General features: G+C 37.9%; 10 protein-coding genes and 1 long non-coding RNA gene across 14 annotated transcripts; 7 read left to right on the plus strand and 4 right to left on the minus strand.

The window, feature by feature from the left end:
• The first annotated feature begins 5,181 nt into the window (after window positions 1-5,181).
• LOC117293038 lies at window positions 5,182-10,139 on the plus strand. Of its 2 annotated transcripts, XM_033775247.1 has the most exons (4): window positions 5,182-5,461; window positions 6,249-6,444; window positions 7,376-7,615; window positions 8,189-10,139. In XM_033775247.1, exons 2-4 carry the CDS (start codon window positions 6,252-6,254, stop codon window positions 9,367-9,369), a joined length of 1,614 nt encoding a protein of 537 aa, XP_033631138.1. In that variant the 5' UTR covers window positions 5,182-5,461; window positions 6,249-6,251; the 3' UTR covers window positions 9,370-10,139. The 2 variants fall into 2 exon arrangements, with proteins under 2 accessions (XP_033631138.1, XP_033631139.1); XM_033775248.1 differs by lacking the exons at window positions 5,182-5,461; window positions 6,249-6,444 and adding an exon at window positions 6,854-6,991.
• Window positions 10,140-10,789: 650 nt separating this feature from the next.
• LOC117292513 (cilia- and flagella-associated protein 52-like) lies at window positions 10,790-25,643 on the plus strand. The gene is made up of 12 exons (XM_033774584.1): window positions 10,790-11,151; window positions 13,501-13,700; window positions 14,407-14,672; window positions 15,082-15,181; window positions 16,347-16,564; window positions 17,840-17,903; window positions 18,387-18,499; window positions 19,278-19,426; window positions 19,673-19,970; window positions 21,152-21,254; window positions 22,716-22,850; window positions 23,539-25,643. The coding sequence occupies exons 1-12, from the start codon at window positions 11,079-11,081 to the stop codon at window positions 23,701-23,703; spliced, it is 1,884 nt and encodes a 627-aa protein (XP_033630475.1). The 5' UTR covers window positions 10,790-11,078; the 3' UTR covers window positions 23,704-25,643.
• On the minus strand, window positions 25,162-30,439 carry LOC117292514 (autophagy protein 12-like). Its single transcript, XM_033774585.1, has 4 exons — window positions 30,307-30,439; window positions 28,745-28,881; window positions 27,659-27,721; window positions 25,162-26,868 (listed from the first exon to the last, which is right to left on the minus strand). The coding sequence occupies exons 1-4, from the start codon at window positions 30,428-30,430 to the stop codon at window positions 26,809-26,811; spliced, it is 384 nt and encodes a 127-aa protein (XP_033630476.1). The 5' UTR covers window positions 30,431-30,439; the 3' UTR covers window positions 25,162-26,808.
• An 85-nt stretch (window positions 30,440-30,524) lies between these two features.
• LOC117292710 (cytoplasmic phosphatidylinositol transfer protein 1-like) lies at window positions 30,525-63,477 on the plus strand. Its single transcript, XM_033774853.1, has 10 exons — window positions 30,525-30,681; window positions 42,407-42,555; window positions 47,107-47,204; window positions 54,899-54,906; window positions 56,735-56,806; window positions 57,685-57,783; window positions 58,477-58,536; window positions 60,103-60,198; window positions 61,202-61,265; window positions 61,880-63,477. The coding sequence occupies exons 1-10, from the start codon at window positions 30,634-30,636 to the stop codon at window positions 62,044-62,046; spliced, it is 861 nt and encodes a 286-aa protein (XP_033630744.1). The 5' UTR covers window positions 30,525-30,633; the 3' UTR covers window positions 62,047-63,477.
• A 2,673-nt stretch (window positions 63,478-66,150) lies between these two features.
• On the plus strand, window positions 66,151-68,964 carry LOC117292335 (histone H3, embryonic-like). The gene is made up of 2 exons (XM_033774359.1): window positions 66,151-66,436; window positions 68,510-68,964. Exons 1-2 carry the CDS (start codon window positions 66,151-66,153, stop codon window positions 68,962-68,964), a joined length of 741 nt encoding a protein of 246 aa, XP_033630250.1.
• Window positions 68,965-73,036: 4,072 nt separating this feature from the next.
• On the minus strand, window positions 73,037-73,498 carry LOC117292555 (histone H2A-like). The gene has a single exon (XM_033774655.1). The coding sequence runs from the start codon at window positions 73,413-73,415 to the stop codon at window positions 73,038-73,040; it is 378 nt and encodes a 125-aa protein (XP_033630546.1). The 5' UTR covers window positions 73,416-73,498; the 3' UTR covers window position 73,037.
• A 282-nt stretch (window positions 73,499-73,780) lies between these two features.
• On the plus strand, window positions 73,781-74,155 carry LOC117292695 (histone H2B-like). The gene has a single exon (XM_033774834.1). The coding sequence runs from the start codon at window positions 73,781-73,783 to the stop codon at window positions 74,153-74,155; it is 375 nt and encodes a 124-aa protein (XP_033630725.1).
• A 1,326-nt stretch (window positions 74,156-75,481) lies between these two features.
• On the minus strand, window positions 75,482-78,878 carry LOC117293020 (3-mercaptopyruvate sulfurtransferase-like). Of its 3 annotated transcripts, none has more exons than XM_033775227.1 (3): window positions 78,825-78,878; window positions 77,341-77,945; window positions 75,482-76,851 (listed from the first exon to the last, which is right to left on the minus strand). In XM_033775227.1, exons 2-3 carry the CDS (start codon window positions 77,930-77,932, stop codon window positions 76,553-76,555), a joined length of 891 nt encoding a protein of 296 aa, XP_033631118.1. In that variant the 5' UTR covers window positions 77,933-77,945; window positions 78,825-78,878; the 3' UTR covers window positions 75,482-76,552. The 3 variants fall into 3 exon arrangements, with proteins under 3 accessions (XP_033631118.1, XP_033631116.1, XP_033631117.1); XM_033775225.1 differs by lacking the exon at window positions 78,825-78,878 and adding an exon at window positions 78,725-78,818; XM_033775226.1 differs by lacking the exon at window positions 78,825-78,878 and adding an exon at window positions 78,721-78,818.
• A 285-nt stretch (window positions 78,879-79,163) lies between these two features.
• LOC117293072 (actin-related protein 2/3 complex subunit 1A-like) lies at window positions 79,164-92,351 on the plus strand. The gene is made up of 12 exons (XM_033775284.1): window positions 79,164-79,265; window positions 81,230-81,341; window positions 81,912-81,997; window positions 82,890-82,955; window positions 83,422-83,530; window positions 84,154-84,223; window positions 84,987-85,094; window positions 86,938-87,041; window positions 87,930-88,114; window positions 89,563-89,666; window positions 91,031-91,117; window positions 92,098-92,351. The coding sequence occupies exons 2-12, from the start codon at window positions 81,269-81,271 to the stop codon at window positions 92,222-92,224; spliced, it is 1,119 nt and encodes a 372-aa protein (XP_033631175.1). The 5' UTR covers window positions 79,164-79,265; window positions 81,230-81,268; the 3' UTR covers window positions 92,225-92,351.
• Window positions 92,352-94,685: 2,334 nt separating this feature from the next.
• On the minus strand, window positions 94,686-98,273 carry LOC117293012 (uncharacterized protein C16orf52 homolog A-like). Its single transcript, XM_033775217.1, has 3 exons — window positions 98,051-98,273; window positions 97,014-97,226; window positions 94,686-96,699 (listed from the first exon to the last, which is right to left on the minus strand). Exons 1-3 carry the CDS (start codon window positions 98,151-98,153, stop codon window positions 96,512-96,514), a joined length of 504 nt encoding a protein of 167 aa, XP_033631108.1. The 5' UTR covers window positions 98,154-98,273; the 3' UTR covers window positions 94,686-96,511.
• Window positions 98,274-98,743: 470 nt separating this feature from the next.
• Window positions 98,744-100,685, plus strand: LOC117292304. The gene is made up of 3 exons (XR_004519289.1): window positions 98,744-98,829; window positions 99,894-99,984; window positions 100,627-100,685. It is a non-coding gene; the product is annotated as an uncharacterized LOC117292304 (long non-coding RNA).
• The last annotated feature ends 10,031 nt before the right edge of the window (window positions 100,686-110,716 follow it).

Raw genomic sequence — 110,716 nt, forward strand, 5'->3', positions numbered from 1 at the left:
TTTTCTTGCATTGTTTTTAAGTTGGAAGAATGTTTAAAGTAAAAGGCATGCCCCTAAACAGCAATTTGAAAGTTCAACTTCACACACAATTTTCAGAAAACACAAAGCTTTGGCTGTGGTGGATAATACGTCATTTTGTGGCATGAGCAATAAATGTTGTACGTTTGAAGTTGAGCAAATGACAGACTTGCCCCCCAGAAAACATTGACCAAATCAGCAGAGTTTGTCACTAACAAGAGGTTCTTAATGAGAAGTATTGTTTGTTTGTTACTTTCAGGTCACATTGCAAGGTTCATCATCATCCAGTTACTCTCGGAAGGAAGAAGACAACGGGAAAAGGATTCTTCTGTATACTGTCTTTATATTCCTGCTATTTATCTGCTCATAGAGAAAATAGAGGTAATACAACATTCTCATATAACTTCAAAATATTACCGATCTTATGAAAAGCGCTTGTAACCGTATACAAAAATGCATATGGTTGTGGCTAATGTTCTTTCTAGTGCTGTTGTAACTTTGGTTTGTTTGTATTGGTCAAATAAATAAAAAATATTATAAAAAAGCTATTTGAAAGTGGAATACAACAATGCACACTAATATGCCTCGCGTTTGCATAGTGTTAACCTGTACAAAATACTTATAAGAAACTTATAAGAAGCTCATTAAAATCTTATAAGAACGTGCATTGAGCTGTTAAGAGCAGTCTTATAAGATTCTTAATATAAGATTTTATTGCGATTCTTATAAGATTCTTATAAGTATTTTATATGTAAATTAGTAAGATCTTAAAAAAACTACACCAGGATCTTATAAGAAACTTTAAAGAGTCATACGAACTTCAGAAAGTCTTTCAAAGAATCTTATGAGGATTGTATAAGAATCTTTTAAGAAATGTATAAGATTCTTTGTATACTAAATATATCGGAATCTTATGAGAATAAGATTTTTAAATGAGTAGTGTTATTTACTGTGAGGTCCAATTATTGTGATATTGAGGCAAAGTCATACTCAGAAAGACAATTATCAGACTTAAAGGCACTGGACACGTTTGGTAACTGTCAAAGACCAGTGTTCTCACTTGGTGTATCCCAACATATGTATAAAATAACAAACCTGTGAAAATTTGGGCTCAATCGGTCATCAAAGTTGAAAACAAATGAAAGAAGAAAAAATCTTGTTGGACGAATTTGTGTGCTTTCAGATAAGAATAAAAGACTTCTAGCTAGAAGTCTTTTATTATTTTAGTGAGAAATTACCTCTTTCTCAAAAACTATGTTACTTCAGAGGGAGTCGTTTCCCACAATGTTTTATACTAACAACAGCTCTCCAATGCTCGTTTCCAAGTCAGTTTTTAAGTTAATATTTGTTTTGAGTAATTACCAAACGTGTACCTTCCCTTTAAATAGTATGCCACAAGACACTCAAATAGCTAGAGAAAAAAAAATACCTTGACTTGTCTCGGTAAAATTATCAAGAACCAGGCCTCGTTGGGATGAAACCACTAGTTGAAAACCTCTTCACCACACATTGATTCAAAAATACCTCAACGTGGGGGTATTTAAACCTTTGATAATGACCAGTGTTTATAACCGGTTGTGAGCAGGACACTTTCTTCACTCATATTGGTCGAGAGGAACGGCTGGAACAGTAGTGCCACATCACACGATAGGCGCACAGCAATCTCCTTATATGGAGTTGTTTACCCGAGGGCCTTACCATATAGCTGGAGGGGTGTTGTGTTGAAAGAAATCATTGAACAATTAAAAATTTTGCATTTATTTTACTTTTACACCAAATTTTTAAAAATATTTTTGACCGAAGAGGTATTTGTGAATGGGAATCAAAGTGTGTTGAATCAGATTCCAACTAGTGGTTTAAACCCGCCGAGGCCTGGTTCTTGATAATTTACCTCGACTTTGTGTCGGAAAAAATATCAAGAACCAGGCCTCTTTGGGTTTAAACCACTATTTGAAAACCTCTTCACCACACATTGATTCCCTTATTCAGCAGTTAGCTAGAATCTGTTTAAGGAGTGCTTTTAAACTATTTGCATATTTGAGGGACCTTTTTCTGTGCTTGCACTTAAATTTTCTCAATATGATGCAAACATCAAATGTGTTTTGTGGCTAAATTTTGTCTAACTATCTCATGATTTACCTACAGTTCTACACACGGCCGCATGTGTGTCTTCACAATCTTCCCTCAGTTTAGCATTCCTACTCTGCAGCACTACAATGCTCTTCCACTGGCAGGTCTAAAATAAAAGGCACTGGACACTATTGGTAATTACTCGAAATAGTTGCTATCATAAAAACTTAGTTGGTAGTGGTAACAAGCAATGGAGAGCTGGATAAAATAAATCAGCTCCCTGTAAAGTAACATAGTTTTTGAGAATGAGGTAATTTGTCACTCAAATAGAAAAACAACTTCAGGTTTGGTGAAGCTTTTTATTAGGCATCTTGAAACCATACAAATGTTTGCAGAAGGATATTTTGTCATTATTCTCTTGCAAATTAAATGACCAATTGAGTGAACATTTCACAGGTTTGTTATTTTATGCAAATTTTGTTATACACTCGTGAGAATACTGGTCTTTAACCAAAACATAATCGCATGTTCGTAAACATGTTTCAAATTTGTCTGTTGTTACTCACTATTTTGTAACTAAACAAAGCACTTCAGATTGACACACAGTTCTCTTGGTGTAGCAGCAATTTCTTGAACTTTTACCATGAGAGCAGATGTGAGTGGTTTGATTCCACTGGTGCTTAGTTCAGGATTTGTGAGTTACAAATTGGCATCGTGATGAAAAGAAAACAAACTGGGGCATGAAACTGAAGAGTTAGGTTTCGTGTTAAGGTGACTTATGTTCAATTTATAAGATCTGTTCTTTCTAAATAAGATTTACTTGTATTTTCTATTGGTGTTAAGGTGACTTATGTTCAATTTATTTTGTGTTCTTTCTAAATAAGATTTACTTGTATTTTCTATTGGTGTTAAGGTGACTTATGTTCAATTTATTTTGTGTTCTTTCTAAATAAGATTTACTTGTATTTTCTATTGGTATTAACATTTTGCAGTTTTGTTGACAAAATGTTTGGCTGTTTTTTATATCCACACCTTGAAGCTACTGGCAAGTTATTTCAGTAATTATTTATTTATTTAATTATTTTTTTTGTTGGGGGGGGGGTAGGGTGGTGGATGCGGCAACATCTATCGCTACATTGCAGCAGCACTGCATTACAATGTACTTCATTATTGATGTTTATAAAACGCAGGACAAAGAGTGGGGAGGAAACAAGTTATATTCTAAAATTTACAAAAAAAATTGCTTCGTGGCCTTCTGCAATATCTAATGACATTTCCTTTCAAGTGACTGAAATATGAGGCTTCTTTCAATTAATTATTTTGATATAATACATTTTTTTATTGTTAACTTCTTTAGGAAAACAACCCAATTATTGCTTGAGACTTGATTTTAAGAGAAGAAAGAATGCAGGTTGAAAATCCTCTGTGCAGAGGTATGTGTAGTTGGAGCCTATTGGAGACATTAGGATGTCATTTTCAGAAAGTTATACCGGATGATTGGCAAATCCACTAAAGAGTCATACTGTTCTTCAAATCCTATTCCAGTTCCTCCCATCCTCCTCATCAAGTCTGAGCCCCCCTTTTGTCTTAGACCAGACTTATAAGTCCTCTAGCACTGTCAATTTCATGGCACTGCTTATCATTAGCAAAACATTGTATTTATAAGCAGCAGAGAAATTTGCTAAGTGTTTCAAAGGTTAGCAAAGAATTGTTGTTTTTGCAAACTCATACCTCATCAGGCTCGATTGCCACTTCATTAATAATGAATCAATATGCTTTGAAGTAGAAAACACATATGCAACACCTCAACAGTCACATGGATTTGACTTTCAAAATGTCCTAACTAATAATGCATCACGGGTTTTTTTTCTTTCAATATTTTCCTGCAACTTTACCAATCGAGCCCAAATTTTCACAGATTTGTAATTTTTATGCAAAAGTGATGTTGGGATACACCAAGTGAGAATACTTGTCTTTAACATTTTACCAAACATGTTCAGTGCCTTTAATAGACACACTTTCCCTCAGCAGATTGCCACAAGTAAAACAGAAAAACAAGGCACCATACCAAGTGGAACATTCTGGAGAAAAAAAGTAATATTTTAAAGACATTTTTCACGAAGAGGTGGGTTTATTCTCAAATTTAAAGTGTTTGAGCAAGACTCTTTTGTAATGTACATGTATAGCACATTGAAGTAAAAAGCACAATACTCAAATCGTGTATACTAGGGCCTACATGATATCAAAGTACAACTTTAATTTAGTCTTTATAACAAAATCTGATTTTTTAAATTTAACATGGTTTGGTTATGTAAGTTTCTAAGCTTGTGTGAGATCCCCGTTTTTGTAGAGCTGTACGTAAATAGGGATAATTCACTATTTGCAGGTTTTTATTTTATTCACAGCCGGTTTTCTCATTCACAGGATTCTTTGTAAATATTTGCTTTTGTATGTAGTATTGGTTTGGTGTTTTACTTATTTTTAGTGTGTATATTATTTTTGTCTTTTAATCTGTGTACCGTTGTATTTTTTAAAACTAATAATCGCTTGGTTCTTGTATATGCCAATGGAAACTAAATTTCTGGTTATTATAATTCGCACAACAAAATATTCTAATTCTTATTCTTATTTGTATATCACCAACTTAGTGCCTGAAATAGCGCCCTCTTGCAGATAGCACATCTGCGGGGGGGGGGGAGGGGGGCAGTCTCAGACTTGAAATAAAGTCTAGGCCTAAAATAATTCACAACCATTTCACTAAAATCCCTTTTGAAAATAATCAAGTTAGTACTAATTTAACACATAAATTGAAATTAACATGATCATTTTTTTTTTTATTAAATCTTTCTTTTAAATAAATTTACAAGACTAAACTAGATTGAGCAATTTCTATTACTTTGAAAGAGGTTGTTTTGGTAAACCGTCAACACTTGTTATTATTAGGCCGTGTCCGAAACGACGACTTCGGCTACAGCTACGTCTAGATCAGCGCGTCTACCAGTGTTGAAGAATAGGCAGACGCGCGCGATCTAGCCGTAGCTGTAGCCGAAGTCGCCGTTTCGGACACGACCTTAATTTCCTAAAGTTGTGCAACTTTGTGTGTCTAGCGCTAGAGCGCGCGATCGATTAAGTGGATTGCTTAACGAATTGCACATGTGGTGCAATCCCTATGGTTCTCAGTAAGCCGAAGGTATAAAACTAAAAAAGGCCAATAATGTGTTTTACTTACTTCATGGAGCTACTGCACAGTCCAGTAAGCGGTATCCGGCGGTTCCCAAAAAGTTGAGATTGTCTGCCACCCTTCAAGTTTTGCAACCCTTCCCTTCCTCCACCAGGCCAGCACGGCAGCAGACAGAGCTTAAGTGCGTTTAACGTGAGTACTGAGTACATCAATCGGTAACTTTTCTTATCTACGTAGGGTAATACTGTAGTGTAGGCAACTCATAAACAATACATCACATGGATGGAGGCTGGTTTGGTCTTTTTTGTAGTTTGAGGAATTTAATTTGTTGTTGTTGGGTACCGAGGAATTCATATATATAGTTTATGTGAATCTTGACTTCCTCTGGGGCTCTATAGTATTCAGTATAAGTGCGAAGATGCAAATGTCAATATTGTTAAAAAATAAGTAGGCCTTGCCAAAAGAGCCCCAGTTTATACTGGGTCTAAAAAATAGCGTACATGCAGTTGAAAATGTACTGTGTAGTCTAGTTGCGATAACGTAACCCTCCTCCCGACGGCGCCGTCAGGAGGAGGTTTATCAGTGTTTATGTAATTGCAACTATGTGTAGTTTATACGTACGGAATCTCTGTACATATTTCATGTTATTGTTCTTCAATATCAGATTGAGATAGCAACCAAGTTGCCTATCTAAGTAATAAACAAATATAGCCACCATGCTTTTATATTTAATTGAGCAGCCAAATATGATAAACGTAGCGGGACATGACCGGAACTATTACGCAGTGCGACTTTTTCATCCTCAGCCAAGTCCCCATCTAGGTAGTAGTCCTGGGTCCCGTCCCTCATAATAATTAATATAAAGCAGCAGATAAATCAAATGTGTTAACACTACAGTGTAATGTCATATGCTTAGAATAAATTGGATTATCTCAGTAGTAGATAGCTATTGACTTTCTAAATCCCAATTTATTTCAAGGTCATGGCCGAAGCTTCTGCCCAACCAACTACTTGCTTCTCAGAGGACCTTTCCAATGAACTGAAAGCCCTTCGATCCATCTTTACTGCAGAAGGAGAAATCTCTGTGGATGATCTAGGGCCAGGAGGGGACTACTGCTTTGTGGTTCAGTTGAAGCCCAGGGACATTGATGTTGGGTTGCAGTTTTTAATTCCGGGTAAGTTTGTTTTCTTCCTGACTGAGTGAGTGGCGGAAAACATAAGGGGCATCAATGTAATAGACTGTATTGAATAACCCCATTGTTGCTATGCAGCGTATGCGCGTCACAATCTCAAAAAGCGCCCTCACTGAGGTCAAAGGAGGCAAATCATCAGAGGGTAGCTGTGCTTTGTGTGTAAAATACATACGTGCAAGACCTCAGCACCCCTATATCGTTTGGCTTTATGCAAGGGGTCTACATGTACATATTGTCTTTCTGTATTGTGCACAGAAACCTATACTCGCACATTGCTTGGTTAAAGTGCAATCTAACAGGTGCATACAGAACATAAGGTATTAAAAAAAGAAAGTATGTAGAGAAGTAAAGGCTATTTAGTATTTTGTTTGTGGATGGGTGATTAGCTAAGGGTGACACCGCTTAGTTTGTTCTTCGAGACATTCAGGGTTGGTGCCTTCATAACTTGCTTGGGCAGTGAATTCCACAGATGGGTGATGTCTTGGAAGAAGGAGCCTTTCAGTAAAGATGGTGTTGGTGAAACGAGGAGGTTCGTGTTATGTCCTAAGGTGGATGAATTGGAATTAGCTGGTTGAGTTTGTTGATTACCTGGTACATCATTGTTACTTTGGAAATGGTTCTTCAATGTTGTGGTGGAACAAAGACAATGACCTCTTAGTCTTTTTCATCAAGATTCAAGTATGATTCCAGTCTCAATGCAACCCCCCCCCCCCGATTTAGGCAGAGGGATGTGCTATGTGTGCATCAGAGCATGTACTTTGACAACTATCAAAGGTGTCCAGTTCCTTTAGGGGGATGCAACTTTTTATTTCAATATCAAGTAATAAAACAGAGGGGCGACTGGCTGGGTAAATATTTAAATTCTGTTGTTTCTTAATTATTATCTGTAAACACATCACATTCATTCTTACAGAGTCGTATCCCAAGACCATTCCCAAGGTGGAGATTCTGCCGGAGGAAGGAGAGACTTGTGATCTCCACGATGATGATCCAGGCCTGACCCAGCTTCTAGAGGTCATGTATCGCTCAGCCAAGGACTTTGTTGGGGAACCAATGATGTACAGTCTGCTTGATGTGGCCAAGAACTGGCTGGAGGAATCTTCTACTGGAGGGGGAGGCCAGGAAGGAGATCTTAAGGAAGCATCAGTCACAGGTATATTTGGAATTTGTTTTCTCTTCTCACAGAATGTGGTAGACACAAAACACACACGTCCACGAATTTACACTAAACTTAAGGTCCGGTCACACAGGCCCCGATAACGAGAACGCGAACGATATAAAAAATGCACGCCCTTGATTGGTTGAATGAGCGTGGGCGTATTCTGCATTTATGAAGCATTTTTATCGTTATTGTTTTCGTTCTAGTTATCGGGCCTGTGTGATCGGGCCTTTACACAGTTTAAAGATAATGATGGTACAAATCTTAGGAGAAATGTGGGAATTTACATTCTTCTAACAAAATGGGGGGGGGGGGGGGGGTTATGTGATAGTCATTTTTCTCTAGTCGATCCCATAACATAACACTACAGCCAATTGTATCCCCTCTTCTCAAACTGATACTAGTTGTTTGGTGATTTGTTATCTTCTGTGCGACAAACTGTTATGTTGTCCTGGACATCCCACTGTTGTTTTACTTAAGTCTTTTTAAATAGTTTTAATGTGTGTACGTGTACGTGTGAATGTTTTGCCAGAATAAATGTTATTGTTATTATTATCATTACTATAGATGATGTCACCGAGTCAAGGATGATCCCTGGTGACAAGAAAGCTGTAGATGATGAGGATGATGGAGAGTATCAAAAGAAAGGCAAGGACAAGAAGAAGAAAACGAAGAAATGTTATGATGAGGGGCTTGGTCCTGACAAGAAGCCTCGCATGAAGACAGCTTCTGAGGTGATCTCTCGCATTCAGTGGGACAGACAGCTTCGCCAAGAGGACTTCATTGTCGGTTACCTTGATCGTTTCGTCGGCATCGTCGAGAAACTGTTCACAGCTTTCAGCTGGGTGGACGTTGCAACTGTAGATGATTATGAAACCCTGGCAATACCTAGACACCGTATCCAGTATTTCAAGTACAAAGATCAGATTGTCTGGGACAAGACGCAACGACTGGATGATGTGTTTGGCTCAACAGGGAGCGGCAAGACAATCTTGAGCACTGTGGAGATGTTCTCCAAGGAGAATAAGAGCGTAGAGGAGAAAGAAGCTATTGAAGAAGCTGGACATGAAGCAGTTGGAGATGAAGAAACTGAGCCATCCTTGGAGGTTGTTGCAACACCTTGGCATCAGCCAAAAAAGAAAAACTTTAATCAGCCTAATTACTTTTTTGCTGTCCGCATCACCGACCATGTCATCAGAAGGTGTATATCAAGAATCCAGGATGCGGTGTGTGAGAACAATCCACTTCTTGAAGATGCACTTAGTAATCCATCAACTCTTCATGTCACCCTGTGCACACTGTGTCTTGACACACCGCAGCAGAAGGCACAAGCTGTGGACATTCTAAAGTCCCTCCAGCAAGAGATCTCCAGCATGCTGTCACCAGTCACAATGATGCGGTTTCAGGGTCTGGCTCAGTTTCACCAACGTGTCTTATACGCCGCTCCGGATGAAGACTCCGTGCATGCTCTCAGGAACCTCTCACAGACTATTCTATCTGCTTTGAGAGACTCGGGACTCCATCTTGCTGGGAACCACTCCGAATATAATCCTCACTTGACTTTGTTAAAGTTGAACAGATCAGAAGCATCCAACTCCCCAATTTACCCAGATTTATACAAAAGGTTTCAAGACGCTTTCATAGGTGTGCAGCCAATCGATGCTGTACATTTGTGTTCAATGGGGGAGCGGAGCAATGATGGTTTTTATCAGTGCCTAGCAAGTATGGATGTTCAATCAGAACATTGAATCAAAGCTGTAGATTGTGTGCGAATTGGGGCTACGGCTATGGCTACAGCTGGATCACCGCGACAAAAGTTATTACGAATCTGACCCTGCAATCTCTGCAAAATACAAAATTTTATGCTTTCTTTCATTGTGCTGTGTACAAATTGTGCCTGCAGGAAGTGAAGGATCTGTGGTTATTCTCTAGCTTTGGGTTTGATTTGTGTGTGGAAGGTTAGGGGGAGGATTTCCCAATTATAACAATGACCATCAACTATTGACTGTAAAGAATTTTTTTATTTTAAATTGCATACAGCCAGTCGGCATTAGTTTTTAAACAAGTTTATAGATTACCTCCATTTTATTTTGAGAATTCTTCATTTCGGTGTCAAATTATCCTTGAGATTCTTATCTACATGTATGTTGGGCTTTTTGTCTTAAGAGGGATCGATTTCACAAAACGGTTTGAATCTGAAATGCTAAGCGTGATGTAACAATGGCAATGACTTACTGGAAACTCATCTTAAGTTGAATCTCAGTGTTTTGTGAAGTCAACTTGCGATTTCACTTACTTTTCACTCCATCAAAACCGCCGAAACTGGTTGTTTAATCCAAAATCCATTGCAATACTTTTGATAACATTTTCACTATTAATATTTGTAACAAATTTGCTCATTGCAAATGTTGTAATTTTGCAAGTTACCTTAAAAGTAAAGAAATTAATTGCTTGAAGAATTTGTATTTGTGCTTATATAAGAGTAATGCGGGTACATGTATCTGTTTTTATAAATATGTTTTTTATATTAATACAATTTTAAGAAATAAATAAATAAAAATAAAGTATAAATTTGTTTAAAAATTTGTTATTTTGACAGTGTCAGACATGAACAGATTTGACCAGAATTTAACTAAGTTTCAAATTCTCATTCTTATTCTGAAATGTTGATTTAAACATTATTATGGATGGTCCTTTTTTAAAAATGTTTATGCACTGGCATGAAACCGATTAACTACTTCAGTTTAAATGCATTGAGCGACCCATGGCAACAAAATGTTGCCATGAAAGTCAACCATGCATGCGACGACTGACGATGTTGCTGCCCTGGTGGGTTATTTCACACGTCACTACTTTTAGCTTAAAAAAAAAAACTTTTACCCACCCCCCTTTGATGATTTAAAAATTAGAACGATAATTGATTAGCAGTTTGAAATCTGCCCTTGGTTTTCCTGTCAGCACTGTGTGATAGGCTATATAGTGCAATCTTTATTTTTCTGAATGTTTGTTAAACACCCAGCTGTATTGACAGATGATTTAACCAAATTCATGATGTCTGCAAACTTTCAATTTAATAAAAGACCTCCCATAATTAGTTGTTTTAGTTTTTTTAGAATGGTAATTTAGCTTGTTTGCTATGTGAGTTTATTTGTGTGTGGTCCAGAATGCACGAGCGAGAGACTAGATAAATAGCTGTTAAAAATGTACACAGCGCCACCAATTGTCTGAAAAAGTTTCTAATTTTCCCAAGATGCAATTGGAATCCCTTAGCAACTGCCTAGCTACTCATTCATGCATGGAAAGTGAATGTCGTGCAAGGAGTGCGATTCAGCCGAGTTCCGATACACTGCCTTTTCGTATTTTGAGCGACGTTTTTCTCTCTTTAAAAGATAAGATTTGACTACAAATCAAACAGTAGGAGGCCTGTGTATTGGAAGTTTGAAGGAAAGGAAACACCATGTCACAACAACAAAACGGCGACAATGCAGTTCTCTCCAAACTTGAACTGATTTCTATGACTGGTTTCAATGGTAAGTCGCTTTACGTACCACCAGGTTACCACCGGATTAGGCTAACTTAGTCCGGACTGTGCTTGATTTGAAATAGGGATCTTGAACAGTTTTGATTTTGTGATAAATTACAAATGTGTTTATCTCAATGTGCTTATTAAACAAAGTGTATTCTGCAAAAACTAAGTTGTTTATTTTCCCGGTTCTTTTTGCATCTTCATAAAAAAAAAAAAATCTTTTTATTTTATTTTAATAATTATTTTTTAGTTTATTTTTAAAACAAAATTATCATCTCATTTAAATTTTGTTTGGTTGGGATCACAGTGACGTTGACTGGGTAAGACACGTTGCGACTAATGCGTCAGCACGATAAATTCTAAAGACGGTAATCTGAAAATTGAACTGCAGGGAGGACGGGTCAGGGATCGTGGGACGCACTAAATACCGACAACTCACTACCCCTCACGACCGGTCCTACTACTTGCCGTCAACTCGCCGACTTGCCGTCAACTCGTCGTCAACTCATTTTTGTGCCGTCAACTCATTAAATTTACATGAAAAATTTATAAATGGGACACGGAAGTGTTAAGTCTGGGCTAAACTACATATTTCTCATGGTTTTCGGTAAAAAATCATTCACAAAAACGACTTTGTGTTGATAGAAAAAAAGTACCAATCATTGACATCTTGGACCAAGACTAATCAATGTGAAAAAGCAAGATGGCGGCCGACGGTTTTGCTGTTTCGAGATAATTTTTTCACGAGAAAAAAACTCAATTTTTATTCCGAAATATGACCTAAAACTTTCGCGAATTCTCTTTGAGCTGATACTTTACAGTTCTATGCTTCTTTTGTGGATTTTAAATGTATATTGGAGGAGTTGACGGCGAGTTGACGGCGCAAGTGAGTTGACGGCGAGTTGACGGCAAGTAGTAGGACCCCTCACGACAACTCACAACAAAAGTTTTTAAATGCTCTTTAACAGAGCATTTGATCATAATTCAACCGTTCAATATGTGCACAAGAGTCATATGCATCTAAATCACTTTCAAATACCCCGAATTTAGTAACGAACGGAAATATTCTCCATGTTGTCTTTCGACGTACTTGGACGATTCTATTACACCGCAGGGGGCGAGGATTTCTGAGGGCTGAGTTTTATTTTTTCGTTTTCGTTTTAGCTGCTGATTTTTTCTTTCTTGTTAGTAACTTAGCCGTCACTCTGGAATTCGAAGTTTAAAGGAGAAACTTAAATATAATATTGTTTTAAACTCCATGAGATACATACAAAAAATGGTAAATAATCATCTTGCATATTGTATCACCCCTGCGGTATAATAGAATTGTCCAAGTGCGTCGAAAGACAACATGGCGGATATTACCGTTCGTTACTAAATTCGGGTAAAAAACACTTTTGTTTACAATTAAAAACACAACTTTTTCAACAGTTTGAAAATGATTTGGGTGCAAATATGACTCTTGTGCATATAGTTAACGGTTGACTTATGTTCAAATGTTCTGTTAAAGTGCATTTAAAAATTGTTGTTGTGAGTTGTTGTGAGGGGTCGTGAGTTGTCGGTATTTAGTGCGACCGGGATCGTCACACTCACACCATTTATAGGTTTATCGCGAATAGCAAAATATCAAGAGAGGGCGCTGTTAGTGTTGAACCCACACAAAGATGTAGGCGATGCTTGCACTAGTCGTGCATGACAACATACACCGCATAGCAAACTGCCCCATATGCCTTCCCACAACACATTGCGGTTCTGAATCGCAATAAACCTTATTATGTACGATACATAATGAAAATAAGTGAAATTTTGATTATGTATGTGCTGAGTAGTGATGATATGCTTAGTTTCTTATAAATTCTATTGTGCCAATTTATACGACCCTATTTCATGCACTACATGGTCATTTTCAATATGTTCATTTTATTTAAATTAATTTTTCTAATGCGTTTCCACTGCGTACGCAGCGCGCTGAGCCGAAGCCAGTCCGAGGTTTGAGAAAAGCCCATGGTTTCTGCAGTGCATGCCCAATTGTTGTGGCAGGTGTTTCTATGCATTGTCATTGTTGAGTACTAAGTTGTTCTGGATAGCGTACACTGTCTTTGATTTTAAACTACGAACAGTACGTGTTTTATGTCATGGCCATGGCAATTTTTCAAACTCTTTTCATCATCTCCCATAGCTTGCCATGGCCTCCGTGTAGTTCTAGGCCTGCTCACTACTAAGTAATATAATATTAAGAAGGGAAGAACCCAAACACAGAAAAGAAGGTCTAACAGACGGCCAGATTTTCCTCCTGGCTAACACCATTTCTCATCAAGCAATGAAAATGTCTGCCGTTTTTTTCCTGTTACAGGTGAAGTGTTTGCCGGTTTCAAGGTTCATCCTGACAAAGAACACATCATATACCCCGTGGGTAACACAGTCATTGTAGAGCACATCACCAAGAATACACAGAACTGCTTGTCTGGCCACACCAACGATGTCTCCTGCATTGCTGTCTCCAAGGATGGAAAGTACATTGCTTCTGGACAGGTCACCTACATGGGTTTCAAGGTCAGTAGTAAAACTTACATAATATCAGGACTCGTAATAACCCACGGCGCCCACAGCAATTGCCATGGTGCCCTGTGCTTTTGCTGTGGTGCAATTTGCAAGGCTTCTGTATAAATGTACACTTTCCTCATAAAAAAAGGTGTCCCTATCACCAGAGGAAACTTGCTATGCCCCTTTAAGAGCGAAGTTCAGGGCCTGAAATATCATCCAATCTCATCACAATTTGGCTGTCTGTTAGGCTTCGGAAAACAAGATGTTATCGGTTGAAGCATCTTTCTCATTTAGGACCTGATGAGGCGATTCATTAAGAACATTTTGGCATTTCAAAAGAGTGCAGAGATGGTTGACTACTGCAATTTCGGGAGAATAACCATTTTCAAGAGCATGTGCAACCTGTGAAGTCTTTAGTCAAGGTATTTGTAACTGGCTTTGTATGCTGTCTTCTAATGCACTGGTTATACATTTGACCAAAAGAAGTCGTTAAAATTGTAATTTCAATGTGGTCTGCATTCGTGGCACTTTCGAGAAAATGTAAATGTTTAAACGGATGATCAGTTGGTTAAAACGGTATAACTGGAGCAGGCTTATCCCAACTGTTGGATTAGCCAAACTTTAGATTAAGTATCCGCCCAATTATAATTGAGACATACAGCATTAGAGAATGATTTCATGTCTGTGTTGTTAACTTGTTTGTTCAATATTTCAGGCTGATGTCATCATCTGGGACTTCAAGGAGAAAGAGCTCTACTGCCGTCTAGATCTACACAAGGTCAAAGTTCAATCACTAGCCTTCTCTCCAAGCTCCCGGTACCTGGTGTCGCTGGGTGGGCAAGACGATGGTAGTGTCGTCGTTTGGGACGTTGCGAAAAAGCAGTCGGTGTGTGGGTCACCAGCTGCCGTCATGAGCGCCGGGATGACATCTTGTATTGCCTACTGTAATAACGACGATCACCAGTTTGTCACAGCTGGAGAGTAAGTAATGTCTGTCTGTCTGTCTGAATCTTTGTACCTGAACAGGCCAAGTGCTTAAAGGAACACGTTGCCTTGGATCGGACGAGTTGGTCTATAAAAAGCGTTTGTAACCCTTTTTTATAAAATGCATATGGTTGGAAAGATGTTTTGAAAGTAGAATACAATGATCCACACAATTAGTTTGCCTCGAAATTGCGTGGTTTTCCTTTTACTGTGCTTTACTAACACGGTTGGCCATTTATGGGAGTCAAAAATTTTACTCCCATAAATAGCCGACCGTGTTAGTCGACGAGGTAAAAGGAAAACCGTGCAATTTCGAGGCATGTTTGTGTGGATCATTGTATTTCACTGGATCTGTCCTTTTAACCCACTCTAAAATGTAAAATGTTTATTTCTGTTAATATCACAGGCGTACCATCCGTGTGTGGACACTTGATGTGGCCAATCGTAAAATCCGTCCAGTTGACTGCAACATGGGGCAGCTCAAGCGTTATGTCAAGTGCATTGAGGTGTGTAGGTTTTGTTTTTACTATATATCCGCTTCACTAGTCAGAGTACATTTAAACACCAGTTCTGCCTAAAGCACGGCTCATACTGATTGCATTGAATAATGCGCAATGAATAATTCGCAACAAAGAATTTGCAACAGTTAACTGTTAACAACATTCGCTGTGAAAACAGCCCTGTGATGTCAAAATTTTACTTAAAATTCACATTCACAGGAAGTAGAAACCGGGACTAAGCTTAAAGACAGTGGTCACTATTGGTAATTGTCAAAGACCAGTCTTCACACTTGGTGTATCACAACAAATGCATAAAATAACAAACCTGTGAAAATTTGAGCTCAATTGGTCGTCGAAGTTGCGAGATAATAATGAAAGAAAAAAACACCCTTGTCACACGAAGTTGTGTGCATTCAGATGGTTGATTTCGAGACCTCAAATTCTAAATCTGAGGTCCCAAAATCAAATTCGTGAAAAATTACTTCTTTCTCGACAACTATGTCACTTCAGAGGGAGCCGTTTCTCAGAATGTTTTATACTATCAACAACTCCCCATTACTCGTTACCAAGTAAGGTTTTATGCTAATAAATATTCTGAGTAATTACCAATAGTGTTCACTGCCTTTAAGTAGCACTTATTTAGCACTAGAAGATCAGGTAAAAGCTCCCAAGTAGCGTTATATAACATTCACTATTTACTGCATTTCAATTAAACACATCCCAACACATGGAAAGAAGACTTCATTCACTTAAATGTCATGTTCCCCACCTGAGAGTTAGTGAGAGTACAAACAAAGACCCTAACTTCTTGTTCATCTTGTTGCCGGTGTTGGGCGTAAAAGTGTTCTATGGGAAATCCCATGTATTGACCCCTTGCACGCACGTCACACGCAGTGACTGTGCCACGCTCACCATTTTGTGGTCAATAGATTTACGTGTTAACGCCGCACCGCCTCAAATGCGGCCTTCACTGAATAAAGCACAGTGACATTGTCCACCAGTATGGCGCATCCAAGATTATTCTGATGATGACGTCAGGTGAATCGGGTCAATACGAGAATGTCACAAAACAATCATGAAATGAATAATCTCAAAGCTAATAAATTTGTTGAATCTCTAAAGAATAACTTTTAAAGTGGGACATTTAATTATGCCTATCTTGCCCTTGTAGGTCTCCAACGACGATAAATACTTCTACTGTGGCACCACTAGCGGTGATGTTCTACAGATTAATGTAAGCAGTAAGCTTCTGGGCATGTATGGTCCTGAGAAGGATAAATACAGCCAGGGTGTAACCTCCTTGGCACTGCTATGGACTGGGGAGATACTGGTGGGGGCTGGGGACGGCACTGTGGCTCTCGTCAAGGGAGACAAATTCAAGAAGATCAGGTAAGGGCTCCCAAAATGTTTTTAAACCATAACAAGTGTTAACTCCATTGTATTCATAGTGTTCTTGGGCAGAATGGGTGTCTGTGGGTCTTTTGGACACCCTGTTTTTCTCCGAGAGATGAGTAGAGTATACTGTTGGAAACGTTGAGACCAAACCGGCTCTTTTCAGAGCCAACACTCACTCATTAGAGATTTACACATGATTGTACCCGCAAGTTTACTATTTATTTATAGTTTCTTCTTATTTCTTCACACCATGCAAAGCTTCAAACAATATTTACCCTGTTTTTAATTCGGACACCCTATTTTTTCTTGTCATTTACATGTCAAATGTATTGCAGCTGAACAATTTGAAACCAAGTTTTTAAATTGCCAGCAAACTTTTATGAAATAATCTGCTTGTTAATTGAGTTTGCATGTTTTGATTGGTATGGTTGAATAAGAGCATTTTGAGCAGTTCATTTTGTGGCAACTAGGTCGTATCTCCTTTTAGCTGAAATACAAGTTTAGAATGTCTGTATCACGCTTAAAATAACTATGATAAACAGAAAGTCAATGGATGTTAAGATATGATGTTGCACGGAGTGTTTTCGTGCAAGAATATCAGGCCTGATACTTCATGGAGGCAACAAAGGCGATTGCCTCTATGCCCTCTGGTCATACTTGTTTCCCTAGTAATGCTACAGTAGAAGATTACAATTTCCTCATAGGGTGCCCTTAAAGACACTGGACACTATTGGTAATTGTCAAAGACTAGCCTTCACAGTTGGTGTATCTCAACATATGCATAAAATAACAAACCTGTGGAAATTCCAGCTCAATAGGTCGTCGAAGTTTTGAAATAATAATGATAGAAGAAAACACCATTTTGGCACCATGGTCACACGGAGATGTGCTTTCAGATGCTTGATTTCTAAATCTGAGGTCTCGAAATCAAATTTGTGGAAAATTACTTCTTTCTCGAAAACTACATTACTTCAGAGGGAGCCGTTTCCCACATTGTTTTATACATGTACTATCAACAGCTCTCCTTTTATGGTTTTATGCTCATAATTATTTTGAGTAATTACCAATAGTGTCCACTGCCTTTAACCAAAGACAAAATGCCTTGGTGCCCTTGCCCTTTCAAAAACGAAGCATACAGCCCTGGAATATACCTCTTTGTTACAGAATTAAGAACTATGACCTTGTGGTACAGACACAATGAGTTACTCTGAGATAGAAATAGGTATGTTGTTCAATAAAAGAAACTGTTTTTTCCCAATTTTTATTCAGGCATCGTAAATTGGCAGGATGTGGCACCATCTCATCTATTGCCTTGAGAGGAGCTGGACACCAGGTGGGTGTGGTCTAAGAAGAGATGGTGGGGGGGGGGGGGGTTACCTACCTGCAATATGGCAGACCAGGGCCCAATTTCACAGAGCTGCTTTAGCAGAAACTATTTTAAACATTTTCTGCTTAGCACAATTGAGCAGGATACCAGTCAAAAATTGAAAACAAAAATTGTGTATCGCTATAAAAGCTAAAACTATTTTACAAGTTGTAATGAGTATTATTGTTGTTCAGATTTTGTCATTAAATCAAATTTAGAGCAAAGATTTGATTTCAAAAAGAATAAAGTTCTTTGTTTGACGTAAGTTCTCGTTCCGATAGTAGCCGCGAGACTTGCACTGATTATTAAAGTCAATCTTAGCTCTTTGTGCAATCAGCACTTGCAACAGAAACAAATGTCAATTGTTTATATAACCAAAACTCATTAAAAGCCACAGACATTTTTGTTTTTGTTTTACCTTATGACATTGGCTGTTGTGTTGAATTGCAGTTCCTGGTTGGTACAGGGAAGTCCAAGATATATCGCTTCAACCTGGCCGACTTTGAAAACGAGATCATGAGAGATTGCCATTACAGCAGTGTTGAAGATATTGCCTTCCCTTAGTAAGTTTGAAATTCATGCTATCTCTCCATTAACCTAGGCTAGGGTAGGCTAGGCTAGGATATCCCATGATCTTCTCACCATGGGGGCACCCCTTGAAGACTTGTCAATCAGCTTCTTCCATCCTTCTCGATCCTCAGATTTTCTCAGGGAGTTAGGCCCTGCATCCACTCCATGATGTTGTCCTCTCTCCTTTATCTCTGCCTGCCTCTCTTTCTTCCTTCCTCTATGTACAATGCCTTGCAGGATCGTCTTAGCAAGTCCTGTTGATCAATAAATGTGCCTATACCTCTTTAGTTTAGGGTGGCATGGTTGGCTTGTGCGTAAAGCACTCGCCTCTCACCAAGGTGACCCCGGTTCGATACCCGGCCAGGGCCGTATGTGAGTTGAGTTGTTTTCTGCTGTCCCACAAGGGTTTTCCAGACTATCCGTTTTTTCTCCCTCAGGAAAAATCAGACACTTTTAATCTCTGGCTGTGCTCCGTGGTCATAATGGGTTGATGTGGTTGGCAGCCAAAGGCGCCCTTGCATATTGCCTGCTTCTCGAACACGTTGTAGCCGCATCCTTCGCAATTCAGCTCTTAGTTGCGAGTAAGAATGATTAGCCTCCCAAATTATTTAGTCTGCACTTTTTCAGTTTGATTGGCAAAATGCTTGCTATGGCGTCTCTTATGGCTGAGAATTAAAGCGCGCCGGACTCGAGCTCTTGTCCAACAGAACTACATTGTATTATCATTATTATTATTGCACCAAATTTATATTTTGTATTTATTCCTCACAGCGGTTTCTCAGATCTCTTTGCAACCTGTTCCCAGAATGATATCCGTGTGTGGAATGCCAAGAACTGTAAGGATCTACTCTCCATCACAGTGCCCAATATGACTTGTCATGCCATTGAGTTCACCAGAGATGGCAGGAGTATTGTCAGTGGTAAGGCCCAAGTTAGGAGTGGACACATTTTGGACTGTTCTTGATACAATGCAGGCCTGGACTAGACCCTTCCTATGAAACATGTGCTAACATTAACGCATGCGTACAGACCCTATTGGTTGGCAAATGCCATAGATGTGCATCAAGTAGATGCTTGTGACAAAGTAAGTTTTTATGCTAGCAGATATTTTGAATAATCACCAATAGTGTCCAGTGACTTTAATGTAAATTTCTTATTACTTCTAGCATGGGATGACAACAAGATTCGAGTGTTCTACCCGGAGTCAGGCAAGCTCATGTACCAGATCAATGATGCCCACAATAAGAAGGTGACCGCCATTACCACCACCTCGGACTGCAGCCGCATCATCAGCGGTGGCGGGGAGGGACAGGTCCGAGTCTGGGTGATCAGCAACATGAAGGCAACACTCAAAGAGGCCATGAAGGAACATAAGGCGGCAGTCACATGCATTGTGGTCAAGAAGAATGACAGCGAGTGCATTAGTGCCAGTGATGATGGCTCCTGCATCATCTGGGATCTTAAGTAAGTCATGGTAAAAAACAATCAAACATAAAGTGGTTGATATGCTAATGAGTTAATAGAAAACAATCAGTCATTTACACTCAAATGGAGAATGGTTGAGCCCCAGTATATTTTAGCCTGCCCATGTAAAGTTGAGCCCGCCCCAGTTATAGTTGAGCCTGTCCAGTTATAGTTTAGCTTTCCCCAGTTATAGTTGAGCCTGTCCAGTTATAGTTGAGCTTTCCCCAGTTAGAGTTGAGCTTTCCCCAGTTAAAGTTGAGCCTGCCCTGATATATTTTAGCTTTCCCCAGTAATAGTTGAGCTTTCCCCAGTTATAGTTGAGCTTTCCCCAGTTACAGTTGAGCTTGCCCCAGTTATAGTTGAGCTTTCCCCAGTTAAAGTTGAGCCTGCCCTGATATATTTTAGCCTTCCCCAGTAATAGTTGAGCTATCCCCAGTTATAGTTGAGCTTTCCCCAGTTATAGTTGAGCTTTCCCCAGTTGAAGTTGAGCCTGCCCTGATATATTTGAGCTTTCCCTATTAATAGTTTACCTTTCCCCAGTTATAGTTGAGCTTTCCCCAGTTATAGTTGAGCTTTCCCCAGTTAAAGTTGAGCCTGCCCTTATATATTTGAGCTTTCCCTAGTAATAGTTGACCTTTCCTCAGTTATAGTTGAGCTTTCCCCGGTTATAGTTGAGCATGCCAAGTTTTACATGTAGTTGAGCTTTCCCCAGTTATATCTGAGCCTGCCCTGTTATAGTTATTATTATTGTTATTATTATTATTTATTCGACCAATACGAGGTACAACAAACAAGTTACAATAGCACAAGACAGAACATTAACGGGGGAAAAAACAATTATAAAAAAGCAAGAAATAAGGAAAATAAATAGAGAATTAAATAAAAGAATAAATAAGGTTAAATTAAATTAGCTTAAATAAACTATTTGAAAAAGAAAACAAAAGCAAAAAATAAATCCAATAAGAGGGCGGCTGAGGGCGGAGCATGCAGGAGGAAAACAGAACCAAATGGGAACGAGTTGAGTGTTCCCAGGTTATAGTTGATCCTGGTTGTTTCAGTTGAGCTTGCCCAGTTGTTGTGAAGAAACAAACATGAAACAACAATTGAAAAATGTGGGGCTTGCTTGATAATTTTTTAGAAGCTAAACTCATAGAGTGTTACTTTGATTTCCTTTCTTTTAGTCGTTTCACTCGAAGCGTCGTCATATTTGCCAGCACATTGTTCAAGTGTGTTTGCTACAACCAGGAAGAGTCTCAAGCAATTACAAGTGGCACAGATAGAAAGGTAAGACATCCAGCCAGTTACAAACAGTAATGTGTTATATGCCAATACCAAACAACAGAATAAAAATAAGGTGATGTTCAGTGGTTGCAGCTTGATCGCTGCGCTAAACACCGACTCCCAAGGTAAAATGTGACCAGCTACGTGAAAATGAGTCAGATGTCGCCCAGATGTGTTTTTTTTTTTGTTTTTTTTTTACTTTTTAAGATCTTTAGTTGCATGGTTAACCTTTAGAACACTTACTTTTAGGCAATAAAGCTATGAATACTCATGTCTAATTTGTATCCTTTTGCACGAAATGGCAGTTTAAAACATCACTTTGCTTGTAATTCGTTTTTCAGAAAAAAATGATGTATTGGCTAATTTCAAACGGAAGTAACTCCGCAACGCGATACACCACAAAGCTAAAACATATACCAAATTACTCCTGTTGGTGTGTTCTTTCCAGCCATGCATTTAACTCAATCCTTGAAATTGACAACATCTGACTCATTTTCACGTAGTGGGTCACAAATACAGTTTTGTGATCCACTCATTTTCCAATAGATAAAGTCTTTATGAGAATGGGGAAAAAAATTCCAAGACTCTAACCTCATGTTAAACATGTAAATGTCACTGTGTTGAAATTAACCGGATATTCGAATAGTTTTTTTTCCGCTAGAGGGCGCTGTTCGTTTGTGAATGAGATCGTATGGGCGGATTTATATTAGTTTTAGACAGTGTCACTCGGTTCATTCATAAAAATAACCGGATCTAATTTAAAGATGGCGATTTGCTTTTTCTTTTGATCGTGATTGACTCTACGTGAAGGAAAACTTTCGTAACCTTTGAACAAATTACGTCAGAAATGTCATTGTTTAACTCTTCACGGAGGTGAGCATAGTTAAACACTTAATTTATGCTGTTTTATGCTGTCTTAATAGAAGTTTCGTAAGGATTCAGACAAAACATTCCTATCAGTTGTCGCCCGACGTCCGCGGATATTCGGATATTAAAAGAATATCCGGTTACATGTACTTGGTTGTAATTACAGAACTATCCAGTTTATAAATAGGTATTCGCGCCAATTGCGGATATCCGGTTAAGAAAAAAAAGGCATTCGCGGTTACGGATACGAAAACCTATTCGCCATTAACCGGATATTCGAAAAATTCGCCAAGGCCTAGTCACGGCAGCGGATGTCAATTTAGAAACAGCCTTAGTCCCCTTGGCTCTTACATAGACCCATAATCTTGGTCATGTTCCCATGTATCAAGTAACAGCAATGGATGTTAATATTCATTGTACAGAAAGGAACCAGACTGTTTCTCCTTCCATCGCCGGTTTGGTTACCTTGATTTGAATGGGAGAAGATCAAGATGGCCGCACCATGATTACAATAAGGTATACATGTAGTAGCACTGAGCTGCTTCAACTCATCCGCTTAAAATAATTTAGCCTATTTTTTTTTCTGTGTGTGATCAGATTGGGTACTGGGAAGCATTCAATGCCAGTCAGATTCGTGAAGTGGATGGATCTAAGACTGGCGCTGTGAATGGTATGATGGTGTCGCCAGACGGCCAACACTTTGTGACATGCGGTGATGACAAACTCATTAAGGTAAATAAAGAGGGGATATTGAGCACTGTGGGGTGTCATGGCCGAGTGGATAAGAGCAGCGAACTCAAGCTCTGGTGTTTTTGTTTACAATTGTTGAATCTTTTCCCAGATGAGCGTTCACATGAAGTCAATGGTGTGATACCTAATGGGTACAGAAGAACCAATGTGGGGTCTTTTACACAATTGAACAACGAACCCAACAAGGGAATTCTTTGTTCAACCAAGACCCCAAATAGGAGTTCTTTACAAAAGGGCATAATAGAACAACAATATCAGGACCCCACAAACCAGATCCGTAAGGTTGTTCTGCTCATGTGTGTGTGTGGAATTAAATTTTACATTAGCAAAATTAGTAAGGGTTTTCAATAGTAGTAATAATACTCTAGGGCTCTAATTTTACTCTGATCTGGGGCTGATTTTACAAAGCAATAAATCTCATCTTAAGACAAATTGTCAGTATTACCATGGTAATTGGTATAGTGACATCATACTTTACTTAGCAACTGCGATTGATATGCAGCTTAAATCAAACTTAGCTTATTGTGAAATCGGCCCCTTATCTAGGGCTTTATCTACACCAGATGAATTTCACAAAGTGTACCACACCTGTTGAAAGTCCTAACCTCTACGTAGAAAAAACATACGTCTTTTCATACGAGTGTTACCTTTTTGTTTTTGTTTGTCACAGGTGTGGAATTATGAGGAAGGTAGTGTGACCCACGTTGGAATCGGCCACAGTGGAGAGGTGAACAAACTTCGTATCTGCCCGAACCAGAAGACCATCGTCAGTGTCAGCAAAGACGGTGCCATCCTTTGCTGGAAGTACCCCCATGGCTCCACTGATAACTATTGAGGGAGATGATTCTTTGAATATATCGTAGGGACAGACAGGGGAACTTTTTCGATTGGGAAGGGGGGGGGGGTGTCCAAGTCATTGGGTATGTCGGAAGGTGGGTGTTTAAAAAAAAAAAATTGCCATGGTTCTATATTGTGACACATGAAATGGAGTCCATTAAGAAAACTAAATGACAAAAGGGTTAGCAAGGCGTTAAAAGTAATCAGAGCAGGTTCAAAGTGTTGTCTGATGTAAGGGTGAATCAAGACACTAGATGTGGTTGCAATTCACAAAGAAATGTTCGATCAATTTACATGACTTGTTTCCAAAGACAATGCAGAAAGAGAAATTTCATTGTCAGTAGTGCCTTCAAAAATATCATCACTTAAATGGTCTCTGTTTAAATTTACTTCCAAAAGGTTATCTGAAGAATTGCGATGCACTAATGATATTATACAAAACTTGACTGTTTTGATTGCTATGGTTAAAACTACAACTCCCGAGGTGATCATCTGCGCATTTTGTTTTTCCCAAGGCAAAGTCGAGGGAAAATGGAGTGGAGTCCTAGTTTTAACCATAGCTTGAGTAAAAGCAGTACATATTTGTTTTACAACACCTCTTAAATTATTGTGCCTAGATGTCAAGTTACTCAAAAATTGCTGTTGCTATGGGAATAGAACTTTTGTTGATATGTGAAAGCATATTGTTGCTACGACGATAGTACATTGTTTGCTGCATGTAAGTTGCATGGTTTCTAGTAATAATAAGACGTCAGGTGACATGTTTTAGGCAGGGCCTTTGTTAGGGGTGTTATGTCTATGAATGTGTTATGCTGACTGCACATAATGTCACTGTTTCCCCTGCCAATTCAAATGTGAAGGGGCTACCCACCTCTTTGCTTTCACTGACCACTTTGTTGTGGAGATTTATCATTGAGTTAATAGTATACTTGCAAATATTGTTTATATTGTGTCATTTATGACCTTGCTCCTTGACCTCTATCCATCAAGAACTGTGATTGTGATGTGTACAGCATTCTTGTCAGTTTGCAGACTCTGTACATTTGGCTTTAATCTTCAATTTAAACAATTACTTTTTTCCAGAAAGTTTTCAAAAAGTAAAGTACTTGTCTTTTTGACTTCATTGTGATGTCAGTTCACCAGCCAGGGAAACTTATGGTACCTACGTACACAATGAAGTCAGAAAGAAAAGAACTTTAGTTTTTTAAACAGTCTGGAAACTGAACCACTTTAATTTTGCCCATTCCAGGCTCAGTACACTAGCCTAGAGAAATAAAACCAGGGTACAGCATTTGTATGTATATTTACATTGAGATGCCTGGCAAGTATCATTTCCTTTGATAGTGCCACTTTAACTATCAGTCCGTCCATGTTAGTATTTTTTTACTTAAAAATATACGTCCATGATTCTGTCAAGAATTAACTAGCAGCAAGAAATAATTACAATTAATAAATGTTTTGCTTACTGATTTATTTTCTTCTTGGAAGCACTCAATTAAAGTTTAATTTACTGGTAACACAAATAAAATTAACAGGTATTTGACAGATATTTATGATTTGTTTTGTACATAATTGCTTTATTGCTACTTTTGGGACGTTTGTAAATGCTTGCTTCAATTTATTCAGCTCTCGTTGGAAAAATCCGTCCCATTTTCTACTCTTATTATTAAATTCCTGTATCCGTCCAAATATTCATTACTAATGTAAAAAATGTAATGGGTGTCGATGATAACATTATTACGCACTTATTGTAAAAATATCTGTGGCCTTTCTTTTTCTTCTGATCAATTTAATTCCATGTATTGATCATTTTGTTCGTAATAAATTAATTGATTTTGAGAGATAATAGTTTAGTTTGTACATTTACTTGCGATAATAAAAACATGTATTATTAACGGGTTCTCTGATGTAATAAACTTGGGCATTTGCCATTGTGTCTTCAAACAGGTCAAATGTGGTTATTATTTTGGGTACAATTTTTTATATATGAAAAGTGTGTTAAGGTTAAATACAAGCTCAAATTGAAAACAAAGAATCGATTAATTGAAATTCACAAAACACCTTTGAAGATCATTTACAAAAAGATAACATAATCAATTTGAATTTGTTTTCATTTATTACAGTATTCTATTTGTACATTTACAGTTATAAATATTTACATTAAAGAAATTCAATTGGAAACTGATAATTGATTGTTAAGCAACACATGTAGTTTGCTTGACATTCAAACCTGCCTCAATTGAGGCGACAAAGCAAAGTCGCTGTGTTTGCTACGGTTCCACCTAAAGTTTCCCCCCGTTTTTTAATTTCATTTAAAATAAATTGTCCATGTTCTCTTTTTTTTTTTTAGTTTAAACTTTCTAATGCCTTCATTAGAGTCTAAAAATTAGTTTGTTCACCCTATCCCTCTGAAATGGGTTAAATTTGTTTTTGACTTGTTCAGGCTTTAACTTTATCTACTGAGTCTTCCTGTCTAATATAACCAAAGTTAAATGTCTTTACTTGAAGTAAAGAAAAGCCCCTGCTGTATTTATGATGTTTCAGTAATCAATCAGACAATGCAAGAAAGATTAAAATTGGACCGCTTTAATCAACGGGCATGATACTTTTCCTACTAAAGTATGAATTCAATGTTTTGGGAAAAAGTCTGGTAGAAAGAGAATGCAGTCGCATTAAATAAACTCAGTATGAGTGATTTCTGCCATGAAGTAGGATCCTACAACCGATAAGTCTGTGCAATTGTATTGTAAAAGTTAAATGGCTTTTGTTGCAAGGCATTTTACTGAAACCTTGTTAACACCATACCGTTTTACAAGGTTTAGTTGGTGGACATGCAGTTTGTGAAAACAAATCCAACCACTTAATTCAACAGCCTGTTACATACATTGCATCAAGTCTTTGGTAGAATTTGTTAGCAAATGAAATAACTAGCTTAAGGACCACTCACTCATATTTAGGTACTCATATTCAAGGATATTCAACAATAAAATGATCTATTGGCATAGTAAGGAGTTCAAAATCACCATATGTCACATAAAATTGCACTTAAAGGTTATAACAGATTCCAGCCTTAAAAACACCAGCAGAGCATTGACTGGTCTCATCAACCCCACGCTTCACTCTTGCAGTAATGTAGGACTAGTTTTCCGTCACTCCCATAGCACTGAGGTAAAAAAGTAAAGAATAAAACAACCAAGTTTTGAAATAATGTGGGCTCATACAGTGACAAATTAATTTACATTCAACAGTCATACAAATAAAAAACAAAAATGTTAGGAATATATTTCTCATTTTCATTGTTTACTCCTTCATTTTTCCAACTTCATTCTGCCCGTCGTCTTTCTACTTGTAGGGTTTGAAACTTTGCTTGGTGCAAGGTCTACTGTTGAGTAGTGTTGTTTCTGAAAAGAACAGGAGGTTGGCAACCAGGAGATGTCAACCACCGGTACTTTACAAAAGAGATTTACACAGGATGGTGCTCATGGAAACCTCGCCTAATCTTTCTACTTGACAGTTCCTGTATACTTGTCTGTGTGTATTGGGTTAGCATTTAGCATTCAAGAGAAGGACTTTCCCAGGGTCAAATGTTTGTACAGTATCAGGCATGATTTTGGGATTCTTGGGAAAAAAGGTGGACAAAATATTCTGTGAGCACAAAGGCTGACCTACACATGTACTTGTTCATACAGTGCATGATTTAATACATTTTTCAGGTTATTTAATGACAGGTTTCCCTGATTTTTCCCAAGGCAAAAACAAAAATCAGTTTAAGTAGGAAGATATATCATGTCTGATGTATATAACTTTGAAAATCAACAAAAATAAAGTGATCAATTTCTACTGAGCTAAAAATACTTGCAAGGTGTGGCTGTTAGATTCTGAACGGATTCAAAAGCAAACAACTTAGCCTTAATAGAGAAATTGCTGTACGTTGTGCAAGGGATTTTTTTTACCTCAAAGAGATTTCCAATTTCTTGATCTGGTGACGGAGCAAAGGCTTGATTTACATACAGGAACTAGAATAAGATCAACAAACATAAACATGGTAAGAGCAACTATAAATATAAATATTAATAGTAAACTTGCGGGTACAACCATGGGTTAGCAAATAAACATGGTAATGTAAACTGCCACACCATTGCAGATTGTGGACTGTCACTTGGTTGGAGGGACAGCTACATTATCACTGAACATGTTAACCAACTAAAGCATCAAAATTGGATAAGGCCGGCCCAATGTAGTACATACAGTAGAACACAATACTACAACAACCGACAATCTGTTATACCAAAGAAGACTTCTGGCACTCAATTTTTTTTCAGAAAAAAGTCATACACAAGTGCCTGAAGGGCAATGTTATTTTTCAGATGAAAACAATAGAAAACAAGTTGAATGTCTAAAAATAGCAGATTGAAAGTGAACAGCTCACTAGCAGCCTAGCAGTACAGTCAACCCTTATTACAAATAGGTTCTGCAATCTCTGCTTATTAAAAGTACATTCAAAGTGATTTTCTACCTTCAGTACAGACATTTTCTGCTTTAAGAAAGAGTTTGCCCCAGGCAGTACAATACTCTTCAATCATTTGAAGGATGTACTCAAAAGGAAGAAGAACATTTTTACCACATGACACTGGAGTCTATAAAAGACCCAAATAACATTCTGATTGTTTAGAGATGTTAAATTTGCATCGGGGATCAGGAATATTCATTTTGGTTTTTACCCATATACACCGAAGTGTGTTGGCACGGTATACTCAGTACTTACCCAAGTTCTGTGAAAAATTACAGGCACACCACTTGGGCAGGCCTCAAACCCACTACCTTTGCAAAAACCCAAACCTTTGCAATTCTAGAGAAGTGTCATACCAACTGGACCACCGAGATAGCCCCGATTCGGGTCCTACACTAATGGTGTGCCTGTGATTTTGTATACGGAACTCGGGTCAGTCAGTACCAAGTGTTCAGTTGACAGTGCTAACACACATCGATGTACATGGGTAAAAACCAAAATGAATATTCTGATTGTTGTTTTATTTTACCAATGATTCAGAAGGTTCACACTTGATGTACTTCCTAATGAAGTCAATGACCCAGGCGATTTTCTTGGATTGGTCTACAGCCCATCTCTTCTTCTTCATAATAGGGGCATCTCCAGTTGCCCTAAGGAGTATGTCCACTAAAGAAAAAGGTAAAGCGGAGACATTTAGTTAACATCAACAGTAAAATCAAAATGATTGCATTTGCAATTAATCACAGCTTAAATGGCAATGCACATGATGAAAAGTACATGTTGGGCGGGACCCATGGATCTGCACAATCCAAAGATCGTGCTGCGTTTGGAGAATCTATTGTTCGCTTAGCTATTGATCGATTGCGCAACGAATCCTATGTTAGAGCTATCGACCGATCGTGCAGGAATGGCGGCAACAATTTTGCTTGATAGACCAATCACACAGGATTTTTTTTTTGCAGGATTGCGAAGGAAAGGTTTCTGTAAAAGAGTAACAAAAAAGTTTAAAGGTAAACCAAGCCTCCCCTTCCATGATCAATTGAATTAGTTTATCATTGACAAAAAGGAATGCAATGTGGTTGTGATCGTTTCTGCAGTGCTAGTGCAAACTTGCTCTCTGTAGGCTAAGCCCCATCCATAAATTGGTCCAATACTATCCGTGTGGATTGGACCCATTTTAACGGGGCTAACTTGCTCTCTGCTACTGCAACCAAACTGTTACTTTATGTAAATAAGATACAACATTTTCCATAGATTCCTAGACTAGAGTCTAGGTCATGAATGGTCATCCCTGGCATTTACATCCTGACTGAAGGACTATATCTATATATCTGCCAAGTACCGAAGTAGAAGGATCATCATTCTTTCTACCTTGTTCAATAAGGGAATCAATGTGTGGTGAACAGGTGAAAAGGTTTTCAACTAGTGGTTTAAACCCACCGAGGCCTATAGTTGTTGATAATTTTACCGAGACAAAGTCGAGGTAAATTATCAAGAACCAGGCCTCGGTGGGTTTAAACCACTAGTTGAAAACCGATTCAACACACTTTGATTCCCATTCATAAATACCTTTTCGGTCAAAAGACATCAACACTTTTTGGTCAACAAATAAAATAAATGCAAAAATTATAATTCAATTGTTCAATGATTTCTTTCAACACAACACCCCTCCAGCTATGAAATGGTAAGGCCCTCTGGTAAACATCTCCTTAAAAAGATTGCTGTGCGCATCACACGTAGCGCGTGATGTGGCACAACTATTCCAGCCGTTGCTCTCTACCAATATGAATGAAGGAAACTGTCTTAAATAAAGCACAGGTGCAAGCTCACGTGTCACGCCCATGTTTCAACACTTTTTACTGGTGTTATATCATCCGTTCAAACACCCCCACACGTGATGCCCTCTCGACCAATCAGAATGGATAAACTGTCTTAGGTATTTATGAATTCACATTTAATACTAAATGATAAAATAGGCCTTTTATTTTAAAGAATAAATAATAATATTATTATTAACACAACAATTAATTATAATAATATTAGTTATACTGGGTGAAACGAGTGGTAAATGCTATCTCATTCTCAAATTACCCTTTTCAGACTTCTTCTTAACTGGGCTTGTCACTGTCTCTTCAAGTTTTCTTTTGTCTTCTTTAATTTCTTCATTTGCACGAAAATCTTTCACTTCTGCTGCTGCTGTTGTTGCATTCGCCATCTTCTTGCATTATTTTAATTTGTGAATATTTTTTAACAGCGCCACCTAGTGGTGAAATAGGAAAAGGCAAGTTTTATTGAAGTTGCCTTTTCCTCACCAAAACAACACAGACGAGGAAGCACACGACACAGCTCCAGAGAGAAGACGGCACTTCTTCAGGTTTAGACTTTCACTGTTGTTAACAAGTTGGCAAAAGCTGCAGGATGTTGATAAAGGAGTACAGAATATGCATGCCTCTTTCTGTGGAAGAGGTAAGAAAATTTGTCTTGTATTTGAAAAAAAATTAATAACACTTTAATCCGTGTTAAAGTTTTTATTATTTTTAAGCTGTGATAAGTGTGAAGCAAAACTGAGGATGGTACCGTCTGCAAGTGCAATGTTTTGCACCATGGCGGTACGGCTTGTTTTGGTTGGTGTTCTGAATCAATGAATGGAGGAAGACTGAATATGAACCCTCGGCAGCACGAGTATTCATTGACAATGTTGTTGACAAGCATCCACTTATAAACGTAATCAAATATTATTATTGTCTCGCTATTTGGTGGAATGATACTTCTTTCTACCTCAGCTCAGTCAGGCTCTAGTTAGTTGTAAGTTGTTTTTCAGCTGTGTGTTATGTGTGTGTGTGTGGGGGGGGGGGGGGCGTGTGTAGTTTTTAGTGGAAATTGTTGTTGTGCATGTTGTGGGGAGGCGTGTTTTTTTCTACCTCCATGATTATGATAATACATAGGGGTGAGCTAGCTGAGCATAAGCAGTGACTGCTTTGTAGGACTGCATGACTGATCATGAATAAGTATTTAATTTTGGCTACTCATGATGTCGTATTAGCCCCACTTGTGTGGTCAACCAAGGCTACCTGAATCTAGTTGTGGTATTGTCGGCAGGAGGGTTACATTATCGCAAATCAGCTGAATCCTGCTCGCCTTGGCCAAACAAGTGGGGCTAAAAATAAAGTAATGTCGGCTGCTGATGTCGCTTGACCAGATCCGGATCACCTTTTGAATGTCAAAATACTTTAAATCCCATAACCGTCATTTTATAACGTGCATCTATTCTCAAGTAACAATTGCACTTGCAGTGTTTTTCAACCAAAATTTGTTGTATAAATTATGATCGTTTTCTCCGACAAACTCAAGAAAAACTGTCATTGACACTAATACAAGCTAGATCAAGTACTACTCAAATTGGAACCAATTCTTAATGCATTTAAATAGACACTATTGGTAACTCAAAATAATTGTCAGCATTAAAATTTACTTAAAAATGTAACAAGCAATGGAGAGCTGTTGACTTGATAGTATAAAACATTGTGAGAAACGGCTCCCTCTGAAGTAACAAAGTTTTTGAGAAAGAAGTAATTTACTGCTAAAATATTTGAATTTGATTTTGAGACCTCAATTAGATTTTGAGGTCCCAAAATCAAGTATCTGAAAGCACACAACTTTGTGTGACAAGGTTGTTTTTTCTTCCATTATTATCTCGCACCTTCGACGACCAATTGAGTTCAAATTTTCACAGGTTTGTTATTTTGTGCATATGTTGAGATACACCAAGTGAGAAGACTGGTCAGTGACAATTACTAAAGGTGTCTAGTGTCTTTAATTTGGGATCAAACACCACAGGGCTCCCATAGTTTCTAGTAAGTAAAAAGCCATGTCATCATTGCTTATTAGTGTGGTTGTACATTCCAAGCAATGTGTACACAATACAGTGAAATGGGTTGTGTGGATACATGTGGATGCAATATTAATCAGTGACATCCCTTAATGCATAACGGCCGAGTCATCAATAAAGTTTTTTTGTCAATGTTATGCTGTTAGGCCAAATAACAAAAAATACCACTTGATCGTCCGGATTTTTCAAAAAAGAGGAGGATGAGGGCCTTACTATTTACTATTTACTATTTTTTTTCAAGATGGTCGCTAAGTATTTCAAATCAAACAGGCCACCAATTCTTCAGTTTGAATCAACCACAAACTTATTTATACCTATAGTTGCATGAGGACCTGTGTTAACACTAACACTAACAGGGTCGGATAACACTAAACAGATTTGCTGGTAGGCATTCACTAATATTGTTTTATGAAACAGATGGTTACAAGTGTTCGAGAGCATCAAGTTAGATTCGGGAAAAGCTCTTTTTTTCCCCTTTTTGTTCAAAAATTTAAAAATAGTAAATAGTAAAAAAAAGGATGCGGCCCCAAAAAAGGATGCGGGCGGGGATGATCAACTGGTTTTTTTTTTTTTTTGGCCTTAAAATATAAAGGTACACACATAGTAGGCCTAGTACAATAAAAGTCACATAAAAGTTTCATCTGAATAGCCTATATTGTCTACTTGCTTAGAAAACAATAAAAACAAAGATGGCATTTTCACAAGAACATCGATTCCATCCATTAGCAACGTACATCAATGGGTACCAACCGCATCTCTGGCCACATCATTTCGAACAGCCACCAATCCTCATTAATCCTAAACAAAAGTATCCATGCATTGTAAGATTCAAATGTTTTGGGATGACAAATTTTCTCGGCCATTTACTTTGAAGGAAATCTTTTGTCAAAATAATTGATTGCTCTTTAGATAGTGATTTATTCATTTATTTATAGGCAAACCCTCTAGGCAGGTGATTGATTGTTTTTGTGTGTTTTTTGTGCATAATTTGTTGTCCTTTTTTTCAGTCTTCTGTTTATTGTTTTGTATTACAAGTGTTTTAAATCCTGGATGAATAAATTAATAAAAGAAAAACTAAACAGCTGTTTAGTGCTTCTCACTCTAGTTAAACTTCAATGTTCTCACCAAGTATCATTCATATTCTTCCATGGTTCATGGTAACTCAATTTTGGAGTACTGTATTTTTACCAATTAATCACCCTACATGTGTCTATGCCCTTAAAGCCATTGGACACTTTCAGTAAAAAGTACTATCCAAGGCCCACACTTTGTGTATCACAACTTCTATATAAAATAACAAACCTGTGAAAATTTAGGCTCAATCGGTCATCGGAGAATTGATATTGTTTTAATGTTTTCTTAAAAAGTAAAGCATTTCATGGAATAATATTTCAAGAGAAGTCTTTCACCATTACCTTCTGTAAACCCTGTAAGTTATTTGTAAATCTGTAAACTTTTATTTTGTTTTGTGTACCGAAAGTGTCCAATGGCTTTAAAGGGTAAATTTGTATATATACAAATTCCTTCCTCAATGCTTTATTTAGCATAGCGTGGTAACAGGCAGCGTGCAAGTTGTGAAGTCAAGTGTGAACAATTAAATGTCAATGCAAATTGTAAAAGTCATTAAAACGATGGTTGTTTGCATGATTGAGTGCAGAATCCTCGAGAGCATAATCGACTCCACACTTGGGTAAACTGTAAGTCAGTAAATGGCTCTTCACACACATTTCCTCTTGGAGACTTATATTAAAGGAAGTAATTTGGGGTTAGGGTTAGTATGTGATCTTGTCTGTTTTGAATGAAAGGCACTGGACACCGTTAGTAATTGAAAAATATAATAGGTCCTATAGGAAATTCTAAAGGAGGCCAACTAGCAATTCTAAAGGAGGCCAACTAGAAATTCTAAAGGAGGCCAACTAGAAATTTTAAAGGAGGCCAACTAGAAATTCTCAGTGGTTTCCATTAGATAGATAGATTTATTTATTGTCCACGTTAAAAAAACAGAAACTTGACATCCACTGGCCAAATACAAGACACACAAGCAATATTAGAATTATATAAATTACAAAATAAGTTAAGAAATACACTGCAAAAAAATGCACCAGCCAAAACAACGCCAACCGGTCACATAGGACTTCAAGACATTTTTTTAAATTTTGGATGGGTGGGTCAAAAGAAATAACTGATTGGACGAGATTTCCCACTAATTCCTGCCCCTGATATATATAGTACTTTTTTTAATCAACATTTTATGAGAGAGCAGAACCTCAAAATACAAAACTAAAAACTGTTGTACAAAGTTTGATGTGCTTGCCAGTTTCATCTCTGAATATACAACAAGTGGTAAGAAACAAAAATCGTGAATATCACAGATTTACATTAAACCTACACGGTGTATGATGATGATAGTAGAAAGCATCCCTTGAAATATTTCTGTCTGAAATGTCATATTTGATGAGAAATAAATAACCTAATTTCGCGTTTAGAGTTTATCGCTCAGTGAGCATTTTATTCATTTTCGTTTTGGCATCGATGTAATGCACTATTTGTAATCGGGTTTTCACTATTCTCTCATGACCCAGATGGCCGTTTGATCTCAATTCTCAAACTTCTACAGGTTTGTCAGTTTATGAATATGGTGGATTACATAAAGTGCTTACACTTCCAGCAACTGTTTTGTAAGCAAAACCAATTCTGTAATGTTCCTTTAAGCCAGGAACAGCTATTGAAAACTACTGGTTGGAGACCTTTGACCTAAAAGAACTGCATCATTTGAGGAATTACTTTGTTCTTTAGTGCATAGATTATAATTTTTTAACATTGACTATAACAAATGGCCCCTAAGCCTAGGAGCACATTGATCAAGCCATGGATGAAGATTCAGTACTCTTGCACGCGAGAAGTTAGAGGAACATGTTGCCTTGGAACGGACGAGTTGGTCTATAAAAACCATTTGTAACCGTTTGTTATAAAATGCATTGGAAAGATCTTTAAAAAGTAGAATACAATGATCCACATAAATTTGCCTCGAAATTGTGTGGTTTTCCTTTTGCTTTGCGAGTCAAAAATTTGACTGTGTTAGTCGACGAGGTAAAAGGAAAACCACACAATTTCGAGGCATGTTATTGTGTATCATTGTATTCTACTTTTAAAACAATCTTTCCAACCAATATGCATTTGATAACAAACGGTTACAAACGCTTTTCAAAGACCATCTCGACCGATCCAAGGCAATGTGTTCCTTTAAGCTGATCTGATGCACTGTAGATTATCAACTAAAGCAACAACACCTTTTTTTGGGTTATGTTTTTGTCGTGAAGAATCATTTGCTTGACTGTCTGAGGCTGCCCTGGATCATATTGCATTGCCAACCAACAATGTGCTGGTACAATAGTGCAATTAAATATTGAAGATACCATGCAATATTTATCTATAGTCAGCACTTTAAATAGTCATGGCAGTGTGATGCAATGTGAAAATTTACTTATATTATTTATTAAAGGAACGCTACAGAATTGGTAAGAAACAAAAATCGTGAAGATTACATAAAACTTACACGGTCTAATGATGATGATAGCTGAAAACATCCCTTGACACATTTCTGTCTGTATAATGTCATATTTGATGAGAAATAAATAATCTAATTTTGCGTTTGGAGTTTATCGCTTAGTGAGCGCTTCACTCATTTTTATTTTGCCATCAATGCAATGCAGAATTTGTAATCGGGTTTTCACTATTCTCTCTTGACCCAGATGGCTGATCGATCTCAAACTTCTACAGGTTTGTCTGTTTATGTATATGGTGGATTGCATAAAGTGCTTACACTGCTAGCAACTGTTTTGTTAGCAAAAACCAATTCTGTAATGTTCCTTTAAGTAATATTACTTATTACTTAGTATTAGAGGGCCAATAGAAATAAACTTTATTCATACCTCACTGGAGAAATTGACATGGCATTGACAAATAGAACTCGAATCAAGCTCCATGCATACCAAACGATCAGTAGCGAAAGCATACAGTTTTTAAACATTGCATAAAATACGCACACAATTAGTAAAATCCATACATAAAACAGCAAGAAGACAATTTATGAGTTTATTTGTTACGACAATTGTTTGTGATACAATGCGATGTACACAAATGTTAAACTTATGTCATGGATGGTGCGGTCATCTTGATTTTCTCTTATTCAAATCACTGTAGCCAAACCGAGGTTGGAAGGGGAAGCCATTTCCTTTTTGGTACAAAGAATATGAATTTTCACTACTGATCATTTTTTGTAATCAATCATGTTATTTGCACACAAGGGAAGGGACTGTGTTTGGCCCATGCAGTGCCAATGTAAGGGATATTGTCCAGGGTATTGGAAAGGCTCAAATTGCAAAAGCAAACACCATTGAAATCACCTCAAAGGAGCTTAAAACAATCATTGCTGGAAATGAAAGTGGTGGCTGGCTTGGCCATGTTTGTTTTGAAAACATCTCATGAAATAGAGTGGATTTACGCCTACCCATGCATGCATCCTGTGAGCTCAGCATTGGTTTTGTTGGACGTGTACATGAACTGCTTTTTCTAAAGATTCAGCATCTTCTTGGAAAGGGAACAAAGAAAAACAACCCACATAAATGTATTTGATAGATGTGTGATGAACAGTGTTAATGCATTGTTCGAATGTCAGTAACTGTAGCAGGCTATGTGTATTATAATTAAAACATGTTGAGTAAGACCAATAATAACTCATTCCATGGCAGTGAAGTGAATCAACAGAAGTCCCCTCGATCCATTACGCTAAAACTAAAAGGCCAATAAAGCAGGACGGTTGTTTTCGGATGTCGTAAGAAGTCCCCATAAATTCTGAAATTCACTCCGCGTTAGTAAAATATTGCTCAGCAAAACAAGTTCTTACAAAAATCTGCATTAGTAAAGTAATACAATCATGGTGTTGCCCCAAAGGGGTTGTGCATGTACATTATGATTGCAAGTCAACGCTACTTCAATGGGAGACTGTTAGACGGTCCTTTTTCATAGTAGTGCGTGTGCTCAGACCTACTCGCCCAAACTGAGCATGTGCGCGCGCAAAAAGGGACCGTTATGTCTGCTGCCGCTAGCGTCTCAAAAGTCTCCTATTGATCAATACTGTTTGTTGTGGCCAGCCTGTGGAATTATTCACATCTACAGTATTGTCACTATGGATCATCAACTTTTGTTTAAATATTTTGTGTGTGTAATATCATTGATTCGTTGTGCATTAATTTTTGCCAACATGCCTGATGGGGGAAGTCCCATGTGTTAAAATAACCCTATCGTGTCTGAAGTTACAACACGTGTCTGAAGTGCTTCCTTCATGTCCTAATACACAGAAATGTCTTTTTAAAAAGTAACAAGACAATGGTGATCACATTTGGGTCCTTGAACTTCGCTCTTAAAGGGGCACAACAACTTCTCCGGGAAAAGGAGCACTTTTTATTGTGGGGAAAATGTTTTTATTTGATCCTTGAAGAGGGCGCACAGGGCACCGCGGCAATTGCTGGAAAAAACAAGCCTGCTTCCTGTTTAAAGATGCTACCTCTTTTTTTTCCCCCTATTTTTCCTTCTTTTTTTCCTACTTTTTTTTAAAACCAAAAAACGAAGCCTGACTATAACGATTTCAGACGAAAACAATTAATTTTGAAAAATAGCCAAATCGGTTGTAAACGTATTGGGTGGCCATTTAATTAAAAAAAGGCCTTCCAAAAACGCAGTATGCTATAAACATGTGTTTTTTTGCCTTACTTCCAAGCCTCCATTAATATTTTAATTCTTTTGCTTTCAATTAATTTCCAGACCATACAATGTAGAATAAATAATAAAACCATACGTGTGTACTGTGGTCATGGACCTGTACATAATTCCTACATATTATTATTAATACTTCCTGGATTTCTCTATTATGAATCTTAAAGGTTCTGAACACTATTGGTTATTACTCAAAATAATTGTTAGCATAAAAACCTATACTTGGTAACAAGCAATGGAGAGTTGTTGATACATGTACTATAAAACATTGTGAGAAACCGCTCCCTCTAAAGTGACCTAGTTTTTGAGAAAGAAGTAATTTCTCACTGAAATATTTGAATTGATTTTGACACCTCAGTTGAGGTTTCGAAATCAAGCACACAACTTGCGTGACAAGGGTGTTTCTTTCATTATTCTCGCACATTCGACGACCAATAACTGGGCTAAAAATTTCACGGGTTTGTTATTTTATGCATTTAGTTGAGATACACCAAGTAAGAAGACTGGGCCCAATTTCATGGCTCTGCTTACCGTAAGCACAGAATCGACACTTACGGAAGCAGGGAATTCTGTGCTTACGGCTAGCGTATTTCACGGGTTAGCGGCGAATTTTGGCTTCTGCGCGTGCATACTTCATGTTACTAGGCATTCTACGCTTACAAGGCTAGCGCAGAAATTTAGCTTGCACGTAAGCGGGGAATCGCGTTCGTAAGCGCAGAATTCGGCGGTAAGCAGAGCCATGAAATTGGGCCCAGGTCTTTGACAATTACCAAAGGTGTCCAAAGATCACATGCCATGAACTTCACTCCATAAGGGGCACAGCATTTTCCATTTGGTAAGGGGCAAACTGCTATTAGAAAAATGTTGATTTGTTTTGGAACTTTGCAAAGAACAAAGCAGCAAAAGCACAGGGCACCGCAGCAATTATTGTGGGTGCTGTGGATTATTTCGAGGCCTGAGATCAACTTTAAGAACAAAATCACTCAAACCAATTTGAATAATGTATGTTTTGCCAATGTGCGTCACCCATTATTGGTCATCTAAATAAAAAAAATAAAAAAATTGTTTTCCCCTCTGAAAGATTTGCTTGTCAGATATAAAAGGCTCATGGATCTATGCAGGACTGTTGGCCTTTTACTGAGAAGTAATGAAGTAATAATGAAGATGTGATGAGAGAGATGCGATAGCCTTGAGGGGGGACTGTAAACTGAGAGGGACTGTTTGGAAAAACAAAGCAATAGTGTGATGTGATCAATCTGAGTGAGTCATTTGTCGGAAATATCAGTGTGGGGAAAAAATTGAGGGGGCACCAGTCGCAACAATGTAAACTTGATGGAATGTTGCATAGTAACCTGTTTTTGCTAACCAAGATTTTCCTGTGCTTAGCAGGTTTTTGTGCTTGAACTTCATTCATTGTTCTAAAATAGTGAACAGTTGTGAGCAACTGGCTTATATTAACTGGCTTATTATTGTGTTCTAGATGCAAAATTAATGAACAATTTCCCTAGTCATTAGTCAATTTCCCTTGTTGTTTATTGCATTATATTTTAAGTAAATAGTCACATCCCCTTTAAGGCAGGGTCGTAGATTTGTAACTCCCAAAATAATGACAGTAAAAACGTACTTAGTTGTTATGATCATTGATCCTTTGGAGTGTAAACCAAACCGTGACCTTACCTTTAATAATATCTGTTTTCAAGGATCATATACGCCTGCTGGATGAAGTGATCAAAAGATCTATTTTTTTATTGTAGTGTACAAAAAAAACTACACGTTGTTTCCCCCAGGCCATCACAATCGTCTATAAACCAATCTGGTGGCAATGCCGATTCATCATCTTTACATGTTTAAAACAGATCTCTGCATCCGCGATCATACTCAGAGACTTGGGATACGCCGGATCGCGGAGGAAAGAGTTCCATTTGCCTTCAGGCGCAACTTAATAAAAAGACTTTGAATAATCGCGGCCAACATTTGCAGAAACTCAATCTCGATATACTGGGCACTGTTCGCACTGTGTTATGCTGATTAACGTAAAGTGTACTCAAGGGACGTCTGTTGACAATCTGAGTGAATTGATCACAGAGTTATAGGCCTCGTTAAGATCTAGAGCAAGCACTCTCTCTTTACCTCACCTAACTCTGCTGACTCATCCATAGTTGCAAATCCCTATGGGTCAATTGCATACAAATGGAAAATGTTTGCTGTGTGTTTATATGCAAAGCCAGGTTCATACTTCTTTTGAATGTGAATGTGAGACAAATTTTGACGCCACATATTCGCAACAAACAGGTTGCAACAAGTAGGATTTGAAACTTTGAATGGTGGAAATACGACATAGAAAGGTTTGCGGTAACACCATACAATTATAATCTCTAAATGAGTTGGGGTGGTTCTGAAAACGAGACGTTTTGATCAGTACGCTCTGATCTGGAAATTCTGGAAATTCGCAACAGTTGACTTGTGCTCAACTCCTGTGAAACATTCGCTGTGAAAAACAAGGCTATGACGTAACAAAATTATCGCATTTTAGCATTTGCAAGAAGTATGAACCAGGCTTAAACTGGTGAGCTACCAGTGTTTGTCTATTGGTCATCAATGCGCAATGTTCTCAATTGGCAAAAATACTTTATGGTAAGCTGTATCACATGTTTTATGTGTACGCTCTCTAGTTTTTGCAAACGTTTTAAATTGTAAAATTAAAAAACAAAGCTGTTTTGCTGATCATTCTACAATAGTGGGCATACAACTGTTCATTATATGTTTAGCAGATTTCCTGATTTGTTTTTCTACATTTCCTCTTTTGTAAACACACTTTCATGTACTGTAGTAGGCCTAAAGTTTTTACCTTGTGTTGTAAAAACTACTGTACTGGAAATGCAAATATAGGGCCATGGTCGCTGTTGTGCAGGTCTGACTTTCACATCAGAAGTAACTATTATAAATGGTAAACATATGCGAGTACAACCATGACATGTATAAACAGGTTTGTCATTAAAAGACACTGGACACTATTGGTAATTGTCAAAGACCAGTCATCTAACTTGGTGTATCTCAACATTTATGCATAAAATAACAAACCTGTGAAAATTTGAGCTCAATTGGTCGTTGAAGTTGCAAGATAATATTTTGGTTACCAATTTTTATATAAAAAGTGTATTAAAGACACTGGACACTATTGGTTATTGTCAAAGACCAGTTTTCTCACTTGGTGTATCTCAACATATGCATAAAATAAACCTTTGAAAATTTGAGCTCAATTGGTCATCGTAGTTATAATAATGAAAGAAAAAACAACCTTGTCACACAAAGTTGTGTGCTTTCAGATGCAAGTTGATTTCGAGACCTCATCTAATTCCGAGGTCTCAAAATCAAATTTGTGGAAAATTACTTTGTTCTTGAAAACTACGTTATTTCCGAGGGAGCTGTTTCTTACAATGTTTTATACTATTAACCTCTCCCCATCACTCGTTACCAAGTAAGGTTTTATGCTAATAATTATTTTGAGTAATTACCAATATTGTCCACTTCCTTTAATGCACATATATGCTGGGATACAACCAAGTGAGAATACCCCTGAGTCTTTAATAGTTTCCAAAAGTGCACTGTCCAAAGAGATCACTGCCTCCAGGAATCTGCAATGGCTCGATCCTTGAATTAAGCATGGTTGAATTACATACACACATTCCCACTAGCAGTCAAACCATGGACGAAGATGTCATGGTCAAACTGATCGTTGATTAATAACTTCAATCTAATGATTGTGGAGTCTCTCGACTTTCAATCCCATAATCTAATCATTGGTTACATGGAAATTGAGAGGGGACGAAATTGAGTGGGTGAAAAGTGCACTCTGACTTTTGAGTGCAAGATTTAAAGGCACTGCATGGACACTATTGGTAATTACTCAAAATAATTATATTTACTGTAGATACTACTGTAGCATAAAACATTGTGAGAAACAGCTCCCTCTGAAGTAACATAGTTTTTGAGAAAGAGGTAATTTCTCACTAAAATAATAAAAGACTTCTAGCTAGAAGTCTTTTATTCTTACTGAAAGCACACAAATAATAAAAGACAGGCATGAAGCCTTTTCAGGCATCTGAAAGCATGTATACATTGTGCAATGGGCGTTTTTTCTTTCATTATTTTCTTGCAACTTTGATGACCAATTGACAATGTTATGACAATGTTATTGTATGCATTGGGATGTAGTGTACACGAAGTGAGAATACTGGTCTTTTACAATTATTACCAAAGGTGTCCGGCAGCCGATTTCACCAAACGCTCTCGAGTTAGGACGAGTCCTAACTCCAGATGGGTTCAATGCGTCCTAACGTCTTTGGATACAGAAATTTACTCGTCCTAAGTCTTAGGATTAATCCTAAGTTAGAAAAAGTTTTGTGAAATCAACGGCAGAGCCTTAGGGATCTCTGCTCAGTCATATAACCATTTTATAATTCTACTCTTCCCTCCTGCTAAATCTTTTTGTATAAATATCTTTGCATTCTAATTTTTTCTTCTCAGTACAAGACTGGTCAGCTGTATATGATTGCCAAGCACAGCAATGAACAGTCACATAAAGGAGAAGGTGTTGAAGTAATAAAGAATGAAGACTGTCATGATCCAGTGCATGGCAAGGGGAGGCTAACAGAGAAACGGATCTACCTGTCTAGGTTTGTATATATCGGTTGGGACTTAAAACCATTTAGGGTGGCATGGTTGGCTTGTGCGTAAAGCGCTCGCGTCTCACCAAGGGTGATCCTGGTTCGATACCCCACCAGGGCCAGTTGAGTTGCGCGTTGGTTCTTTGCTGTGCCACTAGGGTTTTCCAAATAAACATAGGGTTTAAAACAAATAAACATTGGGTGGCATGGTTGGCTTGTACGTAAAGCGCTCGCCTCTCACCAAGGGTGACCCTGGTTCGATACCCCACTAGGGCCATTATGTGAGTTGAATTGTGCGTTGGTTCTCTGCTGTGCCACAAGGGTTTTCCAGACCATCCGGTGTCCCTCCCTCAGGAAAAAAATTATACACTTTCAATCTCTGGCTGTACTTCGTGATCATGATGGTTGATGTAGCTGGCTGCCAACGGGCGCCCTTGCATGCCGATTCTCGAACACGTTGTAGCTGCGTCCTTCGCAATTCAGCTCTTAGCTGCGAGTAAGGATGATTAGTCTCCCAAATTAATGATTATAATTGTTATAATTAATATTATTATTATTATTTGTAGATTGTTTTTAGTCAATGTAATGCTGATTTATTGGAATTAATTTCAAGAACGATACAATAAAGCCATGTTCCCATTGGACGTTTTCTGTCGCTGCCACGGGGAAAGTTATGCGACTGGCTTTGGTAGCACATCTTCGGTGAAAAGCAGGATAGAATAATTCTACCGTTCAATCCCACCTGGACTCATATTCCCGGAAGTTTATAGGCTTCTATAGCACTTTATGTAATTTTTGTAAAAGGCACTTTAATAGATATTATTTTTATTTATAACAAGTAAGCTTTCGGATATAATTACACAATTTCGTTTTGGGGTCATTACCAAAATCGGATCCTACCAAAATAAATACCTTTAACACTTAAAACAGAGTAAACAAATTGCGAAATCTGTTTCCAAATTTACAATAACAGATGGAGCACACTTGGGATGTGCCACGTTTGTGACTATTGTAATTGGATAGCATTCTATTTTTAATCATGGAAAGTGCGTTGACATCTGCTCCTCATTTTACAGGTTGGCTCAAATTACACACAAGAGATAAGGATATCACTGGTACCCTGCACTGCTGTTGCAATTCTCAATTTGGAATGGAATCGCTAGAAAGGATTAAAAATTTACACAGAAGACAAAAGTTTTTTATGTTTCTAAAGCAAAATAAGCGTAAACTACAATGTACATAGTGCACAACCCTAGTTTGTAAAAAACCAACAACAGCCCTGGAATTTCACCTTTGAGAGGGCATGGCCATTTTCCTTTTGCAAAGGGCACTTCCATTGGAAAGTCAATGTGAAACTTCTGAAGGGGCGCTAAGGCCATACCAGGGGCAACGTAGACCATGCCTCTGAGACTTCCGTGTAATTCCAGGCCTGCTACAATACTATCCCTTTAAGCAGCAGGCCTGGAATGTTGTTGGGAGGTCGTGGACTCTGTTACTTTGGTCTTGGCTCCTAGCCTTCGTACTTAAAAATATTTCGGCCAAATGCAGATAAAAATAAATGTTTTTTTTTACTTTGTCCATGTTATCAGTACAGATTGCTCCCTCCAAAGTCCGTCTTAAAACTGAAATTACCAGAGAGAGAGAAATAAAATACTTTTGATTTAGCTGTCATTAATTTCAACAATGCACAAATATGTAGAAATTACCAAGCAATACATTAGTATGAGATGCAAATTAATGGCAACGTTTTAGGGAGATTCTTTTGTTCCCTTACATATGGACCTGGACAAACAAACATGTGTACAGTTACCACGCATCATTACATGTGAATTAAACTTGAATTAAATTTTTTTTTTTTATTTCCAATTATGCACTGAGTCTGTGAATCTCCTGTAAATTGTAACATCTGAGAGAAGTTCTTGGTCTGGAATAAGGGGGACACAGACTCGCAAGCCATTTTTTCAGGAATTTTTTACTTAAATTGTCCAATCTCATCCCGGAATAACTCCTGTAATTTTGTCTCACAATAATTTATAGACAAAAATCCCTTTAATACATAGACAGAAGCGCGGTATTTGTTTCAAGGTTGACATTATTACGCTCTGCTGACGCCTCTATGAAACTTGTTCTCATTTCTTGTTTTCATTTGGGAATACACAATTAATTAGATTGACGGGTGTTCAGATATTGACGTTGTATTGGACTTGAAGTAGACAAAGTGACGTATTCAACGCTGGTATAAAAGTCTGTACAAACACAACATCACGTATGTAAACACTACATCACATCGTGCACGTACACCTGTCCACCACGTCACAAACTAACCATCTTACATTGTTGACTGCGTGTATTCATTGATTTTAATACAGGAAGTTATGATATTGAAATACCAATTTGTCTACAGTATTAATTGCTCGGCATACATTCATCATGAGGTTCACAAACAGGGATGTTTGTGAGGCTTACTTGAAAGGGTTTTGTTGCTGTGTGTATTTCCTGCTGACTTTAATTATTAAAACAGTTGCTCAAGTTAATGAGATTTGTCCGATGCTACCATATGAGCCTGTTCATTTCAGCAGGCTGCATGTGATGCATTGAGGCACACAGCTCTCTTAAGGTTGCAACACAAATTGTGGACACACGTGTTTCAAATTTGTGGCTTGTCGTGGTGGAGCTGTGTCTACATGTAGTTCACCAGACCCAAGCTCTAGTGTTATCAGCACCAGAGTGTGGGTTCATATCCTGGTCATGACACTTCTGCCCTTGAGCAGGGCACTAAACCATAACTGTGTCAACAAAAGTTGGGAAGGTAGTGCATTCTGCTCTACCATCAGGCTCCCTATGGATTGTTTCAGCCCCTGAAGCAGAAATGTGGCAATGTGCCCCTATTGACAGTTGATTTGAGTTGACTGCCCAAATAAGTTAAGTGTGACCATAGAGTAAGGACAGCCTCATATTGAAATGGCCATCCAGTCTTGTGATGTAAGGCAATCTCTCATCAAAAGAAAAAGAAAAACCAAGTTTGTTATCACTTTAACGCCAATATTTAACCAAATTTACTTTGCCAACAGCTGTATTATTGTTTGGAATATTTTGGAGATTCTTGAGTCATCGTTTTCCTTGACATAGGTTTTCATAATTAGTTCTGTGATGAGATGTTGTCATTAATAAAAAATAAATAGAATAGTTTGGCGAATATACCGGTATATTCTAAAAATGATTGCGTATTGGCCTGATACGTTAGGCATGGAAGAACCCTGGTGTGCCGCCCTTGTGTTACCAAAAAATATTCCCTTTGCACACATGTATTACATGTCCACATATATTTATACGATTTAAACAACTAGACATAGAGTCAACCCCCTTGGTAATGTTCACTTGGGTGACATTCATGCGTCTTCATGCACGTCTGCCACATAGTTAATCCCCTAAATTCAGTCGTATGAAATTGTCAAAACGACATACGGTAGCTATCACAGTCAGTAGCTATTGCTGATGAATCAAATGAAACTAATTTGTCAAGCAATTTGGCGGTTGATTAGAAGCACAAGATGAAATTTTGCGCGTGATTGCCCGTTGAATCCGGGGTGTTATGTGTAGACTGGTAACCAAGGATGCGGAATCATTTTGTTGTGTGTTAAGTGGCGCATGGCATGGACATCTTTCTATTTTTCTTCATCACAGTCCGGCATTCTGTCAATGAACAATTTGAAGCTGCATTACATCAGTGTGGATTCTCCTCTGACTGCGTTGTGTTATTATAAGGCTTGGACTTGACAAAACCGGCTACTTGGCTGACTGTATACACCGTAGCACCTTGCAAACCCTTATAAGGTTCTAAATAATTGGGTCTCAGAATTCATCACTGCAATAACCTATCTTTCTGAAAGTTTGTATATATACTCAGCGCCTTGAGAACCTTGCTTGGTAGATACTTGCGCTATGTAAGACTTGGGTTACCAAACGTACGCTATGTAAGACTTGGGTTACCAAACGTACGCTATGTAAGACTTGGGTTACCAAACGTACAGACCCTTTAATATACTCCATGGATGGCTGATTGCAGTAATCCTGTAAGCAACACTGCCTAAGGTTTGAAATCAAGCCCAGTGATGCTGATACAGACAGCTCTACTTGTCAGACACCCCTGTGGTAATAGCACGGATCATTCACAAGCTCATCATGTTCTCTGTTTTGCCCAGTTCATTCATGGCTCGACTTTAGACTTGTAATCAAGTCATCGCTTGCTATATATACATTCCTACAATCACCTTCTGTGCACGAGCCTACATGTAATGTGCTGCTGTGTGCAGGCTCTAAATGTGACATTGGACTTTATCAAGTCTAGGCTCAACCAGTAACATAATTTTCTTGTTTTAAACAAATCTATTCCATTCAAATTTCCTTCATTTTAGAAGAATGCTTTGACCAACCTTTGGCTAGGCCTATTATATGTATAATTCTCTCTGTTGTGCAATACAAATTAAGTGCAATGTTTAATAAGTTTGCCCCTGTTTTGATTCACGCTTTTTTTCTCTTTTTTCCTTTTTTTTTTTGCAGTCGTCTCCCAACGTGGGTACAGAAATCCCTCTCCAAAATATGCAACTATTTCTACGTCACAGAAAAGGCATGGAACTACTTCCCACACACCATCACAGGTTAGTAAGATCATGAATTGTTGCAATACAGTATGAAGTTAAGGACACCCTTTCTAACAGCATCAGGATTAATGCAGTTTGACTATCAAAATGGGGAGCGTGGCAGACAGCCGGGTGTGACGTTGGTCCAAGGGATCAGCAGAGAAACTAGCAAACGCTTTACAATGACCAACCATAGTCGAAGCAGCTGCTTGCATCATAAACATGCTCAACTTTGGGGGGAAAATATTTTTAAAAAACGCTGGGCTATTTTACATTAGCTCCAAACTTTTACTGGACCAATGAGGTGTTAATATTGAAAAATACAAGACTTCGTCGGACTTGTACAGTAGACGGGTGTGACATTGATGCAAGGGATCAGCAGAGAAACAAGCAACCGTTTTACAATGACCAGCCCTAGTCGAACCAGCTGCTTGCATCGTAAACATGCTCAAAACTTCTACTGGACCAACGAGGTGTTAATGTTGAAGAACAAGACTGTCGGACTTGTACGTTTGTACTTTTACTGGCCCGACACTAAAATCACTGGCCTCAGGCCAGCAGTCCAGTTTTTAAATTTAAAACCCTGTTGCACCATCTTCGAGCATTTAAATTTGGGAATGTCCAATAATTTTATCATAGTACCAGGTTTGCTCTAATTGACCCCTTGCACGCACGTCACTGTGCCACGCTCACCATTTTGGTGGTCAATAGGTTTACGTGTAAACGCCGCGTACGTTCCAAGATTATTCAATGATGACGTCGGGTGAATTAGGTCAATACAATACATGTAGTAGGTCTTTAGAGTGAAGTGTACTATTTTAGACAAGGATGGCTTTCAAAATTCACAAACAAAATCTGTGGTTTCAGTTGGTACCATTTATATTTTCAGCAGAAACTTCCCACAGGAAGAAGGCCAACAGTTGTCAAAACATCTGCTTCATGGTTACATAAACATGAGTGTGGTGCCATGTCCTGTACAATCGGGGGAATTCCACAGGAATTATTTGTCCGGTCCAATTGGGGAATTCCACAGGAATCATTTGTAGTTATATTCCAGATTTTCATGTTATTTCCTGTCAACATTTCAGGCTACATAGTGCTCTATTGTTTATCCCTTAAAAAGTAACTTGTTCAAAATAATTTACACACAAGATCTAAAACATAGTGCTCACCAGGGGCCAATTTCATAGCACTGCCTAACCATTAACAGTAAGCAAAATTCCTGCCAACTATAGACGATGTGACCCCTGACGTAACTCGAAAACCATAACATGATTTGCGCGCATACCGCCGGGCAAAACCTTTGTGTTTTGGCAGCCAGCTAGAAAGTACACGCAATGTTATCATGACTACGTGTCTTTTTGCCCGGCGAAACATGACGTGTACAGTGTTTTGTCAACAGAGGGCAGTTTGAATGTAAACATAGGTCACATCGTCTTATAGCAATGAAATTTGCTTTTAGCATAAGTGAATGAATTCACTGGTCACATGTAGCAAGAAAATTAGGCAGTCAGCCTGCGCGTTCACCATCTACATTGTGATGTCATTCATTTTCTTATTGTAAGCACTAGAAGGTTTGTGTGCCTTTTCGTGTGCACAATTACCAGCGCTATGAAATGGAAACACAAATAGAGTGCAATAAAATTAGCCATTAATCGGCTCTATTAATTAAGGCCTAATATTGATAACCTAATAAAACTCATTTCATCATGCCCTAATTGTTTTCTTCAAGTTCTTTTAAAATCGGTTTACATCATTTCTTCTTTCGCATTGATAAAGCAGACATCAACACACAGGTCCCTAAATTTCATGGAGCTGCTTAAAAGCACAAAAAGTAGCTTAGCTAAGCACAACAAAATTATACTTACCAAACTATGATTTGCAGCCAAAATGCCATTTCACATGTACAGTCTGTGACTGGTATCCTGCTAATATTTGCTTAGCAGAAACTTTGTTTTTGTAAGGGCAAGGCAGTTACCTTCAGAAGACAGTCACCTCCATGAGGGATAAACCAATTAGCCTTTCTCATGAAATATGCATACATACACTGGCAAACACCATCTATAAGAGTTAGTGCACCAGGGAGATGCACAATTGCATCATGCCCCATAAAAAAGGCGCGATGTTCCCGTATTTCGCAAACCAGTAAGTGTTAGTGCCCACGTGCAATCGCAATTGACGCATCTCTTGGGAATTGTCTAATTGTAGTTTATAGCCACTTATGGGGCACCATGGCAATACAATGATCATTGGCAGGGCTCCAGCGGCTGGGGGAAATCCACAAGACTGTTAGGCTTGTAGCTCAAAATGTTTACTGGACCTGGGCCCGATTTCATAGAGCTGTTAAGCACAATAATTTGCTTAGCATGAAATATCTTCCTTGATAAAAACAAGATTACCAACCAAATTTCTGTTTGTTGCATATTGCTTGTTCCTGGTATTCAGCTGTTGTTTGCTTATCATGAAAATTTCTGTTTGTTGCATATTGCTTGTTCCTGGTATTCAGCTGTTGTTTGCTTATCATGAAAATCGCGTGGAAATTTGGTTGGTAATCCTGTTTTTATCAAGGAAGCAAAATTGTTGTGCTACGCTGCTCTATGAAAATAGGCCTAGATGCTTCACATCAAATAGGTTTGCGACATTGTTTCAGAGCAAGGTAGTTTTTATCTTTTGTATGTAATAAGCAATGAGCTAAGTATTAATTTTTACTGGAAGATGTCAAGGGGCACCAACGGACCAGGGGCCGCTTGAAGGCACTGTGACTCTGTGAAGCAAATATATAAGATCTGATCAGATGCATCCTGCTTGGTAGTCACCCAAAGCACTGTACATGTACTATGTATTGTACACATGTGTAGACAGTACTATGCACAAAACATCATTGCGATAAAATGGACTTGGCGTCACTTTCATTAATGACACACCACAAAGCGGATGATATAAATAATGTGGAGTGTTTGAACATGACCATCTGGCATCGCTTACAGGCATACTTTACATACATTATGAACACACAGCAAAAATAGGTAATCGGGGCAACTGGTAATCCTTCACATGACCTATGGGGAACGTATACACTTGGCAGGTACCAAGTAAGATGAACCATGATTGATGAACATGTAATCTCCACAAATCATCAACCATCAGTCAATATCTGCCAATGATTGGTCGATATGTGGGTCACATACACAGTATTCAGCTCATCGTTTGAAGCCTGGTTCATACTTCCTGTGAATGCGAAGAAGGAGCAAATGTTGACGTCACAAATTCACAACAAATAACGTTTATCTTACTTGCGAATATCGCTGCGAAAGGTAGGTTGTGACGTCAAATTCACGTCAAATTTGCATCGCGTTCGCAGGAAGTATGAACCGGGCTTAATTATTTCTGACAATTGTTTCCTTTTATCGAAAGTACAGCTTTGATATTAAGTGCTTTGGCTTAGAATCCGGCCTAGTGGGCTCTGTCAGCCTACTACAATCCCTGTATCAAAAACACATGTTTTGTTTTTTTAATAACTTACAAAACCTAAGCAACAGCCTTAAAGGCAGTGGACACTATTGGTAATTACTCAAAATATTTATTAGCATAAATCCTTTCTTGGTGACGAGTAATGGTTAGAGGTTGATGGTATAAAACATTGTGAGAAACGGCTCACTCTGAAGTGCCATAGTTTTTGAGAAAGAAGTAATTTTCCATGAATTTGATTTTGAGACCTCAGGTTTAGAACTTGAGGTGTCAAAATCAACCATCTAAACGCACACAACTTCGTGTGACAAGGGTGTTTTTTTCTTTCATTATTATCTCGCAAGCTCGATGACCGATTGAGCTCAAATTTTCACAGGTTTGTTATTTTATGCATATGTTATGATACACCAACTGTGAAGGCTAGTGTTTGACAATTACCAATAGTGTCCACTGCCTTTAAGACCTGGTTTTTAAATTGGGCTCTACATGTATTTCCTTCCTCCACAGTTAAACAAAATAAAAGTAACTTATTGGGTGAACAAAGACAAATTTACTCAAGTATAAGTTGAACCAGCAACTACTGGATTTAAAGTGCCAGGGATGTACAAACTGAGGCATCAAAGGCTTAATGGCTCAGTTGTTAGCCTACGTGTAACCGAAGGTTGCAGATTCAAATCACGCTCTAGTCAAACTATGGTAAATTTAAAAGTATTTATTGACCCCTTGCACGCGTATCACGCGCGGCTACCAATGCCACCCTCACCATGTTGGTGAGCAGTTAGGTTTACATGTATTAACACCGCGTCGCCTATAAAATGCACACTTTCACTGCATAACGCGCGGCATAGAGTTAATGTAAAAACACACTGTGAAATTGCCCACCAGTATGGCGCATTCAAGATTTTTCTGCTGATGACGTCAGGTGAAATGGGTCAATAGGAGAAGAATCGTGCAGAGGTAAAACTAAATCATGGTTACAGCCAACTTGATCCCGGAAATTTTAATACCCGAAAGACTTGCACATCAGTTTATACAGTCAAACATCAATGCATAATCAGTACTAAAAGATTGACTTGAGTTGACCCATTTATCCAATGATGTCATGACCAGCATGGGAGGCCTTTATATGACCATATACATACATGTAGTACAACACCAACTTGTCAATTTACAGAGACCTGTCAACCTGAATTATACAGTTACTACCTCACAGCCCACGGTGTCTAATCTCCTAAGATTTGAATCCCTTAAGGATATTAAAATGTCAGTCACACAGGCTTCCTGACAAATATAATTGACTTGTTTCTGTTCATGCTATTAAAAGGAATGATACATACAAGTGCACCTACTAAAAGCTTTGTCACTCTGCCACTTTTTGTTCATGTTAACTCTAGGTGCAGGGTTTGCCCTTGACTGTTAAAGGGGACATGGACATGCTCGGTATTTTGTCAAAGACCAGTAATCTCACTTGGTGTATCCAGACATGCTTAAAATAACAAACATTGTGAAAATTTGGGCTTGTTTGGTTTAATCGAAGTTGCAATAGGATAATGACAGGAAAAAACATCCTTCGTTGCTAAAATTTTGTGAGCTTTCAGATGCCTAATAAAAGGTTTTGTGCCACGACGAAATACTTGAGTGAAAAAAAAACTACATTACTTCAGAGGGTGCTGTTGCTCACAATGCTTTGTACTGTCAACATCTCCCCATTGCTCGTTTCCAAGTAACTTTTTACAATGATTTTTTAGTAATTACCGATAGTGTCCAATACCTTTAAAGTGACTGGTCAGCAGTGTCAGGTACATGTAGCTTGTCATTTTACTGGGCACTCACCCTTTTCACTGATCCGTATTTCAACATTCTCTATGGTAGTAGGGAAGATTTTTGACTCCGGTCTTGTAAAAATAATAATTTTACTCCAGTAATATTTTTGTGATAATAATATAAATAATACCAAAACTTATATAGCGCCCTAATCATGTAGACATGCTCTAGGGCGCTGAACATGGATAAAATAGACAAACTAAAAAATAAGAAAATACAGAATTATAACAACTGGAGTAAAAATTCTTAAACACATTCAACCAGTTTAATAGTAAACAAACTTAATCAATAGAAAACCTGAGGTATTAAAAATGCAACTAGGTCTTAAATCTAAAATACAGAACATTATTACACATTGCAAGCATTAACAGTAGGTTAAAAATAGATTATTGACAATTAAAAATGATTTAAACCATTCATTGAAAATATTCAATTTTAAATAGATGAGTTTTCAGTGCGCTCCTAAATTTGTTTGTTTAACGACAAGCTATGAGATCTTGTGGATTTTCCACTGGAGCCCTGTGATAGCATCTCGGATTGAAAGTTTGTTCTGGAAGGTTCATCAACACCATGTGTGTGTTTTCCAGTAGCAGGAGATACCATGGCACAAAGCCAACCTCTATTTATGACAAACCTACACCTCCGCAATAATTGCACAACGTAATATTGAGATGTTACACAAGGGGGTTGAGTTGTGATTGCTCCCAGGCCCAATGTCAGTAAAGTCGGTGGTCTACGCTTATTGGGTTTCACACAGAAACACGTATCCTCCGGGCTGATATCATCATCAGCGGAAATCTGCTCAATACATGTAGATCTTAAAGGCACTGGACACTATTGGTAATTGTCAAAGACCAGGTTTCTCACTTGGTGTATCTCAACACGTACACAAAATGACAAACCTGTGAATTTGAACTCTTGGTCGTTGAAGTTGTGTGAGAATAACGGAAGAACAAAACTCCCTTGTCGCACAAGTTGTGTGCTTTCAGACGCTTGAATTCGAGACCTCAAAATCTAATTCTGAGGTCTCAAAATCAAATTCTAATATTTTAGTGGAAAATTACTTGAGGTTACCTCTAATTCTGAGGTCTCAAAATAAAATTCAAATATTTTAGGGGAAAATTACTTCTTTCTCGAAAACTACATTACTGCAGAGGGAGCCATTTCTCACAATTTTTTATATACTATCAACAGCTCTCCATTGCTCGTTACCAATTAAGTTTTTATGCTAACAACTATTTTGAGTAATTTCCAATAGTGTCTTGTACCTTTAAAGGGAAGGTAGTCAGGGATTGATGTTAACATAGAGTAAGGACAGGGTACTCTATGATGTGAGCATTACCCAGTTGGGTCTTCAGGCTTTTTAAAACTCATGTTCTTCTTTCTTAAAGGCAATGTGGACACTATTGGTAGTTACCCAGAATAAGTTGTTAGCATAAAAATTTACTTGTTATACTAATGAGCAATTGAGAGCTGTTTATAGTATAAAACATTGTGAGAAACAGCTCCCTATGAAGTACGGTAACATATTTTTGGGGAAAGGGGTAATTTTTCACTCATATAATAAACGAATTCAGGAATGAAGCCTTTCATTAGACATCTGAGAGCTAGTAAGTGAGAGCACACAAATTTGTGCAAGAAGGCTTTTTTCCCCTTCATTATTCTTTCGCAACATCGATGGGCGATTAAATTTTCACAGATTTGCCATTTTGTGCATTTTTTGGCACTTGGGATACACTAAGTGAGAATACTGGTCTTTGACAATAAGGCTACCCAAGGTGTCCAGTGCCTTTAATGTTTCAATATAGCCTACATGTATACTTTAGGGCAGTGAAAACTTAGACTTTGCGATAAAGATTCTCTAGATCAAATATCTTAATTCCACATCGTGTTTGGAAATGACATTTCACACTTAAATTATGATTGAAGGTCTTTGTATTTGCTTATACGTTGAGCATGGATGGATGGGTGTTGAGTAATTTGGTGAGGGGGTAATCTTACAGGAGAAATATATTATTTTCACAGGGATGTGTAATTTTATGCATGTTGGGATAAACCAAGTGAGAAGACTGGTCATTGACAATTACCAAAGGTGTCCAGTGCCTTTAACGTTTCAATATAGGCTTCACTCTTAGGGCAATGAACACAAGGTCTTGAGAAAAGTTACAATTTGGAAGGGAAGTACAGTTAAATATTTATTTACTTATTTAGTGTATGAAATCAAATTTCAACTTCAAGGAAATATTTGGGTTTCAACTGTTTTTGTCTGAAAAATCAAATGCACTTTCGCAGACAACATCCATTAAAATGTTTTCTTATTTTTTTCCCCTGCTAATGAATGATACCAACAATTGCCTCTTCCTTCATTGATGTTTCTTCGTGATGGTTTGACCTCCCGACCTTCAACCTTTGACCTGCAGAATACACGGTGAGTGATACTACTCCCTGGTAACATTGGGTGCGTTCGTTTAGCTTCCCTGGGTCGACCCTGGTGTGTGGTGGGTTTTTTTCCCATGACGAACGTGGTTAATTATCTGCACACGTTCATCCTGGGAAAAAAAAAACGCCACACACCGGGTACGACCCAGGGAAGCTAAACGAACGCACCCATTAAATCAAGATTGAGGGTAATTTGAAAGATTCTAACAATGCAATCTGCATTGAAATGCTATTGAAAAAAAATCACACACCATTCCTTTTGCAAATTACAGTAAGTCTTTAAGATGAATTTCGAAGATGCATCTATTTGACCATTTGGTCATGCACCTATTTCAGCATTGATATTATTAGCAGGCCTAGTTGCTATGTTTTTGAAAGGGCAACAGTAACAAGGAATTTTCTCATTGATGTTTAAAGGCACCTCTATGAGGTAGTTGTAAATTTCAATTGGAATATTTCTAGGGGCACCAAGGCAATGACCACCAGGGGCAATGTTAGCAAATTGCCTCTGTGAAGTATCAGACCGGCTGTGTTGAATGACACTTTTTTAACAGAAACTTCTTGCCATTAGTTTTAAAAGCAATTACCAAACATAGGCTATACCTTCCCTTTAAGGTCTGTTTTTTGGGGAGGGCAGATGCTACTACATAGATACAGTTTCTCCATCTTAGAAACACCTGGATTCTGTCTTGATCACGTCTTAGGGAGGTTTTTAATCAGAGTGGTGGGCCATCTCAGTAACAGGATGGTGTCATCTGACAGATGATGAGTATAGACTCAAACAGTCTGGTAAATTGGATTGCCAACCCTCCTGACAGGGACAGGCACTCAAGGATTTTGCCAGTTGAAGAGTGGAATTAATATGTGTTGTTTTTACTTGTGAATTATTTAGGAAACAATTTCATTTAATTTTTGTCTTGCATCTAAGGCATGTTTTCCATTTGTGTATAAGTAGGCTATGTACCCTCCCAATAAATAAATAAATAAAAAATTAAAAATTATAAATACAAATTAAATAAAATATCAACACAAAAATGACAGCAGACAGCATAGTTAATTATAGCATAATCCCCTTAAACAAGCACATAACACAACGAAAACTACATAGAATTGCAAGGGTCGTGGGTTCGAATCCCACTCATGTAATATGCCTGTGATATTTTTTCACAGGACTCGGGAAAGTACTGAGTATACAGTGCTAACCCACATCAGTGTATGGGTAAAAATCAAAATTAATATTCTTTATCCCCGGTGCAAATTTAACATCTATTATACATGGGACAGTTAAAACTTTGTATTTTCTTTATTCTGAACCCAATAATTTTCTCTGTATTATTATTATCAACTCTTAAAATGCATGGCAATAAAAGCTGACTTGGTACAGCAGCTTTCGATAGTATAAAACAGTTAAATGTTGATTTTTTTTCATTTTTTTTTAAATTTTTCATCCCTCGAAGTTCGAATCTGAGAAAGGTAACCGTCAGAAACGTTGCTCAGATTTTGTATTCCAATTGTAGATTATTCTACCTTTGGACATAACTGCTTGCGATATCTATACAAAAAATGCGACCACCTTTTGACATGGAATTTGTACAGGTTATTTTTATCGTATTTATCTATATTTTATATCTTGTTTATGTTGATTGCAAAGTGGCTGTAGGGCACATTGGTTTTGGATATATCTACATGTAATTATGACATTAGAAATTTACAAATGACTTTTAATGCACCTGTTAAAAGATTGCACTGGCTAGCAATTAATCGTTGTAATTCTCACTTTTTTCTTAAAACCAGTGAATGTTATCTTTATTTTGCAGTGTTCATTTTTACCAAGGTTTAGCATCTTCATAGAAACAAGATATGAAAACAACAGTGGAACAACAGAAAATGTAAGTATCAACCTTTCTGACCCTCTTTTAATACATTTCCAGAACCATTTTACTGACTTTACTTGTAGCTTTGAATTTTGTGTTGTTGTTTATATTTTTTAATGTAAAAAAGCGCCAAATGCTGAGAGTGCTTTACACAATGCATAAGTCCACTTGGGCAAGAATTCTTGTAAATGTTGCGCACACAGTTGCATAAAGTTTTATGAAAGTGGCGGCTGGGCAACAAAATAAAGGCCATGGCCTTCAGAGCCTCTGTGTAATGGACCCTTCCCATGAAATATGCTAATTACATTCACGCATGCCTACAGACCCTGTTGGTTGGCAAACATCATAGAGTTGTGCACTAAGCAGACGCGCAATCGTGTGTGCGTCACACACCCATTAGCCGTGTACAAAACAGCGCTATTTTCCCTCATTTTGCCAACCAAAACGTTAGTGCGCACGCGCTATGTGCAATTTACATATTTCATGGGAAGGGTCTATTACAGGCCTGAACAAGATTGGGTCGAACTTTAGTAGTCATGCCGTCGATTTCACAAAGAGTTAGGACTCGTCTTATCTCGAGTTAGGATAGTAACTCTTCCTAACGTAGGACTAATCTTAAGGTCTGCATGCTACAGTGCAGTGTTGGGACTCGTCCTAAGTCCTAAGATTAGTCTTAAATTAGGAAGAGTTTTGTGAAATGACGGATGACTAAGTATTGTTGAATTCGTAGTAAAGATCCGTTCCGTTTTTCAGCTCCTTACTATTTCTCAGCATGAATGTTTCTAAGGATAAAAAACAAAATGACACTCTTTATCCACAAAAAATTGTTATTTAAAAAAAAATATATATATATTTATATGAAATAAATGTTTCTGTGTTTGTGATTTGAACAGTGCCTAAGTCTTTCTGAAGAGGAGTTGAAGGAACGACAAGTCCTGCATTTAGATATAGCTTATGATGACATACCAGAGAAATACTTCAAGGAAGAAGAGGTAACAATCCAACAATTAGCAGTCCAAAGTTACTGGGATCTTTGAATAGGGTTCAAAAATTTTCAATGACTTTGTTTTTTAAGCAAGGTATCAAAACTGCTAATTTTAGAATAGGTAGAACCGATTCAAAACAAATTCAGAATTATGTGTACATCTTGGCCAAGAGGTCAAGCGCTCTGTACTCGTGCTCTGGTGTTTCTTATTGGCAGAGTGTTGGTTCAAGTCCCAGTCTTGACACTTGTGTTGGTCATGTGTGTTGTGGGTATTTGATATACAGTACTTGATACCGTGGGGTCAATGCATGGTTTTTCAACGTTTTTCAACCTCGTACAACGAAGCTTAGTTTTCGGCTTCATTGTACGAGGTTGAAAAATCTTAAAATACCATGTTTTGACCCCGTGGTATCAAGTACTGTATATCAAATACCCAGTTCCGTGCCAGTACATGTATCTATCTATACAGTTTGTCGTGAAATCAGAGCGGGCTGGTGCTTGAGTAAAAAGCCTTGGACAAGGCTACCTCTCAACTTGATATGGTTACCTGTATTTGCTTCTAGTGTATAAAGCACAAAATCTTTGTGAAACTGAATGAATGTCCGTCCTTGCATCTTACAAATAATGTGACCTCCATCATAGGAAATTGTAATGTAAGAAGAAGGACAATTGGTTTTCTTGGTATTCTACCTATTTTTAGGATCTCACCAAATTCCGCTCTAAAAAGACAGGAAGAGGGCCTCTACAACCAGGATGGAGGGTGAGTGATCGAACTAATGAATTCAACAGGAAGCTTGGCACCACCTTGTTCTATGAATGATAATATCATTAGGCTTGGAATTACATCTTTGATTGGGCAAGGCTAAAGGCCGAGTAACGCTGCAGTGATAACGAAAACGATAACGACATGATGCAAAGGGAATGCATTCTATTGGTTGAGTTGCTCCACTCATTCAACCAATAGAATGCGTTCTCTTTGCGTTGTGATCGTTATCGTTTTCAATATCGCTACAGTATGACTCGGCCTTAAGATCTTAATTTTGCAAAGGTACATGTAGTTCAATGAAATATCTTAAAGTGTATTTGGAACTTTTGAATGGGCATCAAGGCAAAAACCACGGGCAACAGAGCTCATGGCCTCTGTTGCGTCTGTGCAATTCCAGGCTTGTAATATTTTAACGGTTTGAAACAAAACATGTAGACAAATTCTGATGAAAGAGTTATTGTTTCAGTCTTCTTCAAGAAGAGCACCACCGTTCTCCTGAAGGGTCATTTTGACTTTCCATCACTGGGAGGGGTGGTATTTTGCAACTTCTTATATTAAAAAACATTGGGTTGAATGTTGTATTGACCTGAAGCATTGAGATCATCTAGCCGCTAGAGCCAATCAATGATGAATCAATGGAATCCCCCAGATTTGTACACGCATTGCACAGGATGTGCCAATGAACAAGGTCCTTTTACCTCAAAGCCCGACTCCAAACGATGTCATGTACATTTAAAGGTCTTTGGGGTGAGGGATTTAAAACAGGCTTGGGCCCTTTTTGAATCTTTGGCTTTGGATTCGGCTTCAGGCTCCGTTCTCTCGTCTGAAATCCTGAGCGCGTACTTTGCGTACGCGTAATTGTCGCAACAACCGCGGGGCCATGCTAGTCTGAGCCGAATCTGGAGCTAAAGCCGATGTTTCCAAAAAGATACTGTTGTTGGAGATACTGTTAAAGATTTGATTTTCTTGAAACAGTTTCCCTTTCTCTGCAATTACAAAGTTGTGTGACTTTTATTTAGGGTTCTTCTGCGTCAACCATGGTATTTGTGATAGTGTAAAAACAGTTTTGTTTCGTAATCAGTTTCTTGAATGTGATGACCTTGATACTCTTGGTCGGCTACTCGGATCGTTTTGACAATCCTTTTGTTTCATACTTTGTCAAGATAGTCTGGGGGGTCGTCCGAGAGTGTCAGGGTTATCCTGTGTCTTTATTTACGTGTTCATATCCCTTTTACTGTATATTTGATGTAATTTTTATAAATCTTCTTATCTTCTCCATTTTTGGAGGTTCTGAGGAAAAAAAAAAAAAGAAGAGTTTTCTTATTATATATTTAAGAATGAATTCACACAAAAAAATCATAAAATAAAACCATGTATAACGCTCTAGATTGCACATTACAAACCCCTACATAAAGACATTCAGATGTAGAGAACTTTGTTTCAAATCAGCGTGCTTCAACCAAACTTGCAAAAGCTGGGTCCAAAACGCCCCACAGTTTAGAAAGTCCGAGGGAGAACCCTGATAAAGTAAATGTTTTCTTCTTTTTGTTCACAATACAGGAGCAGAGTAAGACGATAATGTGTTCTTATAAATTGGTTCGAGTCAAGTTTGAAGTATGGGGCTTTCAGACCAGAGTGGAGAACATGGTGCACAAGGTGAGATTCATTGCACAGGTTGAACTTACATGCTGCATGAATTAAGATGCACTGGCATCCTTGTGTAAGGCTTGATTTAGAGTAAACTATTTAGTCGTCAATGATCAGGGCGTTTGGGTTGGCGTAGTGGTTTCTTTCCTCGCCTTCCTCCTCTCGGAACCCGATCCAAATCACGCCGAGGTCACTATGTGGATTGTGTTTTTCCAGTCCCTACCTGGCGTGGGTTTTCCCTGGAATATTTCTCTTGGGTTTCCTCCAACATATAAAACTGACACTTCCTTCTTTGTTGTCTCTCCATGGAGCTCATGGCTGTCAAGTGTAGGGATAAAGAGAATCCTTGGCTTCACATCCAGATTTAATCAATTTAATGAAATGTAATGACATTCAGCCATTTGTGATATTATGATATCTGGTACAATGACTTTCTTAGTCAGAGTTTCCACTTTAATTGAATTCCTCTTACTGCAGAGACAGTTGCTATGCCACATGATTTGGGGCGTGCTTTTGCGTAGTTATGTAAAGAGATGGTGACCAATCACACATACTGTTGAATCAATGTGTATGGCACAATGGTACCAGGGTTTGTGCATATAAGGTGCTTCTCAAAAGCTTGCTCCTAACAGGCATCTTTGATGACAAACAATGGAAGCATGTCCCTGTGCACAACTCTCAGCCAATGAAACGGCTCTTCCCCTATGCATGATTAATCAAAGATGACAGCCAATCTAAGGGGTCTATTAGTGGTAGTGATCACAATCAGTTTATGCTCAAATGAAGTTACATTCACTCAATTAAAACATTATTCCAAAATATCTTAACATGTTTTTAACAAATCGTTATTAACAAGTTGGTTACATATTATTTGGTAGTCCACTCAGCAATTTGAGAAATGGTGTTTCAATCCCATGGCAGTTTTTGGGCAGAGACCTAAGTGTGGGTGTGTTTTTCTTAAATTGTTCTTTTAGAAAATGATGTATTTTGATTATTTGTGCTTCTGTTGCAGGCAATACAAGATATTCTTTTGCTGGGTCACAGACAAGCATTTGCATGGATTGATGAATGGTTTGGTAAGTTATTCACAGTGGGAATTTCACACCAGCCTTGTAAAGTTCAAGAAATGTATTATACAAAATTTTTGGTACAAATGTGTTCTTATTGAGGAGTATAATGAATTTTCTTTGTTTTTGAAATGTTGATTGTTTACATGTTCATGGAAGATTATGTAAATTGGGAGAAGCATCAACAGGGATGTAATGTCAAGGTTTTGTACAAGAAACGTGTTCTAATTCATGGCATTAAATATTTGTCCATGTGGTTTTTGTTGTTGGTTTATTTTAAAGGCATTGGACACTATTGGTAATCACTCAAAATAATTATTAGCATAAAACCTTACTTGGTAACGAGTAATGGGGAGCTGTTGATAGTATAAAGTTAGATTTTGAGGTCTCAAAATCAAGCATCTGAAAGCACACAACTTCGTGTGACAAGGGTGTTTTTTCTTTCATTATTATCTCGCAACTTCGATGACCAATTGAGCTAAAATTTTCACAGGTTTGTTATTTTATGCATATGTTGAGATACACCAAAGTGAGAAGACTGGTCTTTGGCAATTACCAATAGTGTCCTGAATCTTTGAAGAGAGAAATTTTTCATTGTGTTTATTATTGGTTTTCTTTTGTAGATATGTCCGTTGAAGATGTCAGGAATTACGAGAAGCAGCAACAAGAAGAGACGAATAGCAAGGTGAATGCCGGCCTGAAGAGGCAGTTAAGCCAAGAGTCGGCAAACGAAGACGAGTTTACGTTAGCCTCTGAAGAACCGTTGGAAGATTTAGCCTCCAGTAAATGATTCCCCCCCCTCCATGTTGTGTATACGTTGATATAGACTTGGAACTCCTTGGGCTGAGCATAAAGCAATAGGATGAAATCTTGTTGAGCTCCTAAATACTCCAGATAGCATGGACTAAAGGTCTTTTCACACTACCTCCTTTTCGAACCGCATTGAAACCTACCCGGGTCTTTTCCGGTTCAGCGTCGCTTCTTTTCGACAAGGATCAGAGACAAGCAACATTCACACTGGTCTTAATGTGAACCGGCTAATCACGGCAGAAAAATGCAATTTCGATCCGGATTGAGATTTTCAACCCTGGTCCCTGCCAGGGTTGATTTCTATCCGGCTAGAGCATGCTACCCGGATAAGAGGTGCTTTGAAATTTTTACAGTGTGAAACAGGTTGAACAAAGTCTCCGGTTCGGAACCGGTTCTGACCCCGAGATTTTGGACAGTGTGAAAAGGCCTCAAGTGTGTCATATAATGAGATTGGGTTAAAGAAAGAAGAGAGCTAACGGACTGGGTAATAGAGCCTTCCCATGAAATATGCTAATAACAATCATGCATGCGTGCATACCCTATTAGATGTGCACTAAACGGACGTGCAATCGCGTCTGCGTGATGCAGTCATGAGCCGCATGAAAACAATGTGATATGTGTTCCCGCATTTTGCTAACCAAGACGTTAGTGCGCATGAACTATGTATGTGCAATTTACATATTTCATGGGAAGGGTCTACATGGTATTGTTCACAAAAGTAAAAGATTAATCCATACACCAGACAGACTGTGTATCCAGGTACATCTATCTTGGTCAATTCAATATAACCACACAAAAGGCTGGAAGCACAGATATGTCTGGCTCCATCAGTGATAATTGTTGTACGTACAATGTATGGTTGTAACATTACTGGTGTATTGCCCACCACTTTTCAAGAGACTATGGACTTTTTCGAAACCACGGCTTCGGCGTTGGATTCGTTTCAGGCTCCGTCCTCTCGTCTTAAACCCTGGGCATGTATACACAAATCATGCGCAACTTTCAAAACAACTGCGGGGCCAAGCTAGCCTGAGCCGCATCTATAGCCAAATGCAGTCGTTTCAAAAAAGGGCATAAGTAGTTCTGTCCATGCCTAACAATTTTAAAGCAATAATAAAACCTCAGACGTCTTTGTAGAGGAAGTTTTTTAATCTTTTGGAGTTGAACATCTCTTTCAATGTCCAGACATTTTATTACTAATCCAGATTGGATCAATGGATATTTGTGAAGCAGGATACCAACACAGATGATGTTCACCCTTTTTCAAATGCACTGTTTTTTTAATGAAGTCTGTAATGCCGACATTTTTAATGCAATTTTCAAATGCAAAGAGAATAAATATATTGGGCTCAACTCATGAAATTGTTAAGTAAGTTGAGCCTATCCAAAAATATAATACTATATTTTATAAGTAGAACATCTACATGTACGAGAAATATTTTTTAATTTAAAGGATTGTATGTATGACCATGTAAAAAAACACAAATAAATAACCCAACTTGCCATTTTGGAAGTCAATTAAGTTAGCATGTAAATGCCCCCGCCGTCTAAAATGTGTTACATACTGTGTAACACAAGTTTGAAGTCTCCCTCTTTGATGTTGGAGTCAAATTTTATTGCCCTTGACCCCCAGCAGCCGGTTTCACGAAACTCTAGGATTAATCCTAGCTCGAGTTAGGACGAGTAACCCGTCCTAACTTAGGATGGGTTCAATGCGTCCAAGTCTTTGGATATAGAACTGAACTCGAAATAAGTCCTAAGACTGATAATGCTAAGTTAGGAATAGTTTGGTGAAATCGCGGTTGGATCCATACCTGTTTCTTAGCTTTTTTAAATAGCTTAGCTTTTTCTTTTTACCATGTCATTCATAGTAGGCTTCCACTTTCAAATTGTACAATTGTAAATATTAAATGTCAAGATGTAGACAATAATGTTATGATGTGTAAATAATCCAATGGGTCGCACAAAACTCCACAAAAAAATTGGTAAAACCACCACATATTGTATCAATAGGTGTTGAGACTTCAGAAACATTTTAGTAACTTTATCTGTCTTATTTTTCAAAGTTTTCAGTTGATAACTGATCATAAAATGCATCACTATAAAAATTGTTAGGTGACTTTCTTAATATTTTAATCATTTGAAGAGTATTTCTGAACTCAAATTGACTGATTGTTTTAAAATTGTCATAGACGTTATTTTAATTTGTTTGTATTAAGTGTGTGAATGTATTGCGTGGGTATTATATATTGTTTGTTAACCAGATTATATATATATATATACTGCCTCTATCTTGTTTCTTTTTAACAAAAAACTGTTAACATGTTTTTATTTTACGTCATTTCAGTAGGGCGCCCTCACCTAGAGGTCAAAAGGAGGTTGTTCATTGGCCAATACTGTGCACCGCGCGTACAAATCTGTGCGTTTCGATTGTTTCGTCACCGTTTTTCCACTAAGATGGCGGCTGGATGACGTCAATGCATAAGGTCTATATCAAATAGGCCCCCTCCCCCTCAAAAAAAGAGAATTTTCCCTGGCCTTGAATTCCCCAAAATGAAATGTCTGGTTTTAACTCAACTGCAATGCAGACTGGTGTGTATACAGGAAATACGGCTTGATAAGTTTTTAATAAGAAAACTTAATTGGTTTGGAAGGTAACCTTACAAAGCCAATAAAGTTTTGTTTGTGTTTAGTTAATGTTATGCCTAACAGTTTTGGCCAGTTCTCACCCACCCAGTATTTTAAGGTTTATACAGCAGTACAGGCCCAATTTTAGAGTTGCTTATAAGCACAAAAAGTAGCTAAGCAAAGCGCAATTTAGCTTACCAGAATAAGGTTTCTGTTAAAGCTACCGTTAAACATGTTATTTTCTTTTTTCTAGCTCCTGCTCATTTTTTTGGTTAAGCAGAAAGTTTTGAAGCATTATTTGTTTTTGACGCAGCTCTAAAATTGGGTCCCTGAATTTGTTGTCCATTGACAATGTTTTAGTTGTATCCCAGCTCAGGGTTAGTTGTCCAACATTCAGTATTTTAAGCTTCAGTGAAGTGCTAACTGAATATTAATGTAAAAAGTATATAAAGGGTAAATGCAAAGTAGGAAAATCTACTTGAGAATATAGGTGACCTATTATGTACACTTATGCCTAAAAAGGGATCGATGGTTTGAAGTTATTTAATAAAAGTATCCTGAATGTTTGAGGGGATCTCACATTGGAAATCAGGTTTATGTAGGAAGAATATCGTGTCTGAATGATAAAGCTTGCGTTTGTGTAAACACAATTAGCAATGGACTATAATCCAACTTTTTGAGTATGGGGGAAGTATACTAAGAAAGGACTTGGCATAAATCATCACGAAGCAAGGGTCTGTCAACTAAAAAATTACTCTATTTTGGTTGGAGATTGTGGAATGGAGGAGCCAAAAAAACACAAAATAATTATGCCCTTTTCTTGATTATACCAAAAAGTAGTTTGTTAACTAAAGGAATAATATACAATGTGATGGTGATTCTCACACGAGTATCAAGAATTGTGAATTAAACAGATTTTTCTGTAGATTGGTGATCACCCACCATCAGTATGCAAATAAAACCATCAACAATAACCATCAACCATGGCATTCTCATCTTTGTGTTGTATCTTTTTGTCTGATATGTGTTAAACTTGTTGTGGTCAGGCATGGCTGTGGTTGAATATAAGATTCCCCTTTTGCATAAGATTAAGACCAATAATATTTTGATGGATTTGGAAAAACGTGTAATAAAACATAGATATTTTTACGCTGCGGGTTTCACATTAGTACACCATTATGCATACAAAAGTGCATACACAAGCTTGTACCACACATGTACACACATACAAAGTATACACTGCATGCACTGTGTGCATAGCTAGCTAGCGTAAGGCGGTGTTGCACACGGCACCATTCAGTTTGCACAATGCGCATGAGCAGATACGGCAGGCTTCATTTTGTCACGCCCCTATCTGATCATTTCTACTACGTCCGCACTTTTGCTATAAATAAGGTGTGCAGAAATTTGAAAGGCATTATTTTCTTGCAATCGTTGAGAAAAGCTATCAAACAACATGTCTGGACGCGGTAAAGGTGGAAAGGGGCTTGGCAAGGGGGGTGCAAAGCGCCATCGCAAAGTGTTGCGGGACAACATCCAGGGTATCACCAAGCCGGCCATCCGTCGTCTGGCACGCCGAGGGGGTGTCAAGAGAATCTCCGGTCTGATCTACGAGGAGACCCGCGGTGTCCTCAAGGTGTTCTTGGAGAATGTCATCCGTGATGCCGTAACGTACTGCGAACACTCCAAGAGAAAAACTGTCACCGCCATGGATGTCGTCTACGCACTCAAGAGACAAGGCCGTACCCTCTACGGATTCGGCGGTTAGATTGGACATCAACTTACAAAACAAACAATCCGGCTCTTTTCAGAGCCACCACAAAATCAAAAAAGAGAAATGCCTGATCTGTTCATTATAATTAATGTTTAACCCATTTTGTTTTGTTAATAAAAGATGTCTTGACTTGTTGATTTTGTCGTTTCTTTATACTCTATTCCATATAATACTTGGGACAGGATTCAAATACAGAATTTCAATTGAGGACGGGTGTTGCCTGAATATTGTTTTTATTAATTGGGTTCAACATAGGGTTGATAACTTGTCAAATAATATATAAAGTACCAACATTCTCCACGGTTCGCTCAAAATTACAATACATGTGATTTAAAATATAAAATGGGTACCCCCCCCCCCCCCCCCCCCCACTGATACATTTTGTACAATACGCTTCATCGTGTTACTAGCTCAAATTTAAAAAACTATGAAGTAATTACCGTACCAGTAGGCCCACACAATAAACAGGTTTTAAACAAAGCTTTATTTGAAAAGCTTACCATCACTACTAATTCTAAAAGGTAGGCTATCATGGGAATTTTGACCTTAATAAATTGTTATTTAAAGTGAGCACTGGGTAAAAAAGATGGTCTGAACATGGAACATTACTACTACGAAGAAAGGAAGAGAACGGTACCCTTTTAAGACATTACGAAGGTTCTAAGATTGCATTCATTTATTGCTTTGCCTTTGGTGAGATACGAACAGCCTGCAGCTAAGTAAAAGTAATGACAGACTGGATAGCACTTTAGTAAAAAAAAAAAAAAAATACAGTGTACATTTAAATTGAACCCTTGATTTCCTTAATAAATGTAGCCTCTGATACTTTGTGAGATACCGGGATACTTTGTGAGAAAATTGTGAGAACACCCGATTTAATGTTTTTGGGGAAAATATGGTGCAGAAAAAATGCCTAGGCGATAGTGATGTTTTAAACAAATTGAACATTCAGGGGCAGAGATTTCTTTATATCCCTGAAGGAAAAACCGCATGAACAGCACAAGTCATGATGTTAATAAATAAAAAGTTTGAAATTGTAATAAAAACGTGAACATTTATAGGCTAATCACATACATGGATTAGCCTACCATGAAACACTATGTATGATACATGACATATGATGGCTGGAAGGATACAGAGTAGATTGGACCTGTTCATGGGGCTACATATGTACATGATGTTGCAAACTCCTTTTTTAATTTTCACATAATTTGTTTTTAAGATAAAATAAAATAAAATAAAAAACTGAACCTGGAATCGGGAGACATACATAGCTCTTTCCCGACCAAAAAACATCCCGTCTGTTTCCCGGTTCCCGTATCCCGTAGCATACACATACACATGCGTGGCAATTTCATATCTATAAAATCATAATGTGTGTAATTTAAAATTAAAATAAATTATTTTTTTAATAGGCCTAATAAAATATATATATTTTTTTTATACAAACAATCCAGTGGACGACCTCCGAATTTGCATGGCTATAAAACACTGGGTATGTATTGAGTATCAGTAATGGTGAATTTTGAAATCGTAAATCAACAAAATAATAATAAAATTCAGTTTTATAATTGCTATGAATTATTAAAAAAAGGACAGATATATCCCCCCTCAAAAAAGACCCGCACATCTAGCCCCCCCCCCCCCGCTCATGATAAAAAAAACGCGCCAGTATTTCCCGCGCAACAAGGAAAGGGGGAAGATTGCATCATGCATATTCATAAGGTAAGCCTGTTGGCAGTAGGAAGCTTGCCCGTAATTTTTTAACAGCAAAAATAATGTTTCAAAAATGTTTTTAACGGGCAATAAAAGTTCCGCCCGTAGTCATAGATGTAATATAAAGAAAGAGATCTACTTCATGCATAAATTCAATCCATTTCAGGCTGTGAAATGGGTGTTTTACCTAAATTTATCTGAACTACTGACAATGGTTAGGATCATGTCGTGCAACTGCTAATCTCCAATTGGGTGAAATTCGGCCAATGAGAGTAGAGCATCCATTGACCAATCAGAATTACCCGCAGCAGGGTATAAATACGAGGCGGGCTCTTCGTAATTTCATTCACTGATCTTTCAGAAAACAAAATGGCTCGTACCAAGCAGACCGCACGTAAATCTACAGGAGGAAAGGCTCCTCGCAAGCAGTTGGCCACCAAGGCAGCCCGCAAGAGCGCCCCAGCCACCGGCGGAGTCAAGAAGCCCCATCGTTACAGGCCCGGAACCGTCGCTCTCCGTGAGATCCGCCGTTACCAGAAGAGCACAGAGCTTCTCATCCGCAAGCTCCCCTTCCAGCGTCTGGTCCGTGAGATCGCTCAGGACTTCAAGACCGAGCTCCGCTTCCAGAGCTCTGCCGTCATGGCTCTTCAAGAGGCCAGCGAGGCTTACTTGGTCGGACTCTTCGAGGACACCAACTTGTGCGCCATCCACGCCAAGCGTGTGACCATCATGCCCAAGGACATCCAGCTCGCCCGCCGCATCCGTGGTGAACGTGCTTAGATTGTCTTTTTGGACAAAAACACAACCGGCTCTTTTCAGAGCCACCACATTTAAAAAAGGGATCAATCTATGATTTGTCATGATTTTTTTAATATATTAAACATAGGCGGGCCTATTCATGCTAGTGTATATGCCTACTATAGTATTAGTAAGTAATAAAATGAATAAATTACAGATCAAAATCAAACGTCTCAAATTTGTTTGGTTGGGCTGTTGTGTCGAAACAAACAACTTATTGAATTTTATATTATTCACTGGGCGTCGGAGGCACTGTCCAACAATCCCCTGTTGTGTTAGGCCTACAAACAATCATTTTTTATCCCCAGAGTTCATGGAGTTACTCTTGTCTTACATTGTGTTATTACATAGTCTATGCAATAGTTTATGCCACCACCCATTTATATTATATTGTCACATCAAACTTCCAAGGCCCCATGACAGACCCAGATACAAACTTCATTGTGAACATCATGTAGGTAGGGATGTATACATTACTCTGTTTCAGATCAATAAAGAACAGTTGAACTGAATGGCTAAAAAGTAAAACTGTCACTACACCAAGGCCCTGATGCAATCCTTACATCAGTATTTTCCCCATAGTGCCATCTGGTTTTAAGTCTCCAACAAATTTAATCAAAAAGATACTCAATTTCCTAGAACACAGCTGGGCAAACACCATAGAAGCACATAGGCCTACTATAAAAACTTTCACACAGCCTCAAAGCCAATACCACGAGTTACAATGAACAAAATGGTCGAATTAACATGTCCAATTATTTGGAATTGTAATTAAACAAAATTGTAACAACTGAGTCGTTACATTTGGGGGATTTGTAAAGGAAAATTCTCAGTAGTTGGCAAATTAATTTTATCAACCGTTGATAGTACTTACCTAATTAGCACACTTTACATTTTCTTGCACAAGTTTCTTTCAGGCCAGCTTGGCCCATGATAATAATGAAAACTTATAAAGCGCACAAAAAGTTGCTTATGGCGCTAAAATACAAACAATAACATTAATATTATACACAAGAACAAAAATTATAACCTAAGCCTAATTTTAGAGAAATCTGGAACATGTGGTATGGAATACAATACAATATTTAAGAAAACATCAAAAAGGTTCAACAACAAAAAAGTAGCTAAGCACAACAATTTATGCTTATTAGAATGAGGTTACCAGGGTAACCATCCAAAATATGTCACAATTGTTGACTGATATCCTGGGCCCAATTTCATAAAGCCTGTAAGCACAAAAAATTGCTTAGCATGAAATTTCTTTCTTGGTAAAAACAAGATTACCAACCAAATTTTAATTTATTGCATATTGCTTGTTACTGGCATTCAGCTGTTGTTTGCTTATCCTAAAAATCACATGGAAATTTGGTTGGTAATCCTGTTTTTATTAAGGAAGAAATTTAATGCTAAGCACATTTGTGTGCTTAATACAGGCTTTATGAAAGAATTACATGCAGACTGTATGTAAACAATTTTTAATGTGCATGTACATGTACTTTATAATGTGATGTACAAGTGTATGTACATGTACAGTGTTTACATACATGTACATGTACAAACATTGTTGGGCATGTATTGTGTACATGTACATGTTTATGTACCATGCATTATCCATCGTCCCCACTCACTGACCTATATAATAGAGATCAGTGTCCCCACAACGTGGATGTACATGTACATTATGATAACATGTACATATTGCACATGTTTTTTGTATGATAATTTTTACTAGAAATGGGGGACACAATAGTATACTATTAGTAGGACAATATGGGGTTAAGTTGTAAATTGTACAGTTGCACCCTAAACCAAACAGGGCACACGCATAGGGTTGCCTATATCCACCAACAAGTCAAATGAAGGCAAAAATATGGTGGCCCTGAAGGGACACAGCCAGTCGTGAATATTTTTGCGACATCGTATATTTATTCACGACTAGTCGCGAATATTTTCACGACGATTTTCACGACGATTTTCACGACGTCGTGAATAATTCTGCGACTAGTCGTGAATAATTCTGCGACTAGTCGTGAATAAATTCGCGACTCGGTCCCAAGTCAACTCGGTCCCAAGTCAACTCGGTCCCAAGTCAACTCTCGTCCTTTATTTCCTTTATTTTTTTAATATGTATTTAATTAAATTTAAATGTAAGTTCACTTGAATGGGGTGTGAATGAGTTTACATGAATAGATTTTGATATTACTTATTATCACGTGTAAGTTAATTTTTACTTACTTTTTATTTTCAACCAACCTTAATGTTTTGTTTTACTATTTTTATTGGTACTGTTTTTTATATTTTTATTACGTGTAAGTTAGCTGGAAAGTTTTGTTTATAATATTAAAAAAAAATCCATTAATTTCCTCATGTTTTATTCTCAGAAATCGTACTGTTTTTATATTATTTATTGTATGTGTTTTTGAGAAATTTTGTTGATAAAATAAACATCTGTTACACTTCAAGAAATCAAAGAGGATTCAATTATATTTGTCAATTAACGTTAATTCTTGAGAGCCATAGAGAAGAAAACTACTCTGGTTGAAAGCAAAAAACATTTGAACACATTGGCCGACCGTGTTAGTTCGCAAAGTAAAGGAAAACCACGCAATTTCGAGGCAAATTTGTGTGGATCATTGTATTCTACTTTTAAAACATCTTTCCAATCATATGCATTTTATAACAATTGGTTACACAAACGCTTTTTATAGACCAACTCGTCTGGTCCAAGGCAACGTGTTCCTTTAACGTTAGTTTTGTTTAAACAGCCCACCATCGATTTGCATCAGTCAGCTTTTACTTAGTCTTACTAAGCCGTCAACGTGAATACATTAATTACACACTCAAGCTACTGAAAAATATTCGCGACTAGTCGCAGAAATATTCACTACGTCATGAAAATGTTCGCGACTAGTCGTGAAAAAAATCGTGACTAGTCGTGAAACAATTTGCGACGTCGCCAAAATATTCGCGACTTGTCGTGAATCGCAAAAATATTGACGACGTTGCAGAAATGTTCGCGACTTCTCGTGAATAAATTCACGACGTCGCAAAAAAATTCACGGCATGCTGTGTCCCTTCAGGGCCACCATACAAAAAGGCTCAAATCTAAGTAACAACATGCACAATTGACTCAGTCATGTGCATTTACAATGTACAGTATACGAACACAGCGGTCTCTTTCTCATAATTTCACCTCTGTGACGTGGATCCCGGTTCGATTACCACCTCAGACAGGAGCCTTGCCCTTGTACACATGTATGTGGATTCCAACTGTTCAGTCCCTACCTGATTGGTGTAGATTTTCCTCCCACACCTAAAGCTGTAAATTATGTTGTCCCATTGTTACTGTGACATCACACTTTGCTTTAGTAATTAAGAGTTGCTCAATCTTTTTCACCCCCATCAAAGTACTTTTTGAATTTTAAATCAAAATTTTTTCGTCGAATCGGCAAAAAATTTGACATAGCATCTTTAATTTCTGGTAACTTTCTCATGACCATCTGCTTTTGTTATTGCCTTATTTTTGTAATGTATACGTGTGCAGTCCCTTACACTTAACTTAAAAGTTATTTCTGTCTGCCTACTAATAGTAAATGTTTTACCATCGGCCGGCCTTTTCATTTGAATAATTTCATCAATTAATATTATGTTGAGCAACATTTATTAACCGATTACAAGTCTGTTTTTTAAACTCTAGTTTCATACTACATTCTATTTTTTCCCAATTAAAATGTACTTTTATTAAATTGTGTGGGTTGAAGGGTTGTACATTAAAGTGAATGTTGTTTTTGTTGGGTAAAATTAGGCCTACCATCTAGACCAAATTATAGAAATAAACTAAGCTTGAATTGAAACCAAACCTTTTCTCAAAAAAAAAATTAAAGTTTATGAAAACAACAGATAAACGAACGTCAACAAACAGTCAAACAGTAAATAAATTATTTATTTTTCAACTTGATTAAAAAACTTCAGAAGAAACGGACAATGATTCAATCTCTTTTTTGAATATTTGGTGGCTCTGAAAAGAGCCGATTAATTTAGAAGACATCTGGAGTCTATTTCTGTGCCTTGGCGGTCTTCTTGGGCAGAAGAACGGCCTGGATGTTGGGCAGTACACCACCTTGGGCAATGGTGACTCCACTGAGAAGCTTGTTCAACTCTTCGTCGTTGCGGATGGCGAGTTGCAAGTGACGGGGGTTGATTCTTGTCTTCTTATTGTCACGGGCGGCGTTACCGGCCAACTCGAGGATCTCAGCGGCCAAGTACTCCATGACGGCAGCCAAGTAGACTGGGGCACCAGCTCCCACTCTCTGGGCATAGTTTCCCTTGCGAAGGAAACGGTGGACACGGCCCACGGGGAACTGAAGTCCAGCTCTTGCAGATCGGCTCTTTGCCTTGGCTCGTGCCTTTCCTCCTTTACCACGTCCAGACATGTTGATATTTTTGTTGTACAGTGTAAATACACGAGAATGAGAATGTGAATACAATTTAGTGTGCACATTTCCTTTTTATAGGGCCAAGCAGGATCCTCCGGAGGATCCACGGCAGGTTTCATCGTTTAACCAATAGAAAGCCGTCGTTTGTAACCAATCAGAAATACGCTTTGGTGTAGCTCGCGGTGTCGTGTGCAAAACACGGCGTCGCTTGGCCAATGGTGAAAACCCAACGCTTCAGGATACCCTGTGGGATCCTCGGTAGGATCCCTAATTTGCATAGCCGATGGTATAAATACAGCGGAATTCAGTTGGACATTATTATTTCGTTCTTATCGTCACCTGAAAAGTAATAGATACCGAAAATGCCTCCCAAAGTCAGCGGAAAAGGACAGAAGAAAGCCGGCGGCAAGGCCAAGGGCGCACCGTCCGGTGGCAACAAGAAAAGACGTAGAAAGAGAAAGGAAAGCTATGGCATCTACATTTACAAGGTCATGAAGCAGGTTCACCCAGACACCGGCATCTCCAGCCGTGCCATGAGCATCATGAACAGCTTCGTCAACGACATCTTCGAGCGTATTGCCGCCGAGGCTTCCCGTCTGGCCCACTACAACAAGAAGTCCACCATCACCAGCCGTGAAGTCCAGACCGCAGTCCGTCTCCTCTTGCCCGGTGAGCTGGCCAAGCACGCCGTCAGCGAGGGAACCAAAGCTGTCACCAAGTACACCACCTCCAAATAGGCGAACATGGTGTTCCCATCCAAACCGGCTCTTCTCAGAGCCAACACATCTTCCAAAGAGAGATAAAAACCAAGTCTGTTATCGTAACTAGTAAAATTAAAAAAATTGTTTGTTAAATTTAACTAGGCCTATAAAATTTAATTATAATATAATAGGGAAACAATGCAACATTAATAAAAGAGGTAATATTTTTCTACAATTAATTACATAAATAACTTAAAATAAAAATGTGGTCAGTCCTTTTTTGAGAAGCCCCAGACACCCAATGAATAAGTTGGGGTTGAATACCTATGGTTTCTAAAAAAACAATTACACCTTGCCCCTTCCATAAAATGGGTCCTTACCTAAATAGTTGTAAAGTAGAACTTCAATTTTTTTTCAACCAAACTTTGTGTAGAGGACGATTTGAAGGGAATAATAGTTGGTAGAGAGGGTGGGGTTAGAGTGGACAGTAATAAGTTATTTGTCTCAGAAAATCTGCACATGAAATGTTGCTTCTAATGAAAGTCTACAAGGAGTATCATTAGACCGTTATCCAGATTAGATAGGAACATGTCTCACTCTAATCCCACCCCCTTGCTAAAAGTCACCTTGCTGAAACCATTTTCATCTTTGACAACGCCAACGGCCAGTTTCATTTTGCAAACAGTACTTTCCTTTGGAAGTCAATGGGAAATCTTCACTTTTGAAGTTGTGGAGAAGTTTGTTGTTCTGAAATTTCTTCTCACAAATAGAGAATTGGTAACTATGGTGCTGGCAAGTCGCCTTGGTAAGATAAATATAAGATAGATTTAACAAGTGATCTTGCCAAGATATTGTCATCCACATTCCACAACCCCCCCCCCCCCCCCAAAAAAAAAAAAAAAAATTAAAAAAAATCATCATTATTGATGAGTTCAATCATGAAAATTTCAGCAATTTCATTTCCCTATTTACCTGTTACTCTACTCCTTGCCATGGCATTTCGTTTCTGCAAATTTGGTTTGACACTCTTTGCCTACTTAGTTTGTTGTATTTTTATTAGAAAGTCTGGGTGCTTGTGCTATAACAATCTACACATTTAGTCTGGAAAAGACATCTTTTGATTCTTTATTGTCAAAGACCAGTCTTCTCACTTGGTGGATCTCAACAAATAAGTGTCTTAATACTACCATGGAGGAATCCTCCATGATACTACCAACAGCTCCCCATTGCTTGTTAGCATCCAAGTAAGTTTTTATGCTAACAATTATTTTGAGTAATTACTAATGGTGTCCAGTGCCTAAAACTTCTTCTAAACTTCAAATGCTAATGATTGAACAAAATCAACAAGAGAATAACAAAGAATGAAGTTTAAACAACTTTATTTCACTTCAATTAATGCAATGATTATGTATTTTTATACTTTCCATCCTATTTCGATCGGAAGAGAAAATTTGCATAATTAATTTGTAATTTTGTCACTGCATCCTCTTCATGCCCATGTCACTGCATCCTCTTCATGCCCATGGTTGATGAATAAGCAAGATTTAAATCTCTTTCTCTTTCTACGTCTACATGCAACTTCTCAGCTGATAGTGATTTCAAATTGTTTTCCTTCTCTTTTAGTTCGACAAAAAACTGTGTACAAATTACACATACGTACATACATTTTTAACGATGCACATGTAGTGTTTTTTCACACTTAGGCCCCCTTATTATTTGTGCAGCTTGCAAAACACATTAGTAGAACCATGGTAGAAACAACCACCATGATTGCTCCCCAATAACACTACATGTATATACTGTGTAAATACTTTGTAGAATAAATCAGTTTTTATTGTCCCCTATAAACACTAAATAGGAATCTGACCTTTAGTCACACTACAGCACTGACTCATTACCACCCTTTGTTAAGACTGTCCTGGACAAACCTTCACCTTGGTTGAAGTTGTTTTTCTTCAAATGCATCTGATGAAAGAAATAGTTGTTGATATGAAAGCTCATGCAGATACTTATTTATTACTATGTAGTCTTTAAAGTGGTACATTTGTTTTTCACTTTGCAATTGCCCGACTAACACGGCTACCCACCACTTATTTTTAATAACACCTATATCCATTATGTAAAAAAATATACTTTGTAGAACAACAAATTTGTACAAAGGGGAGAAACTGGGCAAATTTATACAATGAATTATTGTACTAAAGTTTTTGGATATGAGTTGTTAGCATTTTTAAACTATCCTCTACATGCCCAATGCATTAACCACAAACAGGAATTGGATTAAAATTTGTACAATGTAAAACAAAACCCAGCAAAATCATAAAAATAAGTCTTGTGCAAACAGTAAAAGAGATGTATGAAATTGAAAACTACCCTCTACTTCCCTTGCTGTAATTCAATATTAAAAACCAAAATTTGATTCAATTTCTTTCTTCAACCTTTCAAAATGTTTTCAGGGTTAATTTCCTTCATCTTCAAGTAGTATTCCTCCCAAGCACCATCAAAAACAGCCACGCCCTCCATGCCGGCAAGATGCGCACCAAGGGCCAAGATGCAGGCTGAAATACCAGACCCACAGGATGCTGTGATTGGCTTTGACATATCCAACCCTGCTGCTTCAAAAGTCTTCTTGAGTTGATCAGGGGATTTAAATTTTAATGTTCCATCTTTCTCTTCCATCATCTTCGTAAATGGGACATTGAAGGAGTTGGGCATGTGACCAGACTCGACACCTACATGTATAGAAATAGAAAAAAAAAACAAGAAAAACAAAAACATTAATTTAAACTTCACTGGTATAATCTGATTTAAAGGCAGTGGACACTATTGGTAATTACTCAAAATAATTATTATCATAAAACCTTTCTTGATTACGAGTAATGGGTAACACGTAAAATCAACGTTGAAAGTGAGGTCGAAGTTGGAATGAAAATGAAATTACACAATAATCTTTATCCTTGCCACATGTTAAAATGATTGAAAGATGAAAGAAAAAAGCAATAATTTTTAGCGTATGCAAACAGGGTACAATACTACAAGCTGACAAGAGACAAATTGAAGGATTACTATGACTATGAGTGGTTTATGGTATTCCAAAATTCCTCCCAAGACAACATTAAAGAATTAAAAAAGGATGAAGAAAGGGTGATCAGAAACTGAGATTTTTGAAAGAGGAGAGAAATGTTGCCCCGTGGCCCAGAGTGTACGAGTTGGAAAAATACCTTGTCTTGGCTCTGGCTGGATGCCTTGGAATCTTCCTTCCGGCCTTGCATCCATAACCTGAAACTTCCTCTCTTCCAAGTTTCTCTCAACATCTCCAAACGTCTTGAATAAATCTGCATTGAATGAAGCCTGGAACACAGACCGTTCGGTTAGAGGAATTTTATCAGTTGTTTCACGTCCCTCCTTGATCCACAGAGGGAGCCCTCCTTCCATGATGGATATCTTAGCGTGACCAAAGATGCAGAACATCCACCAGGCACGAGGTGCTGAGAAGGCTCCAAACTTGGCATTATTTTCATACACTACCACATGACTCTCATTATCGATTCCAAGATTTCCAACATACTCAGCAAAGAAATCTGCTGTAGGAAGGGTGTGTGAGAGCTTCTGGGTATCTTCACTAGGTCTTGCACATTTCTCAATGTCAAAGAACTGGGCACCCGGGATGTGTTCTTGTAGGTACTCTTCCTGCTGGTCCCGTTTGAATATCGGAAGATGCCAAGACACATCAAGGATGCAGAGATTTTTCACTTTGGAGAGGATCTGCTCTGAAATCCAAGCGGGCGACACTAGAGTTGGTACTTTTATCATATTGAAGAATGGTCTGGAAAAAAAAAGTGTCAGTTCATTTAAAAAGTAATACGAGTCTCCAGTAAAATATTTAAAAAAAATTGTAATCTGGAAATGGAAAGCATACACTATTGATAATGAAATAATTCTTCTTTCAAAACAGTTATTAAAGTACATTTTTGAACATGACTTGGCTCGGCTCCCCCTCTACCCCCCCCCCCCCCCCTCCCCACACCCAGTACTTATCTCAGCTGTGGCGCTGTACTCCTTTTTTCCTGAAATGTTTCACTATAAATTTCGTCGGTCATAGGCCTACTACTGATATGACAAATTTCGGGGAAAAAAGGAGTCACTGTTGCTGTACTATTTTTTCCCACCGTAACTTTTCATTTATTAGTCATACTACCAAAAATGACAAATTCTGAAAAATGAGCACCCCCCTCCCAGTTACTCGGTCTACCTACATATCATCAACATTTCTCCCCCAAACGCTGAAATCTTCTTGCATCAATTTAACATAAAAAAATCACCATTGATGCATGCTGCATCATCTATAATTAGACTCGAGCATTATTGCACTTGAAAGTATCAGCCCAATGTGTTTGCATCTTTCTATTGAAAAAGAAAGCAAACTTTTGTGTAATACTAATATTTTCCAAAAATAATAAAAACAAGCTTATTTTATTTTATTAAGTTAAACTGTTAAAAATCATGTCATGATGTATGTGGCGACTCACAAAAAGGGGAAAAAAAAGTCATATTGAGTGTGGTGCTTGACATTTTCAGAGCACATTATTTGAATATCGCACCTACGTATAATACATCCCACTTCACCAGAACTTTATTTAGCTCGTAAACTTTCAGCCCCTTCTTTTTAGTAGAAGATAAAAGTCGTCCCCCTGAAGAAACCTACCTACTTCCTCCTCGAGCCAGATGACGTCAGTGACCTTCTTGTGAAAAAGAGATATGGGTTGTACCATTAGGTAAAAGGTATAACAAGCAGTTATTCGGCGTTGGTTTCATTCGATACATTTTGTTTTGCAAATTTGATAACAATTTACCCATGAACTTGTTTTATAAATCTACTTTAATAGATACATAGAAAAAACAAAACAGCTGTTGCAATTGTCAATTCCGAATAAATTAATATCAGGTCAATTTTCATTCCCCTTTTGTGTGTTGACATTGTCCACTCTAGTCAGATCCCAGTCTGTCTTTGTAAAATAACCACGTTGACCTCTGGTAACCAGACCGACCCTCTGCAGTGCTGATTTTCACACAAAATTCGTGTTGACTGACCAGAGTCCGCGAATTTCTTTATAAAAGTAGTCTTTAATCCCACATTTACCAGAAGGTAAGAACTTATTGGTATAGTTTATCAACTCACGCCTTATTTGAAACATTTTTGAACGTCAAATGACGGTTTTGTGTTGTATAATTTGTTTAGTGCAACCCGGAAGTTGGGATCACGATCGGGACGGGAGGGCCGGCTCGAACGAAGCCGAGGGTGGGCGTAGAAATGGAGATAGTTTCATTCAGAAAAGAAGGAAGTGTAGTGTAGTCTGGACCGGGTCCAGTACAGTGTACTTCGGTCTCGCCTAGCCACCAGCCACACCCACTTTTGACGACTTAATTAAATGTAATTGTAAATAAATATTAAAATTAAGAACTGAAATATTATTATTATTAATAATTACTTTAATTTAAGTTAGCCTGCCCTAGCTAGGCATGAAGGATAACTTTCCGTATGGCGCCACCACTTTTTCACTCATTTTTTCAAAAAGGGATATCTCATTGAGGTAAATTAGATACTATATTATTTCATATCGAGTGAAAAAGTGGTGGCGCCATACAGAATCTTTTCCGGCATGAATTGCAATTTTTAAATTTACGAAGGCAAAGCATTATTAATATTAAACTTGATTAACTTTTGTAACATCGAACTTGAATTGAGAACGGACAGCATCAATCAATTAATCCGATTAGTGCTGCATTCACCTCCAGTGGAAACACTATGGATGTGAACCGCAGCGCCTGTAAAAGGCTGTACACATTCCTACCGCAGCGAGCTCTTTGTACCCCATGTGTGTTACCGCCTTTCGCTGCTGTCGCTGGTGTCACGTCGTTTTCCATTCATAATTATTGGAGTGGTAAAGTAACAACACACAAGTTCAACGCATGCCCAGAAGACGATGTTAGCTACGTTGCATGTGCACATTGCTACATTAGAAACTGTCGACATAGAGCTTTCTACTGAGTTTTGAAGCAAACAAATCGGCCTTTCCTGTGATGAGTTATGACACTGGTTAGGTTTTGCTGATTTGAAAAATAGTGAAATATGTAGGCCTAATATTTATTTTTTTATCATGAAAAGAATGTCGGTGGTCTCCGGCCGTTCAAAACGAATTGAGATTGTTTGCAAAAAGTGTTCGTATCGGGGGAATGCATTTGAACGGTAGACACAATTAGACACAAACTGAAAGGGATATAAAATTGATTTTTTTTGTTGTTTTTGTTGTTGCTTTTAGACAATTCGGGGTGGGATATTTTTGGTTAAAAAAATTGAGAGAGCCGTAATTATTCAACTGATATATATTGTGTTTGTTTTATGAGAATATTACAAAGAGGTGATTCCTATTGTATTTTCTTGTGCTGAAATCATTGAAATGTCGCTATTCTCAGCTAAAATCATCCTTGCCAAATGCTGTTTGGTTGAGAAGGATGCTTGAACGCAATGTAATCTGTGTATTTTTTCTGTGACGTAACCACAGAGTATAATACCTAGTTCTTTATACTAGGAAAAGCGCCTGCATGTTTCTGCCGATTAGCGCTAGCGCGGTAACACGTGGAACCTTTGAACATGACTAGTTGTTACTCCTTCTGTTCCTTGCTCTATGATTAAATTAACTATTATTAAGTAAATAAAGAAGGGTGAAAAAAAAAACTATTTATTGGCTTTTGCCGGAATGTTTCGTAGAGGTTGAGCATAAGTTCTCATGACTTAGTTGAGCACATTCTCTACTACTCTTCCTAATTATTTGTGCAAATTTGCGATGTAAAAATTTGTATCGCATTGGCATTCGCAGGAAGTATGAACTGGGCTTAAATTAAAGACCTGTTTTGCCAAATTGGCTATAATATTTTTGTATTGCCTAAATATTTTATTATGTCGGCTTCAAACATACATCTTAATATTATGGTTAGAATCCTGCATCTGACCGCCAATTTATCTGCAGATCAAATTGAAAGAAGGGAGTAAGATCCAGTTACCATTCATAAATTCTTTTATAAATTGCATTGTTTTCCTCGTTGTTTTAGGTATTAGATTTCATCCGATTGCAGAGTGACACTGTTGACATGGCCACTAACGAAAAATTTAACTTTGAACTTGGGCCCATCACTTGCCATTCATGGAACAAGGATCGTACCCGTAAGTGCAGTTTAGGTCCAGTGTGGCTTGTATTATAAGTACATGTACCTTTAACAAGTTGAGTTGTGGAAGTGTTGTGGCCCAGAGGTTAAGAGCACCGAATTCAAACTCTGGTGTTTCTGATCAGCAGAATGTGGGTTCGAATCTCCAGCTGTGACACTTGTGTCCTTAAAGCAAGACACTTAGCCATTGCTTCGTCCTTCGGATGGGACGTAAAGCCGTTGTGTGTTGTGTACGAATGTATTACTTCTATCTTGAAAACTACGTTACTTCAGAGGGAGCTGTTTCTCACAATGTTTTATACTATCAACCTCCCCCCATTACTCGGTACCGAGAAAGGTTTTATGCTCATAGTTATTTTGAGTAATTACCAATAGTGTCCACTGCCTGTAATGCATGACTTTAAAGATTGCATTCAAGAGAATAATGAAAGAATAACACCCCTGTTGCCTAATTGTGTGTGCTTGCAGATGACTTATAATAGGCTTTAGGGCTGAAGTATTTTATTACTTGAGTTTAAGTTTAAGGTACTGTGTTTTGTATAATACCTCTATTTTCTCTTGTTTCTAGAAATCGCCATCTCTCCAAACAGCCATGAAGTGCACATCTTTGCTAAGAAGGGGGCCGCGTACGAGAAACTGCACACTCTGAGTGAGGTTTGTATCAAGTACTTAATGTAAAACTAATGTTGAAAGTACCATACTATCAATGCCACTTGTTTTATTTTATTCCGAGTGAAGAGCTCTGGTGTTTCTGATCAGCAGAGTGTTGGATCGAGTCCAGGTCGTGACACTTTGAGCAAGACAACTATCATTTTTTGCTGCATCCTTCAGATAGGGCATTTAAACCCAGTGCACTTATCGCGCTTATCATAAAGAGAAGGGGTCCCCCCGCTGTTCCTTGTCAGCATTGGCAGTATATTGTACCACAGCACCCTGTAAACTATTATGTGTAAAAAAAAAGGGTCCCTCACATGAGTAAATAGCTCGGTACACCTTGCATGAAAAACTACTAAGCACTCTTGAGTTCCCCATTGGGTGTGTAATGAAACGCTAATATAAGAATACAGTATTATTATTATTATTAAGGGAATCAATGTGTGGTGAAGAGGTTTTCAACTAGTGGTTTAATCCAAACACAACATCTTTCAACACAACACCCCTACAGCTATGAAATGGTAAAGCCCTCCGCCACCCTCGGGTAAACAACTCCTTATAAGGGAATGCTGTGCTTGTCCTGCGTGTCACGTGATGTGGCACAACTGTTTCAGCCGTTGCTTTCGACCAATAGGAATGAAGAAACTGTCTTATAAGAACAGGTGCAAGCTCGTGTGTCATGCCCATGTTTCAACACTTTTTACTGGTCATAAACAAAGGTTTATACACACCCACGTGATGCGCTCTCCATCAATAGGAATAGCGAAACTGTCTATTTGTTAAACAACCCTCTACACCCACTTATCTCAAGGCTTTGAAGTAATCCTGTTTTTTTATAGTAATTCCAAGGGGAAAAATGAATAATAGTTGTTTTCTTTCTGTTTGTATTCAGCACACTCAGCGAGTGACAAGCATTGACTGGGCACCCAATGGTAATCGCATTGTGACGTGTGGCACGGTAAGATTTTTATTATTTTATTCGTAACGGAAGTTGCCCATCACAAGGCTAAAAAGGCCACTCAAAGTGTTGGTTACAAAAGGAATATGTAAAAAGAAAGTGTAAAGAATTACATTAAAAGAAACCCATTCACATTGAGCTTGAACTTGGGATATTTTCCCCGTTTTTCTTTTTACATTGATGTGAAAACCAAGATGGCCTCACCACGTTTGATCTTCTTTGCCAGGTTCACTGTACACTCAGTGATGATTGTAGTTAAAATTCTTGTCATATTAAGGAACCAGCCTTTTCCTTTCAGCCTCGATTTTGTAGCATTGAATTGAATATGGGGGGAACCAATATGGCTGTACCATTGGTATAGATCAATAAAGCTGCCTCTTGGTTTTGATGTTTTTGTCTGGTTTTTAACTTGTTTTATTATTGCCTTTGGTGTATTTAAATGTTCAACCAATTCTTTGTTTGGCAGGATCGTAATGCCTATGTATGGACCCTGAATGGCAGTGAAGGCTGGAAACCAACCCTTGTCATTCTGCGTATCAATCGCGCTGCTACCTGTGTCAAGTGGTCTCCTTTAGGTAACAACAAAAAGAGAGCTGGCTATAACCCAGACATGTCCACATTTATTTTTACAACCGTAGTGCACTTTGTCTGTATGGCACACTCAATCTGGAGCTATTGAAAAGTAACCTCATGAACCTCTGAGAGTAAACATAATTTTCTTGTATAAAAAAAGCAAAAAGGTTTCATGCAAACCATACAAAGTATTGAGAACTTTGTTGCAATTAAAAGCTGTGAAATGGGAGTTGCCCAAGACAAGGCTGACAAGGCAATGATAAACAATATGTTATCAACATTCTTATATTATATTGAAAAACAAATATTGAATTTTTTAAAGGCTTAAAAATTTTTGTAGAAACTTTTTAAACTATAGATAGATAGCCACACCTATCATCGCATTCTCAAAGATGACTTCACATCATACAACAAAACCACATGTAAAAGAAAAAAGTCAAAAAACAACGTTAGGATGTTGAGACCTTAAGTGTGTATTTAAATCTCTGAACGTAACTTTTTCAAATGTGAAATCACGTCAGTGTGTTGTATTATTTCATCTGACTCAAAGAGTTTGAACCGTGTTTTCTACGTTCAGAGAAAAGGTTGGTCTGCTTTCATAAAATAATTATTTGTTACTCAACAGAGAACAAGTTTGCTGTTGGTAGCGGGGCCCGCTTGATCTCTGTCTGCTACTTTGAGCAGGAGAATGACTGGTAAGTTCTCAAACGGCTTTTGAGCCGTGTGTGGTACAGTTCTAGAACAAAAATAATCATAGTGGCTTCTTATAGCGCTCAAATCTGTCACCCAGTGACGCTCATAGCACGTCAGCATTCAGTATTTTTCCTTCAAGGTATGAGAGGTATTCCTTTACATAGCACCATGTAAGGGTTTACAAGGTGCTGTGGCGCAACATGCAGCTGATCAAACTAGGAACACGGGGTAATCCCCCTTCTCTTTACACAACACACGGGACCAAGGGCTTTAAGTCCCATCCCAGGTACGCAGCAGTAATGGTTTAAAGTGTCTTGCTTTAAGGACACAAGTGTCACGACCATAACTCAAATCCATACTCTGCTGATCAGAATACTAGAGTTTGAGTCCAGTGCTCTTATCCTGTCGACAACAACACGCCTCACAGTATGTTTTTTTATTCCTCTCAGTACATGCATTAATCATTATCCAATCTCATCACAGGCATGGAATTTCATCTTTGACAAGGCTAGGCCACTTTCATTTTGAAAAGGGCACTTCCATTGGAAAGTCTTGAAGTCTATGGGAAACTTTTGAAAGGGCACTAAAGCCTAGATTGTGGGCAACGTAGGCCATGGCCTCCGTTGCCTTCGTGAAGTTCCAGGCCTGCATCACACTGGAGCCTCCTAGAACGAATCCTCCATCCACCCCACAAAAATATGCCTGTACTACACCCCTGAATGAATGACTGAATACAAGATCTATATGTCTTATTGATTGATTTAGGTGGGTAAGCAAGCACATCAAGAAACCTGTTCGCTCAACCGTGACAAGCCTTGACTGGCATCCCAACAACTACCTACTGGCTGCCGGCTCAGCTGACTTCAAATCGAGGTAAAATTCTCAAATTTACAAGATTTACAAATCAAGCGTAATGCTTTCCACACTTTAGTTGGATTTTGATTGATTTTGCATTCTACAACTCAACCAATTTCGCTTGATGTCAAGATGTCTTCCCGCAATGTTGAAGAACTAGATATGAAAGGGCAAGCCAGTGATTTCTCAGAATGTTTTCGTAATATCAGGATTACTTTATATAGATCTCCTTCTGCTTAAATGTTTTTTCAAAGTTCAAACTGATCACCGAGAGATGAAAGACATAGCCATCTTGTGCCCAAACCTCTAGTTTTCCCATTTGTGATGATGTCAAGTAAACCAATTAACAAGCTTGCAGAAGCTAGCAAGAGTTGCTTGCCAATCTCCCACTAACCACCTCGATGGCTTTAAAGGTAGTGGACACTATTGGTAATTACTCAATATCTATTGGCATAAAACATTACTCGGTAACAAGTAATGGGGAGAGGTTGATAGTGTAAAAGATTGTGAGAAACGGTTCCCTCTGAAGTGTTGAGTTTTCAAGAAAGAAGTAATTTTCCATGAATTTGATTTCGAGACCTCAGAAGTAGATTATGAGGTCCCGAAATCAAGCATCTGAAAGCACACAACTTCCTGTGACAAGGGTGTTTTTTCTTTCATAGTTATCTCGCAACTTTGACGACCAATTGAGTTCAAATTTTCACAGGTTTGTTACTTTATGCATATGTTGGGATACACCAAGTGAGAAGACGTGTCTTTGACAATAATTACCAATAGTGTCCATTGTCTTTTAATCAATGGAGGACTTCCCACCTGGAGCTCACTCAAGCTGGGCTGATAGGAAATGTACCAAGCAAACTTAGCACTGGTACAGACGTTGTAGAGTGACCCCCTCAGTGAGGAGATCAGGACAGTCAAGATGTCACCTGTGAATGTGGTATTAAACCACAATACATGGAACATTTGCTAAGATGCTCTCAACTGGAGCAAGCATGCACGGCTGAAGCACATTTGAATGATAGTGTTAAAGGCACTGAACACCTCTTGTAATGGTCTAAAACCAGTATTACTTGGTGTATCCCAAATTTTGCATAAAATAATAAATCTGTAAAAATTTGGACTCATTTGGTCTTCGAAGTTGCAAGAGAGAGAATAGTGAAAAGAAAGAAAAAAAACCTTGTTACACAAATTTGTGTGTCTTCAAATGCCTAAAGGCATGAAGTATTATATTATTTGAATGGGAAATTCTGCCCAGGTAATAGTTTATAGGCAGGACAGTTCTTCCCAGATCTGAAAAGTCTCCTGAACACCCTAACAATCTACTCCGCAATAGTAGAATTAAGCAAGACATTTCTTTTAGAACAAACTCTACCTGGCAAGTAGATACACACATGGTGTTACCGCAAACCAAATAAATAATGAGAAATTACCTCCTTCTCAAAAACTAAGTTACTTCAGAGGGAGCCATTTCTCACCATGTTTTGTAATATCAATAGCTCTGCATTGCTTGTTACCAAGTAAGGTTTTATGCTAACAGTTTTTTGGAGTAATTACCAGTAGTGTCCAGTGCCTGTAAGCAGCGTGTTCGTTTTTTTGCTGAACCATGCTTAGCTTGTTGGTGGACAGGATAAGAAGAAGACTAAAATATCACACCTTCCAAGTATTTAAGATTCATCACTAGACCAAGAAGAAAATGGTTTATTTCTTTTCATAATTTTTCATTTATCTACAAGAGTATAGCCGAGGTGTACAATTTTGGTCAGATGTCTGAATATTTTTGTTCAAACTGTATAAGTATGAGTTTATTTCTTATACTGACAACCACTGTAATGTTGTCCCCCTGTTTCTATTCTCCAACCAGAGTGTTCTCAGCTTACATCAAGGAAATTGAGGGCAAGCCAGAGCCAAACTCCTGGGGAAAGAAGATGCCATTTGGTGCCTGCATGTATGAATTGAGTTCTGGAGGTAGGAATATCTCTCATATGGAATGAAGGGCTGGAATAAAAGTTGGATTGAAAACTTTTTATTGTTGACAAAACCCAAAAGACAATTTTTACCTGTTTTGCTAAACTGTAGTAACTTGGGTGTTAAGGACACCATAGGACACCATAAGAGACCAAACTGGTTCTTTTCAGAGCAAACACTCACTCATAAGAGATTTACACATGGTTGTACCCGCAAGTTTACTATTTATTTTTAGTTTCTTGTATCTTCTTATTTCTCCACACCATGCAAAGCTTCAAACAATACTTACACCATAGGTGCTTTCACATAGATGCTGAAGAGGGAATCAAAATTATCATCTTAGGCTGTTAAAATAACACAAATGTAATTGTTTTGCAGAAGTTAGTGTTATTTTAAACACCCTTTGAGTCTTTTTTTGGTATGTTACAAAACCCATGGTGTCAAATTTAACAGTGTAAATATATTACGTGCCAAGACCCGAACTTGCACTCTGAACAATCAAAACATCAGAACATGAGTTCTTTGATCTTCTTAAACCATGATAAACCTCCAACAAGTATTGCTTGCGGTAAACCCGTGTAAATAACCTTTCTTGTGTTATGTGTTGTAGTTCTAAAAAGAACTGAGAGTGTAAGAACTCAACTCCACTGATTCTTTTTTACAAGATCTGATCTGATCTGAGTTTTCAAAACTTAAATTGATATTTTCTGAATAATGTTTATTTTTGGTTTTTGTAACAAATCTATTCACTATTGCAATTTAAGCAATATATTGCTTAAATTGTTAATGTCCCTATTGTACAATTATTTTGCTCCTCTAATTAATTTTTATGGTAAATCTGCCGGCTTTAAATAAACCGGTAATAAATTATAATTCTTTGTTATCTAGGCTCTGGTGGTTGGGTGCACGATGTGAGTTTTGACAGCTCTGGAACCCGCCTTGCTTGGGTCGGCCATGACAGTACAGTCAGTGTTGTCAACTCTGCCAACGATAATAAAATTGGGCTGCTCAGGGCTAGCCAGCTACCTTTCCTGACTTGTGAGTGGGCGGGACCGAATAGCCTGGTCGTTGGTGTGAGTATACATGTATATCAGTGGTATGTTGTGTCTTATGAAGCTTGCACAGTTTGCCAGGCTAAGAAGTCCATATTTAATCTGAAGTTGATTCTGGACCAAGGTGAACATCGTATCTGGATGAATCTATAGTATTTTATTTAAAAAAAGAATTATCTGACGCAAACCATCTGTCAAAGTTGTTGCTGTCACAAGTCCAGGCATTGTATTCTTTCTATCTAAGGCCAAGTCTGAATTGGCGACTTCGGCTACAGCTACAGCTAGGGCGCGCGCGTCTGCTATTCTTTAACACTGACAGACGCGCTGATCTAGCCGCAGCTGTAGCCAAAGTCGCAAATTCGGACACGGCCTTAGTCTGTTTTTCGATTTGTCTATTGCCATTGAAAAAAATAACTTAAACTGTGAATAACTAGCCTGAAATGTCTATTAAAGCCATTGGACATTTTCGGTAAACAGTATTGTCCAAGGCCCACACTTCGTGTATCACAACTTCTCTATAAAATAACCAACCTGTGAAAGTTTAGGCTCAATCGGTCATCGGAGTCGGGAGAAAATAACGGGAAAACCCACCCTTGTTTCTGCACGTTTCGCCGTGTCATAACATTGTAACATTTTAATATTTTCTCAAAAAGTAAAGCATTTCATGGAACAATATATTTCAAGAGAAGTCTTTCACCATTACCTTCTGTAAACCCTGCAAGTTATTTGTAAATTTATGAACTTTTAATTTGTTTTCTATACCGAAAGTGTCCAATGGCTTTTAGAGCCTAAACCATGTGTACGTTTAGTTCAGTCCTTGTACTCAGTTAAAAATTCCTACTTTTTTACCAAGGACCAGATATTATGCATGCAAATCGAGAAAAATTAACAACAAATGTGTTCATAGGAAGGAGTTCTAACCCTTTTTGTTTTAAGGCCTAGATGTTGAATCCTACCTGATCTATTCATTAAAATCAATGAATGTAGAGGAAATGTGCTGTCAGACATAATACAATTAAACTTTGGTCATTGGTCCATGTGCAAAAAGTAGAACACATCACATTATTTTCAAGATCTTACAAGGTGATGCCCCAGCATATTTAAGTGATCTTGTGTTATGCCCCAGGGTAAAATGGCTTACGGTCTACACTACAACAACTCCTTCAGGAGAAAATGGCAAATCCTTGATGAGGGAGAAAATCTTTTCAGAGTGCTGCACCGAGGCATTGGAACTCTCTTCCTGAAACTGTGAAACTTTCAAGTTTAGTTGACATTTTCAAGGACAGTTCAAAATCTGCATAAAGAAGCATTTTGTTTACACTCTTTTACACTTATTGTTAGATGCTACATTTTTGTGTGTGTGTGTGTGTAGAGCAGCGCCATTTTGGCAGAAACTGGCACTTTGAAAGTTTCCATTTTGATTTGTTTATTGTAAATAATCGTTATTATACTCTCTTCCTACCTTGTAGGGTCATGACTGCGAGTTGAATCTCTTCAATATTGATGATGCCAGCAAGATCACCTTCGTCAGTAAGCTTGGAGCAGTCGCCAAGAAGGAGTCTGGCAACATGAGGTAATAAGGGTTTTCTGTCAGGAACTGTCTCTGTAGTCCAGAGTTACAGCTTACAGGACAACGAGCTAGGATTGATCTTAACTGGAAATCAATCTTAAAGGCACTGAACACGTTTGGTAATTGTCAAAGACCAGTATTCTCACTTGGTATATCCCAACGTATGTATAAAATAACAAGCCTGTGAAATATTTGACTCAATTGGTCATTGAAGTTGCAAGAAAATTATGGGAAAAAACGCCCTTGTTGTACAATATAGTGTGCATTTAGATAGGAATAAAAGGCTTTGGTCAGAAGTCTTTTGTTATTTTAGTGAGAAATTACCTCTTTCTCAAAAACTGTGTTACTTCAAAAGGAAGCCATTTCTCACAATGTTTGATACTATCATCAGCTCTCCGTTGCACGTTACCAAGTAAGGTTTTATGCTAATATATATTTTGAATAATTACCAAACGTGTACAGTGCCTTTAAAGGCAGTGGACACTATAAAGGCAGTGGACACTATTGGTAATTGTCAAAGACTAGCCTTCACAGTTGGTGTATCTCAACATATGCATAAAATAACAAACCTGTGAAAATTTGAGCTCAATCGGTCATCGAAGTTGCGAGATAATAATGAAAGAAAAATAACCCTTGTCACACAAAGTTGTGTGCGTTTAGATGGTTGATTTCGAGACCTCAAGTTCTAAATCTGAGGTCTCGAAATCAAATTCGTGGAAAATTACTTCTTTCTCGAAAACTATGGCACTTCAGAGGAAGCCGTTTCCCACAATGTTTTATACCATCAACCTCTCCCCATTACTCGTAATCAAGAAAGGTTTTATGACAATAATTATTTTGAGTAGTTACCAATAGTGTCCACTGCCTTTAACTGCTAAGCAGTAACAGGACAAATCACCATGGTAATACTGACAACCTAATGAATATTAGTGCTTTGGGAACTCAACCGCTGGAACCATTATTATTCGTCCCCTTCATGGCAAACAACTCAAAAGTTTGCATTTTGATAAAAGTACAGAGATACGCGGTTTTGTCCTAAAAAAAAAAGGGTGAAAGTGTAAACAAGTTTGAGATAGAACATGTTATATTCACATCCATACATAGTATGCCTTTGAAACTTTGAAATGGGTATAAAGCACCTGCAACTTGCCGAGAAATAATCTTATATTAAAACTAAATGAGTTGGCCTGTTTTGTCATGGAGGAGCCGCATAGATAGCAGATTTTTTTTTTTTTTTTTGACTTGAATAACTTGTTGGAAGTGTAATTTGAATTCACTGTTGACTGTTTGACTATTGACTATTGACTGTTGACTTGACTATTGACTGTTGACTATTGACTGTTGACTATTGACTGCTTTGTCTTCAGTGCCATGGCAAAGTTCCGTCAGCTTGATAAGAAGGCTACAACCGAGCAGGACGCTGCTAGGACCACAGTGCACCAGAATTCCATCACGTAAGTATTTAGTACTGAATCTTATCTAGCTTCCCAGTGCTCTCCCGTACCAGTGATAAAATGCCAATGGGAGACTTGCAATCACTCGCAGCAGACTCGCCATATAAGTTTCCATTGTTTACATAGTTCTGAGCATGCGGATACCATAGATATAAAATATAATACCTAGATTGGCCGCGCGTACATATTATGCGCCGTAAGCCATACACAAATTTCTGGTTCTTCATGGACGCACTAAAAAGTCAAGTGCTTATGGTAACAATGGATTTACCGGGTAAGTCTGCTGCCACCTAGAGTCGTCAAAAGTCCCCCATTGAAATACCCAATCACTAATGAAAGTTCTCTCCAAGTGGTCCAGCTAGCTACAAGAAGTTCATTGCTATCCATATTATTATTACATATTTCTGGTAATGAAACCCAGGGTGCCTCAGAAGTGAAATTAATCACTGTAGCTCACAAGCCCGATGAAGGGTGCTTGCTATTTGAAACAGAAACATGTTGAAGAATAGGAACACATTTACATATCGGGCAACTGCGATATCGTCAAGTCCCTGTCCCACGTGCGGAACAGATTTGGGAATGCAGAGCATCACAAAACAATAGTTTTCTGGGGATGGCACAGGATTGGGACTTGAGTCAAGTCTACATCATGTGGGGAGCCCGGGCGGCGTGCTCTTCGCCTATTAAGCAAAAGCAGCAACAGTAATTCACGTCTTTTCTTCGTTGATAAAAAAAAAATGCTGAGCAATTTGATACTGTTTAGACTAACAATAAGTGCGAAGGATCAAGCTGAAAACCGGTAAATATGCAACCCTATAAGTAATAATACTGTTGGTGTTTGGTTTATGTAGAACTGTTTTTAGGCTTCATTTTGCACACAGGAAAAACTTGATACATCAAGTATACTCAATGTTAAACTTTCAATTAATCGGTTGTTTAAAAAAACTGACATCGACGGACGTTATGTTGATCTATTTCAGCCAAATTACTATCCATACTGGAGTGAAAGAGAACATCACCAAACTGACTTCAACTGGCGTGGATGGTCAGGTGGTCATCTGGAACTACAAGACTCTGGAGTCTGCTGTAGCAGGATTGCGTGTGTAGTCTGGGCACCAGACCTTGCATGAGCCCTGTTAAATTCAGGCACGAAAGCATACCCCAAAGTAGATACTAACTCTAGATTAAGCTTAATCAGGTATAGACCTTTAAAGGGTTTATATAAAGGAGTATAGATGATGTGACCTGTGACATCACATGTTTACAAAAGAGCCACAGAGCCTGGACTTCCTGCAGGCATGATTTGTACACAGCTCAATGGAAGAAAATATGAAATCTTATATTTTATGGAGATTGCACTGTCTAATTCTGATCAACTTTTCATATGATGAAAGGGGGCACATCTCAAAACTTGTCCAGCTTTTACTTTCATAACTCTTGGTTTTATGTGGAAATTATGACACAAAATGTCAACTTTCCCATAGGACCAGTGTAGTACAGTGCCTGCCTGAATACTTAAAGAATGTACAAGGTCACACTAATTGTAAACAAAGGTCACATGGTCTATATCCTAAAAAAAAAAAAATTTAACTTATAACTATAAATCAAGTATTTTAACCCCAATCATTTTTATTCGGGTATATATGTAGATCACAGTCCTGGTATTGAATCTTTTAAAATAGTTCATAAAACATTGATGTTATTCTGCACATATTTTCATGCCTGAAATTGCATGCCTAATCTCAAGGACTATAAACGAAACTTTAAAATTGGCTTACATTTGTATTGTCTTTCTCTGTTTTTGTTTGAAACAAAGGTTTGACTGGGGGGGGGGCTATATCCGTGATCTGTCCATTATTGGGCTCAAAGTGCGATCACAAAAGCAATCGCCTGTAGGGTCCATGTTTCTGTTTGTCACATTGGCATACATACATACATGTACATGCATTGTGCTTGTTTTCAGTGTCAACCAACGATGTCCTCTAATTCTGTTTTGCGGTGAATATAGAAATTAAATAAGTTTCCAATTTAAGTAGCTAATGTGTGCATTTAGTTGAACTTATGCATAGCCGGAATTGTGAAAAAGAATTTTTTTTAAACAAAGCTGATGTCTTTCGCAATCAGAATTTAACCTGTGAAATCGGATAAAATCACAAGGTGTAAGCCTTGCATTTTTGTTAAAAATTGCCTGAAATTTCAAAAATTCACACAGGGTTAGCCTTTCACTCACAGCCCAAAAGAAGAAAACATTCAATCGCCAACCAGTTTAAGTATCACAGATAAAGTAACACCATTTAAATGATTCTATGGAAAGTTTTTTCAACCTGCACAGAGACATTTTTACCATCAAAACATTCCAATTATTCTTTGTGATAATCTTGATCTAATTGAAGTTTAATAGAAGTTATAAGCTAAGTAGCACTAAACGGTTTAGTAGGTCTACTGTAACTTTAAGTTTTTACAGAATGGAATATTAAAGACAACTGAAGGCGTTATTGTGTTCAAAATTTAGTTTTTATCCAAACAAAAATGCTTCTTGTAAAACAGATTGGTTTAAACAGTCTTTATTCAACCAAGTATAAAGCAATACAAAGACTACCCAATTTTATTACATGGTATGGTCCAAAACTATTGCTTGTACCACGAATGGCACGTACACCGAGGGCATTATCTTCTGTTAACCTCCAACTGTGATGACATTATACAATTGTTGCATGCTGTGACGGGGGTCCATGTCGTTTTGTACACTCGAGGGGGAAAATGGAACCCAAGGCGAAGCCGAGGGTGCCATTTACCCTCGAGGGTGTACAAAACCAATGGACCCCAGTCACAGCGTGCAACAATTGTTTTGTTATACCTTTGTAAAATTGTTATTCCTCTTCTCGAAGTTCTGTTGTCATCTTTAAACATTATTACGACGGACTATTTGTTTAATTAGCAGACGAACAAGAAACAATTCCCTCGTACGCGCAGTTGTTTTGTACACAGCTCTGGAAATCGACCAACGTTTGGAACGATCAAGGTGATGTACACCGATGTACATCACTTTTCATGTTACCCGGCCCGTCGAGCCATGTAACATGCATTTTTGTTGCGCGTCACATGATTGTTTAAAGGTAGCCATTCGTGCAAAATAATGGAGTGACGGAACAATCAAGACATGACATCACAAGTGGAGGTTAAAATGGAACATATGAAGAATATTTGAAGGCACCCATGAAAAACGTCTTACAAATGTTGGCTTTGTAGAAAAACAAAATATACATTCTGAACAACCTTACATTGCATAGCCTTCTTTACAAAAGGTAAACATTAAATATTGTTAAAAAAATACTATACTCTCGGTAGTAAAAATGAAAACTTGAATATACATGTAAGCCCAGGACTTGATTTCACAACGTACTAAGAATCATCTTTGATGAGTTGTCACAGTCAGTATTACCATAGTGATATGTATTGTGACATCACACTTTAGCAATAAGCCACTTCGGAATGTCAGCTGCGCATTGTTACTGCTGACAACGCATTTTGTCTATCTCCCATAACCTTTTGACAATACCAGCGGGTATTGTCAAAAGGTTAGAGGAGATAGACAAAATCCGTTGCCAGCAGTAACAGACATGCGCCACTGACATTCCGAAGTGGATTATTGAGATCGATGCTCTGTAAAAAACGAGTCTTTACTCTTTGTGAAATCAGCCCCAGGCTCATTTATTTCTACCTCTGTGTACATAAAATGACAAAAGTTACGCATATAAAATTATAGATCATAATGTTAACCAACAAGGAATTTAGCACACACATTTTCTATACATAACGACAAATCAATGAACACTATAGATGAATACCACTGAGACTAACTGAAACTTCTTACACGAAGTCAAAACATTCACACAGAAAGGCAACCTCAAAAGGCCGCAACAGAAATGGTTGTAAGAATTTTGATGTCACAAATTCCTTTGACTCCACAAAATGTACCGTGTTAATTTGAGACGTAAAAGGAAAACCGTGCAATTCCGAGTTATACTTGTGTGAAACATGAAATTCTACTTTTAAAACATCTTTCAAAGACAAACTTGTCTTATCCAAGGCAACGTGTTCCTTTAATCAGTGGTGTATTTAAACGCTACATTTGAAGTATGAAACTCGGAACAAAAGAAGTTCACTTCAAGTTAATGTAGGGACTTGAAACTAAATGTGAAGTTACACACGTCTACACAGTGTTATGTACAGTGTTGAAGAACCGCACTGTGACTGCAGTTTTGTTTGTGTGGGGACGGATTCGGAAAATAAACAAACCTTTTTTGGAGGTGGACATTCAATTGAGTAAAACATTTAAATATAAAAATATAGATCAAAATAAAACTCTATGCAGTACTATAGAACAGTTCTTTCTACTGTACAAAACAAAAACTGCTTATTGTAAAATACAATGTACAACCAATTGTACAAATAATAATTATTAAAACCTGATTTCATTTTTCACTGAAGTTACCCAAAATAAACACATCACTGTCTCCAGAAAAGCAAACGGCTTGAAGCAATGAAATAATGTAACATTGGTGTCTTACCGTGTTATAATGTATCTTGAAATCAAATTTTAACACTAAATATAAACACTTAAACCAGGAATGTTAAAATGATTTTTTTTTAAATTCTTTCCAACAGGCATGACATTTGGTGCCCAGAAAACAGTAGGAAAACTTTATTCAGAAAACACCGAACACTGCCGAGGCCACGTTTTTCAGATTTGTTAACGGCAAAAAGATCGCAAGTCAGACTCAAGTAGGAATAATATCATGCCTGTTCCAATTTAGAACTAATGCTGATAGAGATGATCACAGCTGCTGGTTCTCAAAGCAAACATAAAAACTTTGGGTGTTCAAAGTATTTTTAAACAAAACTCATGATTGCATCCTTGATCCTTCTATGGTCATACCAACAAGCCACAGATGTTTTCCCATTGGCGTATGGCATGCATTGGTCAAGATCACTCGACCCAAGCTCTGGTGTTGTCAGCGGCAGAGAGTGGGTTCCAATCCCGGTCATGACACTTGTCCCCATGTGCAAAGCACTTGACCATAACTGCTTGGTAAAAGTTGGAAAGGAGCATTCTGCTCTACAAGCCAGTCTCCTAGTGGGTGATTACCATGCCTTCATCCTTACGGACTGTGGAGGGGATAGGTAGGTGCCCCGGGAATAGGTGACATTGTGGCCCTGCAGGTGACGGCCCAAAACAATTCAGTTTAGTCCTCGCCTTGAAGTGGCTGTCCATGGCTTTGTGATGTAAGGGGATCTCTCATAAAGTAAAAAAAATAGTGCAGGAACCTTATGTTAAATTATCTCCACAGCATTTACCATAACGTACTCCTGATGAACACCCACACCTGGATGTCAAAGTCGTGGTAGACATATTTTACCAGCAAACAACTCTGAGATGATGGTGAGGAAGATGGCCAGGATGAACATGACGTATGAGGAACCTACTTTGACTGTATTGGGTAGCTTGTACGGCTCACCACCGATCTCATCCACATAGAAACCCACTGGGAAGATAAGTGCTGCTGTGCAGAAGAGAATCACTGTGTATGTAAAGAAATAAAAACAACCACAACATGTTATTTTGTTTGGCAATCACTCTTTAAATTATTGTCAATAAAAATTTACTTGGTTAGAAGAACATCAGATTGCTCTTTTCATAACCTGACCATCATATCTGTCTCATACAAACATTGATTTAACGTCTATGATTATGAGTTACACAAATTAAGAAACTGTGATTCAGTAACTTGACGACAAGACTTATTCTAGTCATAGTGAAATCAGCGGTTAGCTTGGTAAGAATTCAGGTCCTGCAGTTGAACCGATGAATCAAATTAAAAAATAATTGTCTTACTTGCAGTAAATGCTGCCCATCTTGCATACTTTAAGGCCGATGTCTTCTTCAGAGATAAGGCCAACAGACTACAGGTGACTGTTAGACACAGAATACCAAGCACAATGAAGACTAGTGTTGCTTCCCACTCTGGCGAGAGGCTGGGTGCCAGACATACAGGATCTCGTCCAAAAATAGTCAGGCACTGGGACGTCAGGCCTATCTTGAAATTACCTAAATGGATTAAAATAAGTATTCATAAATACCAGACAGTTTCACTATTCCTATTGTATTGGTGGAGAGCGCGAACCACGGGGGTGATTAAACGGCTGATAAAGACATAGCTGGAGCTGGGACCAGCTGGCCTTGCGTGTTTGGCACAAGCTCATTTACGAAAATTTACCTACGCGGGACGCAGTACCAGTGCTTGATCTATTCTGACACGCGCGTACACACAACCCAGCGCACGTAAAACATTTTTACAACAGTTTGTGAAAATTTAGAAACTTCGATAACGTTTAAAACCTTGCAGGGTTGTGAGCCTTTGACGCACGGCCATGACCCTGCCCGTGTCTTGCATTATAACCATTGGTCCTTGGTTGGTATGTTTGCAATTAACTAATTTTATTTTCTGAAATTAGAATTTAATTAAAACAAAAATATAGGCCTATTTCCTTGTTTTTCTGACATGATGTGAATCTGATTCTGAGGACTATTTTCCGAATTATTTTGTCTAACTAATTCGTTGTCTTGAACTGTTGAGTAATTTGTGTTGTTGATAAATATAGATATATTGATAACTGAACTCATAAATCAACCCATTAATTAAAGAATCCATGATCCTGTCAAATATAATAATAAAATATCGACTTGAAAGTTGAATTGAGACTCTCCAAAAATGAGTTGAGAATTACTTGGAAAAGTTTCCGTATGGCGCCACCACTTTTTCATTCGATATGAAATAATATAGTATCTAATTTACCTCAATGAGATATCCCTTTTTGTAAAAATGAGTGAAAAAGTGGTGGCGCCTTACGGAAAGTTATCCAATTACTTACTCGCATCATCAGAAATGACCCATGCTGGATTTGCGAGACTTGCCACCGCAAAAACATCAGCTAAGAAGAACAAAGCACCTGAGACAATCACAAGTTTATCCATGATTTCTTCGCATTATTCATCCTTTAATCAAGAAATCAAGGAAGCCTTCTCAACTCAAGACCATCTCAACATTCTTGTCCGGCCCCAGACGACGGATGATGTTTGTCTAGCATATGGATGACTGCTCACAAGCCAAAGGCACACATTACGTGATATGTGATTGGACAATAAGTAAATAGCCTGAAAAAATGGCCAATAGTAGAGGCTGATGTATTTACGGGTTATGTTTACATTCTAGTGTAGACTTGGTTCCAAGTCTGTGATCGTTGCTTTTAGTACCTAAAATACCGCCCTCTTGCAGAAAATTAATCTAATTAAAAGTATAGATAACAACAAATCGCTGACCTTAATGGTCCTCACACCTTAAAAAAAAAACATAATTCAAAATATTACCAAAGCATCGTGTTTTTATTTGTTTTATTTTGGATTTTAGTTATATTATTTTATTTTGTACCCGCGGCAATTACCAACGTCACGTGAATCAGGCTGCCAGTGCAAACTGTGTACAACACATGTGCTAATCCAATGTTACGCCGGGCACCAGCTTGCCGCCGCCATTTTATTGCAAGAAAAATTTACCATGTGTGAACTGAAAACCTCGTTTTTCCTATTTGACGATTTCTTTGTAAGTTTTTCCCCAGATGGCTTCATGGTTGAATCGTCACAAATTAACCAGGTGAGTTGGTAGTATCTGTGTGGAAAAAATTAAATTCTATTAAAAATGTGCGTTGTTGTGAAGTTTGTGTTTTTAGCGGATTTTAACGACGGCGCAAAATTTGAAAGCACATGTATTTTTGTTTTGGACGAGCTAGACAATGGAACTAGAATGAAAGGTTCACTTTACTGTGCGCATTGTGGGAATAACTGTATTCAATTTTTACTTGAATAATTACAGTCTACCCGCAGGTCACTAATCTCCTTTGTGATTTATCTGTGACCTCTATGTGAATATTAATTAGTCTAAAGGGCTTCTGGAATTCGGTCATTTTCAGCCTGCCAGTAAATTGAAACGAAGAGCATATATCTGTCGTTTATGTATAAAATACAAATACGTGTACCAGGCTGTGATTTTTAGAAACTGCGCTCTCCAGTAAAAGGCAAGTTCCCCCAAAGTATACCTTATATTATAAATGTATTATCCCTGGTCCCAAAATTTAGCCATAGAATAACTGTGCATACTTATGCACGTTTTTGCTCTTGTTAAAGGGGAAGTTAAAGTCAGATATTCTCTTTTAGCACTTAAATTTATTTAGATGTGTCTGTTTGTTTGGCAATCATTTCAGAATTGATGGGGAGGGTTGTGGGTTTCACGGTGTTTTTTTTGTCAGTTTTTGAGTTATTTAAATATAACTGTTGCTTTTTTGAGTAAACATTCAAATAGTGATGCACATTGATTAGTTCTGCGAGCTATTTTGTTAGTGCTTTCAGTATCAAGTATGTTTTTTTTCTTCTACACAAGTTCACAACAAAATAATTTCTTTTTGTTGGGGGCCCTTGTAAAATCAGGGAAATTCCAATTAACTGAAAAGTCTCACACTATGTGTACAGCCCTCGCATTTGATTAAAGATAACTACTTTCTCACAAGAACCAATACCATGCCTGCAGTTTGTTCCTTGACTTACCATTATTAAACTATTCGAAACAAAAATGGTAAAAGCGTATTAACTGAATTTTTTTTTTTTTTTAGTGGATAATGTTTTTAAACACTAAAATTGTGCATATTATTGTTTGTGTTTCAGCCAGGCTTAGCATCTCCGAAGACATCTAACTGCCAAAATGTAGATGTCCAAGACAAGCTTAAGATGTTGGAGCTGCACTGTCCAGCACAAGGTAAACTTCCCCAAAAATGTATGTTTACTCTTGGTCCCATAGGGAGCTACTGTATGTTGTGCAGAATCGTTGTTGCTCTTGTTTAATAAGAAGTTAACATCAACATTTTCTTGCAGCATTTTAATTAATTCAAAGAGAGTTGCAAAAGGTGAATTCCCCCGAGGTATGCATGTGGCTTATTGTTGATCTGGTTTTAAATAGAAGTTAAAATTTTCTTGCAGCACTACCATATTCATTCACCAAAATTGCATATGTTTGACAATCATTTGTTAGAGTTAACATACTTGATTGGGTTCTTTCCTGTGGAAACTGAAAGATGTTTTGCAAGCTCCTCAGACAGCTTCATGTTCAACGGTTACATGTATTTATTAAGCACCCATCCTCAAGAGAATCGTTCCATGCAACTGACGTACCCATAAATAATGTTGCTTGTTTCTAATGCAACAATAAAAATATTCCTGCTGTGCATGAGTTCCTTGAACCCTAGCTCTATGCCTGAACCCTAGCTCTATGCTTGAACCATACAATTTCAATGTGTTGGGTTTATTTCTTTTTTGAAACTATAGATAAATGTTTTGATAATTTCTGTTAATATCTAAAACTTTAAGTGTTGTTAAATTTTGCAGTGTGGTTGTTTTGCAGTGGGACTTACATCTCCTAAGACTAAGAGATCTACTCGTCAACAAGTGTAGATGTCCAAGACTGGTCTAAGATATTGGAGGTTGGAGCTCCACTCTCCTATGTATGTATTTTTACCATTCTAATATTACAACCAAGTAATATGTACTCATAGTGTTTGTCACTGCAGAAGTAATGAAACAACAAAACTACCTATCATAAATCGAAACTTCAAGCTTTTTTCAAAGGAACATCAATCAGCGTGTTATTTTTATGTGACGATTAGTTGAAAAACGAAAAGAAAAACAAGGACACCAACAATATTTTATTGACTTTGCTTCACCCTTGTCTTTATGACAGAAATTTCCTGGTCAGCTCAAATTTGTCCACCCTCGTGGTTCCCATAAATGGGAGAAGTTTGTAGCTGAAGAGAAAATTACTTGCTAAACTTTCTTACAGAGGGCTACTTTTAACATTATCAAAAACAAAGAATGAGAGTAGTAATGGTTTGAAAATTGATTAGAAGAACAATGATGACTTTTCAATGGGAGAGGTCCTTTCCAGTTTTAATCATAACTGCAAGAGTTTTTGCATAACAAATCTGTTAACGTGACCTTTCAGGGCTATGAAGCAAATAGTATTCTGAAACCAACTTTGGAAGGAATCACCTCTCTACTGATCACTATTGAAGGCTGCAGTGTATAACGGAGGGCAACGCTTTGATAAGATGGGGGTCTGAGACAGGGAGAGGATGCAATTCGTCAATATCATGGTGAGTTAAAAAACATAAAGTTTCTAATGGCAACTTCAAACCTCACAGCTCATGACCAATTGCCCTGGAGAAATACATCCATACAGCTCATCTGTGTCACTAGCTTGGTGTAGAAACACATGAGAGTGCTGAGAGCTAGTCAAACTTGCTTCTTGGGTAGCAGTGCAGGCTTATTAATAAGCACGTGCTTGTGTGAAACTGTTGAACTACTACTTTATGCAGTTTTATTTTTGTTGTGCATGACTGGAGTTTGTACTTTTTCTGTAGGGGTTTGAAGATTATGGGAAAGTCCCTCGGGTTGTAATGTGTTTTGTTAAAAACACAATACAAATTTAGTTAGTAAGAAACTGCTCCAGAATTGCAGGGGTCGTTGAATCTAATCCCACCCGAGTAATATGCATGTTATTTTTTTCACAGAACTTTGAAAATACTGTTTATACAGTGCTAACACACAGGTGTAAGGGTAAAACCAAATTTCTTCATCACGATGCAAATTTACATATAAATTTGTTCACTAGCCTGGTGTAGAAACAGTGAGAGTGCTGATAAAGTCCCACATAGGTGTATTGGCAAAAACAAAATTAATATTCTGCATCCCCCGATGCAAATTTCCATCAATCAAACAACACAAAATGTTAGTCTTGTTAATTTATACTACGGTTATGTCATGTGCCATAAATGTTATATTCTGAGAGCTAACTGGCATGAATGCAATCAGCACCCCTTAAGAGAACTGTTCCCAGCATTTGGCATACCCCTGAGTTGCTGTTGCTTCATTTTGCACCAGTCAAAATACTCCTAATGTGCATGAGCACAGCCAACCATTACATTACTGTTTGCAATGTTTTGTCTTCAAACTTTTGTGATTGAAAGAATAACAAATCTATTGAAAAAAAGGGTATCTAGCTGTTTTACTGATGGATAATGTGTGTAACAAATCTTAATGTTGTAAATTGTGAAACATTTTTGTGTTGCAGTCAGGCTTCAGGATCTCCATTGCAACTACCCGTCATCAAGTAGATGTCCAAGAACAGCCTCTGATACAGGAGCTTCACTCAAGTAAAAGGTAAATACCCAGAAACAGACTTTTAATATTAACCCCGGTCCATTGAGATCTTGAATAGATGACAGAAGTCATGTGGCTCTTGTTTGTACAGAAGTCAACATCAGTTTTATGTCTCGTTTGAATTGACAGGCTCGGTTGTCTTTTTATGTCAAACTTTTTTTGTCAAGTTGCATCAATCAATGTAATACATTTTTAGAGTGATGATTAAGAATTTAATACAAGCGAAAACTCCCTGAATAGATGGTTGAAAGGAGAAGTACAAATTTCCTCACAGAGAACAACATCTACTTTTAACAGAAAAAAAAGTGTAATGGTTAATCAGGTAAATGTTGATCACTTATCACACTAAAACAAAACCCTGATATCACTGGGGAGGAGGTCATAGATACCTCTGCAAGAGATTTGACACATAATAGTTTTTCTGCAATTGCATATAAACTTTTCACTTAATCTTCCCTTGCTAGTAGTTCCTACAATCAATTATGGACGGAGGATATCAACCCTACTGACATCTTGAAAGGCTGCAGGGTACAAAGGAAAGCAACACGTATACAACAAATCAGTATCATCAACACATCCTAGCATTTCATCTGTGTATCAACCCAGCAATTTGTTGTCATCAATAGTAAGAAATTTATTGTAGGCATTATCTTAGTTTTTCTAATTGGTGTTAAGTGGGCTGTTATGCAATACTGTGAAGTTAAGATGTAGAATAGACACATTGTATACCTATTTTGGGCCGACATTACTAGATAGGGGTTACTTTTTATACGCCTGAACAAGTAGAACACCACAGTAATGAAAAACATTTAATTTTTCATTTGAATATGAGGTGATTCATCAATAGTAATAACTAAATAGACCCATAATCGTGCAACTATGAGCACCATTCCAAATAACAAGCACATACGCGTTTGTTTGCGCTAACTTGGTGGTGCGACAACTTCAAAAATTAAAGGGACCTGGACACTTGCACGTGGCAGGTGGGGTCCTACTTCCGGCTCGGGCCACTGGGTGGTTGATCTTAAAGGTGCATTCGGGCTCCTTTCCTTAGGAGGGCCAGTGTTATCACAAATGGTTGACCAACGGAAGTAGTCCCTAGTCTTTTCGGCTAGCGGACCGCCTTAGTAAAGTAGGGGACTGCCCTGGGTAACCCTGGGGTGGCGGACCGGACCCGCTCGGGAGGGCGGTGCAATGGCCCCGATGATCTGGAAAAGCGCGTGGGGCCGGTATCCTGGGACCTGCACGATTGGTAGCCCTGCTAATTGAACAAACCTTACCAGGATGAATAGACCAAATTTGAAACTAAAATTTGTTGCTTGCAATGGTGCACTTAATTACAAGATTATGTGTCGGTTTAGATACTACTATTGATTAATCACCTCAGATTCTAGTGGAAAATGTTAATGTTTTGCTTAACTGTTATGTTTTACTTTATCAGTTGTATATATAAAAATCCTCGACCTGGAATTTTTTTTAAAAATGTGGCTGTATCAAATTTTGCCTAGAAATGTGGCTTTATAAAGTTTTGATTGAAAAAGTATACTAGGCTGTAATGGTTTTATCAAATTTTGCCTAAAAATGTGGCTTTATCAAATTAGGCCTGAAATTGTGTGCACGGCCTTAAATGGTTTTATCAAATTTTGCCTAAAAATGTGGCTTTATCAAGTTAGGCCTGAAATTGTGTGCACGGCCTTAAATGGTTTTATCAAATTTTGCCTAAAAATGTGGCTTTATCAAATTAGGCCTGAAATTGTGTGCAAGGCCTTATGGTTTTAACAAATTATTTGTGTGCACGGTTGGTTTTTATCAACTTTGCTTGAAAATGTGTGCAATAGCCTTATGGTTTTAACAAATTCTGCCTGAAAGTGTGTGCAAGGCCATAGCATTATGGTTTTATCAAATTTTGTGTAAAAATGAGGATGTATCAAATTTTGCCCGAAAATGATGCTTGATCAAGTTTTGCATGGAAATGTGTGCAAGACATGGTTTAAGCAAATTTTGCCTCAAAATGCGGCTTTATCAAATTTTGCCAAAAAATGGGGCTTTAAAGCCTTATGGTTTAATCAAACTTTCCTTGCAAATGTGGTTTTATCAAATTTTGCAAGTTTTGCATGAAAACGTGTGCAAGACAAGGTTTTAGCAAATTTGCCTCAAAATGTGGTTTTATCAAATTTTGCTTGAAAATGTGGCTTCATCAAATTTTGCTTGAAAATGTTTGCAAGGTTTTATCAAACTATTCCTAAAATTGTAGCTTTTTCAAATTTTGCACGAAAATGTGGTTTTATCAAATTATGGGTTTATGCCATGGTTTAATCAAATTTTGCATAAAAATGTGGCTTCATCAAATTTTGCATGAAAATGTGCGCAAGACTATTTCCCTTATGGGTTTATACAATTTTGCCTAAAAATGTGGTTTTAACAACTTATGCCTAAAAATGTGGCTTTATAAAATTTTGCTTGAAAATGTGCGTAAGGCAATTTCCCTTATGGTTTTATCAAATTATGCCTAAAAATGTAACTTTATCAAATTCTGCATGAAAATGTATGCAAGACTATTCCCTTATGGGTTTATAAAATTTTGCCTAAAAATGTGGTTTTAACAACTTTTGCTTGAAAATGTGCGTAAGGCAATTTCTCTTATGGTTTTATCACATTATGCCTAAAAATGTGGCTTCATCAAATTTTGCTTGAAAATGTTTATAGCCTTATGGTTGTTATCAAATTTTGCCTAAAAATTGGGCTTTATGAAATTTGGCATGAAAATGTGTACAAGGCTATAATAGCTTGATAATGAATTTGCTTGATGTTTGCAAGGCTTTATATAGCCTTGTGGTTTAATAAAGTTTTGCTTGAAAATGTGGCTTCATCAAATTTTGCTTGAAAATTATTGCAAGGCCTTTATGGTTGTTATCAAATTTTGCCTAAAATACGGGCTTTTATCAAATTTGGCATGAAAATGTGTACAAGGCTATAACAGCCTTATGGTCGTTATAAAATTTTGTATAAAAATTGGGCTTTATTGAATTTGGCATGAAAATGTTTGCAAGGCTATTGTTTTATAAAATTGTGCTTTAAAATGTGTGCAAGACTTAGCCTTATGGTTTTAACAACTTATGCCTAAAAATTAACTTTATCAAATTTTGCATGAAAATTTATGCAAGACTATTCCCTTATGGTTTATCAAATTCTGCTTAAAAATGTAGTTTTATCAAATTTGCTTGAAAATGTTTGCAAGGCTATAGCCTTATGGTTTTAACAATTTATGCCTAAAAATGTGGCTTATCAAATTTTGCTTGAAAATGTGCATAAGGCAATTTCCCTTATGGTTTTAAAAAATTTTGCTTGAAAATGTGTGCAAGGCTATAGTAGCCTTATGGTTTTATAACATTTTGCTTGAAAATGTGGCTTCATCAAATTTTGCTTGATTATGTTTGCAAGGCTATATAATATAGCCTTATGGTTGTTATAAAATTTGTCTAAAAATGGGGCTTCGTCAAATTTTGCTTGAAAATGTTTGCAAGGCTATTGTTTTATAAAATTGTGCTTTAAAATGTGTGCAAGACTATAGCCTTATGGTTTTAACAACTTATGCCTAAAAATTAACTTTATCAAATTTTGCATGAAAATGTATGCAAGACTATTCCCTTATGGTTTATCAAATTTTGCTTAAAAATGTGGTTTTATCAAATTTGCTTGAAAATGTTTGCAAGGCAATTTCCCTTATGGTTTTAACAAATTTTGCTTGAAAATGTTTGCAAGGCTATATAGCCTTATGGTCGTTATCAAATGTTGCCTAAAAATGGGGCTTTATCAAATTTGGCATGAAAATGTGTACAAGGCTATAATAGCTTGATAATGAATTTGCTTGATGTTTGCAAGGCTATAGTCTTATGGTTTTTATCAAATTTTGTTTGAAAATGTTTACCATATTGGTTTTGTGTGTACGAAAATAAAGGCTAATTTTTAAGGGTGAATCAATTCAAGTTTTGATTGCCCTAAAGTCGAAGACTAATATCTCATTATTACTTGAGTCGTCTACTTGACCGTCATATTTGAACACAGTGCAGCAATGGGTGTGTATTATTTTTAGACCTAATTTCATATGCGCAAAAATACTTGGCTAAAAGCGACTTAATACATACCCAATTGCATTGTATTTAGACATGGTGGCCTGAGGGTCCATCTTAACCCGATGGAACCCACCCCCACACTGTAGGGGGGGGCTAACATTGGTCCTTATAGTGTGGAGGTGGGTTCCATCGGGAGAAGATGGACCTTCCGTATTTGAATTAGAGGGGGGGGGGAAATGATGCAAATAAAACACAAGTTACAAGGAGAGTTCTGTTCAATTTTTTATTGAAAATTTTGGCCAAAAAAAAAGCAGAGTCGTGCAAACACCTGTGCCTGTCGGTGGACCCCCTCGGCCACCTGGAACTTGTGATGATCTTAAGGTCCAAAGTGCAATGGTTGATATGTTCTCTGTTCAGTGAAGTTCAATTAGATGCGCTACTAGTGGTTTGTAACAACGATGTAATGTCTTACAAATCTAACGAGCTAGACGCAATTTAGCGCTTGATTTTAGACGCAGAAGTGCTGAGCAGAAGGTAGTTGTTGCTTGCTTAAATGAAATGGTGCCCTCAAGAGTGCTTAGGATTTCACCGATTGTGGTTTCGCAACCAAGCCGCACTGGTGGTACCAAGAGTTGTCGCACTTGTTCCAATGGGATCTTAACTCAACAGATGATGACAACTTCTATCCAGATGACGATGTGCTGGTCGGAGAAACAAGTTCTGTAATGGGCAGTAATTTTGTACACAAATTGTGTGTAACGCAAGTCGTCAAAATTCTTTGCGTACAAATGTCAAAAAATTGTTCAACAGTTTGAGCATGATAAGTAGTGATGTTTTCTCACTGCATGTTTGCTAATAACTGATACTGGAGATGACATTGGATCGATATTAAGTCTACCATCCTTAACAAAAACGGAAAATGACCAAATATTCCAACAGGTCTATAATTGATTGTGATATATTCACCACTCAAAGACAGTTTGGGTCGTCATAACATGTCTTGTTGTAGAGAACACCAACATTAGGGCATAGTTATATCAAAACACATGTGGAAGTGTAGAGAATATGCAACAACTGGGGAAGTATGGGTAATTCAAAACACAGGCGAAAGTGTAGAGAATACGCAACACAAGGGGAAGTTTCAGTAATTCAAAACACAAGTGTAAGTGTAGAGAATACGCAACACCAGGGGAAGTATGGGTAATTCAAAACACAGGCGAAAGTGTAGAGAATACGCAACACAAGGGGAAGTTTCGGTAATTCAAAACACAAGTGTAAGTGTAGAGAATACGCAACACCAGGGGAAGTATGGGTAATTCAAAACACAGGCGAAAGTGTAGAGAATACGCAACACAACGGGAAGTATGGGTAATTCAAAACACAAGCGAAAGTGCAGAAAATATGCAACAACTGGGGAAGAATGGGTAATTCAAAACACATGTGGAAGTGTAGAGAATACGTCACATCAGGGGAAGTATGGGTAATTCAAAACACATGTGAGAGTGTAGAGAATACGCAAGACCAGGGGCAGTATGGGTAATTCAAAACACATGTGAGAGTATAGAGAATACGCAACCCCAGGGGCAGTATGGGAAATTCAATACACAGGTAAAAGTGTAAAGATCACGCAACATCAGGGGAAGTATGGGTAATTCAATACACAGGTAAAAGTGTAAAGAATACGCAAGACCAGGGGAAGTATGGGTAATTCAAAACAAAGGCGAAGGAATAGAGAATTCGTACATCAGGGGAAGTATGGGTAATTCAAAACACATGTGAGAGTGTATAGAATACGCAACACCAGGGGAAGTATGGGTAATTCAAAACACAGGCGAAAGTGTAGAGAATACGCAACACCAGGGAAAGTATGGGTAATTCAAAACACAAGTAAAAGTGTACAGAATACGCAACACCAGGGGAAGTACAGGTATTTCAAAACACAAGTGAAAGTGTAGAGAATACGCAACACCAGGGGAAGTATGGGTAATTCAAAACACAGGCGAAAGTGTAGAGAATACGCAACACCAGGGAAAGTATGGGTAATTTAAAACACAGGCGAAAGTGTAGAGAATACGCAACACAAGGGGAAGTATGGGTAATTCAAAACACAAGCGAAAGTGCAGAGAATATGCAACAACTGGGGAAGAATGGGTTTTCAAAACACAAGCGAAAGTGTAGAGAATTCGTACATCAGGGGAAGTATGGGTAATTCAAAACACATGTGAGAGTGTAGAGAATACCCAACACCAGGGGAAGTATGGGTAATTCAAAACACATGTGAGGGTATAGAGAATACGCAACACCAGGGGCAGTATGGGAAATTCAATACACAGGTAAAAGTGTAAAGATCACGCAACATCAGGGGAAGTATGGGTAATTCAATACACAGGTAAAAGTGTAAAGAATACGCAAGACCAGGGGAAGTATGGGTAATTCAAAACACAGGCGAAAGTATAGAGAATACGCAACACCAAGGGAAGTATGGGTAATTCAAAACACAAGTGTAAGTGTAGAGAATACGCAACACAAGGGGAAGTATGGGTAGTTCAAAACATATGTCAGAGTATAGAGAATACGCAACACCAGGGGCAGTATGGGTAATTCAATACACAGGTAAAAGTGTAAAGATCACGCAACATCAGGGGAAGTATGGGTAATTCAAAACACAGGTAAAAGTGTAAAGAATACGCAAGACCAGGGGAAGTATGGGTAATTCAAAACACAGGCGAAAGTACAGAGAATACGCAACACCAGGGGAAGAATGGGTAATTCAAAACACAAGTGTAAGTGTAGAGAATACGCAACACCAGGGGAAGTATGGGTAATTCAAAACACAAGTGAATGTGTAGAGAATACGCAACACCAGGGGAAGTATGGGTAATTCGAAACACAAGTGTAAGTACAGAGAATACGCAACACCAGGGGAAGTATGGGTAATTCAAAACACAAGCGAAAGTGTAGAGAATTCGTACATCAGGGGAAGTATGGGTAATTCAAAACACATGTGAAAGTGAAAAGAATTCGCAACCCCAGGGAAAGTATGGGTAATTCACAACACAAGTAAAAGTGTGAGAATACGCAACACCAGGGGAAGTACAGGTATTTCAAAACACAAGTGAAAGTGTAGAGAATACGCAACACCAGGGGAAGTATGGGTAATTCAAAACACAGGCGAAAGTGTAGAGAATACGCAACACCAGGGGAAGTATGGGTAATTCAAAACACAGGCGAAAGTGTAGAGAATACGCAACACAAGGGGAAGTATGGGTAATTCAAAACACATGTGGAAGTGTAGAGAATACGTCACATCAGGGGAAGTATGGGTAATTCAAAACACATGTGAGAGTGTAGAGAATACCCAACACCAGGGGAAGTATGGGTAATTCAAAACACATGTGAGAGTATAGAGAATACCCAACACCAGGGGCAGTATGGGAAATTCAATACACAGGTAAAAGTGTAAAGATCACGCAACATCAGGGGAAGTATGGGTAATTCAATACACAGGTAAAAGTGTAAAGAATACGCAAGACCAGGGGAAGTATGGGTAATTCAAAACACAGGCGAAAGTATAGAGAATACGCAACACCAAGGGAAGTATGGGTAATTCAAAACACAAGTGTAAGTGTAGAGAATACGCAACACAAGGGGAAGTATGGGTAATTCAAAACACATGTGAGAGTGAAAAGAATTCGCAACCCCAGGGGAAGTATGGGTAATTCACAACACAAGTAAAAGTGTAGAGAATACGCAACATCAAGGGAAGTAAGGGTAATTCAAAACACAAGTGAGAGTGTATAGAATATAAAAGACAAGGGGAAGTATGGGTAATACAAAACACAAGTGAAATTGTAGACAATATGCACCACCAGGGGCAGTAGTGGCCACTCAAAACACATTTGTAAGTGTTGAGAATACCAATGAGCAGTGGGAGTACGAGTGCTTCAAAACACATGTAAAAATGTAGAGAATAGGCAACAAAAGTGGGAGTATGGGTAATTCACCACACAGTCAAAAGTGTAGAGAATACGCAAGACCAGGGGAAGTATGGGTAATTCAAAACACAAGTGAAAGTGTAGAGAATACGCAACACAAGGGGAAGTATGGGTAATTCAAAGCACAAGTGAAAGTGTAGAGAATAGGCAACACCAGTGGGAGTATGGGTATTTCAACACACAGTTGAAAGTGAAGAGAATACGCAAG

The sequence above is a fragment of the Asterias rubens genome, chromosome 7, assembly GCF_902459465.1.
Source record: "Asterias rubens chromosome 7, eAstRub1.3, whole genome shotgun sequence".
Lineage (NCBI taxonomy): Eukaryota > Metazoa > Echinodermata > Asteroidea > Forcipulatida > Asteriidae > Asterias > Asterias rubens.

Excerpts from the sequence above, each read along its gene's own strand:
- LOC117293038 (XM_033775247.1), top strand. The coding sequence starts at position 6,252 with ATGGCCGAAGCTTCTGCCCAACCAACTACTTGCTTCTCAGAGGACCTT. Across the intron at positions 6,445-7,375 it reads GTTGCAGTTTTTAATTCCGG|AGTCGTATCCCAAGACCATT; the intron begins GTAAGTTTGTTT and ends TCATTCTTACAG. Across the intron at positions 7,616-8,188 it reads TAAGGAAGCATCAGTCACAG|ATGATGTCACCGAGTCAAGG; the intron begins GTATATTTGGAA and ends TCATTACTATAG.
- LOC117292513 (XM_033774584.1), top strand. The coding sequence starts at position 11,079 with ATGTCACAACAACAAAACGGCGACAATGCAGTTCTCTCCAAACTTGAA. Across the intron at positions 13,701-14,406 it reads TCACCTACATGGGTTTCAAG|GCTGATGTCATCATCTGGGA; the intron begins GTCAGTAGTAAA and ends TCAATATTTCAG. Across the intron at positions 16,565-17,839 it reads GACAAATTCAAGAAGATCAG|GCATCGTAAATTGGCAGGAT; the intron begins GTAAGGGCTCCC and ends ATTTTTATTCAG.
- LOC117292514 (XM_033774585.1), bottom strand. The coding sequence starts at position 30,430 with ATGGCGAATGCAACAACAGCAGCAGCAGAAGTGAAAGATTTTCGTGCA. Across the intron at positions 28,882-30,306 it reads TAAGAAGAAGTCTGAAAAGG|TGGACATACTCCTTAGGGCA; the intron begins GTAATTTGAGAA and ends CTTTTTCTTTAG. Across the intron at positions 26,869-27,658 it reads AAATTGGAAATCTCTTTGAG|TGCTATGGGAGTGACGGAAA; the intron begins GTAAAAAAAATC and ends TTTTTACCTCAG.
- LOC117292710 (XM_033774853.1), top strand. The coding sequence starts at position 30,634 with ATGTTGATAAAGGAGTACAGAATATGCATGCCTCTTTCTGTGGAAGAG. Across the intron at positions 58,537-60,102 it reads CTCTACAACCAGGATGGAGG|GAGCAGAGTAAGACGATAAT; the intron begins GTGAGTGATCGA and ends TTCACAATACAG. Across the intron at positions 60,199-61,201 it reads TGGAGAACATGGTGCACAAG|GCAATACAAGATATTCTTTT; the intron begins GTGAGATTCATT and ends CTTCTGTTGCAG.
- LOC117292335 (XM_033774359.1), top strand. The coding sequence starts at position 66,151 with ATGTCTGGACGCGGTAAAGGTGGAAAGGGGCTTGGCAAGGGGGGTGCA. Across the intron at positions 66,437-68,509 it reads CGCACTCAAGAGACAAGGCC|GCGGGCTCTTCGTAATTTCA; the intron begins GTACCCTCTACG and ends TATAAATACGAG.
- LOC117292555 (XM_033774655.1), bottom strand. The coding sequence starts at position 73,415 with ATGTCTGGACGTGGTAAAGGAGGAAAGGCACGAGCCAAGGCAAAGAGC.
- LOC117292695 (XM_033774834.1), top strand. The coding sequence starts at position 73,781 with ATGCCTCCCAAAGTCAGCGGAAAAGGACAGAAGAAAGCCGGCGGCAAG.
- LOC117293020 (XM_033775225.1), bottom strand. Across the intron at positions 76,852-77,340 it reads CCAGCCAGAGCCAAGACAAG|GTGTCGAGTCTGGTCACATG; the intron begins GTATTTTTCCAA and ends CTATACATGTAG.
- LOC117293072 (XM_033775284.1), top strand. The coding sequence starts at position 81,269 with ATGGCCACTAACGAAAAATTTAACTTTGAACTTGGGCCCATCACTTGC. Across the intron at positions 81,342-81,911 it reads ATGGAACAAGGATCGTACCC|AAATCGCCATCTCTCCAAAC; the intron begins GTAAGTGCAGTT and ends TCTTGTTTCTAG. Across the intron at positions 89,667-91,030 it reads AAGGAGTCTGGCAACATGAG|TGCCATGGCAAAGTTCCGTC; the intron begins GTAATAAGGGTT and ends CTTTGTCTTCAG.
- LOC117293012 (XM_033775217.1), bottom strand. The coding sequence starts at position 98,153 with ATGGATAAACTTGTGATTGTCTCAGGTGCTTTGTTCTTCTTAGCTGAT. Across the intron at positions 97,227-98,050 it reads GGTCATTTCTGATGATGCGA|GTAATTTCAAGATAGGCCTG; the intron begins GTAAGTAATTGG and ends TAATCCATTTAG. Across the intron at positions 96,700-97,013 it reads ATGGGCAGCATTTACTGCAA|TGATTCTCTTCTGCACAGCA; the intron begins GTAAGACAATTA and ends TTACATACACAG.